Raw genomic sequence first — 144,179 nt, 5'->3', positions numbered from 1 at the left:
GTACATACCCAGTATAGATTCTTTGCTCAAGTACATTTAATTCGAAGAGGAAGTCATAAAAGAGGTGATTAGAAAGGGACAGGAGTTTCCTGGGATGGAGAAAGATGTTGGGCATGTTTATGTCTTGAAGGTAAAGCATTTTAAATCAAAGTGGTTGCATTACTCATATGTGAAGGGGGTGATTCATGTCATAAATGTGACACAAAGTGACAGAGGAGTGGATTAGAGTCCATTCAAAAGTAACCTCTGACAGGAAATATATTATTTTCCACTGAGATGAATAGCAAGGAATTAAAGATGTAAGTGGAACTGACATATTTAAAATCTACCAGGAAGACTTCAGCAAGCAACTTAATAAATTAATTCAGAAATGTGTTTTATCTCGGGGCACCTGTTAAGTTGTAATGGGGGCGGGGCCTTAGATGTTCACCAGGGCAGGGCAACCCTCCTTGCTGTGCTGCGCTGCTGCTTGTGGGGGAGGGGCCAGAGAAGGAACAATGCAGCTCCCCTGCTTGTCTCTAGCCCACTTTCCAACAAGCATACCAAGGCACATCATCATTAAGTTACCCAAGATTAAAGATAAAGTGAGAATCTTAAAAACAACAAGAAGAAAGGAGACAGTTACCTACAAAGAAGTGCCCATACGGCTATCAGCTGGTTTCTCAAAAGAAACCTTGCAGGCAAGAAGGGGCTGGAAAGAAGTATTCAAAGTCATGAAAGGCAAGGACCTACATCCAAGATTACTCTAGTCAGCAAAGCTATCATTTAAAATGGAAGGGCAGATAAAGTGCTTCCCAGATAAAGTCAAGTTAAGGGAGCATCGTCACCAAGCCCTTATTATATGAAATGTTAAAGGGACTTACCTAAAAAAAGATCAAAAATATGAACACTGAAATGAAAACAAACTCACAACAATCAACAAATGAATCTAAAAAAAAAAGGAAAACAACAAAAACAAAATCTAAGCAAACAACTAGAACAGGAACAGAATCAGAGAAATGGACACCACATGAAGGGTTTTCAGTGGGGAGGAGGAAGGGAGGAGTATGGGGGGGAAGGTACAGGGAAGATGAAGCATAACTGGTAGGCATAAAATAGATGGGGAGTTCAAAAATTGTATAGGAAATAGAGAACGCAAAGAACTTTTACGTGCAACCCATGGACATGAACTCAGGGGGTAATGCTGGAGGGTTGGGGGATGCAGGGCAGAGAGGGGATAAAGGGGGGAAAACTGTAATCAATAAAATATACTTAAAAAAGGAAGATGTTTTACTTAAATGTGTGTTTTCATTTTTTGCTTTATGTAACTATTAATATTTTTATGATTGCCATTTTTGTAAATGTGAAATTATTAATTACTTACACCACTCATTGCATTTGTTATAAAGGTTTGTTTCCATGAAGTCACAATTCTAAATAAATAAATAAAATTTGAAATATTAAAAGACCCCAAACTCATTCATGACAAATGGCTTGTTTATTAACTGTTATACAATTTTCACAAAATTGAAAAGTCTCTGAAGTTTCTAAGTTTTCTGGGATACCATAATATTTTTTGCTGTAATCATATACTGTGTCCTCCTATCATAAAATCATTCACCCCTTTCTGCCATGAAAAAAGGAATTATGAATAACATGAAATAACAACAGACTAAAGGCAGACAGATCTTGAATCGAATATGGGGATCCGAACCTCAGCTTCTCTTTTACACTCTTCTTCTGACGTACTAGAGGGCAGGCTTCTCACACAGGCACGAGGACGGTGTGGTGCAGCTGTCAGTCCCAATGGTGTGTACGTTTACGTACACACACACGCCCTGGGAATCCAGACTTGGGTTTGGTGAACTCCTGAGAAATTTGGAAAATGCAAGTCACTGGCCATACTCGCTGTATTCAAATTAAATAGCATTTTTTAGGAACATACTATGTGTAGTGTATTATACCGGGTGCTGTGGGGGGCTCAAGGCAGTAAAGGCCACAGAACTCATATATGTACAGAAGAGATGAGGTAGGCATGTAGGAATAGACAAGCTTCACAAAGTAAGATAATTATTTATAAGTAGGAAAATATACGCCTGTATAAAGAGGAAGAGAATAGGCTGGCTGGGAAATTATAGCAATAGCAAGAAAGACCATATGACCTGGGTTATGAAATTATGTCCTAGTACAGATTAACGTGATGGAAGCAACTCAACTACACCTGTGCAGCTGCAGTTGAAGAGGGGATATTTTATCAACACATTGCCTTAGATATAAAAGTCAGACAAAATTACTCGTGAAGTTTAGAATTATATATGTATGTGTGTGTATTTATAACACACAGGGGCGCACAAAGTAGGTTTACAACCTTAAGTACATGAAACAGACTTAATAAAGTGATTGTAATAACCTGTTTTCTTCCATACAAACAACTGTAAAACTACTTTTGCTCACCCCTGTACACATATAATAAGGAAAACAGCTTCACTAAACATCAGAAGATAACCTCAGAGAACAAAATTAAAATTAGCAGCTATCAAAATGATCAAAACTTTGAAATACTAATCGTGAATGTCACAGAGTGATGATGAAGGGTGTTAATTTATAATGCGTATTGTCATAGTTGTCTACAATAGTTGTGGGTAGCACCTTAGTAATATATACTTGAAACCATAAAAAGGCCCAAATTCTTTGGCTGAGGAATAACAGTTCTGTACTTCCTCTGAATAAAATATTAAGATGTTCCAAAATTAATATATAATGAGGTTCTTCCCTATATTATATTCATTATCTCAATAGTAGTCAATCAGAGCATCCAATGTTAGAGGTTTACTTATACAAATTATGAAACATATAAGTGACTTTATAATTTTTAAAACTGCTGACAGTATAATATGAAATAATGCAAGCAAGAATAACAAGGTCCAAATCCTGTCCCCAGTCATCACCTGTATTTTCTTCAGTTCTTTAGGTGAAAGGCTTGAACAGGGAATAAGTAATCGAATCACATACTTACAGGTTAAAAGAGGGGGAGGAGCCATCCTCCCACTCCCATCTATGGTCAGTTTTATTATAAGAGAGGCCCAGCCAAGTCCGAGTCACTGAAGGTAACACCATGATATTCTGCGTGGGGCAAAAATACACAAAGGTATTAACAGTAAAAGTGCATTAGAGTTGCAAACAGAAAACTTGTGTCAAGTGGGAAAAAAATAATCATAAAAATAAAAATAATGCAGTATGTATGCCCACTGACAAATGAAACACCAACAAATATTCCAGCTTTGCAGTGTCTGTACATTCTCACACCAGGCATTAAATAAACAGGAGAAACAAAATAACTAATAGAAAAGTTTTATATAAGAGGACTCCAAAAAGTGAATTTTTTAACTCATGTTATTTATTCAACTATGTGCCTGGTCTTTGATCTTGAGATATATCATTGAATAAAAATGAGAAAAATCCCTGCTTCAGGGTGGGGGGTGGGCCAGAGAGGAAAAAAGCAAACATATGAATGGTCTGGCATGTAAAAAGCCTACAACTGCTATAAAAAACATAGAGCAGGATAAGAAGAGCACAGAGAAGGGCGACTGGTTCAGGGGATGGACGTGATACACAGGTTACAATCAAATGGGACTGTTGAGTTGGTTCCGGTTAAGTGACAAGTGAATAAATACGTGAAGGAGGCGAAGTTGGCTGTGCTTATAGCTGAAAGAACAATGCAGGCAGAGGGAACACGAGCGCAAGGTTTCTGCAGGGAGGGCACGTGTGGTGTGATGAAAAAGAAAGGCATGCTGAAATGTAGCACACCAGGAAAGATCCATAGAAAATTAAACAAGAAACTGTCCTTTTCCCTGGTTTTAGGTCTGCAACTGAGCCCTTCCTTTGACTGGTACCTGCTGTTTGTTCCTATTCGGAAATGAAGAAGGCAACACAGTCTCACCATCAATCCATTCCTTTCTGTTGTTAAAAATGTAGCATTCAAAGAGGCACAAACATCACAGCACTTTGACCAAGAGACCATTTCCGTGCTTTGGAAGTAGCAGTAGTCTCCGTATTTCACCCAGTCGTGCAGGGGAGGTCCACACTGGTCTCCTGGGAAAGAGATTATTCATGACTCAGCACCTGCAGACCCTCACGAACAAGGCCTAACAGTTTAGTAGCTTCTCCCTTTTTAAAAAAATTATTTTATTGTCCTTCAGTTACAGTCGTCTGCATTTCCCCCCCACCCCAACCAAACCCACCTCCCTCCCTCCCTTGTTTCCACCCTCCTCTTTGGTTTTGTCCATGTGTCCTTTATAGTAGTTGCTGAAAATCCTTCCCCCATTCTACCCCACTTCCCTTCTGGTTATTGTTAGATTGTTCTTAATTTCAATGTCTCTGGTTACATTTTGTTTGCTTTTCCCTTTTAAAAGAATGAGGCTGTTGATAAGAATTATCTTGAACTCAGAATTATGTCACTTCCAAATTACCTTGTTTTGCATTTAGTTCTTGTAAAACCTTAATGAGATGCTCATTCTGCTTTTGGAGCCGATCTAGGGTTTCTACATGGAACAACAAGACTTAACATTAGATGAGAACATGTATTATATCAGATTTTCTTTTACTATTTCGAGTCATAATAATGATAACGATCCAGGGGAAAATATGCAAATAACTTCAGTCCAGTTCCCTTCTCTACTGAATTAGTTTTATCTCTGACTAACCAGCCTTTTAAAATGCACAATTTGGTGATTGTAAGCAATGATACTGTACTATGAACTTGAAGTTGCTAAGAGACTAGATCTTAATTGTTCTCAACACAACGGAAATGATAATTATGTGACATAATAAAGGTGCTAGCTAACACTTATATATTTATATTTATTTATATGTTTATATATATTGCAATATACAAAAGTATCAAACCAACACATTGTATACCCCTCAAGTTTGCACATTATATGTCAATCTTATCTCAGTTAAAACAAAAAAGAAACCAGTCTTTTAACATAGCCAGTCACTAAAGAACTCTCAAATGGTTGACTTAATTATTCAATATAGGTTTGATATATCACAAGAAAAATAACATTTTAATGCAAGGCCTTTGCAAAATATTTATTTATCATAAATATAGACTATGTTTATATTACCATCTAATGAGCATAAAATATGTTTTCTGATTACTCCAATATTTTAAATTCCTTTCCTCGGGAGGCATTTGGAAAAAACGAACACATGATGAAAACAGGATAGCTTTTCAGATATTTATGTTCTTCCATTTTCACGTCCTCTGAACATCCCGCACCCACCTCAGCCTCCCAAGGGCAGGGTTCATATTATGTTCATTTTTGTTCTCCAGCCTAGTGGCAGACAACTAGTGTGCATTGAATAAATGTGAGAAACAAATGAGTTAATGAGCCACTTAATTAATATAAGAAGCTTTTTTGGTAAAAGTGAGGCTCAGTTTCGGAAGATGGAAAGAAGACTTAAAGAGGCGAGAAGCCATCAAAACGACCACGCTGCCGTATTGCAGAGCTCCCCGTGCACAATGCAACCAACCCTCTTAGGGCTGCAACAAGAAAAAAAAACAGTCGAGCATTCTGTAAAGAGAGTTTGTTGTAGTTGTGACATTACCTTTAATTTCATCAAGATCTTTTTGGACCTGAGGAAGGTTTTCTGCTTTGTTTTGGAAAGACTCGATCCATTGGTTGAAGTTCTTCATCTTGCTCTCTAAGGCCTGAATACTTTCAAAGTCTAAGAATAAGAATCCCAGACATGTGCAACGCACATGCTCAATTAGGAATCAGAGGTGTATTAGATTATGAAGTTAAGTTTTATTATTTTCTTTTTAATGAACTCCCCCATAAATGTTTTCAAAAAGTATAAATATATTTAGGTAAGTGTATTTTAATTTATTCACTATTATTTCTGAAGCATAGTCTAAAACTAAAATATCTTAATTTCTTATGTTTGAATTTCTGTCAATAGACAAATGGTTTAAATCAATTAAAACAGACAAAAACAACTACTACTATCTCAAATCTTTTGGCATCGTGACTGGCTGATTTAGTGCAGAATTTCACTTGCTAAACACAAGTATAGAATTTTGAGTTTCAAAGTAATGTTATCAAAGACAAACTACTCTTTTTAAATAACAGACAGCAATTAATTTTAATAGAAAAATATGGAGGTAAGGGTGGCTAGGGCTGAGGAGAGTAATGGGAGGAAATTGGGACAACTGTAATTGAACATCAATATAAAATAAAATAAAATAAAATAAAATAAAAATAAAATAAAATAAAAAATTTAAAATTTAAAAAACATTTCTAATGAAGGCTGCTGGTGACATGGACAATTTGAACAAAGAATATTTCTATTCTCATAGTGAAGACGATTGCAAATTCATTGAGCTAAATTTCCTAGTAAGTTGTAATTTTCAATATAATAATAATCATCATTAGTATTACTATCTTATGCAGTCTTGTAATAATATATCCTCTCTAGAAAAAAATGCACAGTTGAGAGCCTACAAGATTAAATTCATCCATATAGTAAAAAGTTGGGATAATTTCATGTCATTTTTTTCCCTGTTCTCTGTTCAGCGTGGCAATGATACACTTACCAAAAACTAGTATCTGAAAATGATTTAAAGAAATATGATAATTTGACAAATAGGCTATTATTTCTTTTTCCTCAATTAATTGAACTTACACTGGTAACCAAAGAATCCACATAACACCAAGAGCAGCAGGCTGAAGATTCCCAGGACCACAGGCATTATTCCATACAGAGAAAAGGGACAGGCAGAGGCTGGGAAACACGGTGACAATCAGAGATAATGTCAGCTCCTTTTATTTGAAAGATTAGAGTCATTGTTTTTCACTTATTGTTTTTTAAAAATCCTTATTTTCTGAAGGATAATGCCCAATGCATGAATTACTATGAACGATTAGGCTGAATAAGTTAAAACAAAAACTATTTAAGAGGATATGCAGAAAAGAATTAACATAGAGGACCTGCCTGCTGTCCTACAAGGCCTGTTTACACGATGACCTTGGCTGGTATTTGGAAACTTCGATTTCAGGAGTGTTCTCACCACCATTCATGGGTAAGAGTGGCCTACTGTGGCTAAACAGTTTTCTGCAAACAATATACTTTGTGCCGAACACTTGCTTTTGTTCTGGAATTTGCCACTTTGTTACGTGCCAACCAGAGGTTGTATATGTGATCAGCCCCCAGTCAAGAACCTGGACACTGATTTTCTACTGAGAATTCCTGGTGGGCAACATTTGACATGTGATGTCAAAACTGTTCCTGGGGGAATTCATGAGACCCACATGACTCTACTGGGAGAGGATCCTTGGCAGCTTGAGCCTGGTCTGCCTCACAGTTCACACACCTTTCCTTTTGGCAATTTGGCTTTTGTACTTTCACTGTCCTAAATCTAAGCTGTAAGTACAACTGTACACGGAGTTTTATGAGTTCTTTTAGAGATTCACCAAACCTGGGTGTGATCTTCAGGATTTCCAGCACAGATAGAAAGTTTACATATAGGAATTATTAAACATCCTTGAACACCAAGTATAAAACTTCAGATTACATTAACCCCATTAATATGATCAGATGGGAAAATGCTTAATTCTTTTAAACCTGTTATTATTAAGGGAGAATTCTTGCCCTGGCTGATGTGGCTCAGTGGATTGAACGTCAGACTGTGAACCAGGGGTTGTCAGTTCGATTCCTAGTCAGGGCACATGCCTGGGTTGCAGGCCAGGGCCCAGGTGGGGGTTGCTCAAGAGGCAACCACACATTGCTGTTTCTTTCTCTCTTTTTCCCTCCCTTCCCCTCTCTAAAAATAAATACATACAATCTTTTTAAAAAATAATTTAAAAAAAAGATAATATTCTTCATTAGAAATTGATGACTAGGGCACAAAATGGTAATGGGAAAGATACAATAAAAGAAGAATTTAAAAAATTGATGACTAGTAGTATATTCCCCTCATAAAGAATTACTATAAATCTTAGGTAATGTTTTAACTGAATAATTTGGCTAGGCCTAACAACATCTATACTTTATTCAGTTTCATAAAAAGAATACATTACCCCCACATTTTAGAATCTAAACTTTTAGACATCATTGTCAATAGTCCTTTTTTTGGGTATGTTTATTTCCCTCTAAAATAAATGTATAAGCACTAGTGTGAAAAAAAGTATTTCCTTATATTTCTGAAATGAGGTGAAAAGCTCCCACCAAAAAAAAATGGTTGTATCTATAATTAAAGTCTAGATCATTTGTTAACTTTCTGAGTAACATAACAGCGATTACCAACCAGAGGTAATTTTGTCCCACAGCAGACACTGTAAATGTCTGGAGACATTCTCAGTGCCACAGCTAATGGGTGTGTGCTGTTGGCATCCAGTGGGTCGAAGCCTGAAATGGCACTAAACATCCTTCAATCACGGGACAGTCCCCCACAACGCTGAACTAGCTAGCCCAAAACATCAGGAGTGCTGAACTGAGAAACCTTTCTCTACTAAATGATAGTAAGTTTAGTTATGATCAAAGGGAAACAATCATGTAGTAGAGTTCTACCTATTTTCTGTCTTTTTACCATTTTGTTAAAATTTAAACATTTTTTATTGTCGTGCAATTTCAGTTGTCCTCATTTCCCCCCATTACTCTCCCCCACCCTACCCATCCCCTCCTCCCACCCTCAATCCTACCCCCCATTGGCTTTGTCCATGTGTCCTTTATATGTGTTTCTTGATGACACTTCACCTTCTTTCCCCCATTATCCCTGTCCCCTCTCCCCTCTGGTTACTGTCATTTTGTTCTTTATTTCAATGTTTCTGGTTATATTTTGCTTGCTTTTTTGTTTTGTTGATTAGGTTCTACTTACATGTGAGATCGTATGGCACTTGTCTTTCACTGCCTGGCTTATCTCACTTAGCACAGTGCTCTCCGGTTCCCTTTTGACATGGCAATTCCACTGCCGGGATTACACCCTAAGAATCCTGTTGGAGTTTAAACTTGAATCACATTTAAGTTTCTCAGTTTCATATGAGTAAACAAGTTCAAATTTGGACAAATGGCTTCTTTTATCTTTAAATATGTTTCTTAATATATGAAATTTTCAAACATCTCTGTAAGAAAATATGGTTTTGTTTTACTTCCATATATGTTTTGAAAAATTTTTAATCTCTATATTTTCTGTAAATTTTAAAATACCCAAATAGTAACAACTTAGAGAAAAGTAAAATCAAGGGAAGAGGTAACTGGTACATTTACACGATGGAATACTACGAAGCAGAAAGAAAAAAGGAGCTCCTACCCTTTGCAATAGCATGGATAGAACTGGAGAGAATTATGCCAAGTGAGATAAGCCAGGGGGTGAAAGACAAATACCATATGATCTCACCTGTACGTGGAACCTAATCAACAAAACAAACAAGCAAGCAAATAGAACCAGAGACATTGAAATAAAGAACAAACTTACAGTGACCAGAGGGGATGGGGAAGGAAGTTAATGGGGGAAAGAAGGAGAAGGCACAAGTCAGGGAACATGTATAAAGGACCCATGGGCATGAACAATGGGGTGGGGATGGATGGTGGGAATGGGGACAGGGTGGGGACGGGGCAGAAGAGAGCAAGGGGGAAAAAAGTGGAACAACTGTAATTGAACAATATTAAAAAATGGGGAATGAGGTGGGGGGGATGCAGGAATGGTAACAAGGTAGCTCATGAATTGATAACTGTTGAAGCTGAGTAAGGGCTATGCGGGGGTTCATTATCCTATGCTATCTAATCCCATGTATGTTTGACATGTTCTCTGTAAGAAAACATAAAGTAATTATATACTCTTGAACAAACTTAATTCCCATGTCCTAAAAATAAAGGTGAGTACCTTCCAAAAAACGATAACACAGAAAGAACTTAAGTTAATAAATTCTAATGTATATACTTTACCATTCCTGTTGGTATGCTCAGAAATTGGGCCCAACTCACTCTCTGGAAGAGAAGGAGCGGGAGGAAAAGCAAGAGGAGTTTCCAAGTCCACAATTGGGATTATCTCTGTCTGCTCTGTGATTTCTTTAACACAGAAAACATATAATGAATGTATAACCTTGTCAAGCAAATTAGATTAAAATTTAAATTAAGGGATTGCTACTATTTTGAAAGACTGGTAGAAATCCACATTAGTAGTAGTAAAATGCAAGACACTCAAATCACATTTCCACCCCACAACCCATCCAGCTCTCCTAAAATTACTTAGGTTAATTGATTACACTTTGGATCTAACCGAGAAATACATAATTATTTCTGTTAATTATATGCAAAAGTAATCTTTTAGGTATAGCTGGGAGATACTAAAGAGAATACATGACATTTACGACCCTACTATAATCCTAACCAGTAGCAACTTTTAGTTATTTTTATGCTTTATAAATATTTAGTTAGTAAAATAGCATAGGATATTTGCATTAAAAAAGTACCTGGAGGTTGATGAGAGTCTGAAGAATTTGACATTATGGAGCCTTTGGATGATTTCTTTGTCTGAATGGTGAAGGGGAGCCCAGGGAGGTATTGGGAGGTGAATGAAGGTGAGCCTGCCCCTATCCCCCTAGAGTTGACGAGAAGTTCAGGCCTGACCTAAGGTGGGGTAGCCACGTGGGGTTGTATGATATTACCTTACATTGGTAAAAACCGCAGAGGTCATGTGGATCAATAACTGGATATATATTTCTAGTAGGTTGTAAAAATAAAAATTGTATACAAAAAGCCTTTTAAAAGCATCTGGTATGTACTAGTAATACTTTATCACTCTGGAAACAAATCAGGAACAGCCACAGTATTAAAAAAGTATAAGCAGTCCAGAGAGAAAATTCACATGAGAATTGAGAATGTAGTGAAGAAAGGCATAAAGCATATGGAAACTAAGAGTCCAGATAACCAGGTATATAAGAAAAGAAATAATACTAGAAGGAACTCACACCTGTTAATCAAAGGTAGATGTAAATAAATGGCATTTAAAGATTAAAAACCATTATAAAATTAACATATCCAACTATTAAAAATTTGGCTTAAGTTTGTAGGTAACACCACTAGCCCTCGACTTTTTTTCAAATGAAAACCAGTTCTATTTACAGGAACACGCGTGGGTAGCCACCAACAGTCTACTGATTGCTCTTTATTGGACTCCCATGAAAAATGCTCAGTCTTTGCAGTGGGTAGAAATAGCTATTGCACGTAAACAGAAATAGACATATGCCTTTTCACTGGGGTCATAACCGCACAGAAACTCATATGTATTTAAGCCAGTCTGGTTGAAACCACACAAGATACCACAGATACAGACAGTTGTCATAAGATCTTCATCCATTTATGTCCAGTTCAGATCAAATGGTGTTATAACTAATCATAAAAACATATCACATTTTTTATTTTAACATATGAAATGTTAACCTAATACAAGGTTGGTTGACTTAAAAGAATGATAACATTACTGCTCATTCAAAGATCTCAGTAAAGTCAGGAATAAAGAGAGCCGGGGGTTTTCTGCCTGTATTGTAAATAATTTTTATTTTGTTGAATTTTGATATTTCTGATATTTTAACATCTGATTTCATTGAATTGGGTCAGGATTCAGACAGGAAGGGGAAGTGTTCATCATTAACGTCTGAACATCACTTATAATATGCATATATGGAGAATTGTTATATGGAAGTATACAGTATCCCATTCATGGCTGCATCCTTTCTATAGAATGAGTGAACGTATTGTACTGTGAAGCCTTGCAAATTAGCACCTCTTCACTTGGTTAGTTATGTACCTGTGCATTTCAAAAAGAGGATCCTTTAAAAAATGACGTAAAAGGAAAATTCTGTTATGTTGTTTAAGGAAAAAAACAATTGCAAAGTAGTGGACACTTATAACAGCATGTAAAAAAGGAAAAGAGGAAGGAAAATGAGAAGGAACAAGAGCAAGAGAAAGGGTATGTGAAAAACAACAACAAAAAACAATATATACAAATGTATTTATTTGATTCATATGAGCATAGAATATTTTTTTATGTTGATGATCACAGGCAAGTAGGACTGTATGGGAGAGGAAAAGGTTTTTCGTATTTGATTTATCATTAGAGACATATTATATATAATGTATATATTATATACATTTAGCAATTTTAAAGAAATTCTAATACAGATAGAAAAGTAAAAACAAGGAGAGTTATTCAGCATAAAGAAAAGTTCAAATTGTGGGAAAACTTTATCATAGAGAATGTCATGACAATATTATAACCAAGGACCACATTACTAGAAATGATGTGTGTCTGTAAATGAGGGGTTGGTTAATTCACCATTAATACAATGAAATAGTATACATCCAGTATAATCACTGCGTTGAAATTTACTCTGTGACATAGACATAGTTCATGTAGACAAATTAAATTGAATAAAAAGTCCACAGCCCACTAAAAAGCTGAACAACAAGGAAATCATCAACGCATGAAAATCAACCAATAAAGTAAGAAAAATATTTAAAAACCATATATCTCATAAAGGTTTAATTTTCAAAATATATTTTTAAAAGCTCATACAACTCAATAGCAAAATAAATCTGAATAACACGATGGCAGAGGAACCGAATAGACATTTTGGAAAGAAGATGTACAAGTAAATGTCAGTGGTACATGAAAAGGTGCAAATCAAAACTACAGTGAGGTCTCACCTCACCCCTGTTAGAATGATTATTAACAAGAAGAAAAAAGATAACAAATGTAGGTGAGAGTTTGGAGAAAAAGGAAGTCTTTTACAATTTTTATGGGAAGGTAAATTGGTGCAGCCACTCAGGAGAACAGTATGGATATTCCCCAAAAAATTAAAAATAGTACTACTGTATGATCCAAAAATTCCACTTTTGGGTGTATGTTCAAAGGAAATGTGAGAAAGATCTCCCACAGATATCTGCACTCCCATGTTCACTGGAACATTATTCACGCTAGCCAAGAGGGGAAATAACCTAACTATCTGTCAAGAGATAAAGGAATAAGGAGCGACATTAGTCAGCCATTCGAAAGAAGGAAATCCTGCCATTTGTGACAACGTGGGTGGCTCCTGACGGCCTTAATGCTAAGGGTGAAACAAGCCAGGAGAAGAAAGACAAACACTGCATTGTATTACTTAGGGAAAATCTTTTTTTTTAAGAAGTCAAACTCATAGAAACAGAGAGTAGAAAGTGGTTGCCATGAGTTGGGGGGTGGAAAAAATAGAGAGCGATTGGTAAAAAGATACCAATTTTCAACTACAAGATAGCTGAATAAAGTCTGAGGGTCTATTATGTACTTAACACCCCAAATATAGTTGATAACATTGTGTTGTATAGTTGAAATTTGCTGAGAGTAGAACTTAAATGTTCTCATTCCCCCCTGTGTGTGTGTACACACACACACACACACACACACATATATAGTGATGGAATATGTATATATGTGTATATATATACAGTGATGGAAGTAGTAACAGTAGATGGGAAGTATCCTTTCACAATATCAAATCATCACAATGTATACTTCAAATATCCTACAATTTTATTTGTCAATTATACTTCAGTAAAAAGCTGAACGAATAAAAATGTGTGACGTAAAATCACGAGAGAAAGGAAATGGATGTGTTTACTTTAAAATGTTGCCAGTAGATGCCACTGTGCAGTCTATCATGGCCACTGATGATTTTTCTTCTTTGTATAAGTGTATTTTTAAAAACTGTTCTATAGGGAGTACACTTTATATTTATAAGAATATAAAAACTGATAATGCTTAAAATTATTAAATAAAATAGAAAACTAGCATATCTTCTACATAATCTTTCATTTTCATATCCATACAGACATTATTTTGCAATTTTATTCTGTTAACATATTTCCCCTTTTCATTTCAAAATCATAGCAACATAACAAATGTGTTCTTGCTCCCTACTTACCTTTTTAAATTTAATAATTGCTAAAGAATGTCATTTAAGAATGTCATCTCTATGAATCCATTTGTTGAAATTGTCCCTCACTGCCTGGCTTATTTCACTTAGCATAATGCTCTCCAGTTCCATCCATGCTGTCACAAAGCATAAGAGTTCCTTCTTTCTTTCTGCTGCATAGTATTCCACTGCGTAAGTGTACCAGTTTTTTGATCCACTCAGTTACTGGTGGGCACTTAGGTTGCTTCCAGCACTTGGCTATTGTAAATTGTGCTGCTATGATCATTGGGGTGCATAGGTTCTTTTGGATTGGTGTTTCAAGGTTCTTAGGATATAATCCCAGCAGTGGAATTTCTGGGTCAAAAGGTAGTTCCATTTTTAGTTTTCTGAGGAAATTCCATACTGTTTTCCACAGTAGAGGCACCAGTCAGAATTCCCACCAATAGTGCACTAGGGTTCCCTTTTCTCCACATCCTCTCCAACACTCATTAGTTGATTTGTTCATGATGGCCATTCTCACCTGTGTGAGGTGATATTGTGGTTTTAATTTGCATCTCTCTGATGCCTAGTGATGCTGAGCATCCTTTAATATGTCTCTGGGCCCTCTGTATGTCTTCCTTGGAGAAGTGTCTGTTCAAGTCTTTTGCCCATTTTTAATTGGGTTGCTTGTCTTCCTGGAGTGGAGTCATGTGAGTGCTTTATATATTTTGGAGATCAAACCCTTGTCTGAGGTATCATTGGCAAATATGTTTTCCCATACCGTTGGTTCTCTTTGTATTTCAATGCTGTTTTCTTTAGCCCAGCAGATGCTTTTTTATTTGGTGAGATCCCATTTGTTTATTCTTTCTTTTTTGTCCCTTGCTCTAGGGGACATATCAGTGAAAATACTGTTGTGTGAAATGTCTGAGATTTTCCTGCCAATGTTTCCCTCTAGGACTTTTATAGTGCCATGACTTAAATTTCAGTCTTTTGTCCACCTTGAATTTATTTTTGTGTATGGTATAACTTTGTAGTCGAGTTTCATTTCTTTTGCATGTAGCTTTCCAGATCTCCCAACATCATTTGTTGAAGAGGCTATTTTTACTCTATTTTATGCTTCTGCCTCCTTTGTCAAATATTAATTGACCATAGAGACTTGGGTTTATGTCTGGGCTCTCTATTCTGTCTCATTTGACAAAATAGCAGGATACAAAGTCAATATTCAGAAATCAAAGGCATTTTTGTACACCAACAATGAAATATAAGAAACAGAAATCAGGAAAAAAAAATCCCATTTGGCATAGCAACAAGAAAAACAAAGTACCTAGGAATAAACCTAACCAAGGATGTAAAAGACATGTACTCAGAAAACTACACAACACTGAAGAAAGAAATTAAGGAAGACACAAGCAAATGGAAGCATGTACCATGTTCATGGATTGGAAGAATTTGCATTATCAAAATGTCCATACTACCCAAAGCGATTTAGAGATTCAACACAATACCTATTAAAGTACCAATGGCATATTTCACAGATATAGAACAAACATTTCAATAATTTATATGGAACCATAAGCGACCCCGAATAGCTGCAGCAATTTTAAGAAAGAAGGACAAAGTAGGAAGGATCACAATAACTGATATGAAACTGTATTACAAGGCCACTGTAATCAAAACAGCCTGATACTGGCATAAAAACAAACACATAAAACTTTGTTTTTAAAAAAATTGTCATTTTTTTGTCTTTTAGAATTTATCTAAAAGTTTTTCAGATATGAATAAAGCAAATACAACATACCTAGATTTGAAACATCTTCCTTCCATGAAGCAGATGCAAAGAGAAAGCGAGTATTTTTCTCAATCCTTATTGAAGTGCTATTATTTTCTTTTCCTTGTTAAATAATTTCTCTAAGAATTTTTATTATAATTTAGCACATGACACTTTAGGTCTAACTTATTTTCAGGATTTATCATTTAAAAGTTTTATCTGATGGACTTGACACAATCCTGAAAATAAACTAGACGTAAAGTGTCATGTGCTAAATTATAATGATAATCCTTAGAGAAATTATTTAACAAAGAAAAGGAAATAAACAACAAACTGACAGTGACCAGAGGGGAGAGAGGAAGGGGATATCAGGGGAAAGAAGGGGAAGGGTTGTCAAGGAGCATGTGTAAAGGACCCGTGGACAAAGTCAGTGGAAGGAGAGAATTGAATGTGGGAGGTGGGGTGGGTAGAGCGGAGGAGAGTAATGAAAGGAAAATGGGGACAAGTGTGATTGAACAAGAATAAAAAAAGATGTACCTAATGGACTTTACCTACAGGAAGAAAACAATGACATAGATTTCTTTTTTACTTGGCAAAAATCTTATTCTGGCAACTCCCTTCACACATATTAATAGCTGACAGGTTTTGTAAGAAATAACGTGAATATGAAGTGACCACTTCTCTGTCTTAACCTCCAGAGATAAAAGGGCCACCAATTCACTCAGAAGTGAAAAACACTGCTTCAAACTCCAATCAGACGAAGTTAACAGGAAATAAATCGTCTAAAAGAAACGGCAATGTTTATGAAGAGGACCTAGCTTACGTGTCCTCTAATTGCGTAGCCTATGCATACACAATTCAGGTAAGGTCAGGCAGAGGCCACTGCTCAAAGAACTGTTAGTCTGCCCAGCCCACGCGCTTTTTAAAACTATATTTTGTGTCTATACTCCTTCAGAAAAAGCAGAGTGGAAAATAAAATATCCACCATCTATTTCAGGGAATTAATGCAGTTTAGGTGCTGTATACACATGTGCATAACTGAGCAAATCAGGTATGACAATTATTTCTTTTCAACTTGTTTGGAAACAATTGTGATTTTCCTGATGTCACTATCACGCATTCTACAAAGTAGCAAAGAGCAATAGTTGATGAACATTATTTGCTACGTTTGTGATTATAATTTCTCCTACGCAGTAGCTTTAGTTAATCCTAATGTTGGAGAAGAGTACTAAGGAAGGCTCCAGAGAGAAAACTGTCATATGTATGCAAGCTTATCAAACATCCAAAATAAGAAATATCTTCTGATTGTGGATCAATAGAAGTGACGTGTACAGATAAAATTTGGAAGTATATTTTTAAAACCAAGTCTGTATACCTAATATTTCACTTTGTATTCATAAACCTTTGAGATAATACAAGGGATTATTTTGGCAATGTTAGAATAAGTGACTTCCCGAAAGAAACACAGTAACAAAATAAGGAGAAGAATCCAGGCATCCAATTCTCCATCCATTATTGTTTCTAATTGTTCAGTATCCCTTGCAATTGATAATTTCAAGTTTGAAGACAATCAAGAGTTAGAGTCTTGAATTTCTTGAAAGTGTCCCTCTAAACTCTGTTCTTTCATTCAGTCTTTGCTTTGCTGAGTCAGTCTCTCTTTTTTCTCTCTGGGCAGCATCTTCAGTTCCATTTACCTGTGTCTCACTGTAGTTGTTCTTGGAATCTTCTGTTTCTCTCTCCTTGTAACAACTGGAATTTTGGGACCCGGGGGTAAGTTAAACAAGACCTGTGGGCTGAACCAAATAGCCCACCCTCCATAGGACTTACCTTCTCTACTGGTATTTCCTACCAGTTCCATGGCTATGTTCTCCATTTCTACACAGGAAACCCTTCCAACCTTCAGCCCTAAAGTAATCACTTGGCCATTTCAAAGTTCTTTAAAACATTTCATGTCTCCTTTACTCATAAACACTGGGTCATAGCCAGGATATTGCCAAAAAAGCTACACTGAGGTTCTGTTAATGGCCGAGCATGCTGTGTGTCCATTAATTTTCACTCTCCACTCTGACACCTTCTTTCAGTAAACTGTCAGGTCCTCTTGGTTTTACCTTTGAACCTTCAGTGTGCAGCTCAAACTTCCTTTTTAAAACTTTTTATTCTTTTGAACCCTTAATACAACCCCAAAATATTTTTTCTTTTATTTTTAATACTCTTTTTTTATTATTGTTGAAGCACAGCTGTCTCTACTTTCCCCCAACTCCCTCCCCCACCCCAACCACTCCTACCTGCCACCCTCAATCCTATGCCCCTTTGGCTTTGTTCATGGGTCCCTTATACATGACCCTTGATGACCCTTCCCCTTCTCTCCCCCGTCATCCTCCTTCCCCCTCCCCTCTGGTCACTGCCAGTTTGTTATTTATTTCAGTGTCTCTGGTTAGTTAATTTTTGCTTCAATTGTTTGTACTTTGGCTGTCATATCTCAGAAGCCATTGCCTAATTCAGGATCACAACAATTTACACCTACTTTATCTTCAAAAACTGTTAAAGTTTTAGCTCTTACATTTCTATGTTTGACCCATTTTGAGTTCAATTTTGTAAGTTATGTAGGTCAGTGTGAGGTCAATGTGAGAAATCTCTATTTATTTGGGTCTTTAATTTTTCAGCAACATCATTTAGTTTTTAAAGTGGATATTTTACACTATTTTATTAAATTTATCCCTGAGTATTTTATTCTTTTTGATGCTATTATAAATAAAATTCTTTCTTAATTTGATTTTCCTATTTTTGTTTTTAGTGTAGAGAGAGCCTGGTTAAAGAACAAGTATAAATGACCCATGAACCAGGGGGTAGGTGGTGCAGGGGAGAACAACGGGGAGAAATTGGGACAACTTTAACAGAACAACATCTTTTAAAAAAGAAGAAGAATTCAAAATTCCATATGCGATTCACAGCATGTCTATTAAATATCACTTGTCTAAAAACAAATAAAACATTTACAGTTGATTTTTGTGTTTGGCTCTCATACCATGCCATGCTGAAGTTCATTAGTGTTAAGAGGTTTTCAGTGGATTACTTCATATTTTCCACAGAAAATATGTGGATAGTGTTATGTCATAGTCTGGGTAATTTAACTATCTAACACCTCAAGTAGAGTGTGCAATAGAACTGGTAACAGTGCACATTGTATGGTAATGGAAAAAATACAAGATTAAACTTAAAAAGGGCACATCCTCATCTTGCTCCTGATTTTAGGGGGGGACATTCGGCCTTTCAGCAGAAGACGCAGCCTTGGGCATGTGCACAATCCGCAGACCTGACCACGATTTTAGCAGCGTTTCCGTTTGTTCTCTCCCTGATCAATCTGAAGTGGCTGAGGATACCTGCTTCTGTCGGTACCACACCCATCTGTTACATTCTACTGAATGCTAGCTGATGGCCTCTTCAGTTTTGGACAATGCCCTTGGGAATAAACTTTTCCACAGTCTCATCCAAATTCAATTTGGGCCTTTTTTGCAGGGGTAGTTTCTGAGACCCATCTTTGACATTTGTACTAACCCCATGCAGGCTTTTCTTGGCTATGTCTTTCTTTGGTTCTTTCAGATAAACTGACCCACCTGTGGTTAAAATTACTGCTTTCACGGAGCTACAAATGTCCTTTTAATTGCTTACCAGCCTTTCTCAATCCTTCCAACCCTTCCATGCAACACTCCCATTGTCTTCTTGAGCAACCTTAGGCTTGAATTTCCCTGGTCAAATAAAGATTTGCAACTTTCCGATCTAATGACATTCATTTTCCCTGGACAAAATCTCTTAGACACTTCTCTGGAGCTTGGAACACAGACAGTGGCCCACTTTTCTGAGTAACACCCTTCTTTTATGGGCCTGGTTAGGGAAGGAGGGGCTGGTTCCCTCTGTTTCTCTTTGCCTGCCTCTCCCCTACTGGGAGAAAGCTAGAATATGAGCTTCAGTGAGAGCAATCAGTGCCCCAATATTGTAGGCCTACTTCAACTATGGGCGAGCCTCTACTCTATGAGTATGGGCTGGGCAGAGAAGTACCAACCGCATAACCACAATTGACTAGAATTCAGTTTGTGCGCTATGGATCTAGGAGGGGTAAGAAACGTTGATGACCTCTCCTCCAGGAGGGATAACATCGCCTTAGCCCCGGAGGGATATCTATGTAGAGACACACAGACTGGGACCTGAAGGGAGAGGGAGCTTCCTCGTCCTGCCGACACCCACTTATAATCAATAGTCCACGATGCCGACCTCAGGTGGGGACTGTGAGCAGGTTATGACTCAAGTGTTCAGACTTACTGCTCTTATCAAGAATTAATAGATTTTCTTCATTAAAAATATACACTAAGACAAGTTTCCAGGATTGTAAAAATATTTTATTTTTCATATGGCTGTTTTGCTGAGCTTATCCTGCCACCATTCTGAAAGGGACACTACTATGTACATTTGCAGTATGCTCTTTAGAATTTTAAATCTATTCTATTGATGATGTGATTTTTGTTTCTCTTTCCAATCTTATCTCCCTGAAGTCCCTTATACACAACCTATCTTCTCAGCGTACTGATTCACTTCGGATTACCTTAATAGGCCATGTGTTCTCCGTTTCTTTACTTTGGAAAACTGATTGTAGCAATCTAGCATTGCATTGTTTATCTTTTCCGCGTGCCTACCTCTATTTCATCCACAGACAAAGAACAAATGTAAGATGGACACTAATCTGTGAAGTCTTGCTGACGCATCTCACTATTCCAGATGTTACATTTAGTCATCTGCTGAGTGCTAGCAGCAAAGTGTAATTACTTTTGTGTCACACGTCATATAGTTCTGTACACTCTTACGCAGCGAGTGAGTCCCTCGAGAAGAGAACCTTCATATTTTTCATTGCTGTATCACCGGGTCCGCTGAGACGTGCTGTCATTAATTAATGTATTTTCAACAAATGCGATATGAGTGTATGAATCACATGCAGAGAAGTGCCTAAGTGGACAGATTAAACATGGTCTGTACTTTTGAACTTTAACTGACATACTTACTTTAAAATGGTACTTTTTATAGTCCCATATTATGTTTTCCTTGAGCTAATGATGTTGAGTAAAGTTGTCCAGGGTCATCACAAATGCCAGCCCAGAAACTGCCCTGGCCGACGTAACACGGGAAGACAATTCCACGCTGGAAAACATACCTGTCGTAGAGGAACCACTTAACACAGGTATGCAGATAAATCCATCGAACACTGAGACCAACAGGTGGCTTCTCTGTTTCCTTAGTCACCAGATGTCCTTCTCAAATTTGACTTATTTTTTTTAGATTAAACAAATTTTAGAGACCAACGTTCACTTTTATTTAATTGGACAAGAAAAAAATATTGGCCTTTTCCAGTGGTTAGACTTTTCTGTATGCATGGCATTTTTTACATCCGTTACTAGTTCTCAAAGTAATACATATTCTACAGAAAAACAAATAAGCAAACAAAAAACCTAGGTCTCCTTGTCAGATTTTCTAATCATTATTTTATACCACTGAATATGGGTATATCAGTCAGGTACTATGTCAGAATATCTCTGTAGCTATAGATTTTACTAAGTCTAGAGCTGTGATTTTATCTAATGGCACACATAAGTTAATTATTAAAATTCTGCAGTACACCAAAAAATATATTTTTTGCCAACTAGCCAGACCAAAATAATAGGTGTAATGTTGATTCATTCACACCAGACAGCAATTGTTGTGTGGGCTGTTATTATTTTTTTTTCTTACACAATCTAAGACAAAAAACTATCTGTGCCCCTGACTAAATAATCAGGTGTTGCAATTTTTAAAAAAATTCTTGAGCACACAACTGCGTCAGCACACTGGTTGAAAATCGCTGTTCTAGAGAATTCAGAGAAGCTTCTTCCCATTGTGAAGTCCATTCAGTTTAAGTTGTGAGAAAAAATATTAATTTTCTTAGAAATTTTGCTTAGGAAGTTTTATAATATTATGCATGAACAGAGCCCTCCTCTCAGGCCAGGGCACTTTTTAGAAGGCGGAAATGAAGCCCATCAGTCTCATTAGACAGATGTTTTTGGAGGGACTAGGAAGGATTTCTCAGTATGTGACCTGCAGACATCCCTTTCAGGATGCACACTGAGTGATCTTGGGAATATCTTTTGTTTTCAAGGAAGCAAGAGCACCACGTGTGAGAGGAAATGGTCGTGTTGTGGAGAGAAGTGTTACCATTTTCCACATGAATTGAAGAGCTTGAAGAGAGTAAGAATCCTGTAATGAAATGGACTCTGCACTTCTTAAGATAGACGATGAAAAAGAACTGGTGATGTATATTTTCTGTTTCCCAGCTCACACAGTACGGGGTGGGCAAAAGTAGGCTTACAGCTGTACTACAAATAATAACACAATAAACAGTTTTACGTACTCACAAATCTACATCTCCCTTTACCCGCCACTTTCTTTATCTAATCATGAGCTACTGGTTAAATCTTGATGCTAAACAGTATTTGAGCTTCTCAGCACTGTTCACATCTGCAAAGGGCCTCAGATCCAGACAGTGCTTGTGGGAAAGTCAGAAATGCACGTGGAAGTTAACTTAGAATTTTACCAATTCATCCAAGTCATCCACAGTTAGAATCTCCACGAGAAAGTCACACATGAATCAATTAGAAAAGATTTATCCTTAAAATATATCATTTTATCAGGAGTAATTATATATCTATATTGATAAATTTATAGAAATTTACCTTCTGACTTTCTGGAAAAAATCATTACACCCCTAAGAAAATTAAGAAATACAGCATTACCATTGAATTTGAGGTTAAAAAAAACTTTATATAAATTTAAAGGTCAATTATTTCTAAATCATATTAAAATTTAACTCATACCAGTTTCCAAAGAAAACTGAATTGAATATTTCATGATCTTTATCATTATATTTGCTTTGAATACAAAATTAATTTACCATTATTTCTGCAAAGCATTAATATATCCTAACATTCAAACTTAAGCATAATCTTATAATAATCCCTAAATAATTGATTAAAAAACACTAACAATCAATCGTTTTTTTGTGCTAGGTAAGTTATCCATGTGCTTAGCTTTGAGCTACTCAAAAGTCCCTATTAAAAATAGGAACTTAAAAACCACAAAACAAAGCAAAGTTTGAATCCAGAAAGCAAACATTTGCAAAGTCTGATTTACTTCATTTTTACTCCTAATAGAAAACTGCTTGTATGGTCATGGATGGTAAGTAGACTTAATGTGGTGATCATTTCTCATATACACGGAGAGCAAATTATGATGTTGTACCCGTGAAACTAATATAATCTCATATGTCAATTGCATCTCACCTTTAAAAAAAGAAAATAGCAATTGTTGTTGATAGAATACATTTTTAAAGGCCACTTTGTTTATAGACAAAGTAAAGAGCTTATACGAAAATATAATATGTTTAAAAGTGGCCAGATTTGGGAGAGAATGTGGTATCTTGATGTCTATCTCTGTTTATCATAAACTCGTAATGATGCAATAGTGAAAGGATCTTTTACGCTTTCTTAGATAAGAACTGTAGGATTTAAGTGGATAGTGACCAGATTTTCAGAAATATCTATGTACACTCAGACCACTCTGAATTTTTACAGAAACATTAGCAAAGAAGCGAAAAGTGTTAGCTCATGGAACTTCGGCTTTTCCTATGAAAGTCTGTTTCTTAATTTAGTTTGTTTACCCCTCAGAATTTTCATAGACTTATAGAATTTCAGAATAGCACAATAAATGATGCTATATTCACTAGTCCTCTTATTGAATTATCCACTGTTAATGCATCTTTTGAATTAAGAAATCTCAACTTGGGAGTCCATGGATGTACAGAGGGTCCAAGATAAGTCTCAGAGTCTAGAAGTCCTACTTTTCCTTTAGGCACCTTAGTGAGAAATAAAGACACCTGTGAAAATGCTGAAATTGAAAGGTAAAATTTGTGTCTAGAGACACATATGAATTTTTTTTCTGAGTAGAAGAACCTAAACTAAGAGAGCTTTATTTTTCCCAACTATGCCTCTATACTTAATAAAATACCAAAACTGAGATCACATTACTTTACAGTGTGAATAGAATCAGAATGAAGTTGACCTCTATACACTTTTTATTCACAATAATAAAAATATTAAAATACTTTTACTTCATTGCAGAAACATGAAGAGGTTTTTTAGTCATAGAATAAGTCTTTTTTATGACAGAAGTTCTTTGAAAGCCAACTGTCCTCTGTCCATTGGATTGGATTGTCCCGTAAAGGAGCGAGCAGTTCCTGGATGCGGGAAGGTAACACGCGGCCCTTGTTTAAAATGCAAGCCTCTAGAACAGAAACAAACTAAGAAGTCTTATATTTACAGATGCTGGCTTACATTTGTGAAAGAGTATGTGAAAAATGCGCACGTATAATCTATAAACATATATACAAACGTTTATACCCTTACACGTATATATTCTGCACAACGAAAGGACTTAAGTTCAGTGATGAGCACAGGCAGAGAGGGAGTTTCTCAATGCTATGCCTGTGTTCCTCATAAGGTCCTCTCAGGAAAGCCTAGGGCTCCAAGGGATAGTTTCTGTAAAGTGAGAAAAACCTACCGTCTTAATTTTGGACCAATATCTCTCACTGTGTACGCAACAGTGAATGAATGTTTGACATCATCTATATGCTTCTCCTGTGGAAACTGTGCAAGGATAACAGCAAGGAAGTTGGCTGCTTCTGAGTGTTCCAAACCCTCGTACTATGTCTGCGAGAAGTGAAGTGCTTGTCTTGCTACCAAATAATGAGAACACAAAAACAGCAGAAGACATGTATGATAATTTTCCCTCATAAAAACTCACTCTTGGTAGTTCCGCAGTCTCTGTGTCATTTGAGAGTAGCCTTGTGTTTTTATGGGCGGCACCAATATTGTAACCTCTGCGTGAGGTGAAGCTGGAATATTGGGTACATAACCATGAGATACGTCACACCCTCCACTTCTGCCCCTCACGAGGGTTAATTTCTGGGCTCTACATTCTACTGAATTGGCATACATACCTGTCATTATGCCTGGGGGTCTTGTATATAGACTGGGGGCAGGGGCAGCCCTCGGGAACAGGGAATTTCACAGCCCAATGGAGACCTGTTAACTACAGCCTTTTCTCATTATCTGTATGGAGGAACACCTCTGCTACAGGGGACAAACATGGGCATCTCTGCTGGGTGGCCAGATACCTCTCCAAGCTATCTGCTTGCAACTGGCCCCTACCCACCTGGAGCTCCTTGCTCCAGCTCCAAGCTCAGCTGGTGCTCATCTGGCCTCTGGCCCGAATTTCAGGCATAAACCTGACACAGTGACGTTGTCTGCAAGCCTTCTTGTCTGGGGGCAGGTTTTCTCTTCACTCTCTCTCTCCCTCTCCAGCTGCAAAGCCTCGGAGTAGTTAGAGGAGCAGGGTGCTCAGGCAAAAAGTGGAAGGGAATAACTTTAATTGGAGGGCAAGTCACATTCCTGGGAGTGTACACCTCCTCCAAGGAGGATGGGGCAAGAGCCTGGGGAGGCAGCGGGGGGTCTCAGAAGCCCCAGATACACAGGGCTCTCATCATGCCTACCAGCCTGCAAGGACATTGAACCTCCAGCTACCTGAGACTACATTGGGCTTTTTCTCCCCTGCACATCCAGGGTGGCGGCATGCAGGGATGAAACTGGGGAGAGCTGGGGGAGTGTGAGCCAAAGGTGCTCTCCCTCTCATCCCCAAGCCCAGCAACCAACACAGAAAGGCTGCCCTGGACAATCAGGCAGGCGCTCATTGTCAAGGTAACTGCAACGTCAGGTGCTGTGACTCTGGGACACCCTAGCTGCAAAGTGACCTTTCCAGGGGAGAGCGCCCCCGCAGTGCAAGGGCCTCTTCTTACTAGCCAGTGCTGGAAACCCGGAAATCTGTTGCTGAAATGTACGCCCTGCCACAGAGTCTGCACTGGCAGTCCTTTTTGAGTGGCTTCTCTGCCTTTGACACTGAGAAAGGCAGACGCAGAGTTCAGCGGGATGGCTCCCTGGAGCCAGTCAGACCAATTCGAAGACTGGCTCTGACTCCCAAGATCCAGGAAACCTTGGACAAGGCCGCTTCTTTTCTGGGAGCCTTGATTTATGCCACTGTCAATGGGATAGAACAGCGATGGCACAGGGTTCAGGAGGGCGTACCACACAGTAGCTACACAAAGGCATAAATATTATCTTTTGTGCTGGGCATATCTGGGGCAGGGGGAATTTCTGGTCTAGCCATTGTCTCCATTCATTCATTCTTCCACTCATTCATTCTACAAACACCCCGGAGCACCTTCACGTGCCAGGCACTGATTCTGGATGAGCAACTCAGAGGTGTGTAGGGCTAAGTGTCTGCCCCCATAGCGTTTCACTCTAAGAGACCAACAGGAAATCAGCATGCAGTTAAAGATATAATTCTGCGTGGTAATAAGTCAGGATAAAAATCAAGCATAAAGGGAAGGGAGAAAGAAGAAGACTTGACAGAGGAAAGGCCTCTCTGCTCATCAGGGGAGGGAAGAGCTCTCTAAGAGGGAGCCTGTGGGCTCACACTGAAGGACGGCAGAACTAGGGGAAGAGCGTTGCAGGCAGAGGGCAGAGCCAGTGTCCAGGCCCTGAGGCAGAAACAGGCTTAATGTATGTGAGAGACTTTGAGTAAAGTGAGGAGGCCAGTGCGGCTGGAGTGGGTGAGACACAGGGAGGTGAAGGTGTGAAGGTCACAGCCATCCTCTCCTGTCAGATTCACTTTCCTTTCATACACGGGATTTTCTCTCTCTTCCTACCTGATGCTCAGCTGACCAGGGTCTGTTTCTTCATCTACCAATCAGGAAATCCACACCTATCTCATATACATATGCATGTGTAATTTTACATGCATTATAATCCTAGGACAACCCAGTGAGATGTAAGATTATTGTATTGTTTTACAGAAGGGGAACTAAAACCATCTACATATCCATTCCTTTTTGGTCCTTCCTCCTTACATACGTACAGCTATATTTCTCGTGTGTCACATAGTCATGAAGTGGCCCTGAAGAACGTTGGACAGAAATGGTGGGCATTCCCTACTGTTATCAGATGTGGGAAGGGGTGGCAGCCAGCATTTGGGGCTTGTAGTTCTAGGCTCACCTACCAACTTCTGCAGGTCTGGGACTGGGGACAGGGAAAATCAGTGTTGGAAAAGCCCTTCACCCCAACAATCACTCACTCTCTGAGTCATTCTGGAAATGTCTGTATTCACCCTGCCTCCACCTTGTCACTGTGGACCCCTGGAAGCAACCCAGTCTGGAAGGAGAAAAAGCTGATAAAGGGGCTTGGGTGCGAGTTGGAGAAACATCCAAAATCCAGGACTCCCCCTCCTGCCTGAAACAGGTCAACCTGCAGGCCAACCAGCACATTCACGCAGAGGGCATCTCTCTCCTACAGCCTGAGGCCAACGTGCTCTCACGTGTCCTCAGTGTGAAGGGAGCACAATGGCCTCGGGTACAGGCTCTTCTAACCACAAGTGTGCGTTTGTTTGTGCTCTGGAACCTGGGAGGGGCCTCGCAGGCTTGGGAACTGCCAAGTCCCTGCAGGCGGCTGACGGAGGGTCAGCACCTCCACGCCCTGTAGGAAGTCCTGAGACCCAGAGGGCAGAGCTGAGGCCCGGAGGAAGCCGAGCGCAACTCCTCCTGGTGTCAAGCTGATCTGTGCTGTGCAAGGTCAGTACAGAGTGCATCAAAAGGAAGTGAACTCCCTGACCCTGGGGCTAAGGAAGCAAGGATCTAGCAGGGGTCCTGAGGAGCCTGGATCCCTAAGATGTTCCAAGAAGTTCTCAGGGACGCTTTGGGGTTGGTCCCACCCAATGTCATTGGATGTAATACTCAGGTGTCCCAGCAGAGGGCAGCACTTGGCTGCAGCGAAGTCCTGGAAAGGGTTACCTGAAAAATCCCAGAATTCTGGTTCCCCAAGAGATCAGAGAGGCCTCACATGCCTGGCTCCCTCCCAGACCTGCACGGGAGACTGCCCCCTCCACTCACACACTCGTGCCTTATTTCTTGACTACAATGCTCTCTCCTAGTCTTTGTCTCTGACAGCCTGAATTCCTCCTGATCCTCAGGCTTCTGAAGGGTCGATGGCGCCTAGTCTGCCTGCCCCTAGCAGCCACCCATGCACATAATACGGCCCACCAACACAGCCTTCAGGCCTGCAGACGCTGGCCCTGCCGCCTTAGTCTGGGCTCACCTCCCAACACTCAGCCCCTCTCCCTCTGCTCCAGGAATTCTGCCTTTTCACCCCACAAAACAATGAACTTATTCAAGCCTCAGGGCACTTGCTCCCTCCCCTTGGAACACCTTTCCCATCCCCTTAGTGGGCTCCTTCCACCATCAAGTTTTGGCTCGAATGTCATTGGCTCTGAGACATCCCTGGCCACCCAGGCAGTGTCCTTCCCAGTCCTCGGGGTCTCGTCTCTCTGTGCTTGGACCTTTTGGCAGCATCTCACACCTGGGATTATTTGATCCTGCCCAGGCCCCAAGCCACCTCCCTGTGATCTAGCCTCTATAGATGAAAATAAAAGGGGACAGGAAAAAGTGTGACAAGAACAGATTTGCGTCCCGATGTTCCCTCTTTGGCTTTTACACAAGAGAATACATTCTGTTCACCTGTTGCTGTAGAACACACCCTCCAAAAGCATATTGCCTTACAACAATGAGTAAAAATTATCCCGTTTGGGTTATAAGATTGATGATCGCAGCTTGACGGTTCTCCCTTGAGGTTGCAATCAAGTGAAGGCTGAGACTTGCTTCACCAACCAGTTCGAAGATTGACCTATGACCTAAGCCCGGCAAGTCCATGCCAGGTCTTACAACAGAACTGCGCAAACGAGAAGCTCTTTCCTCTCTGCAGCCTGCCTGGGCCATTGTGTGTAACCACTGCCTTGATGGTAGGGGAATCAAGAGTTGGAATATTTTAATTTAAAGTAAATAGTTATAAGCCTAGTAAGTAATGCATATGTTAAAACTTTTGTTTCAAAAATACCATTTGATCTTACCTTTAAGTGGAGCCTAATCAACAAAACAAACAAGCAAGCAAAATATAACCAAAGACATTGAAATTAAGAACAAACAGTGACCAGAGGGGAGATGGGAGGGGATAAAGGGGGGCAAAAGGGTGAAGGGTTTTCAGGAACAACTATAAAGGACACATGGACAAAAACAAGGTGGGGTGGGATCAGGGGCGGGAGATGGGGATGACTGGGGTGCAGGGGAGATGTTGGGGGGGAAGGCGGACAACTGTACTTGAACAACAATACAATTTAAAAATGGAAAAGAAAAAGACTTCCCTCACTGGGAGCCCCCCAGGCCCTACGTTGTTCACTGAGAGAACAGTCTGTAGTGCCCGGGGATGGCGACGCGGGAACCAGACAAGGGTCTGCAGGCGCTGCGCTGTGTGCGCTGCTCTGGGAGCCTAGCGCGGGGGACCCCCAAACGTCAGGCCCCAGAAAAATGAGAAAGTGTCTTGAAAGACTAATAAACCTGTCAACGGTCACTTAACTAAGAACAAAGTTTTGAAAGCTATAACCGAACGGTTGCAAAATAACGGCATAGTAAACTAAAAACTGGCCCCCGAAAGATGTCCCTACCTAAACCCTGGGACCTGTAAATATCTTATATTACCTGGCAAGGGAAAACTGAGGCTGTGGGCTGAATTTAAGTTGTTAGGCAGATGACCTTAAATTAACGAGATTATCCTGGATTCCCCGGGTTGGCCCAATGTATCCATAATGGTGCTTAAATGAGGCAAACTGAGGCAGAAAAGTCAGAACCAGTGACTTCTGGTTCTATGGATGGAAATTGGCCGTCGACACTTTGCATGTAGCCTCTCAAAGCTGGAGAAGGCGAGAAAATGAGTTCTCTCCCAGAGTCTCCAAAAAGCACACAGCCCTACTGGCACCCTAATTTTAATCCAGTGAGATCCCTGTCGGACTTCCGACATCCAGAACTGTAACATAATAAATTTGTGTTGTTTTAACTACTAAGTTTTTGTTAATTGTTAGAGCAACAATAGAAAACCAAAACACTTGGTGATTCTGTTAATTTATTTTATTCTTTTACTTATGCTTTTTTTTTGATAAATGCAATTCTAACTTAGCTTACAAAGTTATAAGCTTTTACAACATAAAATCAATTCAGCTTTTTAATCTAATATCTTTATCAGTTTTCAAAAATTTTTAAATGCCAATAATCTACTGCACTATCATGATTTCTAAGAAATATATATTTGGTCGTCATCCAAATTTTCTAAGTGTTCAGGGTGATAAATGGGTCTTTTGTTATGTTACCAAAGTCGGCTTTCCACCGAGGGATGCAGGCTGGTTGCCAATGGAACCAACCATGTGATTAGAGGGTTGTAACTTTCAGTCCCAACCCCTGACTTCCAGGGAGAGGAGAGGGGCTAAAGGCTGAATTAATTACCAGTGGCCAAAGATTTAATCAGCCATGTTATTCAATGAGCCTCCAGAAGAACCCAAAAGGACAGGGTTCAGAGAGCCTCCGAGCCCAAGAATGCCTGGAGATGCAAGGAGAGTGGCACTTGGAGAGGGCATGAATGTCCATCCACACCCTTTCCCCACACCTCGCCCTACGACGCATCTCTGCCATCTGGCTGTTCCTGTGTTACATCCCTTCATAAGAAACTGCTGACCCTGTAAAAAAGAAAAAGAAACTACAGATAAGGCCCATCTTGACTTCTGGGAGAAACAGCCAACCTCCTGCAGCACTGCTGAAGATTACCACCTGGGGAGCGAGTGGAGGCATCCAGGACCTTGTGTTCCTCGGCGGGACAGATGACCACCCACCCCTGGGAACAGCCAACTGCCCGGGGTGAGAATACTGCAGCTTTTTAATCTAATTTTCTCTGAATTTCAAAACCCCTGACCGCACCTTGTTTTTTCCCTGTTATAAAAACTTTGGCCCGGAAAAAAAATGAAAGACGGTTTGATTTAGGGTGCAAACCCGCCGTCTTCTCAGATCACCGGCCATCTGAATAAAGCTCCCATAAAGATTCAATCCCTGTCTCTGCTCATTGGGTGTGGTAGTGACGGGCAGCACGAGCTCCGGTGTCTTTTCCGGTTTCACTGAGAGTGAGGCCAACATGGAAAGTAGAGCTAAGCTGAATCCTGCTGATATAGTTTGAGCCCCTGGGTCAAGCCAAACCTGATGCTGAGATAATTTGGATGGAACTGGGACACAGTAGAGCTAGGATCCGAGCTACCAGAATAAAGCACTGGCTTGGGCACTGACGCTTGTGTGCGTCACTGCGTTCAGCACAAACTAAGGAAGGCAGAGGATTCCAGAAAGAGAATCCCTAAACATGTGCATGCACACACACATACATGTGGACACGCAGACCGTTCAGGCCAGGATAGTGCGGGACGAGGGAGGAGGCGGGACAGGGGACATGCAGCCAACAGAGAGGAAGGCTGCTCCACTCGAATAGTAAGTTTTACCACATCATTGGCATTTTTGTATGATATGCAATTAGCTTTGAAACAAGAATAAAAAGAGATGCATTAGGCAGCTGGTAAGTAGCTTAATGTGTATGTGAGTTTAAGCAGCATTCAGTACAGCACAGTGGCCTATGTGAAGCCTTGCAGAAGCTTTGTGCCATTCGTCTCTCCCTTAGGAGGTGCTTCTCCGTGTTGGCGCCGTCCTTTTCTCATGCGTGTACAGGGCCTTCGAATGTGCCATCTCCTAGGATCCATGGAGGGGAAGTGGCCAGGTCAAGGTCACACAGACTGTCAGGGCAGAGAGACAGGAGGACAGATGTTTTCTTGCCAAAACTGTTTGAATCAGCACCAGAGGCAGGTTTCCTGGAAAGCTACAGAAGCTGAAACCACAGGGCCCCTCACTTGCATGGGCCCTTCTTAGATGCCACACATAATTCTTGGTTCTTTTCCTTAAAAAGCACCATTTAGCCCTGGCTAGTGTGGCTCAGTGGATTGAGTGCTGACCTGCAAATCAAAGAGCCACCGGTTTAATTCCCAGTCAGGGCACATGCCTGCGTTGTGGGCCAGGTCCCCAGTATGGGGAGCGTGAGGGGCAGCCACACATTGATGTTCTCTTACTCTTTTTCTCCCTACTTTCCCCTCTCTCTAAAAACAAACAAATAAACTCTTTTTTAAAAAGTGCCATTTAAAACTACATAAGATTTTTGCTTTATGCCCCACAAGGCGTGGCTCAGCCCCAAGCCCACACTGTACCTGAGGCTGTTTCCTACTTTCTTCTTTTTGCCTTTCAAGAGCCCCAAAGCCAAAGCATTATCATCATCAACCTGACATGAGTCCTCAAAGGCCTCTGCTTCCAGAGCATCTCCCCTCCTCCTCATTCGCAGTTTCTTCCCAAATGCCGTCTATAGAGGTCTGTTCTGCAAAATGCTTCCATGCTTCTGTAGGGGTTCCGAATCAAGTCACCCCAAGACGCATCTCTGTGGTATGGGGGTTATTTTGAGCTAAGGGTAACTGAGACCCTGCAGACTCACCAGAAACTTTACCCTCTCCCTTAAAGAATTTAAATCAGGGGCCTGGCCCATAATAAAATTTACCACCAGTGATAACTTTTTATGACCTATTTATAGGGGCAGGGCAAACTTCTAATTACTGAACATCTGCTCCTATTAACTCCTGCGAATGCCCTTTTCTCTGAGATGCAAAGAGCCTTACCTCATCCTTAGCTTAGAATGCCACAGAGACCTCATCTTAACTGTCTCTCTCTGAACATCTCACGTTTGTGGGGTTTTCCCATACATATGTATGTAATTAAATTTGGTTATTTTCTCTTGCTAATCTGTTTCATGTAGACTTATTCAACCAGACAAAAGCGTCTTGAAGGGTTACAGAAAGTTTCTTCCTCCCACACACCTCTTTTAAGGTCTTCTTCATCTCAAAAGTAAAACCACATCTTTCTGCTTCTCCTTGGGCCAGTGCAGACAAATAATGTGAAATAAATACTGAACGCGTTAGTTGAAACAACAATAAAAGAACACTTGTGCCTATTTAAAAATTGATAATGTAATATGAAAATATGGAGAAATGTAAAACCTGTATCTCATGAAAAACTGCAAATTTTAAATAAAAATTTATTATAGCACAGAAAGGGCACTCTGGATACCACTGTAGTATAAAAGGGGCCGAATCCAGGTAAGTAGGTGGCCTCGTACTAAATTTATCTCAGCCATTCATAGTGGTTAGGACTTTCTTAGTTTATTTAACATCTGTAAAAAAATCTATCTGATCTCCAACATTATTTATAATTCTAAACTCTCTGATTCCATGTATCATAAAAAATGTATTATGAAAAAACTGAAAAAAATATTACAATGAGTCCAATCCCACTCATCTTCCAAGTGCTTCCAGGTGGCATATACTCCTTGGTAGTATGGAATGTGCTTTGCTAGATAGTGAAAATAAATACAGCATAATATTGTGTAACTATTTGATTGAGATGATGCAACAAATCCTTGAAACCCAAAATTTTTATCTATATATACTTGCAAACCTGTAAAAATTATTAATATCCATATTGAGAATTTTTAAAATTTTGTTAAGCAGCCATCCGGTATTATGTATTGTGTGCTATGGGTGAACAAACTAAAAATATAATTAAACAACACATAAGTGAGTTTTAGATCACCTGCTATTTTCTATGCTGACTCAACCCTCACCTTGATGAGACTAATTCAAAGCTGATTATTAAAAAAACACAATAAAATACTCTCTGAAAATAAAACATAAAAACAGATCCTGCCTGGGGTTTCTATTTTAAAAATATAGACTTCCTGAGAGGTATCAACCTATCTAGCCCAGCAGCGGAAGAAAAGCAGCTGGAACTACCTCAGGTGTGTGAGCTAAAACCACACAGGAAATCTCAACATCAAGGAACTTTCGGTACACCACAGGCCCGGAGCATCCTCTCTGGCCTCGTTTTCATGCAAGGTCTAGAAACAAGCCCAAAGGTACATTTTTAAAACAACATGAATTCAAGATTTACCTTTAAATCCTAGGCTAACGTTAAATTAGGTCTCTGGGTATGGATTTTTCAAGTAGAGTCACAATAACAGACGTTCACGTGAGAATCAGATACTGTTTTAAAGTGGCGGGTGACTGGAAATGTCATATTTGGGCCCAGCATTTACTTTCACTGTTGCTGCGAAATATTTTTCACTCTCTCAAAGATGAGTGAGTAGGAGCTAGTTCTTTGCACTGTGATTTATATTTCATTGTTTATGAGCTAAAGTAAGCTGACGTTTAAGGGACTCATTTATCAAGCACAGTTTGGGGGGTTTGGGGTTTTTGTTTTTGTTCTTATTATTGCTCTTCCTCATCCATCATGTCATCTAATCCTCAACAAACTGTGTGATAGGCTGTTATCCCCATTTTATAGATGAAGAAACCCAGGTTTTGGTGCATTACATACACACAAAAAGGCACATACAGATGCACATACAGACCTTCACATGAAGTATATTCTAAAACTCATTTATGCTTCTACAGGGAAGAAATAAGAGAGTGAAGGATGTGCCCATTCACATCCCACTTAATAATGATGTGCCCATTAGTAATCCCATCTGTAACTCATAACAGAAAATGTTTCGTCAAATTCTTTAAAACATGGAACTTTCCGCAAAATCACTTTGTTGTTGACCTTCAAAGCATCTTTGCATTCATGCACAAAATGTAATGATGGGAGACAAAACTAGGCAGGCCAGGTTTCTGGCCATCACCCCAATGGCCGGGATGAGCTCACAGTGATACCAGGAAATGAAGGAGCACAAAAGAAGGGGCGAGTTCGCGTCCAGAAGTAGGCACTGGGGGCCTTTTCCGAGGCCTGTGGGGGGGGGCTCAGGAGGGAGCCACCACGCTCGCGCACCAGGTGCAGCCTAAATAGGGAAAGGTGTTCATTCTTACCACCTTATTGAAAGCATTTTCATTCACCTTTCAGCTGCCCAAATGATAGGTCAGTGTCTCTCCCTCCTCACAATTACATCTGAAATGTTTAGAAGGGCCTGGACCAAGACCTTCAACAAGAACCCTTCTGTTACCAGGAGGAAGGATTTCCTAATCTCCCCAACACGCCCTAAGCGCCGCAGAACTCTTCACGTCCGGTGTTTATACATAGTAATTCAATCATCTGCTCCTACAAACAGGAAAAACATCCCAAAAGGTAGCTTTTCGAGGTAACGCCTCTCCAGAAAGAGCTGCCCCCACGTTCTCTTTTCTCATGAGTACTTTCTGTTGTGCTGAAGCACACGGTTCCAGAGAAGAAAAGTCCTGTGGGAACGCATGTCAGTAAAACTCAATTCGGCCTCGCGAGCCAAGAGTCTTTACTAACGGGGTTCTGTACCATAACCTACCTTAATAACAGCATCAATAACCCATTTCTCACCCATAGATAATTCCTTCGCCAATGGAGAAGTACGTGGAACTGCTGGATAAATGATGTGAGTATTATATATTAGTGTATCGTGTTTGCTCTTGGACATCCTTAAACAATGAGGAATATGTAACAAAGTTCAGTACACCACAGTCATAAACCATCAATATTTAACAGTTCAAATTGGGAGAATTGAGATTACTCAGTGGGATAAAAAATATTTTGTTATGCCATTATTAGTCCTTGGATTTGCATCTGTCAACTTACGTTACAAAATATCTGCTTATATATATGTATATACCTCCAAGTTGACTCTACATTTAGTAAAGGCAGAAATTTTGTCTCATTCACTTCTGTATAACCAACACCTAGTGCAATATTTAACATATAAAAACATTAGATATTACTGAATAAATAAATATTTTGTGGTTGAACATAGTAGAAGACAAAGAATTTTAAATTATGGTAATGACAAAATACTTGTATTCCCTTTGCTGTTTTTATACTTGATTTATTCTTATTAATAACATATGAATTTATTTACAGCTACTCAATGCTGAAAATTGAGAAAACATAAAACACCTGAGGGGGGAAAAACCCTTACAATCAATTGCCTTACAAATCATGTCAATGTGTCTCCTTTCCATCAATTCTATGTATATTTTACATAGTAGGAATAACACATTATTTTACAATCCGAATGTTTCAATTAATGTCATGACAATTGAATATGAGAAGCATTTCTCATATTATTGATTACTTTATTAAAATAACTTTAAAGCTTTTATAGTTCTCATTTGTGTGGTTGTATCTGTATTTAATCCTTCCACTATAGTTGGAACCAAGATTTTCTCTGGTATCTGGCAACTCAAATAACGCAAGGTAGAAATCGAAGTGTGTCGCAGTTTGTCCGCATATATGACTTTCTGAAGACAGGTTTCCAGACGGGGGAGGCTTGACCTGTGGTGAACACAGCGCAGTGCCCAGGCGGTGTGCGGTGGAGCTGTGCCCCCGACACCCGTGTAATTTTGTACCCAGCGTCACCCCAATCCGTTCAATAAAAGGGGGGGAAATATTTCCTTCTGGAGACTACAAATATAGTTTGCTAAATTTATTTACAGCAATTGTGTACTGACATTTCTTCATAAAGTAGCAGTTTATGAGAATATGTTTATTACTGTATTCTCTCGCCAACGATTTTTAAATAGGAGCCTTGATTTTAGAGCTTGGTTTGTGTGTTGATGCCATCTGGTGGCCATAATCCAAAATTACAAAATCGGAATTGAAAAAGATCCTGTGGAAACTACTAAGCAAAATCAAATTTGTAAGGTGGAATATCACAGATCTATAAACTTTCAAAAAGCATTCTTGCTTTTTGGATTTCTAAAACTGATCAGTGGCCATGTAAAATACAGCTTACAAACTGTTTTAAATGATATTCGCTCATTCACATGAATTTCTGGGGCACCTCTCACCTGGTGATTATTCCACCAAGGGCTGAAGCCTGAGAGGAGCACAACGCTTGACCTCAGCTTTACAGAAAAGCACGCTGGTCATTGCTAACTTGACCAAAGGCTTTTGTGAATGGAAAATAATATTTACTCATTTTGTAATTTGAATCATCCTTATTTTATTTAGTCAATAAATACTTGTTCATTAATTAAACTGAATTATGTTTCTTAAAATAGTCCTTCTACTATGCCATTGAGTGGAATCCACAAGGATAATTTCCTGGCCAAAACCCAGCTGACACACTGTTGGTACCAAGCTCTCAAACAGATCTCCCATCAAGAAAGTCATACAGTGTGCAATGGCCAGGAACCCGGCCCTGCGAAGGCTGGGCTGCCACCGAGACCACCAAAGAGAGGATCAGGTCATTGTAGATAGAGTTGGTCGCAGTCCTTGATCTTTCTGAAATGCAAAGGATTCACTTGAAAGCGCATATTCTGTCAAAATGGCATCAGGCAAAAAGCTGGGGAAGAAAAGCCCAGAAAATCCTCAGCTCGGTTTTCCGATGCCACACAGGTGCCAAAGATGGCCAAGCTGTTTATGGGAGAGATCCCTCCAGTTCACTACATTATAGTGTTCTGGGGGTTAAAAAACAACAACAAAAACAGAAAAATAGGACTGAGCAGAAACCGGTGGTAGCAGATGTCATACCTGTACCAGCAGGCCCATCACATCTTGAGCATCTGCTAGTGTGCAAAAGCCTATTTAAATGGGGTCACGTTAAAAAAGAAAAATGCTCACAAGCCCATTCCCCCTCATTTTATCAAATGCCCCACTTACATACATTTTAAAGACAAACCATGTGCAAGCCTGCGCAGGTTTGCGTCCTTGGCTCCGTGGGAGGAAACATTGCTGAAAGACTCCGGATGGGCAGAAAAGCGGTGCATCGAAAGTTTACATTTAGCTCCCTACTTAAGGCACTTGGCTAACTCATCATTTTAACACACAAAATTGTACTCTTTCCCCCTTCCCACTTCCTTACTATATATGATCATCCTGCTTCTAGTTCTGCTTTTTCTGGACTATTTGACTTACAGTTCCCAACATTTTCCTCTCTTTACTTATACAGATAAAACAAATACTGTGTTTATAACTTATAAACACATATATATTTAAAAATAAGAAACAAATTTACTTAGCTATATCAACACATGTAATAAAATTATTAGCTTATTATAAAAACATTTAAAAATATAATCTGTTATAGTTTGGCTTTCAGATGACAACTACCTATATCTACAAACTTTTTTAAGTATCATTATAAACACATCAGGTAAAATGTTCATTTATTTTAATTAATTAATTATTGTTATAAATGCTCTGGCTTTGCCCATAGAAGGGCCCTTCAAGCTGACTGCTGTGTACCTTGATTCAATGTTTCCTTATGTGCCGATAACAAGGAGACATTCCTGGTCCAACTTAATGTTTCCCTCTTCAAAGCACGAAATCACCTAATGCCCAAAAGCCTGCCTCTTTCTCTCTTCCATAAAAAGCTTGTAATGACTTCTTTTTGAACTGAAGATGAATATCCAAAATTACCTCATTATCTGGCCTCTGACCACATCTGCATTGTCCTTTTCTGCCACTCGCCCCACTATCGGCAATGGCCTTTCACACTGGTCTCCCTCGAGATCCCAAGTGTGCTAAGATAGGTATTTGATCATAATTTCCATTCTCGAGGATTTTTTTTTTAATTTAGTGGAAGAAAGCACTGCAATAAACCACAACAACCGAAACACAACGCCCTCTAGGTACCACTGGCAGCTGCTAGCATACGTAGCTCACAAAGAAAGGCCAAGCTGCGATAACCAGCTTGTGATTAGGTAAAAGTAAGAGCAGATTGGAATGATGAACCAAATGAAGAAATTCATGTATAATTTAAAATATTAATGCAGCAGTGTTCCAAAACCAACAAATATTGGTTATATGGGTCACAAAACACAGAGGCATACAATTATTGGAGACGAGGCATGATGTGGAACACTGCTCCATAAAGACACTGAAAAAGATGAGTTTAAGAAAATCTTTTCACGAAACCTGCCGTGGATGTGTTGCAGTATCTGCCTCAGGGTTACTTAATGGGTGTTTCTACCCTCAATTTATATGTACATATAAATATCTGTCAACAAATAGTGACTTCCCAAAATATCTAAGAATAAGTGGCTAATGTACAAAATTGTAACATTGAATAAATCCTTAAAGTATTAGAAGGGAATGATTCATGTTGGTTCTAAGTTCCCCTTCCACATGCCACTGGCAACAAATGACGGCATGTGGTTTTATTTTCTTTGATATTATTTTACAACTGCTACATCTACAAGAGCAAAAATAATTACAAATCTGAGCCTCGGAAGCTCTCCAAAACAAAACAGCCAGGTCTTTTCTCTCCGTCCTTCCACTGGGAAGGCCATCTGTAGATGAGGGGAATGAGCCCCCACACAGCACCCACTTGGATCGCTGTGAAGGGCAGTCGGAGGAGAGCCCTTGGAGGGATGGTGACACGGGCCCACACAGCACTGCGTAATGCGTTGGCATTAGTATGAACCTCCCTAAATAACGAAAAGCTTATAAATAGCAGATACACACTAATTCTATGTCAAACAAAACAAGATGATCTGTCCTGTATTTTCTCAAATGTAATTAATCCACAGGCTCAGGAAGAGACGATGACCTGCTTCTCTGAGATGCTGGGCCCAGCCTCCGAAGTCAGAGGCATATCAGAAGAATTACTTCCTTTTCACCAGCTAAAGACGTACAAGCAGTGTTTGTTCACATCAGATGCAGGAAGGAAATCTTGATTCAGAATGAAGAAGCATTCGAGGAGCAGTTGAAGACTGTGATTTAACCTTGGAAAAGAAATGCGTTACATTTTCCTGATGGCGTTAAAACACGGTAGATAACCGCCTGGCAGGGAAGTTATAGAGAGAAATTCATGAATCAGTGTGACTGTTAAACCTGTAAAGGTCCTGTTGAAACCTATGGTTTTAGGATTTTGTGAAAATACATGCTTAACAAACTCATATTTCCTGTCGGAAGTTCTGGACGGCATTTTCTTCCTTCTGTCAAGAGGATATTTACTTCTGTGTAAATATTCCCCTCAGTCATTTCTGGAAAGTAGAGAAATATATTGAGATAAGATACGGGGAAAGGAGAACCTTCTCCATTACGGTTTAAGAAAAAAATCACTACAATTTAAACATCCCATATACATATTACATTTACATATTGTATATGTAAACTTATTTACATGTTATGTATGTAAATAAAATCATATTTGAGCAAATGTTCTTCCTCTTGTATGAGAATTCCTTTGGAAGTCCTTCTTAAGTGAAGTCTGCGTGGGAATTTCTCACCATTTGTTGTAGTCTTGTGTAAGCTTGAGGGATGCTGCTGTGCCGGTGATGGGTGGGGAAATCGTTTAATTTAACACCTTAACGAACCTATAAGGTGTTAACACAAAGATGATCATTTTGAAGAGGCTACCCTCCTACTGTGATTAGAAAAAATTAAAATAATAGGTCAGAATACGTAAAAGCAGAGCTTTAAGCAAAAGGTCAGCTGAGAAGCTGCAGTATGGCTGCCTGAGAGATTTAAAACCGTTTTTTAAAATTTTTTATTTATTGACTTTAAAGAGAGAGGATGGGGGGAGGGAAGAGAGGAGACACACAGAGAGAGAGAGAGGTTGACTTGTTCTTCCACTTATTGATTTATTTGTTGGTTGATTCATGTATGTGCCCTGACTGGGGATAGAACCGGCAACCTTGGTGTATCAGGATGACACTTTAACCACCTGAACGAGGGCAAGACCCCTTTATTTTGAAGCTACAAATCACAAGTGTCTCCTGTTTGTTTTGTCTTGTTTTGGTTTTAATCCTAAACCATCTTATTTCATAGCACAGCATATTCTGTATGCTGTAATGCCGAATGATAAGAACAAATGATTCTGACCTCTCCACCCCGTTTCTCCTAAATCCACTCCCACTTGTCCAACAACCGGCTCGTGTTTTCAATTCAGTGCGAATTCCTCTCCTGTGAAATGAGGAACCCATTGAAATTTGATTTTCTCTTGCATGCAAAGTATAACTCCATAAAGTTGATTCTTTTAAATGGGAAGATCAAGAAAGTCCTCAAAAGCATGAAGAACTGTTCCAGACTACAGGGACTAAGGAGACTTTAGGACTGTGTACACTGCCCCATCCTGAGTATGGAGGAAAATCACCGTAAATAACATCACTGAGACAGCTGACAAAATTTAAATATGGACAGTAAACAAAAGCATGGTACTACATCAGTGCTAAATGTCCTGATTTTGATAATTTTGCTATGGTTATACAAGACTAAGTCCGTGTTCTGGTAGAATATTTAGACAAGGGGACATAATATTCTCAATTAATTATCAAATGAATCAGCAATGGGGGAGAGAGAGATAAAGAGAGAATTCAATAAAGTGCAGATAGTTAAATATAAGCAAATGCTAACTGTGGGCAAAGGTTATATTATATGAGAGTTCCTTAAAGTGTTGTTTGAACTACTCAGCAAGTTTGAAATTACAGCAAAATATATTTTTAAAGATGAGAGGTAAGCAGCTAGATGGGGGAAAATGATATCTATATTTTTAGTTCTTAATTGTGCTCCCTCTCAAAGCTGGAGACTATTGAAATGGTTTATCCTAAAAATAAGGAGAAGACCCAGGTATTTATGAGTTTTCTAGTTGGTTCTGTGGGTAGTGCAGGGAAAGAGAAAGAGAGAATAATTCCACAAGCCCATTAAAGAGAAGGGTAGCTGCTCTCCAAAGGCAAAATCTCCTCTTCCCCAAGAAGACCGAGGATGTCTGATATCTCAAATCATTATCCAGAAGAGGATTTTCTCACCGTCCTGCTCATCTGTGTTTTAATTGGACTGCCCTGCAATCGAGAACATGACTTTGTTAAGTAACCACATATTATTACAGGAAACACACTAAAAATGACAACACTCCACTTTACCTTGTCTTTGTAGTGCGTGAAACGCAGGGAAAACGCTCCACTTACAGATGCAGTTGTAGGTTTTGGAGCACGGCATAGCTGTTATTCTCGTTGAGGTTAAAAATGCACATTGTCCTCTCCCAGGAATCACGCTCATTACGGCAGAATTACTGTAAAACAGAAAACATGCACAGTCCGTTGTTTAATTCTGAAGCTCGCAGTAACATGAATCGTAATTTTTAAGTCAGTTGGCTAAAGTTCAGAAATAGTCAAGTTAATCATGACTTCATCACTAAATGATTGTCTTGGGCTCTTAACATATCAGATAGACTCTCGCATAGCCTCTTAATTACACCCATAATCTCCCATTTTATTCCACACTGGAAATTGTTGGCCAGAAGGCAAAATTACTCGCAGTATTGCTATGGGATTATGACATATCAAACATGTTTTCTTACGTTATTTTTTTCAATACAGGTAAGAGATTAAAAAGACAAGAACTGAATTTCTGTGAAACAGATAACCAGGTGGCATGTGTATACACACTCTATGGAGAAAAAAGTAGAATTGGAATACCGTCAGAAATGAAGCTGTTTACTCAATGGTGTCATTTGTTTTGTTTCTTTTTCATCTCAATCCCATAGCTAACCATTAGCTAAAACGTGGCGATCTATTGAAAAATATCTAAAAGTAGGACTTCTATTTCAGAAAAGTGGTGAATTAGGTGCTAGAAACCTTTCTATTAAAAACAATGAAAAATGTTGAATACAAAAAAATGTAAACCTTCTTGAATAAATTTATGAACTGGCAGGCAACAAGCACATTCACACTCAGTCTGAGGGTGATTGAGCAAAGGTGGGAACCCAGGAGGGTAAGTGAAGGGCTGCAGCCGGTTTTCCCTTAACTGATTGTGGAGGCTCAATAAGGAATTTCACCCACTGCCCTAAATAGGAGAAAAGTGCATAGGGTTGAGGCCAAAGGGATGTATCATCAGTATAAACACCATAGAACTGTTTTGAACCTGAGATTTCAGCAGAAGAGCAAAAGAATAATCCCATGAACGAATCCAAAATCATAAACCATCCCTCATGTAATTTGCATTTGCTGTACTATTTAAGAGTATTCAAATCTGCTACAGGAAAAAAAAAAAAAGGAAACAAACAAGATAAATGAAACTAAACAGCTTGTGAGGCATTGCCGAACACGTAAGATAAGTTAAATATGGATAAGTAACCAGAAGACATGTTAAGGTATAGATACGGTAAGTAGATACACTATGGTCACATGTGCTGAACATAGAAAAGGGAGAATCGAGACTAACGATCATATACAAAATGAACATGAAGCACATAGGTACTCCACATTCATGACGTCTTAAGTTCGTCATCATTGGCGACACTTATGCTCGTCCTCTGCCCAGGAAACACAAATAAAATCCATAGCTGCTCCTTAGGTTAATTGGGAAGCTGCAGCTGTGGTCAGGCTTAACATGCTCCCTCATCTCCCCAATCCAGAAAAGGTGTGTCCAGCCACAAGAACCTTCTCTTCTGCCTGTTACTCAAATGTCAAGTCTGGTTTTAGAAACCACACCATCACCAGATCAGGAAAGTGTTTTGCAGCAAGAAGAGTCAGGCCGTGGGAAGACTGTATAACCCAGGACGCAAGTGATCCTCTCTCGTGCCTGCACCTAGTGTGACAACCTATCCCACACCACCCCACCCAAGTGTGATAAGCTGTCTCATTTCTTTCCCCTGGTGGACTTTGATGTGTTTTAAATTTATTTGATTTACCATAAAATTTGCGCATCTCCTTTTCGTAACTCTCTAATTGGTTAAAAGGCAGACTCTTGAATATGATGTTGAGCAAAACACTTAGTGTCTCACTCTCGGTCTCCTCATCCGTAAATGGGTGTAATAATAGTACCGACATCATCTAGTGTTTGTAAGCATTAAACCAGTTCATGGAAATGCATCAACTGTGCCTGGCATGTAGTGAACACTCAGTAAATATTATAATCATTACCACTTCAAAAAAAATTTGAGCATCTTACAATGACCCATGATGACCTTTCCCCCCTGTGACCTCTGAGACAGTTGCCCTGAGTGCACTCACAGGCTATGAGTGTGCCGAGGTAATTTCCTGCATCACGTCCTGTGTAGGTTCACAGCCTAGAACTGCATGACCCGCAGGGCCCAAATTTAGGATTAAAAGTGGCCCACGTTCATAGCGCCTCGAGGCCTCCAACGGAGGCAAACTCTTTCTGGAGGAAGTTGCCTTCATCTCAGTTCTCAAATAATTTCCACAGCAGCTCAAAAAGGAAACAATATCACTAATCACTAAACGAAGAAAATGGCATTATGAACAAAACCCAGCAGAAACAATAGATTAGACCCACAAAACTTAAACCACTAGAATTATTACATACCAAGTATAAAATAAGTATGTTTACCATTATCAAGGAAATAAAAGACAGCTTGAAAAGAAATGGGTAATTAGCAAGGAGATTTGAAAACGGAATTCCTAAAAGTAAAAATATAATAGTTAAGATTTTTTTTTAAATCATCGAACAGTTTAATAGCAGATTATATCTTCATGTAAACCTAAGAGTTTACAAAATACTATACTTGTAATAGGACTAAAGGTGTGTATGTGTGTATACTCACATATGTTTATAAATAATATATAAACATGTACGTAAACTAATGAAGGAGTTTCAGATGAATTGGGATGCTCAGAATACTCATTTGTGATTATGTGAGGGGCCACTGTGGCTAAATCAGGATGGTCCAATCCCTTCACATCACTTCATGGTTGTGTTTAGTTTTGTGAGCCTAATAACACATATTCTTCCAAGTATGTGTTTAGCATCACAATTTTATTATTAGTAACTCTGTATGACGGTTCTCTTCCTTTTCAACTATATTTCCCCAAACGCTTTCTTAATCATTCTACTTATTCTTAACAATCACCTCTACTTGAAAATGAGTTAAGTTGTGTGAAATGAGAGAAGATACTTTTTAGCTATAATACTTCAGCCCCAACCCCAATGTTAGAGATTAAACGCATTCCAGAGACTTACATGCCAGGTGTTCCTTTGCCAATCCATTCCCATTTACTTTTCCTTTCATTATATGATAATCCAATCCAGTAGTTATTTTTATAGGTCTGCTGTTGAATGAAGGCCTATCAAAAATCAAAACATATCATGTGACTAAAAAGTTCCCTCTGTCAGGCGAATGGAGAGGATAGGAAAAGTGGCCAGCTGTCTCAGTGGCTAGTGCTTCGCTGCTCTCCACATCAGCTGCACACCCCCTTCCTAGAAAGCCCTCTCGACCCTTAACCCCTGTGTATTCATTTCCCAACATAATTTTCTCCTAGTAGATTATTTATGTCAGAAACAGCTGCCAGTGTCATAGATTATTTAAAATGTGGGAAAAAATCAAAATATCAAACAATAGGAATTTGTTAAGTAATTTGTGATACTTCATGAGCCAATTCAAAATCATGCCCCAGAAAAGTATTTAAGGATATAAAAAGATAATTATTAAATATTAAGGGAAAGAGGGAATCTTCAAAACAAATATATTAAAATAACAAGCGCAGGTGGCAGGTGTACATTAACACCTTCACCCTCATAAGAGAAAGCTCTGCTGTTGGTTCAGTAGTTGGAAGGGGTAAAGAAAAAAGGGGCTGAATTGAGAAATGTTTACTAGTCCAAAAATGTAATTTCTCAAAGTGACATATTACACATTGTCTGATTCAATGAATGTGTTTTAAAATGTAGGTTTAAAATTAACTGTGTTTTTAATATTTTATGACAACATAAATTCTTCTGTATTATTAAAATATCTATTAGATCTGTGTATAAATTTTGTGTTGTTTTCCTAAATAAGAAATACATATTTCAAGGCTGATCTTTGCAAACATTTCTCTGTAAAAATACATTGTGTGCATGTGGATAGTTTTTATTAGTAATAAATTGAATAGATAATTTTGATATTGTGTCACTATTTTACCCTTTTACAATTCTTTTTGAAAGATATACATCTTGACATAATATATAGGAATACTGATCAAGTAAATGTTGCTTGCAGATGCAGTGAAGGTCATCAAGAGGCTAAATTGTAAAACTGTTGCCAGTTTCATGTTTCTCATCATCTCCGTTTTGCAGGTGGGGAAACTGAAGCTGGGAGAGGTTAAGTAATTTACCAAAGGTTGCTCAACTAGTAAGTGCCAGAGCTGGGCTTGACTGCAGGCAGCCTGGCTCCTGGATTCCTTCCAGTCACTCTTGACCACGTTACTCCAAGATTTTAGTTGCCACCTTATTGGGAGAAATAACTACTAGCTCCAGCCTGTGTTTACCAAACAACTAAGTACTTCCTCGAAAAAGGCATCTTTCTCTGTGAGTGGTTTCCTTGCAGATTCCTTAGAAGGAATGATTGCAAAGACCCCAACTGCATCCCCAAAGGGGGTTCCATTTTGGAAATGATAATGGTCATGATAGGTAATATGTATTGAATGCTTAGTAAATACAAGAAAATGTTCCTGTTAGTGGGCAGTCTCCTGGGAGACTGTTTACTATATAATTTTTGCCCACTCAACAGACATAACACAAAGAATAGCTGAAGGTTCCTTTTTCTGGGCCCCTCCCCCAGTGCTCAGTATCTTGGGTCTGAGGGTGTGAGACAGAGTCCAGAAGAATAAAAGTGAATATAATCATCCACGATACCAGTTCATCTTCATCATCTATCTTCAAAAGAGATGATCCGTAACTTCGGCAAGCCTGTTCACATCCATTCCAGTTTTTATCTTCATCGGTAAACAAGTAACAGTTTTCTCCACAACAGGACAAGTGTTCTGCATCAATTTTGCCTACAACATATCATGTAAAACATTAAATGTTGTTATCTGGCATTCTGTTACACAGAGCAATATATATATATATGTATATGTATGTATAGGTATAGTATATATACATTTATATTTATATTTATTTACATAATAATTATATTATAATATAAGCTATCCATATTATATTATTTATATTCTGTATCATTTATATATTTGTATTATATATTATTTATATAATATTCATATACTAATTTATATAATATATAAAATATCGTTATGTGTTATACAATAATTTACATGTAAATTATTATATGTGAATATATGAATTATTTATATAACTATACACAAACAATATATAATATTTATATCATTATATAATATAATTATTATATTATTTGTGAATAATAATCTATACATGTTATTTATATTATTTTAAACCATTGTACTGAATATATAACTTACATAAATTATTATATTGGATACATAATTTATATAAACTATTATATTGAATATAATAATTTATATTGTTATGAATTATTATATTTATATGCATTTTGGTTTGTATTATTGTATTTACATATTATATAGTTGTATATAAATATACATTATATGTATATTTATTTATATATGTGTATTTACCAGCCTTCCATAACTAAATGAAATCTCAGTGGCTATCGATAATGATAACATGTGGTTCACCAAGGTCCTGGAAGGGCAAGAGACAGCTGCAGTCCCGTGTCCAACACAGCATTATTCACAGTAGCCAAGACACGGAAACAGCCCAACTGTCCATCAACAGATGAACAGATAAAAAGAAGTGTGTTCCATACACACTTGCAGAATGACTCAGCCTTAAAAATAAGGCTATATTTTTATAGCATTCATGTTTAATGTCAGCGACAAAGTAAAGTGACTAATGGGCCCACAAGTGCAAAATGATCTGAGTTTTAAGGGGAGCTAGCATACTGTCCTGCCTTCTGGGGGCGGTAGGAATGTGAGAATTGCCAGCGAATTTTGGGAAACACAGGGTCTACTAGTGCAAACACGGGTCCTGGGATCTCAACCCCATATTTGAAATGAGCAATCCCAAATACTCATATTATTTCTAAGAAGCATACATTAAAAATTTCCAGTAGACCTAGACAACTAGCAGATATCACAAGCCTGTTATTAACTTTGAAGCTTTTGCAGAAGAAGAAATAATGAAAAATCATGCAATTTCTCATTAAGATTTCCTTCATACCTGTACTTTGCGTAGATTTTGAACATATATTTTTTCTATGACAGCTGTTCTTTTCCAATAAGGGTGAGACTGGTTCCTTTGTCTGCTGAAGCATTTTATTTTTGGTAATGTCAGATGCTAAAGTCTTATTTGTCAAAAGTTGCTTCGTAAAGTTGTTACTTTGCATAATGTGGTACTTTAGCCTGAGGTTTTGCAGAATTTCATCCTGTTGATGTTTTTCTTGAATACACTGAAAAACTAAAATTAACAGAATAGATATTATACAGAACTATACTCATAATGCTTAAGTGTTGAAATTAAAGAGAAAAATATCCCTTTCACAATCAACTCATTTCATTACTTTAATTAGCAATTTGACATTTAGAAAGTAACACCTCAGTATATTGACCATAGAAATGGAAACATCAAACTTCTCACTATCAGCCACTTAAGTGAAGAATAAATAACATAAGAGATCTGAATAAAATTGTGATGGCAACACCTTACCATTCAGTTTAAACTCATTTTAATAGCACATTATTTAAAAATAGGTAAAAATCAGTCAGTTAACATTTAGCAACACATCTTCTGAGTATGAAAATCTGCAGTAAGAAACATGAAGAAATAGTACCATCATTATTAGAGGAGAAAGGAGGATGATGCAACTATGTCATTTTATCGGAGTGTGATATATTAGTGATTTTCTCCAAAGATACCAAGGAATTCAAATAAAAGATAAAAGTTGATGAATTCATGATTCTAACATTGTTGTACAGAATCACTCTTTTTACTAAATCATTTCTTCACTGTATTCTTAGAAAAATAAGAGAGAATAATCTCTTTTGAACAGTTGTTTCTCAAAGAATGTTTATCTAAGATTCACAATGGTCTAAAATAAACCCAGAATGCAGAGTACTCTAAGTCCTGCACCAGATGAAATATCCCCGTGTTTATAAAGAATGAGGCAGCTCATTACAGCTGCAGAGTCATTGAAACAGGTGAGTGATGTGAAAATAACACCCTGACATGATGGGAAAAGTCACCAGAAAAAGCCACTTGGAACATTCCCTTATTACAGCCAGGGGAAAATTGATGGAGTATTCTTAGTACCTGCAATATTGGTGATTAGTGCTATTACTCGGGCTTAAAGGATATATTCCAATTACTCACTCATTGTTCTCAACACTATGACCATAATCCATAGGAGTAAACAAAGGATCCCAAGAGTCACTGCAATGAGACACCAGGGTACTGTAAACTCTAAAGAAAGAAAAAAATAATAACCATCAGGGACAGAGCTTAGCCCACTACTAACCTTCCCTAGGACACCATTGAAACAAAGCAAGAAATGTTCTCTAAAAATCTTACAAAATTTTATTGTACAAAATTGACCTAAATTTGTAATCTAGTAGTTACTGTTTTAAAGTTTCCGATTTTTGACTGATACACACTCATTGGAGAAATCTACACACAAGAGCAATTCTATAGGATTTCAAGCATACATCCCCTTAGAAAGGCACAGGTGGCAAAAGGCATAGCACACATTTATCAGCATCCGCACTAGCGTGTGTACTCCTTCCTTGCTGTGATCACAACTAATCGTGAAGAGGAAAGAAAAAGCAGCCCAAAATCTTGAGACAATGGTGTCCAACCATGGATACTCTGGTGCAGCAAATGGGATTGGGGGCCATCCTTAAAGGCATCTCTAGAGATCTACTTTCCCTTCTCACCAATTCTATTTTTCACTAGGCAATGCTATCTTTATCTTCCTCTGTTTGTGTTCTCAGCATCTGAAAGCTCTGTGTCTTATCATCACTGTATTAAAATAGTAAAAATTACTCTCAATTTAGAATTTGTGACAATATTTGAAGGTAGAGAGAGAGAACGGAAAACTTAGAATGCCTCTTCGCTTTGAACACTTTTTTTTGCAGCTTCATTGCCATCAAGGTCCAGTAAACATAAGACATCTAAAATACCTTTTGTCTGAATAAAATCGTAGTTTTCATCTCTTAAACATTCTCTTAGACTTTTATTTCTCTACAAAATGCAATGTTTTCTTGAGATTCTAGTCTATTCTTTACTTTTGAAGGCCTCAAAAATTCCTCTGACCAAATTTGAATGAAAACATTCATTAGCTTCTCAAATTTAAAGAATTTATTAATTTTTCCATTCTCACAAACCTAAAAAAAAATAGTTCTACTACTACCCTCCTTATGGTTGGGTATTACCATCAGAGAACCTGCAGTACAGATAAAAACTTTTTTTTTAACTTTGAGAGTTTGACAATTCATAAGAACCCAATGAATCCAGATACTTAAACGTATACCTCTGCCCTCACTTTTCCCAGGCCGTTGGGTACCCCCAGGCCTTATTCTCTCTGGTGACGCCGAAGTAAACTGAAGATCTGTCGGGGTTAAATAAATTGCTTCCTCGTTGCTCATCTCTGGAGTGTGGAGAAAAAGTCTTTTGCATTAAAACCTTGCAGCAGGACGATTTCTGTCTAAAGAAAATTTAAAACTTTAGTCTATAGAAACACATCAGAAACGAGAGATGTGTGTGTGTCTGCCTGTGGTGTGAATGTGTGTTCGTTCACTACTTTGAATGCCTAGAGCACTTGCACTGAGACTGATTTATATAAAAACTTATATTACATTATGCCCGTAATTATTAGAAAATACAAAAAGATTTTTTTAATATCTACCAACAGATTGAGTCGGCTGGGTCCTATTCACTTAGCCAATCTAGCTCAAAATGCCCAATATATACAAACAAAAGTTAGGCAAAATTGGTACCATTCTAAATGACTACAACACTTTTAAAATTATCAATTAAAAAATATACTCTACATTTTTGAAATTCAGAAAAAAAATAAATATCTTAACTTAAAAAATGTGTGTTCAACTCTACATATCTTAAAGAGTTCATGAATTCTTTTCAACTATAAAATGACTCAACCAGAGTGTTTCCCAAAATGTACCCCATACACCATCTGCAGAAGAATTATTTGAGAGTTGACATTGCCGATTGGTTAACATTCCAGATTCCAGTGCCCCATGTAAGATGTTGCTGAATAAAAATCTCAGGTTGGAGCCAAACACCTGCATTTTTAATCCCAAAAATGTACCTTAAAATTTTAGAAATAATCTTTCTGCGTATGATGTTGCCAGAGATATCATGTTAAAATAAAAATTTTTAAAGCAGTCGTTAGGTAATATCCATAAAATTGCAATTTATATCAACATAAAAATAAATTATTAAATAATAAATATTTGGAATGTACCTTGTTCCTTACATTAATCAATGTAATACGACACACAAGAAACAGAAAATATGGAAAACACATTGTACACATAACTATATTCTTTTAAAATTTTATTTTAATTTACTAAATTTTCTAAGCTTTACTATTCACATTTTCTCCAATTTCCTAAATAAAAGGAGTCTTTTCTGGTACAAAATCTTTCAAGATCAATAACATGGAAATCATTAAGTCCAAATTAAAAGTGACTAACCCCCCAAATCCCTCTTCTTTATTTTGATAACATCAAGCACAAATCATAGCACATTATAAGAGAAAATAAATTCCCATGCACGCTGAACTAGAGTTTCACATTCCCTTCAGAGTTAATGGGGTTCTGATGCAATCAATTGAGAATGCTTTCCTATCCATCACATACTCATGCCTAGTCATTTGTAATTAATAAAATACCATATTCCTAAAATATTTTTCCTAGAATCTTTTCTTTGTACTCAGGTACAAAGATATGAGTGAATAATAGCAACTGATACCTGTTTTCTGTACCATGCAGTGATGCAGGTAGAGAAAGCTGATCCGAAAATGAGGTGGGAGAACTTCGCCTTTCTGATCCTGGATCCCTTGGGTGTGTGAAGACAGAAGGCAGAAATGAATTGTCTCTGAATAGTACTCCAACTCAAAATGTTCTGCCCCTCCTCTTGACCAAAGCGATGAAAGGAAATTGAATGATGAAAGCTGGTGTTGACGGGGATGGAAAGATGGTCATGAGCTGCGTGTTCCTTCACCTCCACGAATGAACTCCTTGGTACCCTGCAGAACTGCCTTTGAAATCAACATTTGAGGACCAAAAAGATGAAGGAACACAGCTTTCAAGAAACCAAGAACTAATATCTTTAAAGAAAAAAAAAAACTAGAATACCTAAAAGATACTAGTAGTAAAAACAAATGATTAAAATGTGAATGTATAAATATGTATATAGAGATATACATAAAAAATATCATGACTAAGCTCTTTAACTCTTAAATAGCCTGTCAGAAACTTTCCCTTGTATATTACTATTTGGAAAATAAAAGACTATTTCTCTTTTCCATTATGTTTATAGCAGACAAATGCATTTAGAAATTATCTTAAAACATCTGTAATTCCACTATAAAAAATGTTGGTGTATTTCTTCTAGTTTTTCATCCATACATCATCAAAATGTACGTTATGCCCATTCACTATCAGTGTTGGTGTCACTTCACACGCGTTTTTCATCTACTTTTTCTAGTAAAGGTTTCATTTTTAAAATATGCCTAAAATGTGATTTTAAAACCATATAATTGTTACCCACATGGGCTCTATCCTAATTTATCTTAGCAATCCCCTACTGTGGGACACTTAGGTTGTTTCCAATCTTTTGCTAGTATAAAAAATACTTAGCCTGTACTTTTGAACAGCTAATCAGGAAAAATTTTAAACATGAAATTGTGGGGGAGGGGGCAAAGAGTATATAAAATAAGAACATTGATACATTCTGCCAAATTCTCTCCAAAAAAAGTTGTTCCATTTATACACCACTTCGGTGTGAAAATGTTCACATTTGATTATTTGAGAAGAGTTACTAGTGAATTATCCCTATACTTGAGTTTTGTCCACAAATCTTACTTCATCAATATCTATCTACAGCCTCCCACGTAAAATACGCGTCTACAACTGTTTCTACGAGCCAGATAGTCGCTTTCATTTCATACGGGCCTCGTCAACCTTCTGACGTACAGTTCCGTGAAACCAGTTCAAGTTGCTTTTCAACTCATGTTGTAGTGGTTAATATGGAGTGTCGGGGCAGAGGAGTGAGGTGGGGAACTGAAAGGGATGGCTTCACGCAGAAACAAAGCCACCCCTATTTCAACAGGCCCTGACACCATTGTTTGCTTGTTCTTTTCTTCCCTTACCAACCTCTAGCCACCACCACACATCATGCTTGAGGCAGCCCCCCCACTGCTCAGCTTGCTCATGCTCTCACCCTCCTCCAAACTGCAGATGCCGTCTACTGAATATACTGGCCCCTAGGACCCCGTTTAGACTCTGCTGCCTGTGGTATGGCTCTCGGAGGGCCTGCTCCTGTCCTCTGGCGCAGTCCTTAATCTCTGAGTCACTGCTGCAGCCTTCCACGCGTCATCACGTTCAGCAGGCGGCTGCAATACCTCCCAGGGGCTAGTTATACTCAGTAATGGAAGCAAAGCTTTCTGGGTAGAGCCTGGGCACTTCAGGAATACTCGCTGTTGGGCATTTTCTTCTCTTTAGCCCTGGGTTGGCTTCATCAATCTCAAGAGAGAGAAAGTAGATCCACAGCCTTCTTTTGCAATAGATGATAGGTGATAAATAGATAGATGATAGATAGATAGATAGATAGATAGATAGATAGATAGATAGATGATAGATAGATAAGATGGATAGATAGACAAATAAATACATAGTTCTGCTGAGGGGAGACAGGGAGTTAAGGAGGGAGCAGCACTAATGATTGTGGAAAGGTGGCAGAGACAGACACTCTTTTGTTGGAGGACCTACTGTGTGTATAAGCATACTGAAACCTCCCAAAGCTGACCCACAGCTTCTTCTTATTGCACCCATTTTACAAATGAAGAAACCAATCATGAGAGGTTACTGACTCGCCAGAGGACATGTTATTGCACAGGCGGCAGACACAAGGCCCGCAGGCCAAACCCAGCCCTCCACCTTGTTTTATCTGGCCCAGCACCTTGTTTCTACCCAGCGGCAGTGCCGAGCTCTGGCTTAACTGTTAAGGAGTAGTTACGTGTATACAGTCCTAAAATTACATTCAGTCCTTTGAAGGCAACCGCAAGGCTGATGTGGCCCCCAGTGAAAATGAGTTTGACACCCAAGCGTTATTGCTAGTTCTTGAACACTGTTTAACATCAAGCCTGATTGACTGCATAGAGCACAGAATATGAATTTAGAAGGGCCTGGATTTTCAATAAACCTTTTGCCACAAAGCATGAATTCTGGAACCAGAAACTTCTAGCTTGAAGTGCCAGCCCTGGTTTCCAACTTGAGGAAAGTCACTCACTTCTCTACACCCTCCGAGTCACCACAGTAAAGTATTTGCCTCCCGCGGGTGCTGTGGGAATTAACTGGGATGGACGACATAAAGAGCTTAAGAAGACCCAGTGAATACACAGTGGGCTCTCATTAAGTGTGAAATGTGATTATTGGGAGTCCAAGATTCAAATCCTGCCTAGCCACAAAAATTTCAACAAGTCACCCCAAATCTCCAAGCCTCAGTTTTCTCATGTGTTCAACTAAGAGTAGTACTCCACAGACTTGGGAAGAATTTAATGAGATTAGCATTTCAGATAGGATTTCTCAGACCCCAAAATAAGCAAATAATCTTTTTTTCTTTCTCTCTCAAGGCAGGACTACAATCCAGAAATCCTGACACTGAGCTAGGTTCTCTATCCTGTCAGGTTTGGAGGGCAGGCACTTGAAAGTGTTTGGGGGAGTTGAGGATGGGGCATGGGCACATTAATACAATTTAGGAGCTGGGAAACATACAGCAGCCCACTGCTTACCGCTCAGAAAAACCACACTGTGACCTGACATCTGGTCATTTACATCTTACTGCCCTTGAACATACTGGTGATATTGAGCCTTTCTTCTCTTTTAATTTATATCCTTAAAGCTGAAGAGAAGGTGGGTAGGTCTCATGATGGAGGCCACATAGGTGTGGAACACTTTTTACAGGTGACAGTTGTCTGTCTCCTCTGTATGAACTCCTCAGGGTGAGCACCACGTCACCTCGTTCATTGCTGTCGGTGCCGCCCGTGGAGGAGATATGATGCCTACACTTGCACTTGACAAACAAGGCGGTTCAGTGAAGAGGAACTGATCACAGAATCTAGATACTTCATAGTTTTAGAGTGAGGTAGGATGAGATTAATGACTAAAAAGCCAAATTGTGTAACTGTTCCCTATAAGCTCTAGTCAATTTTTGGTTTGTTTGTTTTCCTAAGCTGTGATTTCTAGAAAAAGTAGATTTCTTCCTATATGAGAAGACAACCAGCATCAGAGCAGTAGTAACTTCATACAGTATTTGTCTTCCACCGCCTGGCTTATTTCACTTAGCATAATGCTCTCCAGCCCCATCCATGCTGTTACAAAGGGTATAAGCTCCTTCTTTCTCTCTGCTGCGTAGTATTCCATCGTGTAAATGTACCACAGCTTTTTATGCATTCATTTACTGATGGGCACTTAGGTTGCTTCCAGCACTTGGCTATTGTAAATTGTGCTGCTATGGACATTAGGGTGCGTAGGTTCTTTTGTATTGGTGTTTCAGGGCTCTTAGGGTATAATCTCAGCAGTAGAATTGCCAGGTCAAAAGACAGTTCCATTTTTAGTTTTCTGAGGAAATTCCACATTGTTTTCGACAGTGGCTGCACCATCTGCATTCCCACCAACAGTGCATACCACACAATCTCACCTTTAAGTAGAATCTAATCAACAAAATAAACAAGCAAGCAAAATATAACCAGAGACATTGACAGTAAGAACAAACTGACAGTTACCAGAGGGGAGGTGGGAGGAGATAATACGGGGAAAAGGGTGAAGGGTTTTCAGGAGCAACTATAAAGGACACATGGACAAAACCAAGGGCAGGTGGAATCAGGGGAGGGAGGTGGGGATGGCTGGGGTGAGGGTAGAGATCGGGGGGAAAGGCAGACAACTGTACTTGAACAATAAAAAATTTTAAAAAAGAAAGAACAGTAGTAATTTCAGATGAGACTGAAACTTCTAGCATGGCCTTTGATTAAATGCACAATATTGGAAGTACCAAACTTCATCACAACCACTGTTAATAAAACAGAAACATGATAAATTTAAAGAATATTTTAAATGTTCTCATACTTTGTCTTCCAAATCCACTTTTGTGCAAAACACACTTATACAAACATAATATAAATACAGAAAGCATTCACTTATTTACTTAATGGCTGCTGCGCTGCAAAGCTCTTTTTCGTTTGGGAAACCACACATTGTACACATCCTTTCCTGACAACATTAACTTTGTCAGCTAGAAGCGTGGCCCAGAGCTTACAGTCACACCTTCACATCTTCTGCCCACAGCTTCAAACCTCAGTTGTTTATCATTTCACAGCAGTGTGCTGTTCTTCCTGTCCTACACTGAAGTAAAGGATGCCACCAGCATCCACCAGCTCCCCACAGAAGATGGTCTGCATCTTTCTCAATTTCGTAAGTTGTGGTAAATCTCTCAGCTTTGCTGTGAACCCGAAGCTGCTCTAAAAGTCTTTAAAAAAATTCACATGGATCAGGAGTTGAACTTACAGCACAGCTCCTGTTTTCAGGTAGATAGATCAAGGGTGGTGTTCTACTCAGACTATACTTGAGCAATCAGGACCACTGCTGGGCCAGGTTCAAGACACAGCCGTAGCCAATGTGTGCGAATATATAACTTACAGTATGAGTATGCATGTATACAAAATTCATGGTACTTGAAAGGTGTCCATAGCAACAGAAATGAGTCTCTTCCATCTCAGACTAAGTTACGAAGACAAATAATCCGAAGGCAGTAACTACAAGACAAGCAGTTGAATAAACTTTTACAAAGAAACTATGGTATGGAAAAGACTGTGCTAGTGCTGGGTAGTGACATGCTATCCCATGAAGGGGCACAAGGGATGGGGTCCTGAACCAACATTGGGAATAGATGTTTGTTTATTGCAAGTGGTCTCTTTATTACGGGACATGGGAGTGGGGACATGTATCCACTGACCTGAGTGCTATAAAATTCAATTCTCATGGCCCTGGCTGGTGTGGCTGAGTGGATTAAGCACCAGCCTGTGAACCAAAGGGTCACTGGTTCAATTGTCAGTCAGGGCACATGTCTGGATTGTGGGCCAGGTCTCCAGTAGGGGGCACACGAGAGGCAACCACACATTGATGTTTTTCTCCCCCTCTTTCTCCCTCCCATCTCCTCTGTCTAGAAATAAAAATCTTTTAAAAAATCGTCTCATAAAATTAATGCAGAAAATTTGATTTTTAATGATCATTGTCTACCAGCAGCTTACAATCAAGAGCAGCTCGAGCAAGGTGTAAGAAATCAGAAGCAATATAAAACACTTATCCTAATAACTCATCTTGTTTGAATATAAGAATTTAGTAAGCACTGGGGATGGAGCATAAGTAAATCAGCACCACAGGGAGGTTACAAATGGGGACAGAGTTAGTATCTTAAAGATTTTTTTATATCTGAGAATTATTTCTCCCCAACCATGTTCAGTCTTGAGTGAATTGTGTTATTCAGCAGGAGTTATGGACTAAAGGTTGTTTTGAGGAACCAAAAATTGTGGGCCCACAGAAAGTTCAAAGGGTGGTTGTTTCTCCCTTTTTCCTGATATCTAAGTGCAAGAAAATTATAACATGATTTTATACTGCACATCCTCCAAGGTCTGCAACTTGAACAGAAATGTTTGGTTTCTATAAGGGACCTGAAGTTGGTAACAGTGTAGTCTTGCACAGTGGAGACCAGGTGACTTTCCATTGTTGGGAACGGCCCTGCATGGTTTCAGAAGCTATAACCCCTGGTGGCTAATGCTGAGTAAAAAGACCTTGGGACCATAAGCCATTAAGGAGACAAAGCTTATCTTCCTTGTAGGGGCGCCGCCTCTGCCCCTTTTTACTTCACCCTGCTTGGCCCCGGGCGCATTACTGGTTAGCCCATGATGGGTAAGATTCTTCAAGGGAGGGATGACCTAAGACAGGCATGGTTGTGAAGGGGCCTTCAGGGAAGGACTTGGGGAGCTTTAGAAAATGGGGGTGATGGACCCTCACCCCTCAGCTTTGACATAGCCTGAGTCCTCATTCTGTCTCCTAATCTCTTGGCTGCCTTACTTCCCCTACCCAACTTAAGCCTGAAATAATGCTGGAGGTGGGTGTGGCCCTGTGCCGGAAGGGGCACATTCCCCAGGGCAATCAGGCCTAAGAAAGAATGCATAAAATCCTGTGAAACCTGCTTTTGCTAATACCCTCGATTTAAATGATAAGGGTCCAAGCATGAAATGAGTTTGTTTCCCCAAAGGGTAGCCACAAGCCACAAGACTATCTAAATTTAATCAAAATTAAATATCACTAAAAAAAAGTGGGCTATTGGCACCAATTATACTAGTTATTCTACCCTTAAGTGAAAAATCAACAGGATATAATTTAAGACTTAATACAGTAAAAAAAAAAAGTCAATTATAGAATCTAGATTGGCATATGGATGTTCATTTTACAATTGTTTGAAATGTTTCACAATACGATGTTGGAGAAAATGTTTTCTAACTACTCAGTAGCCACATGTAGTAGCTGGGGGGCTACCCTTTTGGACTGCAGAGACACAACATTCTCTAATCTCAAAGTCTCCTGGTCAGAGTTGCTCTAGCCTTGCTGCTCGGACTCAAGACTGCAGACTAATTCTTTCACCCTAAAGTCACACCTGACTGGCCCCTGGCGCAAGTGGGTTACACTACCAGGACTGCACATGTTTAAAGAGTGGGGGTTCGGGTTGAAGAGTAACAGGAGAAATAATGAAAGGTCAAGTCTACCAGGGGTTGAAGGGAACTGAGAAATATGAGTGGGACCTGTGTTCATTAGGGGTTAACATATAAACATATAGATACACACACACTTAACTATAAATTTTAAGTAACTTTCAAGCTGAGAGCTCACTTAGTTCCAAAAGATACACAAAATATGTATTTGTGAAATAAGGAATAAGGGCACAAAAAGTGTGCCTAACTTGGGGGACTGATTTCACTTGTCATCCTTCAGGAAATCACTGCTTATACCCAAAACACTTCAAGGTAAATAATCCCTAAGGAATTTGTGATCAAATGTAAAAAATCCAGAACCTCTGTAATTACCAAACACTTAAATCCCATCAGGTATGAAAGAAATAACTGCCTTTATTCTAACTACATATTTCCACCTGAAAGAATTTCTGCCATAGCAGGTACCTCCTACAACAATTTTTATTATCTTTAAAGTGATGAGAGACATAGCCTCCTGAAAGAAAGCACTCTCCACCCAGGCTCTGGTAAGTTTTATTGGAGCAAAATTTCAACAAAAGGTGTCTTTTATGTACAGAGTTTAATGTGTGTGGGCGCTGTCCGACCCCCTTGGACAAAAGTGAAGATAACCATTAAGCCTGTTTATGTATTTTCTTATTTTCAATGTGCATACAAAAAATGAGTTTGCTTCACATACATAAAGATCCCAATATTATAAATGACAAATAACCCCCCTTTACCAATCCCTTAATTAAATATAAAAACAGCTTCAAAAAACATACAATTTAGATTGGTTTAATCTTGAAATGTAACCCAATAAGACTGAAAACTAAACATTTCAGGTCCTGTACCAAATAGTAAAATACTCGAAGGCCTTCGGGATCCCTGAAATTTAAAAAAATAAAAGTTACTTTTTTGCAATAACATAATTCTATAAATTAATTCCTAAAACAAAACAAAAATCTAAAACAATTAAGTTAAAGGAGTCCATGAAACAAAACAAAAATCTAAAACAATTAAGTTAAAGGAGTCCATGATTACCATCTCTATCTTCTCTGTAAAAAACAATTTATAAATTTTCTTCACCAGTATTCATCTCATATTTAAAGTGTTTATTATAAGTAGCTATGCATCAAAAAAATGTATGAAGCAGATGAAATTATAAAGATAGAAAAAATTATATTCATAATACTATATAATGTCACTTCTCACAGAATAAGTATAAACATTTTGGTGTTTCTCTATTTTTTTTTAAAGAATTAAAATTATTCCCCGGGCCCTTTATAACATTAGTTTTTCTATTATATTAAAAAAAATCCACAAGTAATTCTTAATTTAATAATTCTCTCTTTAAGACATTTGGATATTTTTCCAATTATAAGTAAGATTTCAATGACCATCTTTTTAAATAATAAAGCTTTTTCATTATTTGAGACTATTTCCACAGATAGACACCCAGATAAAAATTACCAGGGTGAAAATATTAATGAAATATTAATAGCTTTTGAGGCAAATTATCAAATTGTTTTCTAAAACACATTGTACCTGGCCCTCACTGGTGAGCTCAGTGGATTGAGCGCCAGCCAGCAAACCAAAGCTGGTTCAATTCCAAGTCAGGGCACATGCCGGGGTTGTGGGCCAGGTCCCCAGTATGGGACTCACTAGAGGCAACCACACATTGATGTTTCTTTCCCTCTCTTTCTCCTTTTCCTTCCCCTTTCTCTAAAAATAAATAAATAAAATCTTTTAAAAAATAAGAAAAAAAAATATTGAACCAATTTATAATCCCAGTAGGACATGAATGCCACATCCTCGCCAACTGTGGGAAAATAAATTTGATAGTTTAAAAGTATCTGATCTGTCTTTATGAACATAGCCTTTATATGCAATAGTTATTAGGCATTCATTCCTCTCTCCTTTCCTCTAATAACTATTCAAAAAGCATCTGCTATGTGCCAGGCACACTGCTAATTTTGGAAATACACACAGTTCTCATGGAGCTTATATTCAAACCAGTAAAGTAAACGAGTTATAAAACTTAGTGACAGAAAAAGAACACCATGAGGACAATTTAAAGGGAAAGAGTGGAAAGAAGTAACTGGAGGCGGAGAGGTTTTGCAGAAAAGACAAGGCCTGTGCCCCGGGGACACAGAACCTGAGAGGACACGGCCAGCTGAAGCTCTGCTGGACTTTTCCCTTCACTGAAGAGAAGCCCTAGAAGGAGAACGTGTGGTGCTGCAGGGCTAACGAGGCTGGCATCCAGCACGGGTTTCTTTTAAATTTTGTGACAGTGCCCAGATTTTTATAAAAAGGAGCTAATAAAACTTGAGCGTTATTATTCACAGTTGTCAGGTTTTTTTCTTTGGGGAATCAGTACATACACTGCTACCGTCTTTGGCGGCAGGTCTTTAATGACATAAAAATCAGAATTACATCTGCGTAATAAACTTGACAGGGTGCCAATGAAATGAGCTTAGCAAACTGTCCAGAGCTCTAAAATGAACCTCTCTAATAAATTTGATCGATGTAATAAAAATGCTTTAACATACTCACTTCGACTGATTTACATCAATAAGAGAACCTATTTTTGATGTAGTAAAAGAAATGTGTTCATCTCCAATTACAATTTCAAGCTCCTAAAGAAAATAAAATGGAGAAATGTAATTACTATAAAAATCCCCCCCAGAGATATAGCTATCCTTGCTACCACGTGGTCCCAATTTTAGCTGCATGCTTTCCAATAGTGATAGAGGCGGCAGGGCAAAAACACCTTAATCTATTAGACATACACTGTGTCTATAAAATAAAAAAAATAAAAACGTCATCGTGTGCGCAGGAGTCCCCAGTATTAAGGCGAACCAAAATTACTCTCCAGAGATCTCACAGACACTATAAAATGAATGACATACTCAAGAGTGACACATAAATGTTTCTTATAGGATCAGTAAAAACCAAAGGCATCACTCTGAGGCACAATGTTGTAAAAATAATGTGGGTATAAGCCACTTTTAATAAAATAAAACACACTATCCTTTTTACCAGGCTCCAAAAATAAAATGCGTAACATTAATAATAGTGCCACTTTAGCACCTACTATGTGTCAAGCCCTGTTAGGGAATTTACAAATATTATCTGTAATCCCCTAAAATATGCTTGTCAAATAGACTTTGCTAGCCTACTTGTCCAACTGTGAAACCCAAGGCTCAGAAAGCATAGGACGAAACTTGTTTATATTTACATCCACCAGTAAGTGATGGTGCTGATATCTGAATCCTGGACTGTAAGACTGGAAGAGTGATACACTTTTGACTTCGTAAAACATTCCAATTAAGAACTATTAAAATAAACATAACATAATGTAGATGTTCCCAGTGTGCCATACTTATTGTATAATTTTTCTCTATATTTACCTGCAAATCTAAAAACAATTAAGAGGCTATATCTGCAGTAATTTTTCAGGTTAAATAACAGATGCCATTCAAGATAGTCTTGTATACACAACGAATCAGAAGACCTAATTATGCAGTTTATTGCACACACAAAATTCATGTAATAAATGCAACTAAAGTTCTCAAACAATCATAAAATTTTTGACTTAAAGACCAATAAACAATTTCTGGAGCATGCCTAACCCTCCCTAATCAGCAGAACACATGACTACATCATCAAGTGGGTAGATGCAAATACTGGATCCTCCCTGAGTTTTTTCAGTGCGTATGTACGTGTACGTAAAACAAACAGATCTAAACTTACTTTTAAAAGCATTTGCAAGGCCTAAGTAATGTTACCTATTACCTTTGACTTCATAAATAATGTTTCTTTAAACAGAAGAGTTAAACTACTGCTACAGAAGGCCAACATCTGTTTTCTCCCTATTTTCTTCTAGTCAAAGAAGGCGTTACAAAGTATAATCCTCGGGGCAAACAAAAGTGAAATTAAATGTTGTTTTCTCCAAGGGTCATATCACTTTTCTCCCAGAGTTCAAAAGGCCCAATTCAGAAATCAAACTGTCTTTCTATTCAGGGAAATCAGCCTTCAGAGCTCTCAGAAGCCCTCTAAGACATTATCAATTACTCTGAGGGGAATATGAGAGGCAAAGACAGTGGTCAGTTTGAACAAAGAAACCAATCAAATCCCTCTCTGGGGCAAGAGATGCAAATAAGAGTTTTCAAAGTTGTAAATTTGAAGAGAGTAAATTGTACATAGTCAATGAGAATCTTAAGTCTCGAATTTAACAGCCATCTATACTTGTTCCTAATAAAATTACTTAACATATAATAGAAACTACGGCAGTGTGACAAAGTCCTAACCTTGGCTGGGAGGCTGCAACAGACTGTTCGGAAAGATAGCTAAATTGAGAGCTATGCATCGACTCCTTTACTACTAGGAGGTAGCATAAGGCTAAGAAAAAAAAAGTACCAGATACCTGGTAATGGAAAACTAAGGAATCAATGCATATATACTATAAATAAATAAGGAAAAACAACAATGACATTAACAATTTTAATATTTATGCATTTAGGGAATCACTAATTCCAAACCTGCCGGCCAACCCTGTCAGGGGGGGGCCACAAAGCATCATCTTCTTTTGTAATCTCGCTGTCATCAATAATCCTCTTCAGTTCTTCCATCACACTCTTGTGCACGTACGCCTGAAAGTGTCGTAATAAAAATTTCAAATGCCTCTCGATTCCTTCTCAATCAGAGTTACAAACTCCAAATATTCAAAGAGAGTATCACAGAAAAATTTAATTCTGATTCCATCCATAAGATGGATAAGAATCACTCATCCATGTTATGATTTTTCTTCACTCTCTTGCCCTTTCCTTTAACATGTATTTCTCCCTCTTCACATCACTGAGCCCCCTTTGAAGCCCTGTATTCTGCCTTGGTAACATGGGGCTCAAATTCCTCTGAGTGGTTAAGAGTGGCAACCAAAAAATCTATGAGGCGAGCAGAGACAATCTAAGTATACATCATAGTGATCTGAACTTTTGCTTATTCCTAACTTTTAAACCTTTGATTTAAAATTCATACTATTCTTAAATCATGATTAATGTTTTAAGTCGTGAATAAAAAGACAAATTAATTATAAAATGAATTAAATGATATGTTCAAATGTGGGACTACAACTTATATTCAGATTGCTTCTTCTGTTGTTATTAATGCTACAATTATATCTAATTTAAGTAGAATCCCTTTTCAATCCATAAATTGGCTTCTTCTTTACAATACAGTCTTATGTGTACTTTTGTAAATTCAACACAGACGTGAGAAAAAAGGAGAACTGTAAAAAATCAGACATTCCAAAAGGACTTACCTCTTTTCTGATCATGACATCGTTTTTATAGTTGCTGTTGTTGGCATATCTAAGCTTTCCTGTGGGGAGTGGAAAAAAATTCAGTCTATAACAGCAAAAACTGCTAAAAAAATAAAGAAAGAAAGAAATGACATCGTAAGCAATTTTGAAGATAAAGTCCACTTCATACTACTACTTTTATTAACATTTCTTCCCTTTTGGCATAGAACCAATTCTAGAATATAAACACTCAAAAATTTGCTGGCGAGTCAGCTGCAGTTGAAGTTAGGCAATTTTTAAAAATATTCCATGCCTTTGATAATAATTTTTAAATATTCAATATAGTTTTTAAATATTCCATGCCTTCAATATAATGGGAAGGTCATTTTTAAGGCTCATTTTCTTAAGCTATGTCCTGAACTACACAGGGGATCTGAAAAAGGAACAAACATTTCTTTTAAACTTTGTTTTATGTCTGCATTGGTGCTGATTAGCCCAGAGCATTGAATCTAATCAGTTACACGACCTTAAAACGGGGGGTTTACTCTCCCACTTACTCAAAGATGAGAAAACAGAGTTAAGCAACTTGCCTAGGGTCACACAAGATTCAGATCTGGATCTACCTTCTTTCAATACTCGTGCTGTCCCCGTTACTCCAAAATGTGCTCTTGTAATTATTTTTCTTCAAATTAATGTATGTATAATACTACGGCAATGCTAATACTTTAGAACTGTGATTAGGAAGCATACAAACTCTGTGCTGCTCCTGGATAAAAGTCGGCCAGTTTGTTTATATTTAACTTTAATCCATCATGACTTTGTGCTCCCTGATGGATGCTTCTCCTCAAGGCTAGTCAGTCAGCCAGGAGCACAGGTAACCTGGTCCTGGTACTCTAAAATGACAGGTAAACCTAATGAGGTGAGCCCCTGAGGAATCACTGCCTTGTGACTCACTGTTATTGATGGAAGTGTGTGGATGGGGCAGATCAACAGATGAGAACCACTGTTCTGGCATGAAAGTTCCCCGAGAATATTAGACTACTTAATTTATGTTACTGGCTAAACGCTGAAAACTATTCATAGGCAAAAGCACTGAAAACAATATCACATTAAAAAAGAACAGATGGATTCATATAGATTGGTTCCTTAACTAATTTAGACGAAACACAGGGAGAACAAAGGAGAATAAGGCGATTACAGTTTCTAAATAATTGCACGGCTTTCCTTACCTTGAGTTCTGCCTGAAATGTCTGATACTCTTCCCCTTTCCTAATATGTGATCCTCCCCTAATTTTTCCTTCATGCTCTCATGGAACTTGGTCCAAAACATGGACATAACACTTAATAGGTAATATCCATACTGATTTACGGTTAGTTTCATGTCTGTGTGACCCACCAAAACATAATTCATTGTGGGAAATTAAAGAGTGTCATTCATTACTGTACCCTCGGTTTTTGTATTCACATGTTGCACAACACATAATATGCATTCAAAGAAGAAACGTCTGCTCCCTAGCTAAGAAAATGACAGTCATTTCAACTGTCACCTTCTCTAGGAAGCTTTCCCCACTCCTTCAGGCAGAACTAACTACACGCCTTTTGTGTATTCTTAATGCATGCTAGGGAGAACAACTGTATTTCAGCATCCAAAACGGATTATTACACTCATTTTTCTACATATTGGGCTCCCCCCTTCAGGGCGGGTCTTACTCGTTTATGCTGCCTTACGTACAACGCCTGCATGAATAAGGGATGAATGGGTAGTGCGAAGGTTGCTGGCCACCGGAATATTTTTCTGCATCCACTGGACCACCACATGTTGGGGATATTCTTCAAAATATCCTAGTATTAGGTCGATAAACTAATCCTTTAAGGGTCTCCCAGTGAGCTCTGGGATGCTAATTGCTGTGGATTCACCTTTACTATCTGCCAGAATTAGCTTTTCTGAATTAATTTCCACCGATTAATTCCCTTTCATTCACTAAACCAATCCGTGCCCCCTGTATTCTCAAGCCCCTATTTATGCGGCCAGAAGCAGTGGCCTCAGCGCCCCCGGAACACTCGCACGCCCTCGGGTGTCGGTCGCGCCACCCCGCCTCCTCCGCTCACCGTCCGGCCGGAACTCAAACTCCAGAAACTCGTGTCCAAACTTGCCCTTGTGCCCCACATAGTAGCGCAAATAGAAATCGCTGGCCAAAGCCATTTTTCTCTGCAGAAAGGCCGCGGAAGGCTCGGCCAACGTGCCGGCGGGCGCCTGGCAGTGACGTCAGTGGCCCGGGATGAGGCGTCACTGCGGGCGCGCCTCGCCTCCTCCCTGGCCCGGGTGGAAGCGGGGAGGGAGGCTGGCTGTTTCAGTACCGAAGGCGCAGGAGGTGGGGGCGGCAGTGACTTCAACGTCGCGTTGCCGGGGATAGAAGCGTGTTATTTTCAAAATTAAGTAAGTCATATTACATTAGCAAAGCTCGGAAGCATGAGAGTAGGATAGCGTTTTTTATAGGGTGGGAACTAGGGTTTGCGAGTCATTTGCTTTTGCTTTTGCTTAAGACTTTTGCTTTTCGGGTGTCATTCTCGCGGCGTTTTGAGAGTTGGGTGCCGCATTACTCCCCTTTAACTGGCGGGATGAGTAAAGCTAAAGCCCGGAATGGGAATGTTAGACCTGAATACAGCTCTTCCTCCTGCTAGATTCCTAACACAGGGCTTTCCCCCTCGGGCCACCCTAGTTAATTGGCAACTTGAAACTTGTAAATAACAGAGACAAAGTAGAAAGAATCCATCAAACAAGAGGGCAGAAATTTTGAACACATTGAAAATGAAAATCCCGACAGTCATGGTATATAAAGAGGTTTTCGTTTTTGTTTTTTAATAGTAAAACTTATTTCATTCACTAAGAGTTAAGCTTTAGTGCCCTGTGGAGTTGTGGCAGTAACAAGATCAAATGGTTCCAGTGTCATATGTGACAGAATTAGAACAAATATTTCAAAAGTTTATGTGGAACCAGAAAAGGCCCCATATACCAGTAGTGATCCTGAGGAAGAAAAACAAAATTGGAGGAATCATGCTGCCTAATAGTAAACTATGCAATAAGGCCATAGTAATCAAAATAGCATGTACTGGCATAGAAAGACATGCAGATCAATGGAACAGATTAGAGAACCCAGAAATAAACCCTCACCTTAATGGCCAACATTTGACAGGAAGCAAGACATACAATGGGCTAGAGAAAGTTTATGCAATAAGTGGTGTTGGGAAAATTGGAGAGATACATGCAGAAAATTGAAACTATATTGCCCTCTTACACCACACACAAGAATAAATTCAAAATGGGTTAAAGACTTAAATATTAGACCCAAAAGCATAAAATTCCTAGAAGAGTATATAGGCAGTAAAATCTCAGACATTGCTCATAACAATATTTTATCCATATGTCTCCCCAGACAAGGGAAATAAAGGAAAAATAAATAAATGGGACTACATTAAACTAAAAAGTTTTGGACAGCAAAGGAAAACATCAACAAAATAAAAAGACAACCCAGGAATGGGAGGACAAATTCACCAATACATCTGATAAGGGATTAATATCCCAAATTTATAAAGAACTTACAAAACTCAACACCCTCCCCCCCACAAAAAAGTAATAAATCCAATTTAAAAATGGTCAAAAGACCTTGAATAGACACTTCTCCAAAGAGGTTATACGTATGGCCAATAGACATATGAAAAGTTGCTCAATGTCACTAATCGTCAAAGAGATGCAAATTAAAACCACAATGAGATACCACCTCACACTTGCCAGAATGGCTATCATCAATAAATCAACAAACAACAAATGCTGGAAAGGATGTGGAGAAAGGGGAACCCTTTTGCGCTATTGGTGGGAATGCAGACTGGTGCAATCATTTTGGAAAGCAATATGGAAATACCTCAAAAAATGAAAAATGGATCTGCCTTTTGACCCAGTTATCCTGCTTCTGGGAATATATCCAAAGAAACCCAAAACACTAATTCAAAAGAACATGAGCACCCGTATGTTCACTGCAGTGTTATTTACAATCACCAAGATATGGAAGCAGCCCAAGTGTCCATTAGTAAGATGAGTGGATAAAACAACTATGGGACACTTACACAATGGAATACTACTTGGCAGTAAAAAAGAAAATTTTACCCTTGCAACAACATGAATGGACCTGGAGAACATTATGCTAAATGAAATAAGCCAGTTAGAGAAAGACAAATACTATATGATTTCACTCTTATGTGGAATCTAATGAGCAAACTCAACTAACAAGCAAAATAGAGACAGACTCATAGATAGAGAGTGGGATGACCACTGCGGGGGGGAAGGTTAGGAAGTGGAGGGACTGAGCAAAAAGGAAAAAGGACTCACGGACATGGACGACAGTGTGGTGATGCAGTGGGAAGGTGGGGTATAAGGGGGCTAAATGGTAATGGAAAAAATACTATAAAATTTTAAACAAATACAAATTTTGATATTTTGAATATCAAAAAAAAATCAAATGGTTTAGCTCACGTTTCTTACCAGACAGAATTAAATTGGGGAAGTAAGCAATGCTCCTGCATGGGATGGGTTTTGAAGGACGGAGAATAAGGTGAGCTTTTACAGAAAGTCTATGTTTCATCTGCTATTGATCACCTTCTTTTACCAACATACAGAGCAAACCTGTGTGTTGATGCCTTTAGCCCTCAGCGGGATTCAGTACAAAGAGCGGCAGTCTGAAGACCTGGGATTCATTCCCAACACTTACCTCTACCTGGCCTCTGTTAAGTCACTGTCTCTAAGCCTATTTGTTCACCAACCACATGAATATATTACAATCAACTTTGCCAAGCTCAGAGAATTGTTGAGAGCATAAAATAACATAGTGCATGTAGAGTGATTTAAAATTCATAAAGCATTATATAATGAGTTTTAGAACAGGTCTTCCTAGGTGCCAGAACTGGTTAGACCCTTAATAAAAAATCCCGGAAATACCTGGTATAGCTGACAAATCAAACATGCCAGACATATAATATCCCTTTTGGAGAAAGCCTGGCCAAGTGAGGAAAAGACCTAATTTCTTTTTTGTTGTAAGCGCGTGTGTGTGTGTACATTTTATTATTTTTTACGCCATCACAGTTGTCCCAATTTTCCCCCTCCACCCTCCTCCACCCAGCCTGCCCCTCACTTCCACAGTCAATCCCCACATCATTGTCCATGTCCAAGACCCAGTTTTCTGAGAATAATTAGTGTATCCAGTGTTCCAGACCTGAATCCAGGCAAACAAAATTATGGGTAAAAATTTAATATAGCAATTATCTGCTTCTTTCCCTCTTCCAAAAACGAATATTAACATATGGTGTGAAAGAACGAATTCATTATGTCCCAATTTTCTCTTACCTCACTATGCTCCCATCCCACTTGCTTCTTTTCAGTTCTAGTTTCTTGCCTCAGAATTTTCACACATGTAGTCCTGGAAGTCTCTCCTCAGTCTCTCGGGCTTCCTCACCCGTCCCTACGGTCTCAGTTTAAATGCCATCTCTTCGGGCAGCTCCTCTATTTTATAGTCCCTTCTACTATCCTACACTTTTCTTCATAGCACTTAACTACAATGTGTAATTTACAAATATTCACACAAGTATGTATATAATGTCTTACTTTGTACGCTGTGATCGAAAGCTATTTCTTCTATTCAACACCTAGTACAATATCTGGCAGTGTTGTCCTTAACACTCAGTTTAAAAAAATACATTTGAATAAACAAACACTGTGTAAATTTGACTCAAATGAACAGCCTAGAAGCAATGAGATTCCATGAGGCTTTATCATTTTGTGCCAAGCCACTCAACGTCCCTTCGCTCCACTGCCTCTCACCACCCATTCAAATTCTGACGAGTCATCGTGGTGTTCCCGCAGGCGTAGGGATCATTATGTAGTAGGCTGACTCATCATGACTCCATCAGGAGCTTAACTTCTACAAAATAATTCAGCTGCCTGTCATCTTTCCTGCAGCAGCCTTAGATGTCCTTCCTAGAGTGCCCCGAGTGAGTAGTCTTTAAAATCACGGATCGCGTGTTCAACTGAATGGCCATCAGCATAGTTTCAGTATTTTGCAATAGTAGGAGACTACTATCATCGTCCAGCAGCTCACACAAAAATGATGACTTCAACATGTCAGTCATGTGGCACTTGAACTATATACCATTGCCTTTAGGCATGTGTGACTGATGACCAAGGTTAGATTTTAAATGAAAAAGACAAAAGATTCTAGGGCAGGAAGGAGGAAAGAAAAGAAATTAACATTTATTGAGCACATATGATGTGCCAGATACTGTACAAATACTCTCATTCAGTCCTCACAACAACCCTGTGAGGTAAGTATTATACCCATTTTATCCTTTTTCTGGCAATGTAGATTATCTCCTGAATTTTTCTGTTGACATTAACTTCCCTTTATTTATTTTTATCCTCCCTCCTGTAGAGATTTTAGCAGCTGTATACCTGAAAACCCACTTTCACTCAGTAGATATTTATTTAACAAAATCAGTTTCACAGTACATCAACGGACGATTGAAAATAGGAAGCTACCACCCTTCTTTCTAAGATATCCTTTGCTAGGCCTTGTTAAAGACCTTCTGGCCTACTAAGCATTCTTGCTTGGTTTCCGCCTTTCCTATTTATTAAACACACACCGTATGTTAATCATCAGCCTCATTGGACTCAGCCAGGAAGCTGGCCTGATAAAAAAAAATACATGTTGAAATGTTCTTAATCATACAATGACCTCTCTAGCTTCTGGTTAAAAATAGTATCAACAGGGTTCACCTGCCTCAGCATTAGGTAATAGGGGACCATCTTTCTCTTACCTATGCCCAGGGGAGACTCAGAAATTTTCCCTCATGGTTCCCCTCCCGCCCTGCACGAAGGGACCATTACATGGAACTTCACATCGTTCCTCCAACTTCTCTTTGAAGGATAACCTTGGTCCACATCCATATCCCCGAGCAAATAGAACCTTTAATTTTCTTTCTCCTCAACTCCTTTTTTGGCTTTCTATTTCCTCATTTGATTCTAATTTCCCTGGACCTTATAATGGCCTAGAAAAAAACATACTTCAAGAGGAAACTAGCCTGTGGTGGGCGGGACCAGCTAATTTGTGCCATGCCCCTCCAACATGGCAGGTTTCTAAAACCTCCTTTGTAGCGACACTGTGTGCCACTTCTACCCTGAGTCTTTAGGACTGGGACGGCATAAAGGAAACTGTATTGCTCAGCCTTAAGGGTACGAGGTGTGTAGCATTTCACCCAGCATCATTTCACATATCTAGGGACATGTATAGGAGGAGATCCAGGCTCCATGTGACACTTCTCCCTTTAGGTCCCACTAGAAAGTCCATCCTCTGTTCTCAGAGGAATTGGTTCCTAGAGTATAGGATCACGCATGAATGTTCTTGCCCCGGGATCTTCAAAGGACGCTAGAGCTGCGGGAGAGGCTCTCCACGCCGATGCCTGCCACAGCTGCGTACAGTTCAGGAACCACCCGCTCTGGCACTTGCAGCACCACTTGGTCATCTGCAGTTCGAGCGGCAGTGTTTAGGCGTGAGCAGAGCTCTCTAAGTGAGGGGCGTCTGTCCTCTCTCCAGCGCCAGCAGGACTTCATAAGACTGTACCTGAAAGGGAAACAGAAAAACTGACTCGCTGGGCAAGGCAAACATACAAGGAACACGTCCCCTCGCCTAACAAACCTTAACAAAACACCTGCAGTGTTTTAATCTACTCATTGTCCTGACTTCTATATTCTTCCCAGAGACTGATGTTCATCGCGTCCCCTTAATACTAAGTCTCTTAATGTCATCGTCTCAACAGAGCCCTTTTGATCACAGGAATGACTGAAGATTTTTCAGGCTATCCATTAATCCAGGTCATTTCCCCCCTTTGTAACTGACCTTCTTCCAGAAATTGCTTTAATCTAAATAAAGGCATTTACCACCTTTAATCTAGCTTTTCTTCAGTGCAGTTTAGAGCATGTGTAATGCCGTTTCCACTTTCATCACACCCCATCCCTGCTGAAGCCCCACAGAGGTTTCCCACTACCTACCATATGAAGTCCACAGCCTACCCCCTAGCTCCTCTACCACACAGGCCTTGCCTAAGAGAAGCCTTCTCTTGGCTGAACGCCAAGTCAGAGCTTGCCATGCGCTAGATGTGGTTGTTGACACCCAATCTGTCTTTGCTCGTGCTGTGCCCAATTCCTTGAATGTCCTCTCTGTCCTACAGGATGGTTTTAAATCTCAATTCCTCTGTGAAACTTCCCTTGTAAAGCTCAGCCCCTCACCGTGTGCGATGAGACTTTGTAAAAGATGCTGTTCGAACGGTACTGCTAACGTTTAAACCTACTTATTGTGTAAGGCATGGAAGTGGAACTTAACACGCATTACTTCATTTTAGCTTCACAATAACTCTGAGGTGGGGTTATCATTATACTATTTTAAAATAAGAAAACAATATATAGTAAAGTAGCAGGACTAGAACTGAACAAATGACTTTTCAACTCTGAGATGAATCTGAGCTTTTAACCATTCTATTTACTGCCTGACATTTTATGATTATTTTCATGTTGCTTCAGATATCTCCTCATCTAATGTTAAGTTTTTCGAGATTAGCTACTTTATCAGTTAAGTGTCTCCCCCAGTATCAAGGACAGAATTTTATACATAGGACGCTTGCAAGAAATACTTGTCAGCAGTTTTATTCTAGAACACCTAGCCATATCACAACGCGAGTTGTATTTATAGTTAAAAGTTAACATTTATAGTCTGGTTGATATAGTAAGTGTTTATTGTATGGAAACCCACCGTGAAATTTACCTTTTCAATGCTAAAAGATTCACAAAATAGCAACAATTTCAATGGAAATATATAATAATATATTATAGTCTTTACTGCTTTCTCATAAACAACTTCATAGTTTCTTATGTTCTGTAACCATCTCTTCCGTACTTCTTCTGTCCTTACAATTTCTTCCTACCTCCTTCTTCCAGTTCTCTTCTAAAGTGCTCAGGGCTGAAAAATCAGATAGGCAATAATTTCTGAAAGTTAAATACTAAATAAGAGCCAATGAATAACTCTAATGCAATGGATCTTATGACAGCTGTATTAGAGCTGAGGCTGGCAGTCTCTGACAGAGACGGACATTTAGACAAATAAAAGACTACTGTACATGCACTGCATTTGGTCTGCTTCTTACCTATTTTAGAAGCTTCTAGAAGAACTGAACTTTATCAAATTTAGATTCCTAACATAGTTCTTGGTGGTTGCATGTTGTATGTGAGTATATACATGCACATACACATTATACATATGTATATATGGTATATGACATATGAGCAGATGTGTTTTACTGCACAAGTTTGGTGTAGGGATGTACATTAAGCACAGAAAAGACAGCTAGAGATGATACCTGAAAACAGCATGACTGACAGGGAGCAAAAGAGATTTGGTATGAGCAGAGTAGGCCCTAAAAGCCACTTACATGGTGTGTGTGCAACTACTGGGTCTCTTCATGACTTTCCCTCTTTGGAGATGCTGTAGGATGCTGATAGGAGGGACTTCAGGATATGGTGGTGCCCCTGTTGGTATGGAAACAATCAGAGTAGCAAGAGAACTTTAGGTCCCCTAGAGTATGCACTATAACTAACACTACTCTCCATCCACCTGGGCCAATTGCCTGCAAACGGTAGGTAAATATAAACCATAAGAAAAATACTAGATGTAATATAGTTGCTCCATAGTGATCAAGTATAGAGATAGCTTAGAGAAATTTGGTGGGGGGAAGGTGTATGAAGGAAAAACTGATAATTCAGGAGAATGTTGAGTCTTTAGGAAAGTTAACAAGATAAAGCAAAGTAAAGAATAACACCTGCCATCCACTCCCCAAATGAGGGAAGGTACTGCAGTTTCTCAATCAAATGGGTTAATAAATCTGAAGGCAACATTTTTATGCTATTGAAGATCATTCTTGGAATTACCTTTTGTAGTTTAGAACATCCTTGGAATTGGTAAAGTGTTGAGGGAAGAACAAGAAAAAGCAAACAAAAGAAAGTTAAAAGGAGAAGGATTTTTGTCAGCCCAGTTCAAACCTCAGCGATTGTACTGAAACCCCTTCCAAGTAAACATGCCATTTATCACTCAAATAAACATATTGCATACAGGTACATACCTAGAGTCACCATTTCATAAAGCAGGATCCCAAAGGACCATCTGTAAAAGAAACAAAGTCATGTACTTTATTTCTATCTCTGCGTTTCCTCAGCAGAGCCCACTGAGAAATATCGGAGGCCTTCAGGAAGAGTGCTAAGAAGAAGGAGATGAGAGGGCACACAGGGTGTCTGAAAAACACCCCAAACAACAGTGCCATTAGAAAGCACCTCTGTCCCGTCCCCTTGGAGTTCAGTCTCTTCGGGGACAAGATTTATGTGTCCTTGTTTCGATATTTCATAGTAATAGGTGTTTACTATTATTGACTAAATCGTGGGTGTGTGTTTATGCAAACACGCAAACACATTCACCCAGACGTAAATTCCCCTCTGCACAGCTTTCACCCTTTCCATTCCTTCCTGCTGAAATTCTAGGCTTCATTCTCAGCAAAAGGCCAAGTGAGACTTATAATGTATCTACTATTCCCTCAGGAGATCTAATAGCCCAAACCTAGAATCAATATTAACAGAACAAGCTTTACACGTACTTGGAAAACATATTTCCCTACGCAATATAATTTGAGAGATGTATATTTCACTACTCTATGACATCATCATTAAATGAATGCAATTGGTATGAATACCAGTTAAGCTTATTACTCCCAGATTTCTACTGAAGAGCAGGCATGAGGGAGGTAGCAACGGAAGTCTCTTAACCACAATAACTGACATTCTAAATTTTCTCTGCCACTCATGACACTGACAGCTAGTCAAACAGTCTATGTTACACCTATGCATTCTCCAAGCACCTGAGTTACATGGTTACCAAAAGTTAATTGTGATTCTTTACAGTCCTGTTTATGCCAATCATATGGGGAATTATGTAATCAATTAAATGTTTATTATGCACGCTAATTCAATATAAATTCAAAAATGTATTAGCTCCCTGAAAAGTAAGTTAAATACTTTGAAAATATTCTATAAAAATCAGCTGCTAAAAAGAAAGTGGTATCACATTGTGTGGGTGACACAATTGTAAAAAATTAGAAAAATAACAATAAATGTCTGTGGACAAATTGCTTCACATCTGTTTCCAAGTTTCTCACTCAGAATCATCCCAATCTGAAATACAAAAATAATTCACTATGGATACTATTCATTCAAGAAACAACATATAATACAGGTCCATCCTCATAAAAAAAAGCTTTGGCCCTTCTCCAAAAGATCAATAAAAAAATATTCATCTATATGTTTTTAAGTTAAATTATTTGACATATGTATATTTCTTTTTATTTTAATAATTCCTGGTTTAACTAGACTTTTGATTAATTGGACTCGGATCCTTCAAATAAAAAGGACTTTACTAGATATCATTGTGAATAATCTTTTCATTTTTCTTTTCGCTTTCTTAATTAAGGCTGCTAATCTAATGCAGAAGGAATATTTCAAAGGCACTAAAAATGGTTGCAGCCAGATGCCAAATGTGAGCTCTGTCCCATAACACACATTTCTGCTTGAGAGGCCGTCTATTTTCTAAGTAGAGATTTCATTTGTAGACATAATGGACAACAGATGCTGCCATGGGCAGGAACTAGAGGGCACGCAGGTCAAGAAGGGAAGAAATCCAAAGGGCAGGAATGAGCCGTACATGTCTCCTCGAATACCAGCCGGTCTCAGCAGAAGCCGCTCTGGGGCGAGCCACTTGAGAGGTATGGTGTGAGTAGAGGAGATGGCCCCTTGGGTGTGGATTTCATAAGCCAGGCCCAGTCCACAGAGCTTAGCGGTGAGGCCACACTGGATCAGAATATTTCGGGCTGCCACATCCCCATGGAACAGACGTTTATCCTGAAGAAATTCCTGTCAATGTAAGATCAAAGACAGACCAGCTGTCTGAGCTCATGGCTTGGATCACACACAAGGAGAAGCAGTGCTAAGAATCATCAAAAAGACAAGAACACTCGCTACTCCAAACAAGTCTCGTTAATATTGACATATATATACATATGCATATAACGTCCAAGTCATAATAGTAAACCAAACATTTTGCAATTCTCCAGCCAAACATGTTCTGAACCAGAATTTCTTGTGTGTGTGTGGGGGGGGGGGGGGTTAGTTATAAAATTGTTTAGGATTACCAAACTGAGCAAATAATCCAAGTAGCATTAATGCTGGGCTTGGAATGTCTAGTCACCCACTGTGTGTCCAGCCCTAGCCCCTGCCTGATTTCATCTCTCTCTCAGGGAGGATCCAGCTAGCGACTGGCAAAGGGAGTGGGTGTCAGGCTTCCAGCAGCAGTCCCCCAAACGCGGTAATGTGTACATACAGAAACTGAGTGGCATAATAACACATCACATGAAGTTTTACCTCACTTCATTTTGTTCCTAAAATAACGAGGTGAGATGAGCTAAGGAAGTATCTTTCAGATAAATCTACATGATTACACAAGGCCACAGGCCATACAGTTTCAGCCAGGCTGAAAATCAGAACTGCCTGAGAGCTTTCAAAAATATAAGATGTTTACTCCACATTTACTTATATGAAATCTAGGCAAAGGGGCCTGGTATCTATATTTTTAATAAATACTTAAGTGATACTAAGCACAGTCAACAAGGCATTTGAGAACCTTTGCACTTGGATGACCCTGGGTTGCTGGAATCATTTGCCCCACCATCAAGCCATTCAAGGCATTTGCAGAAACTGGAAAGCTATGCATGACCAAAGAGCTGGAGATTAAGGTCTATGATTACCAGGCAACATGATATGAAAAAACAAAAGATTAAGATGGGAATTTCCAATCATCGATGATGAAGGAAACAGTGACTAGCAATTCTCTCTCTGGTACAGTTTTAGAACAAAGAAATTATACTATAAAGAGAAGAATTAAATAATGTAGGAACTTTGGGACTGTGAAAAGTAAGAAAAAAATAACATGATAGTGTCTTATGACTGGTACATCCCCAGTGAAAATGGGCCCCAGGGCCCCAATGAAAGCATCCATGGAAAGAACGCATCTCAACAGGGCACCTCTGCATTTATGGTTCAGAATACAAGGAATGTGGTACGCCGACACCCTAACTTTATCAAGGGATATACCAGCTGGGTCCTCCAAACCCCAGAGACAATACTCAGTAATGTGATGTGCTCTCTCCCCTGCCCTGCGGGAACTTCAGCTGTAACTACTGCTCTTTTCTCATCTCACTGCTGCTTTTTTCTAAGTTTCCCCTTATTCCTTTTAGATCCCTGGTACATTTCATACCTCCAGATGGCAAAATACTTAAAGTAGAAGCTTCACAGAGCCCTGATTTTCTATAACAAATGCTGTTTTAAAGACAATTCTCTAAATATTTTTATAGACATAATCATCTAAATTTCCTCAGGGTTTTTTCTCTTAAACCCTGAGTTCTTCTTTCTCTTACCTCTTTATTTAAGTTGGTTTAAAAAAAAAGGAATGATCTCACTATTACCCCTTCTTATTCCTCCTCTTCCATTTGTTCCTTCTTTTTAAAATATAGGTACCCCTGTCACATTCAGTACCAAAGCAGGTCTCCAACCGAACATGTTCAGAACTAGTATTTCTTGTTTTTCAGGTCTAAAATGGTATACTTCCTTCTGCTTCTGTAGCCTTTTGCCCATTTAGTTTATCTTCTCATCTCTTCTCCCAATCTGTTTCCCTATTTGCCTTTTTTACATCTATTAATATTAATATGTATGGGGAAGTACAGGTATGAAGCTCTGGGCCCTGGTTTTCAAACTTTAAGACTGAGAAACCTTCTAAAACCCTTCCTGTTCCTTCTAAAAACCCTAGGTTGACTACCTTCCACCCAGAATTACCAATCCTGTAGTATATTATCTAAACCATTTCATAAAGAAAGAACTGAAAATAATTTTTTCAGTGTTTGAGCTTCTGCTTTCTAACTTCCATTTGATTTTCCTTATAATATATGCTCCATTTAGGAATATAAGTATGAAAAATATGACATCAAATGCCAGGCTAACAAGAAAAATCCCTACGGTCTGTTGTCATTTGGCCCATCTTACCAAAGCCGAGAGGACCTGCTTCCCAATGTGATACACTTGTTTTTCTGTGAGGTCATGGAGAAGGCCATCCATGGTCATTACATCCTAAAGAGACAGAGAAAGGCATTATATCAAAATGACATGAAGAGATTTGAAAAATAAATATGGGCAGAGATATTCTTAAATGTAGATATAAAGACTAAGAAAAAGATACTAAAAAAGAACTGTAAGATTCAAGGACAGACTGATACTAGAGAGTCTCAGCTATGTAGAGAAATACAGTGACTTATTGGACAAGAGAATAATAATAAAGAATGTAGGTGAATAACAGAATGAGGGAAGAATTTCTTACAGAATAGCAGGTAAGAAAGCACCAGATAAAACATCAATTTTCCTGAAGGGGTGTGTGTGTGTGTGTGTGTGTGTGTGTGTGTGTGTGTGTGTTTAATTAAGAGCAGTAACTCAACACATTTTTATTGAATGCCTACTATATGCCAGATTCCATCTTAGGAACACAACATAAGAGTAAGCAAAATAAATATATCTGTTGGCTCCTGGAGTTTATAGTATGGCAAACACATATGAATCAAAATCAAATAATCATATGTAAATGTACAATTACATATCTATAAGCACCGTGAAGGGAATGTGAAAGACGGCAGATGATGGGAGGGGAAGGAGAACCTATTCAGTTGGTGAACAAGGAAAGCCTTTGATGAGGTCCGAAGGCTGAGTGAGCACTGACTGCACAAAGAAGAGAGGGGAGACGTTTGGTGTCGTGAGAAAAAGCCCGCAAAGAGAATCTGAAACAGAGAAGCATAGTGACACTGAAAACCAGGAAAAAAGCTAGTGAGGCCAGAGCGCAGAACAAGTGACAGATGGGTAAGCTCTTTAAAAGGATTGAAGCACCTAGAGCTGGCACGTGGTCCCATGTGTGTCACTGGGTGGAAGACGTCAACCAGGTCCCTTTCTGTGCACATGTAGTAGTAAAAGAGTCAGCACACTGAGGAGGCCTGGCTAGTATCAGACTTTCTCACCATCAAGTAAAGAACTAAGTAAGGAAACACATAGTGCTTCAGAAAGAGGGATATATAGAAAAGCAGGAAAACTGGAAGGAAAAAGATTTGCACTTTCAGTGGAAATTAATGTTTTAATGTATGAGTTTGAGGTACAAAAGCTTAAAAGATGAATTCCTCCTCAACTCAGCCCTGGCACACTAGGGTGATGTTATGGAATGGAAAATACACTTAAGAATAACAACAATCAGTAATGAATAGTTATGGTGTTATGTAATTGTCATTATAACAGCTATCATTTTGAGTATTTGCTATTATCAATGACTGCTATGTTTTTACATATGTGATTTCTTTTCATGTTAATAATAATTTATTACTACTCCCATTTTACAGACCCAGAAAACTCAGGCTCAGAGAGCTGACCTGCCCAAACTCACGTAGCTAGGAGGAGACGGAGCCCGAAGGCTGTACTCTAGACCTGCACTGCCCAGTATGGTAGCAGCCATCCGACACCTGGGGCTCTTTAAATGTGAATTGCTTAAATGGAATGAAACTAAAACTTCAGTCGCATCAGCCCCATTCGTGACATTGAAATGGGACACTGAAGCCACATTTCAAGTGTTCTATAGCCACATGGGATTAGTGGCTACCATAGTGGACAGCACAGACATAAAACACTGCTATTATCATAAGAAGTTCTATTGGATGGTGATACTCAATTACTCTGTATGCTACTCTATTATCTTTCTACTTTGTCACTTGTCAGGCTAATTGACATGTGAACAGCTAATCAGCCAGGTAAAGCCTTTCCTTTCTAACACCTCCACCCCACTGCTCACCCGGCGACAGGTCCAGAGAAAGCTGAGCAGGTCCCCCTGGGCCACATCCTCCAGCACCATATAAAGCGGCTCCCGTTCTGTGCAGCAGCCATCCAGCTGTACCAGGTTCGGATGCTTCCCCAGGTACTGATGGAACTGGATTCGCCCTAAGAAATCCTGTACCTCGTGGAGCCCAGCGGGTTCTGTGGAGAACAGAAGAGCCGTGGGCAGTGAACGGTCAGAACATGTTGGATAAAATGGGAAATTTGAGGTAGGAGGCAACCTCAGATGATAATTCTCAAAGCCCTGAAAGGGAGTCAATACTGACAAAAGGTAAACAGGAAGGGAACAAATTAGAAGATGATCCTCACTGGTCTTTTGTCAAAGGTAACATGGAATCATAACTCTTACAACTAGGTAGGTCTTCATCTGCCTGAAGAGGCAAGTGTTCTCTTCATATTAAAATGTTATCATGAACTAGGCCTTTTAATTAACATTCTTGCTTATCCTATGTTTGTTCTATGCATCAGTCATTACTGACCCATATTATGAATATCAGCAAAAGAAATACATATATATAAGGAAAAGATATCAAATAATGAAGAAAAATAAAGAATCAAGCTCAACATCCTCATCCAAGTAATAGCCGATGTTAAAATCAGTTTGAACAGCCTCGATAGCATCAAGGTTGAGCTAAGGAAATACATTTCTTTTTCTTTTTTCTTTATAAACAGTTTCTCCAGGACCAAGGAATAGGTAGCACTTCAGGCGCGCCTCAGAGATAGGACCTGAGAATTTTTTTTATTATTGATTTTTTTGACAGAGAAATATTGATTTGCTGTTCCACTTATTTATGCATTCATTGGTTGATTACTCTATGTAATCAGCCCTTACGTGACCAACCTTGGAGTATCAGGACAACACTCTACCCAGCTGAGCTACCTGGCCAAAGCCTAAGAAGAACATTTCTGTCTTGAGTTTTCACTTGCTAATCCCTTCTTATTCTGCACACAATTGTGATCACACCTAACTATTGATTAACATCTTAATGTCTGCAGAGCTTGTTAGCATTTACTGTTAAGGGAGGGGGGTTCACAGTGGAAAAGTAAAAAGGGAAAAGGAAGTCTAACACTTCTCCATTTACCTTTTAAAGCCTTGAGGACAATCGTCTTGGACTTAGCAGGGTCCCCAGTGTGTATCTTGGTTCGATAGATGGCCCCACAACTACCATTGTAGATCTGCTCCAGAACTTCCGAGAGCTGCTCCCGGGGCACCTGCAGCTCAGCCAGGGCCTGCGTGGAAGTTTTCAGAAGGCTTTCCACCGATGTCTCCTTAAGCGGCACAAGCACACTTTCTCCCTGTGCTCCTACCTGCCCATTTAGGCTCCTAGAGGGCATAGGGGCCATGCCTAGAACAAAGAGATGATACCAAACAGCTTTTTCCTGCCCTCGACTCCAGAAAAGCAGAACTTGGGAGAAACTGGCAAGAAAGTTCCTTTAACAATTTTCTTCTCCAGCCACTGTGGGGATATCTTCTGATGCTTCTCTGTGAACCAGCATCAACACCAACCGTCTAGAACTTGTATAATAATCCCCCTACTTCTAAGACAACTTAAGATGACCTCTGAAAAGTGGCAATGGCACTTCCTTTGTGTGTTCTCAGGATCACAGTTCAGTATGAATATAGTGTGGAGACAGCTGAGGAAGTTTCTGAATAAGTATTCAGACCACAGATGCCTAAAGGTGGTGGTAAGTGCCAGGAGAGACTGTCATTTAAGTCAGTCAGATGGCTCCCAAATGTAGTGGGGAGGTATGGGTAACTACTCAGCTCTACGCTACGGTTATCCAACTCCTTCAAATTGTCCCCATGGTCAAAACACTCCATATTTCTTAGAGTTTCATTCAAAAAGTCTTTTGGTACTTTCTCCCATCCTGAGCCAACTTTTCTCCATTGGAATAGAGATACTCTTTCTTCATATTAAATCTCTATTCATTCAATAATTTTATTGATTTATTCAACAAATATCACCTTCTACATGCCAAACACTACTCTAGGTGTTGGGAATGGGCAAAGTGCAGATTCTTATGAAAATTACTTTCTAGTGGTAGGAGAGAGGAAACATAATAATATGCCAGGCAATGAGTGTTTTGGAGGAAAACGGGGGAATAAGAAGCATCAATGATACTATTTCATGTTTGAAGGTCAGGAAAGGCTTTCGTGATGACATTTGAGAAATGCCTGGAAGCAATTAGAGAGTAAACTGTGTGGTATCAGGAAGCGTATGGCAGACAAAGGAAACCAGAAGAACAAAGGTATTGAATAAGGAGCATACTTGGCATATTTGAGGAAGAGTCCTGAAGTCAGTACAGCTGGAATCAAGTGCAATAACTGGAAAATTATAGGAGAGGAGCCCGGGCAGGGCCCAGATCATGTTACAACATTGAAAGAATTTTGTTTCTTTTCATTCTAAGATGGGAAGCTACTGGGGAGTATCAGGCAGAGAATTGACAGGATTGGCTTACACTTTAAAAGAATCTTTCTGCTACTCCGAGGAGCAGATACCATAAAGGGATAGAGGCAGATGCAAGAAAACCAGCTGCAGGTGTCTTACAATGATCTATGAGGTGAGGGTGGTATGAGTTAACTTTGAAGATGGAGTTAACAAGATTTGCTCGTGAATCGGATATGAAGTGTGAGAGACAGAGGACCCGCGGACAGCCTTACTATTTCAGAATGAACACACAGACAGTCGGGTTTGCCCTTTACTAAGACTGAGAAAACTGTTGGCAGAGGGTATTTGTGAGGGAATCTCGGTGCCTTTGCTTTGGGCATATTACATACGAGAAGTGTATTAAATCCCAACTGCAAAGATGGTGGTTTACTAGAAGAATCGGGAGTTCAAGAGGGGATTATAATTAGACTAGAGAAAGCATTTGAATCTATAGGCTTAAAATGAGATAATTTAGAAAGAGACTGGAGACTTAAAGAAAAAAAGTGTTTCAAGAAGAAAAATACAAAACCGTTTCAAATGCTTTTGACAGGTCAAATAAGATGAGAACTCAGCATAGCTGTCATGGGTGATCTTGGAAAGAGTAGTTTTGGTGGACTGGTGGGGTTAAAACCTTTTTTTAGTATGTTGAAAAGAAAATGTGACAAGTAGTAGTGAAAGTAAGTTTAAACAACTTCTTTGAGAAGTTTCTTTTACAAGAGTGAATTATAAGAGAATTGGAATAAAATTTAGAGAGGGATTAAGGATCAGCCACTGTAAAGTTTCATATTACTGTCAGATTTTTTCCCTTCTTTTTACTCTTAGTTTCATGTACTTGCTGGCTGTCTTTCATTACAAGCACAGCGATACTCCAGAACAGCATGTTATCACCTCCTACCTAACACTTCAAAAGTGATTATGAAAACTACCCCTTTTCATCATATATTCCAGGGGCATGAGTAGGGCTGGAATGCATTACAGAGTAAGATGTCATCCTTCAAAGCTGGTAACAAAGCCTTGGGCCTTCCCTACTAGGCCGTCCTCCTGGATCCTTAGACATTCATAGACCCAAATGTTCGGTAGTACAATAAGACCAAGAGGACAGAAACAGGTCACACGAGGCCTCTCTGGCCTGTTCTGGTGTCAGCTACCAACCATATATGGGATTTCTACTCATGAGTTCTCTACTACCTAGAGAAGAGCTCACCCCTCTCTCAAATCCAAAGGAGGAGACCCATGCCTCGGCCTCCATTGCAGGGTCCTAGACCTCTATAGTGGGACCCACTGAGACCTGGGTTTTATTTCTCTGCAATCTCCATCTACCCTGAGCCTCTGTCCAGCCCCAGTTTGAGCTTTACCTTGGAGTCCAGGAGACTGTCGTTGAGCTCTTTTTCCTCTGATAAAAAGCCACAGAATGACCCCAAGAATGATGAGGAAGATGCCAACCAGAAGGGCTGGGATGATGATGATTTCATACTGGTGCTGCCAGACAACTGGGTAGGGAATTAAACAGGAAGATGAGAGATTAAAGAAGAAGCCTAACCTGATGTCCACACAAGTTCCCTTACCCACCCGTCCTCAGCTCATCATACTGAAATAAATGGTCATCTCTTCTTTTTCCCTCTCCCATTCAATGGACACCCCATTGGGAGCAACTCTCTAATTGGAAACGTCAATGTCCCTCTTTCTTAACCCAAAAGTGTGCTCTGTGGCTCTTCTCTTATTTTTCCTACCGAGATGAAGGCAGCAATATCTGGATCTCTAACTGGCACTTGCCACTTTGCAAAAACAACGGCCTCTAGTGCCCGTTTCTGTACCAGTACTGTCTTACATCTACTACAAATCAAATTATCCTCCTCCTAGAATTTCTCCAGACTTGGTCTTCCTTATCCTAAGGTCAGAGCACAGGCATCTGTACTTACTGCACAACTTGTCACTGAGACTGCATTCCAGGAGCATTCGTGTCATGCCCTTCTCGTCTCCCATTGCCACACAGCTGTCCACTGCTATGCTTGATCCACGGAGACAGCACAGAGCCCGGCTGAGAATTCCCAAGGACCGAGTCGTTCTGAAGAAAACAAAACGGAGCACACAGAGACTCATGTACTCTGAAACACATCTACAGACCACTGGACACGAAATACATAGCTACCTGAAATTCTGACTCATACGTTAATCTCTGTCCATCTACCCGATGTACAGGCCGGAAGAGCTTTATTCTTTTCCTGGCATTTTTCTCTTTTATATATAGCAAGTACAACTCTGATTTGGTCTTATCTTTTCATGCCATTGTTTCTCAAAGTATTTTTTTCCATTTTCTTTTTTTATTAAATCAAAGTATTTTTAAAGGCTCCTTTCCTACCCAAGAGCCCTGCTCCAGTGCTCAAGTACATTTTCATAGTGTCTGTCTGAGCAATGGGGGCCCATGGGTTATGTGGGAAAGATTTACCCATTTCCCTTATGCAGGTTTAATTTTATTTTGTTGTGTATCACTTGTTTTGACAACAAAATACAGGATGGGGAAAAAGTGTGATTATAGTTGTCCATATGGAAAATAATACAATAATTAATAAGTAATAATATAAGAATAAACTCTGTGTTTCATGTACCCCCAACCTCCTTTTGCCCCACCCTGTACTTCATTTTCATTTTCATATAAAGCTATGGAGATGATGAATAAATAGTTGGCAGATTTCAAGAGAGATGAGTTATACACTTGCTTTATTTCTCAGAAACATCCTCCCACCGCAGCTTCACAATCAATAAACAGACAGCACTTAGCAATAAAAGCTATTTGACTCTGCAGCTCTCAGAGTCCCAAGGAGCTTCCCCTGCCCATCATGTATAGACTAAAGGGAGTATCGGTATCAAGCCATCTTCTCTTTCTCTCTTTTAAACAAAAAGGAAATATATTCATATAGTTCAAAAGTAAAAATGTAAGATGATATACCATGAAAAATATTTCTTTCAACCCATCCTTCTCCATTTGTCCAGCTCCCAGTTTTCCTTCAAGGAGATCACAGTTACTATAGATTTTCTTTATGTGAATCACTTAATTCTCTATAATAAGTATATGTTTGAAACGACATGTCCAAAATCCTGGATTGATCTTTCTGAAGCACACTGGCGGTTACCACCCTTCCATACATCTGCAAGCTTTACTTTTGTTAACGAGAGTCTCCCCTGGCCCTATGTCAGCAGAGCCTACTGAATTAATTCTGAATGATCTGATTCAGAATTAAAATCACAAAGTCTCGTGATTTTCCACTGTCTAGGTAATCCTAAATATGTTATCTACTTTTGTAGTCATTTGATAGCAAGGTATAATTTTAAAAATTAGAATTGTAGGTTATGTGATATACTATACTATATATGTTACATTAGCCATATTACATCACATGTTGTGTTTTATTATTGATATAACCACGGTGCTATCTATTGAGGCAGAGAATTCTTTAGTGCCTGAAAAACACATGTAAGAAGTTTCTTGACCTGGCCCAGGCTGTTGAGTTGATCAAAGCATTATCTCTATATGCCAAGGTTTCAGGTTCAATGCCCAGCCAGGGCACATACGAGAATCAATCAATGAATGCATAAATAAGTGCAACAACAGATTGATATTTCTCTTTATCGCTCTCTAAAAAAAATAAAAATTTTCCCAGCTCCAGCCAAGCCCCAGTTTTATTATTCCTGGAGCTGCATGAGCTTGGGGAGACGAGAGTTAAATGATTTCCTTACAGTTTAGAAGACAGACAAGTGTGTGTTTGGTTGATGGAAGCCCACATACACAGAGGAGTAGCCCGAAGGAGGAAAATTACAGAGAGTAAAAGTAAATTCTTATCCGTGGGTGTGTGCATCGCAAGGGATCTGTGAAGTCAATGAATAATAAGACAGCAAAGCCCATTTCATTTAGTTTGTAAGCCAAAAAGGTAAGGTAAAATGTAGTTGAGAAAGTTTCCACCATTTCATAAGACCACATGGGAGGAAAAGTACTAATAATAGGGCAAAAAACAGAGAGCCTTGAGAGAGCGAAATGATGGAGAAGGTCTTACAAATAAACATGCGTGCAGCCAGGAGAATTCAAAAGCTATTTGAAAATTTCTCACTGCCATTTGCATTCTTTTTTTCCTTTCTTCTTACTTCCTTTTCGGTGCTGTATCAAATGTAATTATTTTCATTCAGGGAGCAGCCCGTTGATGAGTTCATCTCTCTGAGGAACAGGTTCTGTGTGCATAAGGTCTTACCGTAGCACGAGTGGAAGAAAGGTCAGTCAGCAGCCTGCTCAAACTCGTGAGCTCTGCCCAGAAACCAAACCGCCCACCGACTAACACGCACTGAGGAAAGTCATTTGAAGCCCAGTGTACACATGTGTCCCCCCACAGAGCTGCTCATGACGGGCCACTCTCAACTATAAGCACGTGGCCAAACAGACCTACGCCCAATGTCTCATATCCATGTTTATACTCCTGCACCTGGATCGCACTTTTACTACAGGTACCCACCTTTGCACACGATATGATCTTTTATTGCATTTCCTGAAAACGTTCTCAACATCAGCCTTATTTGTGCATAGACAGTTTACAGAGTTAGTCTTTAAAACACCTAGCCGCCCAACAAAACTGCATACTGGAGCAAGGAAATAAATATATAGGGTGGTGGAGTCCAGCCAATAAATAGCTTTTCCAACTCTGTCCAATGACTACAGTTTGTCTAGAGGCAAATGGAATACACCAAATAAATCTAGAAATTTTAATACGTACACACCAAGCGTATCCACATATCCAGGAAAGTCCACACAAGAAACCAACTTACCTCACAGAGCCCACCAGAGCACTCTATCAAAAGATGCGCATGTTCGCTTGTAACAATATTCCTCTCTACGTCGTTGTTCTCCCTGCAGTTAACAGACTGCCGCATGACTCTGCCTGAGAAGGCATGCTTTGATGCTGAAACCTTCTAAGATGAGTCTCCCAACGGGTTAGATTCTAGCCCATCTGACTATTAGAATGTTGCTGACCAACATTTCTCTACAATATGACCAATGCTCTGGGCCCAATTACATCCAGCGAGTCCCTCGCTGTGTTAAAAAAAAAAAAAACAACAAACTACATTGGCCACTGCTTCTTCTCTTAACTGGACTGTTAAACCCTTAAACATATTAAACATGATCCCACATGCCTCTTCCTTTCTTGCCATTGTTTCTGGAGGTATTATTGAAGGCTCTCCCCTACCCGAGACTCCTGCTCTCGTGCTCAAGTATGTGGTCCAGCACCTGTCAGGCAGCTGTGTTCCATGGATTATGAGAGAAAGATCTACTTCACCAATAGTCCTTTTACAGGCTACTTTTCTTTTGCTGTGTATCACTTAATTTTTAAACAAAATTATTTCATTTCATTTTTTACAATGTTAATGAAGACAGTGAATAAAAAGTTGGCAGATTTTAAGTTCTCACTTTAGTGTCATATATTATGAAATTCTGGATGTTGAAATTAAGAATAGAGTGAAGCTATAAAATTGTTTGTTCTGGTAACTGTATTTGACAGTTGGAAAATACGTACGTAGCTTGCCTGCAGTTTACACAAACTACGTTGCCAAACCTCTTCAGGCCGGGCTGTAACGAAAACAATCCTATTGCCTCACTTATGACTGTTATTTCTTATTTTCACTCAGTTGCTTCTGACTTTCTGCTAGCACATGTACAAGGTTAGCTCCCCTCCAGGGGAGAATACAGTGGGGAATAGACAAGGAAGAAGGAACTTCACACAGGAAGAGAATGAGAGTGAAGTGGGGAAACCAAGTCTTAGCAGAGGTATAGTCTGGAGACCACGGAAGTTAATAATTACAACTAGAATTGAACTAAATATTAATGTTAACGCTCCAAACTCTACAAATCCTCACAAGGCAAGCACAGTGCCACCCTGCGTCCCTACATCGTCTTACACACAGACACTGTCTGCAACAATGACATAACTCTCTCTAGTGACATCTCTGTTCAGGTAGCACGTTATAGTCTAACATAATCAGCAGTAATTTACCCACCAGTGTTTAAAAGAAACTCCTCTTACTAAAATATACCTACAAAGAAACTTAAAAAATTAGATCCATTCTCCCACATACTGTCTGCATATGTGTTGCGAGAAATCCCTTGACTGACCTCTGTAGAACATGTGGTACCATTCCCATAACATGGGATTAAATCTGCTCTGCTAACCTCACCTTCAACCTTACTACCTGCATGTCAACACAAGTGGATCTGCCAGCCGCATTCTTTTTCTATAGAAAAGTGACCAGCCTTCCTAGATGGATGCCACACTGGGTTAAAGTAGTTATTAAGATCTATGAACTGTAGGGCAGAGGATGCAAAGACGTAAAGTGAAAGGGATAAAATATATGGAGAGAGCAGCCCCCAAACTGAGAGTCTGCCTTCTAGCTCAGTCACTCAGCCTTCCCTTCTCTTCCCCCTTTCATCCTTACCTATGAGCTATCTAGCAAAAGAAATAAAGACAAACAAACAAAAACCTCTAATGGAATAAACATGTTAAGTTGGAAGCAAGATAGAGAAATGCTCAGATTAGAGGTTCTAGAATTACGACATTCTGAAAACAAGCTGTTCTTGTTTTCAGATCCAATAAACATACACTGAACAACTACAATATGCCAGATAGTTTGCCAGGTGGACACTGAGATTCAGAGGCAGTAAGGTCTGAAATAGCCAGGGTTAAAAAAAAAAAATCTTTTTTTAAAGCATGTAAATATCAGAGTAAGTTTCCACACACCGGTATTTTACTTTTTTAAGATTTTATTTATTTATTTTTAGAGGGAGGGGGAAAGAGGGAGAGAAACAGGGATGTGTGAGAGATACATCTATCAGTTGCCCTCAACTGGGGACCTGGCCCAAAACCCAGGCATGTTCTCTGACTGGGAATCGAACTGGCAACCTTTTGGTTCTCAGGTTGGCACTCAATCCACTGAACCAGCCAGGGCCATACCCCAGTCTTTTAATTACAAACCCAATGTTCCTTAAACTACCTTACTACACATACGTACTTGTCACTCAAATGAACACGATCAATAGTGGTGAGAAGGATTCCTGTCAGAATCCAAAAGAACCATGGAAACCATAATGCTGACCAGAGTACCATCAACTGGAAAGAACGGATGAGTAGAATCTGCCTGTAAGTGTGTTCTCCAAGGTCTTATATAGGAGGAGAGATGATGCCTGCATGTCTGTCTTCAAAATGTACTCTGAAGATAAGAGTAGAATCAAAAAAAAGAAAAGAAATAAAAGTAAAGAAAATGAACAAAAAGAAAATAGAATCAGAATTGTTTTTCCAGTACTCACCAGATTATAGAATCTTGGGTCATTTTCTTTGTTTGCTCACTTTCCTGGCTCTGATCCCAGTCCTATTTTCTATCTTCTACTTTTTGAAGGAAAGGGCCTAGTTTCCAGGACTAGCAATCTTCCACTGTGAGTCTGAGGGTTAGGAAGGGGCCAGCAGTCCCAGAGGATGGGAGCACTGACCTAGGAATCAGGGCCACCATGCAGTGGCCCAGGCTCCACCTTTCTACTAAAGCAAACTCGTGAGAGACCAGAATGAATGGAAGGACAGGCTGAAGAGGTGACCTTCAAATCCAGAGAATCAGACATGTGTGGATAACTGCTTTCTGCCTAGTGTTATCCCCTAATGTTCAGGAGGCAAAGAGGGAGGAGATGATCCAGAGGGATTGTGACTGTTCTGCCCTCCCCCCTCCCCTACCTTCCCAGAGACCCAAGCCCTGAATGCACGTTGAAAGGGTTGGAAAACAAGCTCTGCCTTGGTGGCTGGAGCCCCGACACTGTTCAAAGGAGACCTTTTGACAATAAGACTGAACATTATCAGCTTTTCCTGCTTCTTATTTTCACCTGTCTGCAGGAAACACAAGTGATATACAGCAGAGATGAGGAAGGCCAATTTGTATCTTGGACCCTCCTGAGAAGTTTGCTCTGTAAAGGAGCAAAGAGATTGCGAGACAGGCCCCCTAACACGCAGATAAGAAGCGCAGCGCTCCCTCACATCACAAGCAGCATCGGGTTTTAGGTATGACCACATACATGAACACAGTTCTTTCTTTTGAGGTGTCATACAAACTCAAGACATTTAATTTTTATTATAATGATCATTCTATTTATTGTGTTCCTGATTCTGTAATTCTGTGTCTACTACGCTGAAACCTCAAAAACTCCAAAATAATATATGCTTATTTAGTTAATTTTATTTGTTGGTTTATTTTTGTCATCAAAATAGCATTTACTGAAACATTAACCTTCAGCCCATATGTACATTTTTATACACATTTTCACGTTTCTTTTTTTTTTCCTCATCACTTCCTTCTTTGCTTTCTCTTTTTACTTTATCTACAGGGGGGGGCAAAAGTAGGTTTACAGTTGTTCATATGGAAAAAGACAACTTATGACTAATTTACATAAGTTTTTTTATTTTATTGTTGCTCTAGCACAGTTGTCTGTATCACCCCCACCCCATGGTTCCAAAGCATGTGTTCTTTAGCTTTCAGGAGGTTCTCAAATGGGTTGTAATTCCCCCACGTTGTCAAGAAATGGTTTCCTTTTTGTGGGGGGGTGAAGGGTAGGGGAGGCTCAGTTTTTCTGAATTTAAAAAATATTTTAATCACAGCTGACATACATTATGACGTTAGTTTAAGGTGTACAACTTAGTGATTAGACATTCATATAACTTGTGAAGTGATCACCCCAGTTAAGTCTATTCCCCTTCTGACGCTGTATAGTTATTACAATACTACTGACTACATTCCCTGTGCTGTACTTTACATCTCCATGACCATTTCTGTAACTGGTAATCTGTAAGTCTCAACTCCTTCCCCTTTTTCAACCACCCCCCCAAACTCCCTCAACAGATAATAATCAAAATGTTCTCTGTATCGATGAGTTTGCTTCTGTTTTGTTTGTTCATTTATTTTGTTATTTAAGATTCTGCATATAAGGAAATCATATGGGATTTGTCTTTCTCTGTCTGACTCAGAAATAATATATCGTAAATTAGATATTCTCCCTCTGATTATTTTCTCTTCCTGGGATTACAAATCAACAGCAATTACCCCAGCCGAGGATAAGGGCTATGAAGAAGAGGGGAAAGTCAAGGACACACAAAAGGCATCCCCCTATAAACACAGATTTGCTTCTGGTCCATCTGTAGCTCCTTCCTCCTACCTGATTCATACTCCAGAAGACGCCTGCACATGCTGCTCCCAGGCTTCTTTCAAGCACCTTGTTCCTACTGTTGTCAGTCACATCGTCTTTTCAAAAATCACTCTGCCTCTTGCAACTCACTCTGCTCGGCTTTTTCTTCTATAGGGGGCACTTCTGGCACATTAAAGATCTTTTGGTGTTTCCCCCCATAAGTAAGGAGATCGGTTTTGTATTCTGGCCTCTCCCACCACCTATTCTAGCACACACTGCCCTCTGCAGAGAAGAGCCCAGCTGAGCAGGATAGAAGTCTGTCTGCAAAGGATTTCAGGAACACACACATTCATACACACAGGCACTCGTCCCAGAGCACATGCATGCAGTTTCTCCTTCCCTGATAAATGAGGGCCAGACCCAGGCTGGCTGGGAGACAAATGGCCTGGAGATTTCACAATCAGGAAATCCACTCAGCTGCTGTTTAACTCAGTGCTTTGTCAAATAGGGTGTGTCACGGTAACTATTCCAAACATGAACTGTAATCCCAGGTAAACAAAAACAAATCCCTGGTGAGTTCTTAAAAAAGACACTTCTGGGACACTTAACCACCTCATTCTGCACAGCCAAGAGCAAACAGCAGGTGCCCCCCTAGGAGTGGGTGAGCTGCTTCCAAGAGTCGGAGCTGGGTGCCCTGCAGAGTTGGAGGAATGGAATCAGCACTGAGCTGGTGCTGCGACAACCGAGTCAGAGGTTTGAAATCCGAGTTCTGGTTTGGTAAGTAACTCATCAACTATCTGGAGGCATACCACCTGACCTTGCCATCCCTTCCCTTCCTAGTTTAAGGACGGGGACATTCTCTTGAGTGAAGAACTACAGAGAGCAGCAGGAAGTGAATCACAGGCAAAGTGGTCTGGTCAACCCACAGGTCCCCTCAACTCCACCTCTCTCAAATTCTGAAGGCTCCCTTGGACCTTCACCTTCCTACCCACATCATGGCAGCACCAGAATCTCACAAGTTTTCAGTCCTATTCCTACCCTGCCTGTAATTTCCTAAGGGGGAATGGTAAAAGAAGGAGCTTTGGAGTTGGGCTTCTATGTGAATCTCAGTTCTACCACTCCACATGTGTAAGGTACTCTACATTCCGGAGCCTCTGTTTTTCTATCTGTAAAGTAGAGACAATAATGCCTACCATCCAAGACTGTTGAAACAGCTGATGTGAAAAAACATCCATGCCTGTAGAGAATTGTTGTAAGAGTTTACATGAGCCAAACTGGTAACATATGTAAAATGTTCCAGAGAATAACAGTTTCGCAGCTGCCTTTATGCATTAGGAATTAAGGTGGTGGGGGAAAGCGAGGCAGGGATCGGGTCACAGGACAGGTAATGAGATTATGTGCTCTCTTGAGGGTGGTTATTTTAAAGGTATGTTAACCTAGATGTACATAAACAATGGAAAGGGCTTGATTAAGGCAAAGACAAGCCTGTTACTAAAAAGTTTTATACCTGGGGCAGGACTACTCATCAGGACCTGCCCAATTAGAAATTTGTGATCAAATCACCCTGTGAGGCTACTTTCCATAGAATCCAGAATCCTTTTTTTTTTTTGTCCAAAAAAGTTTATGGAATAATTCGTGTAAAATACCTAACACTGTGCCAGGCCCATTACGGACAATCAATACACATCATTCTCTTCCTTCTTCCTCCCCTTCTTCCCCTGTCTTCCAGATTGGGAGGCAGTCACATAGCTGTATCAGTCAGCTGTGGTTGATTTAAGCCTTAATTATTTTATAATAAGGAAATGGAACAGAAGGCTAGAAGTCAGAACAATCTGAAAGCAGAGACATCAAAAAAAGAAATCAGCTGAAAGTGACAGATAATACAGAAGGGGAAAAAATTCATCCCAAAGACCAAGTGATCAGAATTAAAGATGAGGGAGAACCACTAAATCAAAATGTATGGCTTCAGTGAAGGCTCTCTGGGCCTAAAGTCAAGGGAAGACCTGGAATTTAAGTTCTTCCTGTCGCTTGATAAAGGCATTATCCTTCCTACCTGGGACAGAGCCAAGGTGGAACTGTGGGGAACAAAGGTAGGTACCATCTCCATCAAACTGGCGCAGTGAAAAGAACACAGGGACCGGAGTCCGGGAAGCAGGACGGATTCACCTTACCCTTGTAAAGCCTCGGTTTCCTAACTTACACAACTAAGGTCATCACGCCCGCTTACCTCAAAGGGTTCTAGTGAGAATGAGAATGTAACATGTTCTTCAGTGGTAATAGTTACACGTTCCTCTTCTAGCAACAATTCACTTGTGCGCCAGAATTACAGTTCAGCCCAGTATCCAACTCAGTGTTTCTAAATATTACGTTGTACTTGAGGCTCTCTAACTTTGACCGTGACTGTCCCCTCCACGATGGTCATAAGAGAATGTGCCTCTCCTTTAGCATTGGCATAAGTGTGGGTAAAATCGCTTTCCTTCTAACATAGAGGAGGTGTTATGGGGGTGGATGTGTGTGTGTGAGGTACACGGGCAAGTATTTTCTTAAACAGAAGTTTGTGATTCTACTGAAGCTGGCTTCTTATCTTTTTCCATTTTAATTTTTTATTTTTAATAATTTTTCACCTATAATCTATGGCTCATTACACAAACCCATGGGTACAGACTGTGGTGATTCCCCTTCTTTTTTTAAAACATATTTTATTGATCATGCTATTATAGTTGTCCCAATTTTTCCCCTTTGCTTCCTCCACCCAGTACCCCCCATTCCCTCCAGCAATACCCACCCCTTAGTTCATGTCCATGGGACATGCACATAAGTTCTTTGGCTACTCCATTTCTTATACTGCTCTTAACATCCCCGTTTATTTTGTACCTACCAATTTGTGCTTCATAACCCCTGTACCTTTTCTCTCATTTTCCCCCTTCCCCTTCCCCACTGATAACCCTTCAAATGATCTCCATATCTATGATTCTGTTCCTGTTCTGCTTGTTTGCTTAGTTTATTTGGATTCAATTATTGCTAGTTGTAAACTTATTGCCATTTTAATGTTCATAGTTTTGGTCTTCTTTTTCTTATATAAGTCCCTTTAGCATTTCATATAATAATGGCTTGGTGATGATGAACTCCTTTAGGTTACCTTGTCTGGGAAGAACTTTATCTGCCCTTTGATTCTAAATAATAGCTTTGCAGGATAGAGTAATCTAGGTTATAGGTCCTTGCTTTTCTTCACTTTGAATACTTCTTGCCAATCCCTTCTAGTCTGCAAATCTTATTTTGAGAAATCAGCTAATAGTCGTATGGGAACTCCTTTGTAGGTAACTCTTTGCTTTTCTCTTGCTGCTTTTATGATTCACTCTTTACCTTTAACCTTTGCTATTTTAATCATGATGTGTCTTGGTGTGGTACTCTTTGTGTTCATTTTGGGACTCTCTGTGCTTCCTGGACTTGTATGTCTGTTTCCTTCACCAAATTAGGGAAGTTTTCTTTCATTATTTTTTCAAATAAGTTTTCGATTTCTTGCTCTCCTATTCTCCTTCTGGAACCCCTATGATTTGGATATCGGTATACTTAAAGATGTCCCAGGTGTTCCTAAGCCTATCCTAATTTTTCTAAATTCTTTTTCCTTCCTGCTGTTCTGACTGAATGCTTTCACCTTCCTTGTGTTCCAAAGCATTGATTTGATTCTTGGCTTCATCCTCTCCACTGTTGGTTCCCTGTAGATTTTTCTTTATTTCACTTAATGCAACCTTCATTTTCACCTGGGTCTTTTTTCTGGCATTGAGATACCCAATGAATTCCTGGAGCAACCTGGTAACCAGTGTTTTTGTACGGTGCATCTGATAGGTTGCTTATCTCCATTTCATTTAGTTCTTTTTCTGGAGTTTTGTTCTTTTCTCTCATTTGGGCCATATTTCTTTGTCTCCTCATTTTGGCAGCCTCCCTGCATTTGTTTCTGTGTATTAGGTAGAGCTGCTTTGATTCCCTGTCTTAGCACACGTGTTAAGTTGTATGGGATGGAGCCTTAGGTAATCACGAGGGCAGGCTAGCTCATGCCACCACTCTGTTGTTCCATCTGAGGAGGGTTCACAGAAGGGAGAGTGCCACTGCCTGGCCTCTGGAGTTTGCCCTTGAGGAAGCTGTCTCTCCACTCGCACTTCACTTTCTCCCTACATGCCACTGGTGCCCTTCCAGCTATTGCCCTGGTGCTGAATCCCAGAGGTGGTGGGTCTGCATGAGTCCTAAGTCCATTGCGAGCCCTTTAAGAGGATGTGGTTTCTTCCACTGCCCCAACCCCCACTGGTTTTTACAGCCGGAAGTTATGGGAACTTATCTTCCTGGTGCTGGGACCCAGGGCTGGGATCCCTCACTCCTGAGGTATTCTTCTCATTTTTTATCTACCACACATGGATGTGGGACCATCCGTTCCTGTCTCCATGCCTCTCTGTATCTCTGTCCCTCCTACTTGTCTGGATGAATGTGGCTTCTTTAAATTCTTGGTTGTTGGACTTCTACACAGGTTGATTTTCTGACAGTTCTGGGTGGTATTTGTTTTGTAGTCCAGTTGTAATTTTTGCTGTAGTTGTGCAAGGAGGTGAGGTGTGTTTATCTACACCTCCGCCTTGACTGGAAGTCGGTTTCTTATCTTAATATGATCACACTGCTGCCCAACAGCTGGCCCAGCCTCAGCCACCTGCCTTTATTCTTTACTTTTCTTCTCTGAATTTATATGAATGAGCAAGATGCTGTTTCGGACGCTCCTTTCCTTAGGGTATTTTATATCTTCCACAGTGAAAGCCAAAAACACATATTCCTAGAATTTAGCTCACTTTCTATTTTTATTACAGGTTTCAGAAGCATAGCCCAGCCCATTTCTGAAGTCCAATATTCCCACCTCTAATGCTAATTAGCTGTGTACTCTTGAGCAAATTAACCCCTCCTAAACCTCAGTTTTCTCATCTGTTAAATTGTGTTTACAATATTATCTTATGAAATGTCACTGTAAAAAGCAAACGGTTCCTAGAGCAATTCCTAGCACATAGTAAACAGTAACTGTGGCTCATTTATTTCTATAATAATTATAGGAATAAAAATATTCCTGTAACAATTACTATGACTAATATCACTTACTATTACAATGGTAATAGTAATTACCATCACTATTATCACTTTTCTAACTATGACATCTTCAAATGACCTCATTTTTTGGATAAGAACCTTATCCTATGCAGCATCAACATCATGATATAATACTGTAATATGTCCATACATCACACAGGGAAAAAAGAATTATTTCCTGAGACCTAAGTTTAATGTATCCTTACAGTAAATCTTACCTAGGCTTCTACTATAATTTTCTCACCTTTCTGTGCAAAGTATGTGCTTCTTTTAAATTTTAAACATTCAACTCTCCTGTTCTTTTTATAAATTATTCTGGAGCTTTTAAATTTAAAAGATCACATAATTACAATAAAAGTGGACACAGCAGATTTTGGACTTCTTTTCCTAGACTCGGACTCCCCAAACTTAAACCAGTATGGTGCTCCTTGAGGAGCCTTTTCAAAGTCTCAATGCCCAGGACACATCAATTAAGTCAGAAAGACTCTCTGGGAATTGGAATCCGGTACTGGGGTTTGTTGAAAGCTCACTCTCATCAAGGTTACTTCAACATCAGCATGCAGCCAAGTTTGGGAACTTTGCCGTAGACCCTCATTACCTTGCTTACTTAATTAATACAGAGGAAATTCACCAGGCTCCAATAAGATTCTAAATTGGCCGCCACATTCTCTTTCTCTCTCTGTTTTTATGTCATTTGGGGCAAGTTTTATCATAATATATAATGCATCATCACAATCCTTGCGCTACCTAACGAGACACATTCTGACAAGACAAATGAGATAAAACATATAAGAGGATATTAATGTTTTAGAATGAAAGTATTTCAGAGCCAAAATAGAATTATCATGTCCTGCCCCCACCCCGTCTACCCACCCATGCCTACTGCCATCTCTTCTGAAGTATCCTTGCTTTCCATCATTAAAGCTTTTCTACAACAAATGATATGGGATCTGTTAAGCGGTGGTTAAGTGTATGGTATTTCAGAGTATTTCAAACCAGCTCTACTCATTGTTCTATCACTTGTTGATCACACTTTTTCTCCTCTCATATATCACAACTAATAACTTTTAGGGAGACAAAGATTAATGCATATAAAGAGAGATGATATTAGATGCACTTTGAAGAAAACTCTGAGATCAAATAAACTTTAAATAATGTTATTTCTGTACCAGCATCAATGTAATGAGGTCCTGGCAATAATCTTCACTTTGGTTTTAGCTGCCTCCTGCCCTGGAATTTGCCTTACTTTCCTCACTTAGATTATTTCTCAATAGAAAGTGCTAGGAGAGGAATGAGCCTTCCTAGCTCTGTGAGACCACTCTATCCAACCAGACAATTGGTCATCGATGTGTCCTTCAGATTGATTTATGACCAAAGAGGGGAACTGAATGAAAAAAAGGGTTGGGGGGGATTCTATGGAAGGTAACCTCACACGGTTATTTGACCACAGATTCCTCACTGGGGAGGTCGTGGTGCAGAGTCATGCCGCAGGCATATAGAACTTCTTTAATAAAAAGTTTATCTGTGCCTTGAGGAAGCCCTATCTATTGTTTCTATGCACCGAGGCTAACACATCTTTGAAATAACCACAACCGAGAGAAAATACAATCTCTTTATTATCCTGTAATCCAATCCCAGTTTTGCTTTTCCCCCACCTTCATGTAAAATTCCTTAGTTCCCTCCTTAATTTCAAATATATGAAAGAAACTGTTCAGATCCCACTCCGAATACCAAAAACAAACCAACAAACCAAAAAGAAGAAACTTCATTTTATATCTTGTTCCCTGTCATATGCCATCAGTTTGCCTCAAATAAAATCATCAAAATTCAAGAAAAGAAAAAAGAAGGTTCTAGAAGAAGTGTAAAGTGAAAAGGAATACTTCTGTCCCCCCAAAATGCAAGGAGTCATGAAATCTCAGTTATGGTCCTGGGTCAGCAACTTCCTGTGTGTGACCTTAAACAAGCCAATTAACATCTTTTTGTTAGAATGTTGTATAAAAAAGACTGTGAAATATATAAAGAATAAGAATACAAGACATTTATTGATATCCCATGGAGAATATCTGAGAAAGCACAACTATGATGAAACCAAGAACATACAAAATGTATTTACATACGAGAGAATTCAGAAGTGTAAAACCAGAGGCAATGTGGACAACACTCTTTCTCTATCTTTTTAAATAAGGAATCCAATACCTTACAGCCGTCCCTCAAAATGGGTATGTAATCCAGTCCTTCTGGTAGAATCTATTTGCTGTCTGTCAACAGAAAGAGCACGATCTACCAAAAAAAAATCAAGAATTGTAGATGTACCCCTGCAAAGATTCAGAAAGCAGCCTAAAGCAAAGGGATATGACTTTGAGGCCGGGGGTGGTGGGCAGAAAAAGAGAAGCCGCCACCCTCCTGGGTTCTTGATTTGTCTTGAGAATAAAAACGTGACAGTGACATGACTTTAAAGATTTGTTTGATCTTACTTTTTGAAATGAAGAGGCAACAAAGATCCTAATAAAGACAGGACAGAGCAAGGACCGTAAGTTTAGTGTCTAAATTCCACAGGAAACCCCTCAAAAGTTTTTGCCTACTATTTACTTAAATTGGACTAAAATCACTGTTCACCATCCCTTGCTCTGGTTTCCTCCTCTCTCTGTCTCCTAACATATTTTTGGACTCTTATCTAAGACCTTGGGAAGAAGGTATTGTATCCTCAATCTGTATTATTTCCCCTCCTTTTCCACAAATCCCATCTCTTTCCATGAGCCAGATGGAGCAGAGTTCAGACAATAAACCAAAGGAAGCAATCTGCTTTAAACTCCACCTTGTTCTGCTCCTCCTTCATTCACATTTACGCTCTCAGCACAGCTTCCTTGACTCTGGTTTTTGCTTTCCGCTAAGGCCTAGTACATCTTATGGAATACAGTTAAAGTGACAAACATTTTTATATCACTTGACATGTGTTAGGCACTGTTCTAAGCACTTTACATATAGAGAAAGAAACTGGGTCACAGAGAAGTTAACTTACTTGCTCCAGATCACAGAGCTAGTAAGCGGGGATTTGGAGATTCAACCCAGTTCCTGTGGCTTTAGAATCTGTGTTCTTACATTATATTTAGATTGCTTCCCAGGAAGATTCTCGTAAACTTTTTTTTTTTAACTAGAATTATCTTTAATATTGCTTTTGGTTTTTTGAGATATAATTCACACACCATAAAATGAACCCTTTTAAAATATACAATTTGGTGGGTTTTAGTATATTCACAAAGTTGTGCAACCATCACTGCTAATTTGAAAATATTTCATCACCCCCCAAAAGAAGCCGGTACCAACAATAATCATTCCCCAGTGCCCACCCCACCCCCCACCCCTGGCAATCACCTACCGGTTTTCTGTCTTTATGGATTTGTTTATTTTTGACATTTCATATAAATTGAATCATACAATTTATGGCCTTTTGTATCTGGCTAATTTCACCTTCACATGTTTTAAGATTCATCCACTATATTAGCACTTTTTAGAAAACAGAACCAATAGGATATGTAAATATGTATAATGAGATTTATTATAGGAATTGTCCCATGAGGTTCTGAAGGCCAGGATGTCCCATACCTGCCATCTGCCATCTGGAGAACCAAGAAAACAGGTGGTATAATTCAGTGTGAGGTTGAAAGCCTAAGAACCAGGGCCACTGTTTAAGTCCTACAGTCCAAAGGCCTGAGAACCAGGAGCTCCTGTGTTAGAAGGCAGGAAAAGATGGATTTCACAGGTCACGTTTTTGTTCTATTTAGGGCTTCAATAGATTGGATGATCCCTACTCACACTGGTGAAGGCAGAACTTCTTTACTCAGTCTACTGCTTCAAATGCTAATCTTTTTCAGAAACATCCTCACAGACACACCCAGAAATAATGTTTTAGCAGTTAACAGAGCCCAGCCAATTTGACGCACAAAACTAACCATCACATCCATGTTGTAACAAAAATTAGTACTTCATTCCTTTTTGTGGCTGAATGGCATTCCATTGCATGGATATGCCACTTTTTACCTTTTCATTTATCAGTTAGTGCACATTGAAACAGCTGCCACTTTTTCACTATCATGAATAACGCGTGTAGGAACATTTACATAGAATTTTTTGGTGGACTTTTTTTTTTCTTTTTGTGGGTCATGTGGAAACTCTGTTTAAATTTTGAGGAACTGCCAACTATCTCCCAAAGTGACTGCAAAATTTTACTTTCTCAACAGCAACTTATAAGGGTCCAATTTCACCACATCTGCTACTGATTTGTGCTAACACTTTTTTTTATAATAGCTTCCTTAACTGATGTGAAATAGGTATCTCATTGTGGTTTTGATTTGCATTTCCCTGATGATTAATAATATTGAGCATCTTTCCATGTGCTCACTGGCCATTTATATACCTTCTTTGGAGAACTGTATATTCAAATTCTTTACCCATTTTTTAATCAGAATTATTTGTCTATCATTGTTGAATTAAAAGTGTCCTTTATATACTCTGAATACAAAACCATTATCCAATGGTTTTAATTACCATATATTGGTTTCATTAACCAATATATGATTTCCAATATTTCTCCCATTTTATCTGTTATTTTTTCCACTTTTGATAGTGTCATTTGAAACACAATAATTTCTAATTTTGATGAAGTCCAACTTATCTATTTTTTTTGGTCGCTTGTGCTTTTGGTGTCCTAGCTATGTAGCCTGTTTAACCCAAATAATAAAGAATTACACCTGTTTTTAAGAATTTTATAATTTTAGTTCTTATATTTAGGTCTTTGATCCATTTTGAGTTAATTTCTGCATATGGTGTGAGGTAGGCATTCACTATCACTGTTTTGCATGTGGACATTCAATTGTTCCAGCATCATTTGTTAAAAAGACTCTTCTTCCCCAATGAGTTATTTTGGAACCTTGTCAAAAATCAGCCAGCCACACGCATGTGCGTTTATTTCAGGACTCTTGATTCTATTCCATTGTTGTGTATGTGTGTCCTTATGCCAACAGCCCGGTCTTAATTACTATATGGCTTTGTAGTCAGTTTTACAATTGTTCAGTATGAGCCTTCCAAGTGTGGCCTCCTTTGGAAGACTGTTTTAGATATTCTCAGTCCGTTGTGTTCCTATATGAATTTTAGAATCAGCTTGATGATTTCTGGGAGCGGGGGGGAAGTCATCTGATATTTTGGTAGAGATTATATAGAGAGATCAGTTTGGGGAGTGCTGCCATCTTAAGAATATTGTTTTCCTACATAAGAACACAGGATGTCTTTCCATTTCTTTACCATATTCACCATGCATAATGTGCACTTCTTGCCCACATTTTTGAGGGGAAAATAAGCATGAGCAATATACATGGGCAGTACCTGAAATACCTTGTAAATGTTCTTGTGTTTTGTAATTATTTGTTACAAAAAATCTCTTGTACCATACTATGTTCAAAAATAAATGCTAAAATTCCTTTCTAATACAAAAAGAAAACAAGTAATCTAAATATGAATAAATAAATAATGGAATTAAAAACAAACGATTTTTTCCCTGAAAGTTTGGGCCAAAAATGTGAGTGCGCATTATACACAGCAAATTACGGTAGATTTTCTTTAAATTTCTTTCAATGAGAATCTGTAGTTTTTAGTGTACCAGTTTCATTTGTTTTTGATGACAATATTTACAATTCCATGGCCTCTAAAAGTTGAACAAAAATTTGTATATGATTTGGTGCTATCGCAGCCTGTTCTGTCTCTAAGAAAATCAGTTCTGCATCTAGTGCCGTGACATAACACAAGTTCACACTGACCCTTCTCACATCTGGCTAAGTACCCAAAGCACCACATGCTGCAGCTCCGAGCATCAGAACCGAGTTTACTTTCCTTGATGGTCCTGAACTGGTCTGAATTTCTCAGGTTGCCAGGAATCGGCGGAACTAGAAAGACTATCTAAAGCCTCACATCTCAAAATTGTTATCGACATAAATTCTTCTACATACCTAAACTACATACCTTCAGAGACCACTGCTCCCTGGGCATCCAAAATATGTGTGATTTAGGTGTAAATAAAAGCCATAAAGGTCCAGCCCCCAGTATCAGTTTTGAACCCCATAACTCAGCTATGAAGATGTGGAGATTTCCTTCAGCACAGAGGGGTCTATTCAGAGTTCACTGGACTTCTTTTTCCTGAGTGATTTATCTCACACACGTTCTGAATATCTAAAAACTCACAACCTGTGGCCTTGCTGATACTATCAAGTCTTCACGGCTGATCAGCTTGCAGATAACCTAAGCTCACACTTTTATTTTAAAGTCAGCTTGCCTCTGTTTCTCAATGTTAACTCAGTGAATGAAAAATAACTCATTTTAATATCAGTCCAAGAAGAATAGACTTAGAAAGGTAAATGTGGTGGTGAAGGGAAGATGATTTATAGACAGTTATAAAATCACATTTGGTTTATCTATATTTATTTTCCAATCTTGCAGCATTGAATTCTTCTTCAGTTATCTTAAATTTTATAATAGAAAGCCACGTGAGAATAATCCACAGCTGTTTTAACAACCTCATATTACATATGGAAACTAAGATCTAAGTGAAAAGGTCACTTGCCCAAGGTCAGCAAATACATCAGAGATCTAAGCAGCTGTGGGACCTCCTGGTCAGGAATCCATTATTAGACCATCCTAAGAGTGGGACATGGGTGAGGACAAGAAAGACAGGGAGTGAAATCAAGGTCACTGGGTGTTATGAAAGCTGCTCGGGCTTCAAGAAGGGATGCAAAGAAAGCAAGTTCTAGTCTCGGCATCAGAAAGACATTCTCTTCCTGCACTGCAAATGAAGTAGCTGCACCTTCTGTGCCACTGCAGCCAAACCTCCCCGCTAAAGAAGCAATAACAGCAGCAACCCCGGCTTCCGCTCGTCGTTCTGCCTGACAAGGACACTATGAAATGCAATGCATGCTCTACAAACACCGTGGGATTCTGTGAACAGACAGAGAACCCTTTGAAAGCAACCAAACAAATCTAACCCGCGTGACTTACTGAGGAGGAAACTGAGTCACGGAATTGAGGTGTCTTCCAGGAGCTAATCAGTACTCAAACTGAGACGAGTATTGTGTGTCTTGAATATCCATCTGGTGCTCTTTCACTACCCTTTTCCTTCAATCAGGAGACAGACTGGGTATTTGATCTCTTTTTATTCAGCTAAGTTTTGTAGGGATGAGGATAAGGCGAAAGACAATAGTCCTTGAAATTCTAATGCGCATATACTTTTATAGTTTATTCCACCTGCCAGGCCTTTGGGCTGAAATTGTGTCTGGACGAGCCTCTGGAAATCTACCCTATATATGACCAAGGTTGAAGACCAGATATATATATATATATATACATTTCAGTTGTATTTTCACTGCTGGCATTGCCGGCACTAAGAATATTCTAGTGCCTACTCTGCTTCTTTCTTTTTCCTCCATCAGAACTCATTTTGATTCATACTAAGACCTCAGCCCCAGAGGACGCTAAAGGGGTCAGGCAGTAAGACCTGCTGGAAAGACCACAGACACAGGAAGCAGGGCAGGTTCAGACCAGACTAACTAGTTTTGTGGCATCTGCTTACACACCTGATGCAAAACAAGGCAGTCAAGTAGATTTTCAGCATTCCCTTAGTCCCCCTCCTCCTTCCTTGAGCAAACCAAGCCTGTCACTTCTACTAGGCAGACAAGCAAGTCCTCCCCTCTAAGTGGCCACGGGAGCACTGCATTCGGGACAGGGCTGAAGGGCCCAGGCTGAAGGACGTCACTGAGCCCTGAGACAAGGATCAGCAGGGCCTGTCCCCATCTGGGCACAGCCAGTCCCATCTGATTTTGAAGGTACTTTGGGAAAGTTAATGCTAATGAAACAAACTAGGCATGTATCCAACAAACAATTGATCCTGATGGCTGATTATTATTATTAGAAAAAAAAGGCTTAGAATCAACTTCTCTAAACTCCAAATTATCATCTTGGGCAAATATTTTTCATCATTCAGTTGATAGCAAAGACTAAATATAACACGGTACCTCCATGTTATGGTACCTCCTAGAGTTGTATGACATAACACTCTGCATTTACCCAACAATATAATGCATCTGGTTAAATCATTCAACAACTCATCACAAGAAAAAACCTAAGAATTTTGAAACTTTCAAAAGCAACCTGGCTTAAAATATGAGCATTACGTGTGCATTATTGAGATTTTCCTATGGCCACAATGTACCTTTCGAAACACATTTTTTTTTTCTTAACCTTTTGTGTTTGCTACAATAATATATATATAGGTACATATATAGTCATTTTAATTTAGATCGATGTTCTAGAAATAGCACCATACGTCTATGTATTTTGTTACCTGACAACTTTAAGAGCCGCTGTTAGATGCACAAAACTGGGTCAGTTTACTATGGCCGAGTCTATCAGAGGTTCACTTCTGAAGAAGGAAACATTAAAATGGGTTTTCTTTTCACTTACAATTCTTGCCAGTAATTTAGTCCATAGAAGTACAGTAGTGCAGCCTGTTTCCTAAAGACGGCCTTGCGAAGTGGTATTCACAGCATGATAAGGCTGGACTCTGCACTGCCCGATTCAGCTGGAGTTGTAGGGAGGGGAAAGTGGAGGAGAAGGCCATGTGAGCTGAGGGGAAGAGTAAATTCACAAAAAGAAGTTCAAGTCTAGGGATGGATAAGAACTACCTCACTCCATCCCCACTTTCCTTTCCATTTCCAGAGGTGACTAAACTCTAACCTACCTCCTCATTACTCTTCTAGTTAGGAAACTCAGAGATATTATGAGAAGTTGAAAACTAAAACACTCATTTTCTCTTAAGCCTGGAAGAATCCCAAGACTTCACTATCAAACTGAAAAGAGGGCCCATCTGCCCTCTGACACAAAAGGCATACTCAAGAGGCAGAGGCTGATGAGAATTGAAAGACATTTTTATCAGATTCTGAATGATCTGGGAGAATGAGGGATGCGCTGTCTCAAAGCTCACCTGCCCTGCAAAGCCCAGCAAAACCCAGCCATTCTCAAATAGACCAAAACACAATGCAGGGCCCAGAGTCCCTGCTCCATTTTAAAGCGCCATCCTTTGGAAATAGCAGGCGGCTGCTAAGCAGTCATTCAATAGCTTAGCTTGTTCTCAACTGCTGTCCAGCTTCAGGCTCCCTCCTGGAGGCTGTGTGTGGGGCCCAAGCAGCCATGGCCATGCAGCTGCCAGGGCCACAAGATCACACACTCCCGGAGGGAAAAGCGTGTGATCCCATGGGTAAATGTTCCACTGGGTCTGCAAGTGAGAGAAAGAGAGATTCCCTCCTGGAGGTCAGGTGACTGCTAAGGTCATGTGACCCACGGAGAGGACAGGCCAGTGCAGGTCCTGAATAGCCAAGAGACAAGCAAGGGAGCATTTCATTGTTCCCCTGGAACTATATTTGTTTGGGGCGTGGGATGGGCCAGGTCTTTCTCAGAATGAACTTCCCAAATTGTTGCGCACTTCAGGTGGGCCCACCTCCCAACCAATCCCTCTTTCCCCAGGCTACACCGACAGGCCTCTTTGCTCCAGCACCTCCCCTGCCCCCGTTCTGACTTCTATGGCACATGTGCCTGCTTCCCCTGGTCTCACCCCCATGTAGTACCAGAAAGGGGGAGAGGGGCTTTCTCTTCCATCTAATTATCTCACTAGGCTTGCACATGTTCATTGTAAGAACTTTCCAGTGCTGCCACCTTGGCCGGGAGACTCCCCTGGCACTCCATCGACTCTGGGCCCTGCCTCACTCTAGTCCCTGCACTCAGTGAGTTGCCAACAGTCAGGGATCACAGAGAGTGACCAAACCAAAGCCTAAGTAAAGGGACCCTGGAAACCCTGCACAGCCTCTCAAGCTGAGGGTGGCTTTAGAAGGAGGGGTGGGCATCGGCAGCCAGGAGTAGGACCTCTGCACGGGAGACAGAGTGCCCACAAGGCATGTGCTGAGCCACCTGGGCAATGCAGCCTCACAGACCCACAGAAGCACAACCTGGCTCAGCTGCACACCACGCCCTCAGTAATCAAACCTCCACCCTCTGTCGCTGAGGGGTGTGACTCAGTGCACAAGTGGCTCCCAGGTGCCATCCCCATGGCGTAGCTCTCCCTCCCGGCAGCCCCTCCTGTTCCCTGCCCTCGGCCTGCTCCCCACAGCACAGACAGGCTGTCTATCATGACCAATTTCCCAGTCTATCTCCACACTTCATTTTCTAATAGGAAAATACGTAAAATAACTAAGGACACTGAGGTGTGCCTGTTCTTTGCTCACAAAGAGTGCCAGAGCTTTAAACAGACTGCAGGTCCCGGACTCAGGACGGGACTCTTTCTACTCTACACCAGTGTCTGCTGTGCAATTAGCTGCTTTTACTTTCCATTTCCCCAGTCAGAAACTGTGTCCAAGAAATGATATGCTAGCAGAGAGCATTGACTACCCAACCTATGTACTCAGTACTTAACTAGCTTGCCTATTATTATCTGTTTCTTCCCAACCAGAGAATCATTTCCTTAAGAGCACAGCTTTTTGAGGTCCTTTATGAGCAGAGCCAAGAAGGGGGCACACAGCAATAGCCACATCTGAAGTCAGATGGCACGTTGGGGAGCGGAGACCACTCAGCCTCGGTTGGTGGGGAGAGCACAGATGAAGTGACTGAGTTAGAAGAAAGAGCCTGACACCCTCATGAGAACCACAAGTTAGGGACTTAGGCTATTTTCTCCATCACTCTATGCTTTCTTCGTTGTCGTACCCTTAGCACCTAGGGGGACTAGCATCTGGCCCACATCAAGATTCGTGTGCTTGTTCAATAAATAAATAGCTAAATTCATCCCTAAAAAACAGCATTGGACCTGAAATACATTTTTATAGAGAGAGAACATAAAAATCAATTAGGTATGAAGGATTAAACTGTAACGCTAAATTTACAATGAGAATGGGGAGTAATTTTTAAGTGTTATCTGGGAAGTAGCAGGTACCAGTTTTCTGCTCTGTGGGGAAACATTTTTAGTTCTATCATTAGGCAGGATGCTGTTTTTCTCTACAAAAGAAATGTAACAGGGTGCAGCCAAGAGGGGGGCCCCAAATAGGGATTTGTAATGGGGTCCAGAACTCAAAGTGTCCAGGAAATATTAGAAAAATATATATAGGATGTCCTCAGCCCCACAAGCCTGAGCTGGGGGAAGGGACACATGGAGCAGGGACATTCAGAGCTGATTTGTACAGCAACAGCTGTGCAGCTAACCTCTGGTGTGGTCATTTAACATATCTATAACCTTTAACTGGTTTCATATGTATGTTAAATAGCTGTGGCTATGCTTTGAGCCAGGGAGATGGGAATAACTTCCACCCAAGATGTAACTGGGAAGCAGCTCCCCCTGGTTACAGCACCTGCGTGAGAGCTTGGAGATGATTGGCTCCACACCACAGGGCCACACCCACCCAGACTTACTGTGGCAGCCCAGTAAAGCTGGAAGAATACGGGGATGCTGGCAGGTATAACTGATTGTAGGAGGAGTCAGAAATGGGGCTGCAGAGGAAGACTGGCGCTGGGATTTAAGCCCAGGCGTGGCAGCCACTCCGAAGGGAGGACCACACGGCTTTGGCAGAGAAGAGGGAGAAGAGAACCACATGGCTTTGGCGGAGTGGGGACCCCGTGGAGTAGGGGGAGAGAACCACACGTCTTTGACAGAGTGGGGACCCCGTGGAGTAGGGGGAGAGAACCACACGGCTTTGGCAGAGTGGGGACCCCGTGGCGGCGACACAGCTGATGGTGCCCGGAGCCTGAATCACGGACTTCTACTTCTTTTCCTGAGATAGGGTACCCCAGACTGGGCAGAGGGAGAAGGAAGGACTGTGTGGGTATTCTAAAGAATTTAGTATTTTAATGAAGACATTAAGTCATTACTCTAAGTCTGTATAACTTTTAAATAAGTAATTCCTTTCCTTTTCACCAATCTCTGGCATTGAGAGACATCTTTCCTCTGGCAGCAGGCAAGGCGAACCTTGTAGGTGGGGGGGACCCCCACGGAGAAAGGGGGCTCCTTTCAGAAATAGTATATTGTTCACACCCCCCCCCGGGTCTGTTCTGTAACAGAAATATAAAGGTTTTACTACACATAGCAAGCAAAACATTGGTCCCACAGAGTGAAAACAGAGCAATAAACCCATTAAAGAAAATCCAGGCATTGAAAGCTCAGTGTGGCAGGCAGATAATGCACCCCCCCCCGCCCTAAAGATGTCTATGTTCAAAATCTCCAGAACTATGAATATGTTAGATTTTCGTAATGTTAAACTAGCACCAGGGAATTACGATTGCAGACAGATTAATGAACTGACCTCAAAATAGGGAGGTTATCCGGGATTATTTATTGAGTCCAACATCACCACAAGGAGCCTGAAATGTGGAAGGCAGAAGTGCGGGTGTCAGCATGAGGGAGGGGAGAAAGACTTGAAGTGGCTTGACGATGGAGGGACAGCGTCAAGAACTGGGAATGCAAGCGCTCTCTGGAAGCTGGAAGAGGCAAAACAAATTCTCCCGTACAGCCTCCAGAAGGAACACAGACCTGCCTACCCATTCCTGACTTCTGACCTGCAGAACTGTAAGATAAAAATCTGTGTTGTCTGAAGCCACTAAGTTTGAAGTAATTTGTTAACGCAGCAATAGGAAAATAACATACGTGGGTTAAAACAAGAGAGCTGCAGAATCATGTAACTCCCTGAGGAAGTTTGGAGCACATGCTTATAGGAGCTGCTTGGGAGTGGTTGGTAGAGGTGGGAAAACCCAGTGTCTGCAGAAGAAAACTGAAGTAAATGTGGTGTTCAACTAACTTTGTGCTTGTCCATAACTAGAGAGCTAGTCATTGTTATGGGTTGAAGTGTGCTGCCCCCAAATTCGTGAGGTGAAAGTCCTAGCTTCCAGTACTAGAGAATGAGAATTTACTTGGGAATTGCAAGATTACAGAGGTAATGGAAGTAACTAGGTCCTGAGGGCAGGCCTTAATCCGATATGATTGGTGTCCTTACAAAGTGGGGAAGTTGGAAGACAGACACTTACCATTTGAATACAAAGAGAGCCATCTACAAACCAAATAAAGAGGCCTGGGGCAGACCTTTCCCTCACAACCCTGCCAAAACCTTGACTTGGGGCTTCTGGCTTCCAGAACAGGGAGATAATAAATTGCTGTTGTCTAAGACACTTAGCTTGTGGTACTTTGTACGGCAGCCCTAGCACATCAGTGCAGGGGTGAAGGCACTGAACAGAGCATATGGTTCTCAGTGAAGCAAGACTTTGTCAGGTCGCACTAAAAGACCTGGATGGCCCCTCGCTGGCCATGAGTGCAGAGTCTGGGGTACTAAGGAGGGGAAACAAGCCTGAAGGCACAACGTCCTGTTTCCAGTTGCAGTTCAGGCTGGGTGTGCTACCATTACATCAGCCTCTGTTTCTACAACAACCGATGGCTCTCCCCGAGCAGTGGGAAGAAAGCTTGGCCTGAAGTGTAGGAGACACCATGATGGGGAAGGATTCGTAACAGAAGGCAACCACTATCACAGAAATGAAAGGGAAAGAAAGTGACAAATGGGACTGAGGGTGAGGGACTGATCATGAGAGAAGGAGAGAGAGAAAAGACAGATTAAGAGAAAACAGAAATTCAGTCAACACGGGAGAGCATATCACACTGTACAGTTTTTAAGCATCTCACTTAAATGTCACAACTACAGATGAGAAGCTGAAGCTGAGAGCAGTGAGCCCAAGGCCCCACATCTGAAAGACTCTACAGTCCTATGATAAGTAATTCCTGCACACTGCTGGTTTCTGCCATCCTTCGCCCCATTGCTCCTTCTCCAGGAATACAGAGTCCCCACCTCACTGGGCTTTCCTGTTGCTGCTGCTCTTTGCCAAAATCACTGAGGCAAGTTTAGTCTCTTCTTATAAAAACATGGAAGGCAAAACCCACAAGATGCTTGTTACAAAGAAATACAGACTCCTTCACCTGGGGATTATTGGTTGTTCCCATGAAACACAAACAGCAGCTCACAACCATCCCACTCTCCGCCTCCTCCCTCTTTTGCTTCCCTAAGGCCAAAGTCCACCCCTAGGTGCATCGCCCCTTCCCCGCTCACCCAACTTTGTACCCCCAAACCTCCATTCGCTACCGTGTCCCTCCTGCAGTCACTCTGGTTTCAGATGGAACTGGCCCAGCTAGAAAGAAAGAAAAAAAAAAATGACTGTTTTGGGTAGGGCAAGGTGTGCCAGCCTCAAGGAAATGCTTTTCAGTCCTTCCTGTGGGGCGTGGCTGCCAGCAAAGGATGGAGTTTGGGCGGGCTTCCCCACAAGAGAAGTCTGTGGGCACTGAGGTTTCCGGGGCTCACCGCACACTAGCCAGCCGGAAACCTCAGCTGCAACTGTGAAAGCTGGACTTGTTGCTCCTCTACTTACTCATTCCCTTCCCCGGGGATTGATTGGTAGATGATCTGGTATAAAGGAAACGTCAGTCCCCGTGAAAAATGGAGTCAGTCCTGATAAAGTGCAACAGCGCCACCTCAAGTCCGACCCCATCACAGCAGCCTTCATTGGTGCTGAAAATGGTCAGGCTTTGACACTGAGCTTGGTTAGTCCCACCCAGGGACAATCATAACACCGGGTTTTTGCTGGGCATACCAGATAGTTTGACCACGGCTATGACATAAGGAAATTGATAAGGAATAAGTGGAAATAAAAATCCCAGATCTAGGGCCCTGCCCAGCGTGGCTCAGCTGGTTACATGTTATCCCGCAAAACTATAGGTGACCTATTCAAATCCCGGTCAGGGCACATGCCTGGGTTGTAGGCCAGGTCCCTGGTTGGAGTGCATGCAAGAGGCAACTGATGGGCGTTTCTCTCCCTCCCTTCCCCTTTCTAAAAATAAATAAATAAGTAACATCTTTTTTAAAACCCCAGAACTAGGTAACCAGTCATTAGCATATGCCTTTTTCTTTTTTAAGATTTTTATTTATTTATTTTTAGAGAGAGGGGAAGGGAGGGAGAAAGAGAGGATGAGAAATATCAGTGTGTGGTTGCCTCTCACATTCCTCCTACTGGGGACCTGGCCTGGAACCCAGACATGTGCCCTGACTGGGAATCGAACCACCAACCCTTTGGTTTGCAGGCCAGTGTTCAATCCATTGAGCCACAACAGCCAGGGAAGCATATGCTTTTTAAATACATACTGGGCTCTCCTCTAGGAATACAGACATGAACAAGGGAGTTATCTTACCTACCCACATGGAATTTACAATCATAGGAAATACTAAAGAAAAAAAATGAAGGAATTCCAAATGAGATATTAACACCTAAAACAAGTTCAATTAAAGAAATATATAGGTCATCAATAACTTGAATAGGTGACCAGTTCGTTGAGCATTGATAGCATGCCAAGTCGGAGGAGGCACCCGTTAGAGCAGAAGGGGTTAGCGGGCACTGCAGTGTGGAGTATTTAGTAGAGACTCGAGTGCTACAGTTCTCCAGTCTTCTCTATTAAAATTTTTATTTCCTTTAGTACTATTTTTAAATTGAATAAAATGTACTAAATGTTGCTTAACTGTACATTTTAAAAGGGTTAATGGTTAACTTTCTCTTATATAAATTTTACATTATTTTTATGGGTTTTTTTAAGATTTTATTTTTATTTTTTTTACTTTTAGAGAGAGGGGATGAGAGGGAGAAAGACAAGGAGAGAAACACCCACATGAAAGAGAAACATTGGTCAGTTGCCTCTCATATGAACCCCAACTGGGAATCAAACCACTGACCATGTGCTTTGTGGGACAATGTCTGACCAGTGGAGCCACATTGGTCAGGGCTTCCCTCAATTTTTTAAAATGACGACATCTCATCAGTCAATTGCTCTTCCCATCCTTTAGGTCAGAGTTGATTAACAAAAGCCAAATGAACAGATTGAAACTGTTCTATGTAATCTCCCACTCTACTCCAAGCACCCTAACCTTGAGGGCAGAGATTGTGGCTTACTTATTTTTGTATCCTGCAATACCCTAGCTTATTGCTAGATACCCATTCTGATACATGGAATTCTGCTCAAAAATCTTGTTATTGTTAAGGAGTCATTATAAGCTATAACCTCTGGGACCTAAGGTCTTTATAATTTCTGATAGAGAAAACCCTGGAAACGGCAAGATACAGAAACAGCTAAGTACATGCTAAATAGAGTGCTAGTTGAACAGAAGATGTAAACAGGAGGACCTACTCATTACACTCACAAATAAGGTGATTAGAAATCTGATATTTTTCTTTTCTCCCCAAGTGTTCATTCCCTTATAATTTCAACTATTACCTCTGCCCGTATTTCTGGCCCTCTGACTAATTTTCAGCCATGTCTCAGTCCCACCATCCCTGCCAGATGGTTATTTCTGCTTTAGTACTAATTCAGTAAGCATTTAAGAGTGCTCATTCTCTGCTCTGCCCATGTTAAGTACTGAACAGCAGGAAGTCATGCTGAAATATACACTGGGGATCCCTTCATTCTACAGTTTCCTCCACGTGAACATTTACTAGATCCTGCTTTCCTCCAAAATCCTGTAAGAGCCATCCACTCGCGTGTTATTTAATTTCTCTTATACAATTCTGCATTTATAAGGGATCCCAGCTTGAAGTCTGGTGGAGTGAATAGTCTTGAGATCTATTCATATGAGGCATAGAGAAATCCCTTGGAAATCATTCATTATAAAGCAAAAAAAAAAAAAAAGAGTCAGAGGTTGGAGGCTTTGCCCAATAACAAGGTTAGGTCTGTGTTCAGCATTATGTCTGCCTCTTAAAGTCCTTTGGCCTTGACCTCGTGATCTATAACTGAGTCCTAAGGAAAAGAGATTACAAATACAAGTGGTAAATTTATTTTACACACAAAGACCCAATAAGCCAAAAACAAAGAAACAAAAAATACCCTACATTAAATCTTGGGTAGCATTGCTTTGGAACTATTCCAAAGGAATTTACCACAATTAGGAGGCAAAGGATTCTTCCAACTTTATCTGAAAACACAGCTCAGCTTCACCACAGGTGGGCAGCAGGGGCTCCACAGGATGCTGGGCCTACCTGCAAGGCTTCATTTCACCTGGAAACAGAGCAACCTTGATGGGAGCTGTAAGTAGAGTCAGCGGCAATGCCCGGCGCCTAAACAGGACTTCCAAGGCACTGAGAGAACAGGAGACAGCAGCAGAGCGGGAATGCTGAACTCTATGCGACAGCTGGGATTTGGGTGGGTGAAAATCTATGAGGTATTCTACAGCCTTGAGGACCCCCGGGGACAGTTGAGGAAAGGTTTTTTCAAAGAAACCAGAAGTTCTGCAGCCACTAAAGGCAGAGGCAAGAGAACACGCACTACCCCTCTCGGTACGCCCTCACGTTTACTCCAGCTTGAAGGATTGCGGATTGTGGGTATGTAACTTTCCACATATATGTTGTTTATTTTTACACTGTGTAATGGTTTTCTGTTTTAAAACATACAATATTATCAAAAATGTCATGTTTTGGGACATTATGCCAACCATACGCTCCACTAATTTCTTTCTTTCCCTTTTCCTCCCTTCCCCAAGATTTTCAGAACCATTCACTGTAATTTAGAAACTACTGACCTACATTTAGTTTCCACAGCTTACATCCACATGGACATGTTGACCTTGCTGGGCCTCAGGTTCTCACTCATAAAATAAAGAGGGTGGAATAAATTAGCCCCAGACCCTTGTCAAGTTTCACATCCCCTGATTCTCTAATCCTTGAACACAAAAAACTCATCTGGCCCAAAGTCTTGCCTCCTGGGGCCGCTCACAACAGCAGGTAGACATTAGCTCTGTCTCAACTTTACTGGTGCCGAGGACCTGCCACCGGGAAGTCATTCCATTCAAACAGCTGAATGTCAGAAACTTTTGCTCATACTAAGTAAAAAGTGTGACTTAACAACTCTAACTCAAACTTATTCATTTATAAAATGGAGATGAAAAATATCTACCTCAGAAAAGTGAGGAGTTCAAATAATATACTTGAAGTACTTCTCAAAAAGCAAAAGCATTACAGAAATAATTGCCATATTATTATAATGATATTGTTAATAATAATAATAATCTTATTTGTATATACTTGCACAATGTATGGTAGGTTATAAATTTATCTTTTAATAATTTTCATATTCCAGTCTACTTAGGGCATAACATTAAAAATAATCCTGAATCAAACCTCTGACATATACATTTTTGGCAGAATTATTGAGATAAGTTCAACTACAAGTTAATTTTTAAAAATTCTACCTACCTCATTGATAATAATAAAAAGAAGAGGGTTTTACTAAATGCCATTAAGTAATTCTGTAAAGATTGATACTAATTAATTCATAGACACTCTCTGAATATGATTTTCCAACAAGTTACTTATCTCCCTAAGGGGCTATAAGCTTCAAGTTGAGTACCACAGCTTGGGTAACTACAGATTAGAAAGCTTTGAAATGCTGCATCCATACTTACTTTTTCCAGCCCATTCCACCCCATCAATGGCATCAGCTATAGTCCTTTTTACCTTTTTTAAAAAATTGTTGTTCAGTTACAGTTGTCCCACTTTTTCCCCATTTCTCACCCCAACCCCGTCCCCCACTCTCCCACAGTCACTCCTCCCCCATTGTCCGTGCCCTGGAGTCCTCTATTCCTGTTCCTTTGCTTGCCCCTCCCTCCACCCCTCTGGTCACTGACAGTTTGTTCTTTATCTCCAAGTCTCTGGTTTTATTTTGTTCATTTGTATGTTTTGTTGATTAGGTTCCACTTCCAGGTAAGATCATATGGTACTTGTCTTTCACCACCTGACTTACTTCATAATGCTCTCCAGTTCCATCCATGCTGTTGCGAAGGGTAGTACCTCCTTCTTTCTTTCTGCTGTGTAATTTTCCATTGTGTAAATGTACCAGTTCTTTGATCCACTCATGTAGTGATGGACACTTAGGTTGCTTCCAGCACTTCACTATTGTAAATTGTGCTGCTACGAACATTGGGGTGCATAGGTTTTTTGAATTGGTGATTTGGGGCTCTTGGGGTATAATCCCAGCAGTGGTATTGCTGGATTGAAAGTCCATACCATCTTTAGTGTTTTTAGGAAATCCTTTTACTTTTAAATCTCTATTATCCCTCTTTCCTCTTTTCCATTGTCGAGTTCACTCCCTCTTTTCTCGCCTGAACTTTAGTAATAGGCTTCTAACTGGCCTCCATTCTTCAGTCTCACTGTCCCACTAATCTTTCACATTGCCGCCAGAAAATCTCCCAAAGCAAGTCCTACCATGTAAAGATTTTTTAATCTATAAATTATTGCAGAATGAAATCTCTTAATGACTGCACATTTCCATAAACACCTTATTTCTATGTCTCATTATCTTCATACTATTCACAATCCCTACCACAGTAACAACAAAAAATAAACATGAAATAATAAGTAGGCCCTCACCTCCCATAAGCATTTGCATCCTCTGTTCCCCATGCCTGTGATCCTTCCCCTCTTAATTTACCCAATTCCTCCTGATTCTTTAGAATTCACCTCCAAGTGTTCCCTGATCTTCACTTCCAGACATCTCCTACACAGACTGCCTTGTTTTCTGAGCAGCTAGAGTGTTTCTCATTTGTGGAAGTTTGTCTGTTTCTTCTTTTAGGCTATATTGTCCCTTAGGGAGACTACCATTTATCACTACATCTAGACCCTAGCAAAGTGCCTGGCATGTGCTTGTCAAATATGGAAAGCAGATCAGAAAAAAAGTGATCGTCTTAAACTATAGTCTCAACGTACTTTCAGATTCATCATCTTGTTTGATCCCTGTAAGAGGCTTATGAGGCACACAGGATATTGTGAAGAGCATATATGTTTTATTGTATCATATAGCTTCCCATCCCTACTGTGAAAATCTGGGTGATTCTGGTTTACTAGATGAAACCCTGGGAAAAGACAAAGCTGATGAAGTCTTATCCTTGCCACTGACAAGATCATCTTATGATGAGTGATAAAACAACTATAGGACATTTACACAGTGGAATACTACTCTGCCATAAAAAAGAAAAGGTTCACCCTCTGAGACAGTATGGATGAACCTGGAGAAAAGTATACTAGGTGAAATAAGCCAGAGAAAGACAAATACCATGATTTCACTTATATGTGGAATCTAGTGAACAAACGGAATAAGGAATTGGGGACAGACTAATAGAGGAAGAGCAGGATGACAGCGTGGGGTGGGGCAGAGGTTAAGGGGTGGAGGTTAAGGAGTGAAGGGATTGAGCAAAGAGGAAAAAGGACTGATGGACACAGTGTGGTGATTGTTGGGGGGAGGAGAGTAAAAGGGTCTAAATGGTAATGAAAAAAAAACAAAGATTAAATTTAAAAAGATCACCTTATTTTCAGAGATTTATTATCAGCACCTATTTCATTTCTAGATTTTTCCTATTAAACAAGACACTTACATCATCATGTACAAAAATCACTTTTATGTAATCGAGGTGTTTCCCCCACCCCCCTCTTTTCATCTGAAACCAAGGACTTGCTCCCAGAAGCTTTAATCTGTGTCAGCTCTGAGACTTAAAAGAACTTCATCACTTCAAATCTCAAAATATTAGCCCTTGTGAGTACATTTTTCCACTTCACTAGGAGTTAAAGCACTTTCAAACACTGCCTCTTTTCCACAAACACAGGAGCCCTATGACACTGTTGTGGTTGGGGCATCTGTGACATGAACACTCCCAGATCACTCTTGGCAAACAGCAGGCGCTCTGGTGTACGGCTACTTTCTGAGTAGGTGTGGCTCCATCTGTCCCATCAAATATGCAAAACTCACAGCTTCAAATACCACTCCCAGCTCCTGTGCGGGCACACTTTGCCAGCCTTCTGGCCCGCCCCGGCTATGTTCTCACCCGAGTAGCCTGTCTCTCTTGGTAAAAACAGTCCAAGTCCCTGACCACCTGCTGCGAAAGAACTTATTTCAGCCCCATCCTCAAATCACAGCTCATTTGTCTTCTTTCTTCTGTGCTTTCCACCAGTGTGTTTTCAGTTGTATGGATGTCCACTACCAAAGCTGAGATCGCTGCTCCCGACTCCACACTGTTAATTTCTTTTTCTGAGAAAACAGCTGTAACCCTGAAACAGGTGGCATTTAGAAGCCAGGGCGTTGGAATGAAGTGTTTATAATTGCAATTTTAAAAACCCTCAATATCCAATAATAGAGGACAAAAGTATGGAAAGCTATAATTAAATGTTATACGACCAGTACAAATGATGAGCACACTCCACACAGATAATAGAAAAACAGTAAAACTAAAAATACTAGGTGAAAAAATACCCCACTGCCAAAAAGTATATGGTACATTGTTAAGCCATTGAAGCAAGGACCAGTTGGACAGTGAAATTACCCACAGAATTCTAAAATGTTATTTCTAATGTTTGTTAAATTGTTAGGGTAACTGCAGTTAAAATCCCTTCCCTCTCCCTGAATTTGGATCCGTTTTTGGATTAGTTTACCAGTCTCTCTTTCACACACACACAAACATAATATCTGATATAGATATATTTTAAAAAAAAGAAATACATGCTAATTGGTCGCCGTGAGGGCATCAGGCCTGAAATTGGACACTTTTTTTAGTAAAATACTTCATGTCTTTCAGTATTTTTGCCTGGGGCGTATTACCAATTTTGATTTCTTTTTAAACGTGCAAGGCAACACAAGGTTCTCGAACAATCCATCCAGTTTCTCCTGCTTGCCACTTCTTGAACAGGCCAAGTACGGTCCTTCCTTACGGTCTTTGCCTTGTCCACTCCCCGTGCCAGGAATGCTCAAGATGTGCGAGTGCTTAACGACCGGCCACGCCAGGGCTCTGTGTACGTACTCTTTAACCATTTGGAAAGAGACGCCCCTCCCCTAGTTAAAATAAACACACCACCCCAAATTATGCCCATTTCTACCCCTTTACCATGTTTTATTTTCCCTTATAACGGGTACTGCCATCTGAAATTAAATTTCACGCTTGTGTACATACTTGTTTGTTCTCTACATTCACTTACTAAAATAAGCAGCTCACTGGGACTAGCGTCTCTCGTTCATTTGTCCCTCCTGGCCACTAGCAGGGTGCCTGGCACAGACCTAGGCTCACCATGTACTTGAGTCAAGTATAAATACTTTGAAAGGTGTGGTGGGTCTGAGAAGTTATTTACACAGCAGTGATGTACGCCATGGTTTCTCAGCTTGGGGGCACCATCTACTTCCTGGGAGGAAGAAGTCTGTAATGTGGTTGCAAAGAGCCTCCCTTCCTCTCTCTGAAAGATACATATATAAACATACAAAATGACCTCGGGCTGGAAGTTCAAGGAAGTTAGAACTATGAACTCTTTCATCACTCTAGAGGAAGCCGTTTGGCGTAAATGCCATCCAGTCAGCTCAGTGAAGATTACTCAAGACACAGAGGACCAAACGAAAACAAAGCGGGCCCACTGCTGAACTCAGACACAAACTGGTTCATCCCGAGCTGCTCCTCCCAAAAGCAGTCCCGTCCTCTACCATCTCAGACTCATACGCCTACATTTATCAAATAGCACTAATTTGGCTTTCAGTTTACTATTAAGTCAAGTGAATAAAGTGGGGAAAAAGACAAAACATGTGCTCACACAGGAAAACACACTCCAGTTATATACTTTTTCCTTTCAAGGGTAAAAATTTTATTTTCGATGAACTTCATGCTGCACATTTTCAAAGAGAGTCACATCAGAAAGCAAAAATGTTATCCTCCCCTCATCCTAGAAATAAATAAGCAGGGCATAAAATTCCTTTTTCAATCACGATACTTGAAAGTTTAGCACCAGCATCCAAAATGAACAGAAAAGGGAAAAAAAAAAAAGCATTTACTATATATATTTCAGATTTCTCTGGGGTTTTCCCCATGTGATATTAATATTTCTTCTTTCAATTCATATCACCAAAACAGTAAAACCAGGAAAAAAATATAAACCTAGTGGGTGCTGAAACTGGGGAGGTGCTCTCTCGTCTTCCGTGCAGGCATTCCCGGAAAAACTGCTGGAAACATTTGCCGACATTCTGCTTTTGTGCTTGTTTGTTTTCAAAAGAATAATTGTAAACATTCCAATGTCCACATTTGCTTATTCATCTTCCACTTTATTGCTTGGATGTTTCTTTGGTGTTGGTAAGGCCGTGGGCTGTTATTTTTTGTGTTATTTTTTGAATGGTCATTAATTCTTTAGGTCACCTGGAAAAAATTAAAGTCAAACTTATAAAGAGCGACAGAAATAACCAGGAGTTAAAGAATACAAAGGCAAAAAAATACTATTCTTCATGTATTTCAAAACACACTATTTTAAGAGCTCTGAACAAAATCTACACGTGTATCTTTCCCAACACTTGTGCATCATTCTCATTATGCGCTGATTTAAAGGAAGCTGTTTTGCATGAACTATTTTTATAAACCAGAACAGTCAGTACATAAAAGTGAAACCACAATGAAGGTAACAAGCTAACCTGTATAAAGAGGTTATTCTTTACCGCTCCCTGTTTAACGATTTCATAGGTGTTATCTCACTGAACATTTGCGGAGACGGCAGTGGCTAAGGCGAGTGAGGGTCTGCACTCTACCAGCAGCGGCCATCAGTGAGGCAGAGAGTAAATAAATGAACTGCTCAAGGTCACCTGGCAAACGAGCAGCAGACCCTGCCCTGGGGACACAGCCTCCTGGCCGGGGCACACTGTACCTCGCTGCCTCCCAATCTGTGTTCCTCATCAAAGGGAAAAGGGAACGAAGAAACCACTCCAGTTTTTTCTACTAATCAGTCTCCAGGTATTAAAATGAGGCCTGGTCAGGCACTTTAAAATGATCAAATTGGCCACTAGGTGTCAAAAAAGTAAAACTTTGAAGTGTTCTTACCTGGTATTACCATGTTAATACTATAATAATTAAAAACTGTCTGTCTAGAAAAAAGAATTGGACTCTCACTAATTGTCTGAATGTTTATGTACCCAAAGCCTAGCAAAAAAAAAAAAAAAAAAAAAAAAAAAAAGGTCAATCTCAGAGATATTTAACTTTAACCACCAAAACCATTCTTTCTTCAAAATCCCAGTGGAGATGAGGGATGGTCCAGGTGAACCACAGAGCCCCTTTAGACTGGTCTGCGCTACTGTTGCAAAATCACTGACATTGAAAAGAAAACATCAGTTGAAGCCTGGGCTGCCCACACTCTTACCTGCCGATGGTGAAGGTGCCTGGGGAGGGAGCCTGGTGTTACTCAGCACTGCTCTGCTCGGGGGCTGGAGCGGGGTTCTCAGATGCCACTTCACCTGCCTTGGTCTACAACACAAAACAGAACCACAAACCAGAGATGAATCAACGCAGGTGACACTGGAAAGTTCAAGACTAAAAGGCCTCAAAAGGTGGAATCTTCACGCCTATGAAGCTGTGCAAAACTTTATCAATTCTCAAATAAAAGTCAAAAATTAGTACCACAGAAGAATGGCTTCCAAATAGCAACTAAATACCTGCACGCTCCGTAACAAAAAGCCTGCGACACGTGCTGACTTTCTGCAGACTTAGAAGCAGGTTCTCTCTGTAAAAGCTGGCCTTCGTTTGGACAGCCCTAAATACATTAGCTCCGAATCCCCACAGTATGGATAATTCTTTCGGAGAATTTGATTTAGTTAAATTCAAATATTTGGTTTGTATTCAGTGCAGGACATAAGGACATACTCTCTCTATATACATACAGACCTTAAGTGTAATGTTAATATACATGTAAATGTATATTAAAATATGTGAATATGCCCTATATTTCTTCTAATTATATATGGTATTTATAAATAACATTTTCCATAAGCGTTATACGTAAATATGTATAGATGTGTCAGTTATTAGACTACAAGCCACTCTTAGAACAGAACACCAACGTTTGACATGATTAAGGCCAATCCGGCGTCACCCCCGCTGGCTGACTGGATTTACCTCTTTGCCATCCTGTGAAGGAGTGTTGGGAGGACGGGGGCGACGCCGATAGTTGTACGGGCGCCGGTACCCACGGCGAGCAGATGGCTGGTTTGGACCAGCGGCCGCCTGTTGATTTTCTTTATCTTCAGCCTCTCCCACAGCCGGGGCAGGTCGCGGGCGAGGGGGCCCCCTAGACCAGAGAGCACAAATCAAAAAGAGAAGAATGCAGTGCGGCAGGGGTCCTCAAAAACATGGGCTTCAGTCATTTCTTCAAGATTAAAAAGTCAAGTGATCGGGTGCTTATTGCTAGAATTATGCACAAGCTAATGCAGCAAATGGAACACAGTTTTGGTGAAAAAAAAAACAAAAACAAAAAAACAATTTCCCCATCAGTTTCTCCCTTCGTCTGAACACCTATTTCGTGAATAAACATGTAGTGAGCACATACTATGTTCCTGCCAGTCACCCCGATGGGCACCGAGGACAGGAAAGTAAAGAAGAGCGGTCTGGCCTCTGCCCTCCATGAACAGAGTTTAGAGGAGACTAAGATTAGACATATGTGATGGGGACCTTTCGTGTTAAATCATTTAATTTCAATACCAACTCAGGGAGTTATATTTATGGGGAGAAATCCAAGCGGTTCAGGGAGAGTAAGTACTGTTTGAGGAACACAGGACTGCTGGTTTTATAAAACGGTCGAAAAGTTGCCCTACACCTGCGTCAGGGTGACACAGCTAGGAATCAGCAGCGTCGGGGCCCACGAGTTGTCCTGTGTCCTCGACTTTTATCAAGACACCTCTGTGAAGCCACTTTTACTTGAAAGTCCTTAGTAATTAATCATTAGAGTGATTACGTGTAAACCTGGAGGGAATCTTGGGTGGAAAAAGGATACAACGGGGTACCAATCCTTGCCCTAAATAATACACTTACACCCCCTTCGATGAACTCACGTCGCCAAACTTCAAGGTGGTATACACGGCATTCAGGAATGAAGTTCCTTGTTTTGGTTATTTTTCATTTTTTCTTTTACTTACCCTCAAGGACAGAGTAAATAAATAGTAAGACTTATAATATAAAAAGCTGAAAAAGGATCTTAGGGTGTCGAGCTCAATTTGTAGTCTTCACAGGGATAAAGAACAAATAAAATAACCCGCTCCACTAACATCAACCTCATGGGTAGTACTAATATTTAATATTTACTCACTCAGGAAGCATTTAATATTTATTGAGTGACTACTATACCAGGCACGTTACCAATTATCTTAGATGCATTGTACAGTTCAGCCTCCTGACAACTGTAGAACATTCCTAATGTCCATTTTACAGACCTGGGGACTGGCTGCAAGAATTCACAAACCTGCCAAAGGAGTGACAGCAACTAGTTTCAGGGCAGGAATTTAAACAGGCAACTTGATCTATATCCTGATTTAACCTTTACACTAGACGGGCTCACTTAACAGACTATTCCGAATCCCAAAGATCTCTGGCCCTCATTCTTCCCCTATTTGTAGCTCTACCATTGAATTACCCATCAATTAATTTCTGCTTATTTCATTAAAAATAAAAAAGTAATAGTTTATATCATGAGAAAGTTATCAAATACAAATAATGTGGCGGTACAAAAAACCCCTAAAACTTCTAATTGTCTAAGTAGGGGGAAAATGTCACAGGCCGTCTGAAAACACACACGGCACAGTCCTACCCAGACTGGGACATACAGTCAAAGCAGCCACATCTGCCACTTCACAATAAACCCACAAAACAAGACCCACAATATCCCCATCCATTCTGCCATCACTCACAAGGCCTTCGGCTGGTCACGAGTGGGAGGCAAACGCTACGTACCTACGGTACCTGGGACGGTAAGTTGGATTTCGGTGAACCGGTCCCTGAAGCTGCGCTCCCTCTGGGAGGCCATCCTTCATCTCTCCAATCTCGCCGGCCTGGAAGAAGGGAACAGGGCTGGAAATGAGTGTCATGCTACCAGATGCAGGAGACACAGCTGCATTCGGGATTCTACTGAGAAGTAAAAGATGAAATGCTTCCTTAGAAAGCTGGGAACCCTTAACAAACAGCAAACTATTTACTGACTGGATTTTTGTGAATGATACAAAAGAAAGAAAAACTCGCTCCCACTAGAAGAGTGTTTTGCCTTTTTCCAGAATAACTAATTTTATTTCGCAATGTTAATTTAACATTTTGAAGTGTTCCATGTATCTTTGAAAGAAAACCTATCGTATGAAAGGAAATGCAGTTATACTACATTTGAGCACTGAAGCTCTTTTCAATATTTTCGAACTCAGACCCACTAACTCTACAAACTGGGTGTCCCTTCAGTCTACATTCAAGGCATCTCCCACACCTCTTAACCATGCCTTCACCCCCAATTTCTTCCTTTCTCAATTTCCTCCTTGTATCTGTTTGCACTACTTATTTAAGTATAACGTTTTTAAACATAAAATACACTTTCTTGATGATAAATTTATTTTAAGCTGTGGGAATAAGATAATTTCATTGTAGAACTTCCAGGGGAAGAAAGAATAACTAAAGACAAAACCAAAACCACTAAGCCCACCAACGACCTCTCAAAATCATTACATTAGTGCCACAATCTCAACCTTCTCCCCGCCCCCAAAACTAACATCCCTTCCTTCTCCATATTTCACTACGAAAAGAGCAATCAGGAAATATTTTCTACAGGTTACCGAGCCATCTACATTTGTATTAATTTTACGCTCTCTCATCACACTGGATAAGTGGTCAAAGCTCATACCCAAAGCCAACCCGTCTCTCTCGCCTACCAGAAGAGCTTACTCTTCATCCGCCCTTCACTGTGCATTCCCTCCCTTTTCTACTCCGTCACTTCCATCCAGACACAGAAACATGCTGAAATAACAGCCACCGTTTCCAATGATTTCATTTTGAAATAATCACACACAGAAAAGCTGGGTGTATAGAATCTAATCCTCAGACCCCATTCAAGTCTCACCAATAATGCCCTTCACAGCAAAAACAAACAAAAACCGCTTAGAACCGCGCACTGAATTCAGCTGACTCTCTTTCTGACACAGTCCTTCAATCTCTACTCGGTGTCCATGACCATGACACTTAAAGATTGCAGGCTGGGGGGTAGAGGGGCGGGCTGGGGAGGGGAGATATCACAGGCCAGATATTTTAAAATGCCCCTCGGTGCGGCTGCTCGGTGTTTCCCATGCTTTAGTTTACGTGTGGATGGCAGGGAGGCCACAGGGGTGGCACTGCGTTCTCCTCACTGCATCCCGTCGTCAGGTGGGGTGCGGCTTCGATTCCTACCCTGACCGACAGCAGCGCTCGCGTGGGGCAGGAGTTAAGGTGGTTTACTCTTCTCCCCTTTGCAATTCAGGAGGATTTTGAAGACGTACTTTCAAAGTCTGTAAATATTTGATTTCTCATCAAATTCTCAATACATTCATTCATTCACTTGTATCTGTACAAACTCATGGTTTTCTATTTTATTCAATGACTTACAATCTGCTACTGTCATTACTGGCCAATGGGAACCCATTGAAGTGGGCTCATGTCCTTTTGACACGTCTCCAACATTCTTTGCGTACTTCCTTGCTTTCTGGCACAGCACGATGTTCCAAGTTCATACTGTACTTTCTCTGGTCCAGATCTGAAGTCAGCCATTTCTCCAAAGAAGCTTCCTTTTAATGGAGAATGGTATTCAGAAAGCCCAGTGTAACAAGGTGTCACTGATTTCAGGCCGATTCAGTGGACAGAAATAAGGAACACACACCCAGTGTATATGCACACGCACACACTATAAACCACACACATATAAATGAGTATATGTTGGGGGGGGCAGGCATTATCCACCCATCTAATGACATAACGAGCAAGTTGTTGGCTTGGGCAGGGGTAAGGGGAACCGGCACAGAACGCACTCAATGTAAAAACAAAATCCAATCAAACCAAAACCTTGCCCTAACCTCATTCTCCTCCAGACACTGCTCCATGTCTTTGGGCTCCTTTACAGACACATTCACTGAAGGAAACCCGTCAGCATTACCACAGAAACCTCCTCGAAGGGGAAGGAAATACTCTTCTTCCTCCTCTGCCTTGGCGCTCTCTTGAATTCATCCTGATCCTGTTTTTGTCCTCACCCTATCACTAACCTCCAAGTGACCAAACCCGGTAATCAATTCTCAACCTGACGCCCTCTCCTTTTCATTTAACACGGCATTTCCTTCTCAAAACGCATTTTTGTCTACCTGTCCCCTCTCATTGCCATTTGCTAGGCTCCTCGTCTTCCTAATCTTTAGTACCTGGCGTGCCCCAGAACTCAGTCCCAGGGGCAAATCTCCACCTCCCGCATTTTACAGTTAGTCTCACCCTACACTGTGCCTTTCACCATGTTTCCACGTCTCTGAGGTTCTATCTGCAACCTCATTTGCCCCTTCAGGCTCCCTTCGGCCTCTGTACTTGCCAATCCCTCTGCCATGCATGCCATTCCCAGTACCCGAATAACTCACTCCCTTGCTTCCTTTGGGCTCTTCGCAAACATAGCACCAAAGACTTTGCCAGCCACCTTACCTAAAATGACACCTTCTTAACTCACGCCACTTTCTACCTCTCAACTCTGCTTTGTTTTATTAATTAATTAATTTATTTATTTTGCCTACCTGGCATCTCCACTTGGATGCAAAATGTAATAGGGAGAAAAGACCTCCAAATAATTTCCACCTCCCCCCTAAACCTAACCTTTCTTCAGTCTTCCTATGTTTGTTTAAATTAAAACAAAACAAAACAAAGAAAGAGGAACCCTTTACTCCTCACATCACACGTTCGCTGCATACCAAACGCTGTCACGCTGATGCTGAGAACACTTCCTGGATCTGCCCACTTATCACACCTCCAGGCAGCACTGTAATCCAGGCCAGGGTCACGATCGCCTCTCCACAGGGAGACGGTAGTCCACTGTCTCCCTACTCGCTGCCTCCCGTGGTCCAGCCTCTAGAAACAGCCCGATGATCTCTTAAATGTTTCTTCCCTGTACAGATTCCTTTACTCCTTTTTATCACATTCAGAGTGTGGCAACAGTCCCTATCACGGTCTGCCAGGCATGTCTGGTCTGCTCTAAAATGTCACCCTAATCCCACCTTCCAGCCCTCTGCTCCTCACTCACACCGTCCCAACCACACTGGCCTCCCTGCACTTGTCGGAACAAGCAAAGCTGCTTCTTTCTCAGGAACTTTAATTAGGGGGAAGAAAAGGACAGATAGAAAGAACAAGGAACTTGACTAGCGGATGAGAATGTACTAGAATGACAGAATGGGGAAAGAAGACTGAAGCTCTAGCACTTCTTGCCCATGTGACCTCAGGGAAAAGTTGTTAACTTCTCAAAATACCCAAATCTCTTCACTTGTAACAACAACAGTACGGAACCCCGTCACCTTCGTAGAGCTGCAGGGAAGCTGAAGGAGAACTGACTTCAAATGCCGATCACTTGGCAGATGCCAAACAACATTGCTACCTTTCCTCTATCACAGATTTCTTTTCTCAAAGACTCCAAATAGTTGACATTAGCCCAGTAACCAACTCTACTTAATGTCAAACACAGAGAATTATTTTCTTTTTAACAATGGAAGGCGTTTGGTCACTGGCCATGCTACACTGTGTCCTGCATATTACTTTTTTCCCCCTGTTGTGTCCAATGAATGTCACAGTTTTGAAGACAGTAGAATACGTTGGAAAGACTTTTCTAGTTGACCTCAACAATTTTTACAATCTAGAAATCTCTCTCGATAATTTTAAGCCATTACACTGACACCCTTGAAGTTACATGGCGGTTTCAGGAACCTCCACCAGATGGTACTGGTTAGCTTGGGCCGACCCCTGACTCCATGAGCACGCAGACGTGACGTGCATTGGAAAGAGTCTGAGAAAAATGACTGAAGGGTCTGAGCCAGCTTTTACTTCGGAAATGGAATGGGTCAGAAATCCAGCCCAAGTGAAACAACTACTTGCAGTTACCAGAATAAGCACGTATTTTCACAATTAGTTTTCAACCAGCTCCTGCAAAGGATGTTCTACAATAATCAGGGGTGTCCAAGCTGCGGCCCATGGGCTGCAGGCGACTCAGAAGGGCTACGAATGCAGCCCAATACGAAATCATAAATTTATGTAAAACATTATGAGACTTTTTTTGTGATTACATGTCACAGTGTATTTAATGTGTGGCCCAAGACAATTCTTCTTCCAGCGTGGCCTAGAAATGGCAAAAAGTTGGACACCCGTGTTACATGATACTAAAGAATCACTTTGCTCTCAACTTCAAGTCCTAAGGTGAAATATATTTTATTTCAAACAATATGAAAAAGAATCATCATGTCCTCAAAAAATGACACATGTGTGTGTGCTAAATACCACAAATGATTATTTCAGGAAGGTACTCCTAACACTCTAAAAATAACCGTGTGTTACAATCTCACTGCCTCTTCCTGTCCTCATTTCCTAGAAGCCCGTCAAGTGCTGCCCTGAAGAAACCTACTATGCCCCATGTACCCAGTCTCTCCAAGTGCGTGAGTCTACTTGTTATTTTTAGCACGTTGGTCAGGGACAGCTGTTAAAGAGTGGAAGGATAAAAACAAGAAACAGTGTAGAAAGAACACCGTCATGCATGATGGGATAGGAGAAGGTAGCAAAGAACAGGCTGAACATAATGTTCAGTCAAAACACTTAGTGGCAAAACAACCCAAGGACACTGAGAGGAAAAAATTTGTAGCTAGTGATAATAACAGTGATGTCCCATCCTAAGTTTTCCAAGTTTCTGGAGAATGAAAAGTTGGTATAAGGCTTATTAATTACAGGCCAAGTTCACAATAGCTGTATCAATACTTTGTAGTAAAAAAGGAGAATCAACCAACAATCAACAATCTCCACTCCCTGGGAGGGTTTCTTAACATCAACACCACCCCATCTAAATTAAGGACTTTAGAGATGCTAGCTATCCTGAGGCGCTGTGCTCAAGTCTTTACCTATGATTTAATCATCGTAAACCCCAGAGTAGAGGTATGTTATTAAAGCCATTTAATGGATGAACAAGTTAATCTCTTTAAAGCTTGGTTTCTCAAAAGCTCACAGATAATAAGTAGCAGAGACAAGATTCAAATCCAGGCCTGTCTAGACTGACTTCAGAGTTTATGCTCTTAAGCGTATTGTGTCTCCACTTTTATTCCTCCATAAACTACAGACGGCACCCTCGCCATCAGGGTCCTCAATTACAGGCAGGGCTCATGCGGCTGTGCTCTTAGAAATGTTACTGCAATGAAAGACTGGAGGCCTTGCCTCAGCTTTTGTAGCACAAAGAAGCCACAAGCAAGGATTTGTTTCCGGCAGCTGGTGTTGGAGGAGGAGGAGGAAGAGGAGGCAGAGGAAGGACGGAGGGGTGAGGGCTGCTGAAGAGAAGTCCCAGGTGCAATTTTACCTGCATTCTGTTGGGATGGGGAAAGACCCGTGAGCGGCGGTCAAAGGTCTGTCCCACGTGGTAAGTCGGGAACCGCCGCAGGTACTGAGGGCGGTACTGAGGGCGATATTGGGGGCGGCGCAGCCGACTCCGGGCCCCAGAGAACTGCCCGTCAGTGGCAGGGGGGTCAAATCCTTCACTGCTGCCGCTCCCTTCCTCCTCCTCCTCCCCAGCGTACTAGCGAAGCAAAGAAACAGAGGTTCAGAAGAAGTTTCAGCAAGGAAAGAACCAAAGAATACCATTTAGGATGAATATCACCAAAAGAAACAATATCTCCTCCTCAAAAGGAATAATGATCCTTTTTTACACAGACAAAATGCATTTAACCCAGATCATCGTGGGATCACCTGGGATAAACTACATTAAGATTAAAGGAGATCTGTGCAGATAAAATACCAAGAAGCAGAAAAGCAAAAGCAACCAATCTACTTAAGTTTAACAGTCATGTAACCAACCACCCAAACAGCATTTACAATGTTTATACATTTACAATGTTTATAATATTTAGCCCAGGCAAAGGTGTGTCTCCCAACATCTGCCACCCACTGGGACAAAGTCAGGGCAGTCAAGACAAAATATATTTCACGGTGTTATCGACAGTCCCACAGTCTGCTCCCTTCAGCTGTCCCCAAAGTGGGGACAGGGTCTCCGAACCCTTCGGGGAGGGCGGTTACCCTTGTGGAACTACTCTCATAGCTCCACGAAGATGCTATTTGCCCACTCCCATCTCATCTCATGGGAGTGTGGTGGGGTCTCACTGGGCTACAGGGACATGTGGCCTCTCTGCAGACTGAATGCAGGAGATGGGAGGATCCAGCTGTCTTCTATTAAACCAAACGTAAGAGATTTGCAGATATATCAAGCAATGCCACTCTTCTCAATCAATTGAAAAATACATAGTGTTCATAAAAATGTTATTTATATTTACATGTAATGAGTTTGTTTTACATCAACTGAATATTTTTTAAACTTCTACTTTAATTTCCAATATAATAAGTTTTAATAAATAAAGACTCTGGGAACCTCAATAATATTTAAGCATACAAATGGGTCCAAAAACCAAAAAGTTCAAGAACCACTAACTTATGGCATGATTTTCTTTATTTGCTTAGTAATACAGTTTTGATTGCATTTTATCAGATGGTAGTAAGTAAAATATACAGGTAGTTTCTAAATATAGGCCTTATTAACAAAAGGAATTACTGACTCATTTTATGCTTTTTCCTGTATTTAAATTACCATATCATACAGTAGTACTTCATACTTAAAAATAAAAACAAACAGCCAAACATCCCTCAAAGAATTTACTTCAAATCTTACTTTAAAAGGGGATGTGCAAATGCCGAAGGTAGTCTTAAGGTAAGTGAGTACAGTTAATAAAAATAAATGAATTAGCCCTGGCCAGGCGGCTCAGTCCGTTAGAGCATCACCCAGGTACACCAGGGTTGAGGGTCTGATCCCCGGCCAGGGCACACAGAAGAATCTGTGCATAAGTAAATGGAGCAAAAGATCGATGTTTCTCTCCCCCTCTCTCCAATTAAAAACGAACAGGATCGTGGCCCATTCCTTTGGAGGGTGAGGATATTTAAGATTCAGAACCCTCCAGATCAAGCCCACATGGGCAACCGCATTCCCCAACAGGAAGAGCTTCGACAAAAGTCTGAGCTAGTCAAATTTCAGTCCAGTCAGGCCATTCTGCTCTTCGTAAACCCTGTTTCAGATGTGATCCCCGACTGCACAAAGACATAGTAGCATAGAAAACGTTCACCAAAATGTTAAGTGTGCGACTTCATAAACTGTTTTTCTTTTTAGGCTTTTCTGTATCTTTTTGAGTTGTAGACAACCAAATCTTTCATTTTTACAAAATAAAAATAACTGCAGCACCACTGGCAAACATACCTTTGAGCTTTGAGGCCTTAAAAACATTACAACAGGAAACCTTTATATACACTTCCAGAACTGAAATTTCTAAATACCTTTTACACGCATGACTTCACAATTTCCAGCTGAGGTGACAAGTCTTTTAAAGGGAAATTTTTCACTAAAGGTTTTCTATCACTTTTACTTCTGAATTAACCTAGGAATCAACATAATTGCAACCGGAGCTCCATGAATCCAATGGACTTGAGTTAATCACACAGTGCTATAGTAGCTCATTCCCACCTCCATCCCCTGCACAGCTTCTTATTAAAAATCAAACAGAGTAAGTAAAACATGGATAAGAAAAATACAGGAACAGAAAACAAGATGTCACGAACAACATGATAAAAATCAATCTGGGCAGGGCATGAAGATGAGAGAACGAAGAGGGAAAGCCTTCTGCTAAGCACAAAGACGTAAATCTATCAAAAGTGTGGAGACAAATCACTCTCAATCTGCAGGTATTGAATTCTGGTGAGATTTTTCAAGTTTTCCTTGGAAGACTGACATAGCCACAATCCTGGGCTTACAGAGCATCTTGAGTTTATTCTGTGGTGCCAATCCCAGGCACCAATTCTAGAAACATCAAAAACTGACTCTAATCTATAGAATCCTCATGACCACAAATGAATGGGATTCTATTTGGGTGCTTTGATAGTATTTACATTGAACCTCCTAAGAGAGCTCTAGCCAGACTTGGTTGTAAGGCCTTTCACCTGGATTGGTAGAAATCTAAAGAACTAAAAACCCAGCACTGACTGGTGTGGCTCAGTTGGTTGGGCATCAGTCTGCAAAATGTAAGGTTGCTGGTTCGATTCCTGGTCAGGGCACAGGGCACATTACCAGCCCGGTCCCCAGTCAAGGTGCATGTGAGAGGCAACTGATCAGTGTCTCTCTCCCCCGCCTCTCCCTTCCTTCCCCTCTCTCTAAAATAAATAAATGAATATATACATACATACCGAAATATTTTTTAAAAACTAAAAATCCAGAGAATTACTTACTACTCTACTTTAAAATAACATAAATGTTATGCTAAATAAAACTGCCACTTTGCTGTTGGACCTGTAATATTTCTGTGGCTAGCACTGTTTATTGCCTACTCCCAAGCTATTCCCCATTCTTCCTGGCCAACCCAATGCTGATTTTCTTAGAGGTCAACAATGCCAGTGCCAGGGATGAACAACAGGTTTGAGCCAGTTGCAGAGATCCCATTCCCCTTTACTCGTGAATGCCCTAAGACTACGTTCTGGCCCAAGGAAGAGACTGCCTTTTTTACTACCTTGGCACAGCCTACCTTAATTAAGCTTTCTTGTTACAAGATAACAAAATGTCTGTTACTTGCAGGCAAGTACCTATATAAACTGACACAATGTCTCAATTGCAAGTTTCTAGTGAGACTAGTGGCTATGGATAAATTCTAAGCACTACAAGTCTCCCATCAAAAAAAAGAAACCATTTTGTATCTCCAGGAGAAGATACAGTATTTATCAGCTCTAAGCACGGACACTTAATTTTAGGTGTGAACATTTTTTCCATCACTGATTCGGAAGAGAGAGCAACATACATTACGGGGAGGTCCACGGCGTCTGCCATAGTAGCCGCGTCTGTAACGGCGCCGATCCGCAGCATAGCGACTCCCTTCTACCGGAACTCCATCTGGGCCAGTCACGTTGGCTGCTTCTGCACCCTGACACCGAAGAGAACAGCAGCCTCAAAATTTAAAAGACACTAACCCCCCCCAAAACAGCCATAGGCAGCCAGAGTGTTAAAGACTGGCAATTCCCATGGTTAGACCTCAAAAATGCACCCACGTTTTAGTAAGGTGAGCAAGGTATTTGATGTCCTGATTGAAATATGCTCAGCTTGTTTGTTCATGCAGCCTAAGCTCTGCCTCCTTGTTTGGTCTTCCCAAGTCCAAAAACAATATATACCTCTATCAAGCACATAAACTGGTACATACAACACAACTGAAAAAGAAGTAACGGAAGACCAAGAAGGATATGCCTCAGTGGAAAGTAACTGAGATAACGGTATCTTCCCAGAAAATGTTGACATTATTCTCACAGGCACCAAGGGAATCCCTATTCACGGGCTCACGGGGCTCTGTCCAGTGATGACTGAGAGTGAAACCTGGCAGCGACAGGAGTGAAGGACCCTGGATTTAGTAACACAGAGCTTCCACACACGCCACCCCTCTTTAGTCCTCCCTCTGATCCTTGAAACAGACCTGGCATTCTTATTCTCTTATGAGCAAATGAATAAAATGCTTCAAACATACAAAAAAAATTCAAAAAACACTCGAAAGAGTGTATTTCACAACCCGTATCAATTTGTAAAACCCCAAGTTCTGAAAACATGGAGGTGAAATACATGGCCAAACCTACAGCGGCCAAATTAACCTGACGAAACAAGACCCTAGAGACCACTGCAGGCCAGCATTTGTTGGTGGGGGATCTGAATCGCCAGGAGGTTTGCAAGATACCCTGGGGATCACATGGGTACAGACATCATTTAAATTACTATATTAAATGAAATAAAGCACTTTTCTTTTAAAACAGAACAGTTTGGGAGCCACTCAGGATACGGGCTATAGAATGATGGGGGGGTGTGTGTCACACACATGCATGGGAGCTAATCAGTCATTTGCTTAGTTTATAATTCAGTGGCACAGCCACGATGAACAGCCACGGTGGCCACACCATGTATAGTTTTGAAATGTGTGCTTACTGCTCTGTTGCTTTACTGTCACCTGTAGTCCACTGTCGACTAGAAACAAAACATTAGGGACATTGCTACTATTGGGATTAAATATATAACAGCCTTAAAAACAATCCGGAGACAGGTTCTAGATGATCGATTGGCATCATCTAAACAAAGCTGTCACACAGTCTTAAGAAGCCTACGAAGCCTTTGGCTTTCCAAAATCCAAGCCAAAAACACAATGATTATATTCTATTGGAATCTTCTTTTATTGAGATCAAAACATTCTTCAGTGTGTATTACTGATATTATTAAAAATCACAGCTTGAAAGTTTTATTTGCACACAATAAGTTAAAGTTTGATCTACTTAAAATAGAATGTCATTTTAAATCTTGAAAAATTAGCTCTTCCTTCCATAATTAAATAGGGCTTATCATTTATTAAATGAGGCATTAAACTGTCTTTTGTAATATATTCCAAAAAATATTTATGACATCCAATATCAAAAATATTTCTACTTAGAAGTCACTTCCTCCTGTCATACAAAAACAAAGTAACATGAATTCGTAAGGGGCTGACAGACCACCCCCTTTCTTGACTCGGCAAGGGAACTCTGACACCCCGTCACAACCTGCTCTCACCTTCTCCCCTTCAACCACATCGAACTCTACGGTCTCTCCGTCTCCTACACTGCGCAGGTATTTCCGTGGGTTATTCTTCTTGATGGCAGTCTGTGAAGAGAAGAGCAAACACGGGCTGAAGTTTATGTCAGTACTGGTCACCTCACACTGCTTACTCCTGGACATTCATCCGGGCAGGTGGATTAAACAGAAGGTGCAGTCACCCTTCGGTTCACAGCCTGGGCACCTGGGCCTGATCCGGTTTATCAGTGCCCTGGAACTGGCCCTCATCTGAGATGCAGACTGCAGCTGCATCAGCGGGGGTCGGGGATGCCTGTGTGACATCTTCCACACACATGGGCACATGTGTTAGGTGTAACGGTTTCTGCAGACGAGAGGAAGTGTTTACTTCGAACGGTATTAAACAGTGTGTGAAGGGGAGGAGGGATGACGAATAAGGAAAAGGAATTAGACAATGCCAAGGGGTAAGTATTTCTGAGAGAATATACAAAACTAGCTCAGGAATCAGAACATTACTGATAATCTAATCTGGCTTATCTCCCACCCCCACCACCCATTATATGGATGAGGAAACCCGAGGCTAGCAAGTGATGTGTACCTGAGGCCATATTAAAGATGTTGGCGGGGGGCAGGTGGGGGAATTCATATTATCCCTGTAGTGAGTCTACATATTTTCTCAATATTTTCCCCATCACGCCATGCTTTGTCCCTGACAATACATTAAAAGGTTAACGAAGATGTTCCCCTGCATTAAACATCTGCATCTAAATATCTGCCTACAATTAGACCTATCTCCTTCAACCCATAGAAGGAAGTGGGATCATTTCTGCAGTGAATTTCCACTTCTTTAGCTGGGATCTCTAAATGGTTAAAGGGGCTCTGAGTTTCCATGGAATTAGGTCGACCTCGTTTTATAAAGCGATTAGGCGTGTGTAATCTAGCCCTTCCCTTACTCTGAGTAGGAGGAAGGAAAAAAAAACAAAAGAATGAGCCAACGCAGCCGAGACTTCACCCGCAGAGGGAAAAGGCAGTTCAGGACAGGATATGTGCGCACACAGCTTGAGCATCCAGCCGTTCCAAAGCCAGCCCCTCCCTGCCGGCTCCTTGGCTTTTTCCTGTTAAACTGGGCAGGCCTCAACACAGTGAGGTGACTCACTCCGCAGCCGCAGCCGCGAGGGGACTGGAATCAGGTCACACACTCACTCGCAGGCTAAGAAAGCCGGCCACCAGAGCAGACACTGGTGAGGCCCTTTTACTCTTGCCGTCGCAAAACATGGAGTTCTTACCCCAAACTGCCTGCCAACCCCTCGGTATTTATTATAAGCAATACTTCCTGTCAGTCTGTTATGACTTTAAAAGTTAACCTAGGCAAATTATCTAGATACAACTGAAATATATTCCGTCAAGCAGAAATATAAACAATAGGAACCACAAATAGAGAGTTTATTCTTAGCTACCACCATTGCCAGTCACCCTACCCCACCCCAACACACACACACACACACACACACACACACACACACACACACACACACACACACACACACACACACACACCCCTCCACAGAAGGAAGCAAAACCACTGAAAACCAAGTGCTTGACAGAGCCCCACAGGTAAATGCGCTGGTCACAGTCCCTGCCCCTGTGCCTCCCTGTTGTTAGACACTCAGAAGTACACACACATTCGAGACAATTCATTGAAAACAATACACAAAAAAGCAACAGTAACGATAGGTGTCTTTTCTTTTAACCTACTTTGTAAAGTAGGTCCAGGATACATGGTAATAGAATAAATAACATCCTAGGCTAGTAATGTAAAGAAAGACTGAGATCCTGTAGCAGAGAAGCCCCCATTTTCCATATTTTACCCATTCTCTACTTTTGCTTTAAATCAAAGGGAAGTGTGAGCCGTTTGACCTGGCCATGTGCTCACCGCGCCCGCCTTTACCAGGAGTGAGGACTGTCCTGGGAACGGGGAAGTTTCTCTCCTCTGACAGACACACACCCCAACCATTCGCTTCTTTGTGCCCCTGACTTCAGATTAGAGGAGCTCTAACCAGTCCCCACCCAGGCCAAAAGCCAGGTGCGTCCCGCCACACTCTGAGGGGAACTTCGCTGTCAGGGGAGCAGGGCAACAGGAAACAGGTTTTTTGCTAAGGACTCAAAGGCTTTAAAAATTTAAAAAGTGGTCACACTGCACATTATTACTTCCTGCCACTCAAAAATAAAAGCCATTTGAAAACAGTGGCTGTGATGGGACAGAGTGCTCATCTGCCCATCTTAAAAATGTGGAATTGAGCTCCCTTGCCAAAATAAAGTCACGGGGAGAGTTTGGGGTGGAACAACGATGTACAGGACCACATTCGGGAACGGGACAATTGCACGTTCCCGACACCTCTCTCTGCACGTATAAGATGCACCATTTATCGCCCTTCTTACCTGATGCACAAATACATCTTCTTTGGTGTCATTTCTGTTGGAAGACAAAAATGAAACAACTCAAGTTTAGATCCCAGGGCTTTAAAACACACCAAAAATTTTTGTTTATCCTCTAAACTCAATTCAGAGGCCTGGACGCCATCCTCACTGAAAACCTCTAAGCCCCGAGACACCCACCTTGCTCCTCCACATCACCACAGTGCTTAGATCCCAGTGTGGACTCAACACAGAAACACCCCTCCCCACTCACCCCTCTCTAAGTCACATGCTGTGTAATCAGAGCCCCAGACTGCCCTCCCAGCGAAAGCAAAGCAAGCCGGTTAAAAGGACAGGGCACAGCTGCGAACTAGGCTCTCCTTACACTGAAACCAAAAACAGTCCCTACCACCACCCCCCCACCCTAACTCACCCCCCGACCCCACCACCAAAACAGACAAGGAGGAAACTGGAGGAATTTTTTAAGAATGGGGGGAGGGCCGGGGAGCAAAGAAAATTATAATATCATATAAATACATAATACTCCTAATAGCTGGCACTTACATGCTCACTCCTATATGGTTAGAAGTCACCATGGTTTAAAGAAAACACTAGTTTCTACACGGGACTTGGACCAGACCTGGCTGATGGTTCCCGTGCAATTTCGCACTAGTCGAAGTGACCTTAGGAGAGCTGCTTAACCAGTCCAAGGCTCCCACTTCTCCATCTCTGAAATTATGGGCATGGGCTCCGTTATCTCAGGGCCTTCCCACTTCTGATTTAGCCACCCCTTTTTCTCCTGCAATGACTAGATTTTACAAAACAAGTTACTTATTCATGTTCTGGAAATGTATTGTAATGAATATTTAATGGCAAGTAGCTGAGAAATGAGAGCATTTACAGTGCTTACAACCCTTAAAACTTACACAAGTCGGTAATAATAAAGTATGGTAAAGAATTTCTAATTACTACTGGCACCATGACAGAAGGAAGTATTTAAGACATGTAGAGACACACACACACACACTTACCGATTAATAAATCCATACCCATTCCTGACGTTGAACCATTTGACAGTGCCAAGGACTTTGGTGGCTAAAATGGGATTAAGCAGATAAATTAGTTGCTGAGGTACAAAGAGATAAAACTCATATCACTTAAGGTCTGGAGAGCATTATGGAAGCCTAAACATACCTGAAGAAACCATTAAAAGCTTAATTCCAAAACATATTAAGAAAAGAAAATGGAACAAGTGAAGGCATTATAGGGAAATATTTTTCAGAAGACTAAACCTTTCTTCCCTGGTAAACTTTCTGGTAAAGTCCTCACATAAGGAGTGGCCATAAGTCTATTCAATTCTGCAATAATTAAAATTGAGAAACAGTATTTAAGGAAAAACAAAAAAAAAAAGTTCTTTAAAGTTTTAACACCAAAAAATGTTATCAGTGCGAAAAGAAGGGCCACAATGAAAGAGAACACAGACAGGGGAACAAGGCAAATACAAATGACCTTAACCCATCACTTTCCCACTTTGGAATATTGGCAAACTTCATTAAGTGAAATAGTAGCTCCTTGTTGATAGTTAATGTACAAAGATATAACATAAAGTAACTTGTCTCGCTGCCACATGGTGGCCTATCAGAGGAGTCAAGAGTAATAATAGAACTGATGCTGCCTCAGCCCAGCTCTGTCCTCACCACCCTGAGACACGATGTAACAGGACTTTTCAAACCACAGTGATGCGCTTGGGCTTCTGTGTCACTGTTCACACTATTCTCTGCAGTTGGCAGGAATCCAACTGAGCATTTTCTGTAAAATCCTGCTCTTCAACCTGATCATGGTCTCTACTCTCCACCATGAGTAGGACCATTTCTGTACAGCAGATTTTAACAGAATTTAAGATAAAACAAAGAGTACGGTTATATAACTTGTACTTCGTAGACTCATAATTATTTCATCCATCAAGTAAGATCTGAGGTGACTCCTCTAAACCAATTGTGAATGCCAAACTCAGCCCCTCTAAGAAACGCCTACGTCTAAGTTCAGGACGTGCATAAAGCAATTATGAAGACTCAATGAAACAGGAAATCGGACAATAGAGGACCTTAAAAAGAAAAAAAACACTTAGCAGAGAGTTAAAGTAACAATTAACATTAATCCATGCTGCCTCTCTGAGATACAAAATTTATCATTTCCAAGGATAAACAGTAAGGATTCAGTTTTTAAACTCAAGACTAAAATAGTAATTAGAACTTGCTTTGTTGTGAGCAGGGTTAATTCTGAGTGTTGCTAGACTAACATGCTTGAGGAAATACTTTAGCTCTCTTAGTAAAAAGAAAAAACCACAGCAATTCTTTATGCTCTCAAGTCATTTAGCCTACTGTTGCCTGAGCAATCCCCAACTCTTTGACACCAAGGAAGGAGGACCTCTCCAATGAAGAGGTTGAACCATTGGCATCTTCAGTTTTAGGCCTTTCTAATTACAGCATTCGGGTAAAGAAGAAAAACATTGTGTTTTACACCCAAATGTACACAAAAGTGGCCTGTTTTTGATAAACCATATGCTTTTAAGTCATACATTATTTCATACGATTTTGCCACTTGTGACTCCTGTCATCTGCAATTAATGTCCTGGGAAAATATAAAGGAACTGTTTTTGACTCATTTTCACACAAGTTAATGTCTACCACAGTCAAAGGAATAACCTTGATTAGAAAGGCAACGAGATAATAGGGGGAAAAGATAAAGAATGATTTTCAAGTCTAACTTCAACCAAGGCTGAAGTTTATTTTTACTCCCCCAATGTAATTAAAAAATTTGTCCTATTCCCACTCATATTTCCAGTCACTTCATGTGGCCAAACACATTTACCCACACTTTTTGCTTTAAATCCATAAACCCACTTCACACATACAAAGGGAGAAGGGGAGGCAGAAGACCACGTGGTTTCCGTCACGTTCATCAGAAGTGTTGCTTCACTCAGGCAGACTGCTTCTCCTGGCCTATGGCTGTATCCACACTGAAGGTAAAAGACGGTTTGTAAAAACTGGAATGGGAGAATCCAAAACCTGAATTCCATTTCAGTCAGCACTGTGCCTGGCACAGTCTAGGCGCCCATGTGTTTGCCTGGCAAAGGAAGGCAGATGGCAGAACAGCGCGGACAGAGGCAGCCGGTGCTGGAATGTCGTGCAGCAGGCTGTCCTTCATTCTGGGAGCTGCAGTTGCAAAGATAAAAGACTTCCAGGCTCATCACCAGGATGTGGTAGAGGCTTAAGAGCAATTGGTGATTGCCAAAAACTAACTTTATGTTCCCTTCATCTTTACCAATTCCTGCTTTAAAATCCAGAAGCTACTTTAGATCCAAAAGGATAGAAGGGTTAAGTGAAACACTGCAAAGTTCCCTTTACACAAAAGAATTTTCAAAAAGGATAACCCAAAGTTGTCTCTCTCAGACATTCTGCATGAAGCGTTCCAAGAAACACTTGCTGGAGATATCACAGTTCAATATGGACTAGACTTAAGCAACTTCTAGTCCAGCAAAATGCCGGCTATTTTATTTCTTAACCTACACAGGCTACATTTAGCAAGTTGTTGGCATTAACTGAATAAAATCCCTGGGGTGGAAGGGGGCTGGGGAGGCGGGAGGCAGGCCTCTCAAGGTAGGGAACATGGAATCATATTACTTTCTTCACATTAATCCCTTAATTTTCTTCCTAGAAAATTGGGAAGTCTCTGAGAGATCAAACACACCCTACCCAAAATCCTGAAAATGCCTTTGACGCATCCTACATCATCTCTTAACTGTTTAAACATCATCCTGTTTAAAAGACAGTGAATGATACGGGCACACACCCATGAGAAAGCTTATTCACCACCCACGTGCTTTGCAAGCCTGTTTAAGGTCTCACACGGGGACACAGGGCGTTACTTGAGAGAAGGCTGCAGTACGTGACAAAACCAGCCACGACCAAAGAAACCCTTTCTGATGCTCTGCCCCCCCCCCAAACCCGAACGTCTTATCTGCCTATTTCCTAAGTTACAACTCGCTAAGATAACGATGTATCGAACAAACTTCATTCCCACACTTCCTACTAAGTTTTTCCAGCTGCTGCACCAAGTGCGTTCCCACAGCCCAGGAAGAAGAAAACGTGTAGCGATTGGTAAACAGTGAAACAGGTTCTGCGCAGCAGTGGGCACAGGGAGGGAGGAGGACGTGGGACCAAGACCCAAGGGGATTGCAACATCCCTTTCCTAGCATGTGGCCGACAGAAGCGTGGGGCCTTTCCCGTGCCAATGTGGGAAGGGCGTCAGGGACAGACACCTGAGCCTCCCCCGCAAGAAGCCTTTCCACCTTTCCTTTCCCGTCTGCTACCAGCGCCTCATTCTTCCCCAAAGGAAATCCTGTCGCCACCCAGATCCTAAGCAGTGACTCCAAAGTCGCCATCCCACGTGTCTGTTCCTCCCCTACATCCACCTTCATCCCACCCTGGGTCCTTTCTCGGACTGCCGCTCCTTTTCTCTTTGGACCAAATCAAGGGGAATGTGCGACTGTGACCAAAGTTAAGACCCAACTTGCTGGCCCAGAACCAAGAGAAATGCGCACCAGACGGCGAGGAGCGCAGGGCGCCACGCGCTCACCTGGGTGCGCCTGCAGGATCACCAGGCTGCAGCCCCCGGTGCTGGGCACCGACGCCCTTGGGGACCCCAAAAGGTGCTCCCCACGCCAGGGGGGAAATGCAACGGGCGATGCCCACACGTGCTCGGCTTCTGGCTGCTGCCCGCCCCGCCCGGGGCAGCCCCTAAACTCCCGGGACTGACTCACCGAGAACTTTTTTCTCCGCGTCTTCACTGCTGGCGGGGGCTGAAGAGGCCGGGGCTGCGGGGCCCGCGGGGCTCGCGTCCCCACCCGGGTTTCCTGCGACGAGGGCAGCGGGCGCCGTGGCAGCGGCCTGGGGCGCGCCGCCGCCCGCCGGGCTCTTGGGCGCGGAGTCCTGGGGCACCGCGGCGGCCGCCTCCGCGGGAGCCTGCGGGAGGGCGGCGGCGGCGGTGGTGGTGGTGGTGGCCTCGCTCATGCCGCCTCCTCTGCTCTCACTCGGGCACCTCGGTGGCGGTTGGTCGTCGGTTAGCTCGGCTGGTGGTCGCGGCGGCCGGGCTCGCTCTCGGGGAGGCCGGTGCGGATCTCGCGGCGCAGGAGGCGGCCGGGGTGGGGTCTCGCGGCGGAGGCGGCTCGAGCTCTCGGGCTGCGCGCTGGCTCTTGGGCTCCTCGCTGGATCTTACTGCCCCAAAAATGGCCCCGCACAAGTTTTTCTAGGCGGCGCACGGGCCGGGGAGGGAAGGGCGGGCGAGGGAAGAGGGTGGGGAAAGTTGGCTACGGAGTTGGGCATCGACTCTATTAGCATTTAAAGGAGCCTGGTGCCCTTTCTAACCCACGCATCGCCCGATACTGGGGCGCAGGGGCCGAGGTGGGGATTAGAGAAAGCTATGGTAGGTCTGTAGTTTGCACCGCACCCTGGAGTGTTCTGAGGAGGGTAGTGTACTGTCTCTTTGTTGGAGAGGAACAGAGGGATCTCGTCCCTCACAATCTCGAGGGCACCTGAAACTGACCTTTAGCGGAGGAAAATAGGGCATCCAAATTACGCTGCGCTCCTCTCCCCCAAACACTTGTTTTTATGCAACATTTATAAAGCAGAAGAAACCATTTAATACAGCAGTTAAGAATTGAAGTGATAAAATCATAAGACCATCTGGCAACTTACTCTTGCAAGATAATTTGTGGGTAATTTCATCTATAACCCACAGGTGAGGAAATTGAAGTCCAAGCCTCAGAGAATTATTGTAAGTATCAGAGTTTACACCCATTTAACAGAACAAATAATGGGCTGTTAATGTGTTTTTAATACTTTAGTTGAAATAAATCCACCTCCTACCTTTTGCTCCAATTGCCTAGACCATCAGGTGAAAACTTAAGCAACTGAGCCCTCTTAGCCTCCGGGATGACACATACAGAGAAACATGCCCATTAAACGTTATTCCCAGTTGAAGGTGCCCACATGGCCTTTGGAGAAGGAACTGGGTTATGTTAAACACGTGCCAGGGGGAGTGTGACTTGTACCCAAGGAACTATCTGGAATACAGAACTATTTGGTCTCCTTTGCCTCTAGGGTCCAGGCAAACGTAGGTACAAATTTCTAGTGCGGCTGTTTGTTAACCGAGTTAACAGGGGCTAAGGTACTCAGTGCCGCAGGGTCAGCTTCCTCCGTGAGAGTTTCATAAAGGTGCCATGGAAAGTGGATGATATTATCATATGTAACTCCAGTGTCAGGTCTCACAAAAGCTCCTTTTTTTCATTCCCTATTTCCCCAAACCATTTGTCCTGGAGGTATGTTATGGGGCTGTGTGCTCCACATCGGGAGGGTAACTACCAAGTGTAACTCACTGTATTTCCACTGGTTAGCCCAGCACCTAGTATAGAGTTGGTACACCGTAAATGTTTACTAAATGAAAACAAAGAGACCAAAATTTTCCAATCTTAATTGCTCACCAATACCTTCATTATCAGTAATTATGAAACCATCTGCATTATTACTTTCTCACTCCAGTCATGAAAACTACTAATTGAAGAAAATTAATTAGGTCCTAGAAAAAAAATAATAAAATTATGGGATTTTTTACTTTTCCATGTAATTCATAAATATTTTTAAAATTACATACTTTTAAATGTTAGAGTCATATTTTAGTTTGACTGCTATATAGAGCATACGGTAATGTTGTATATAAGGTCTGTCCAGAAGGTATCCAGCCATGTTGTATGAAAAGTGGAGACATTTACTGAAGAACATACAAGAAACGTACATAGGACAATGATGCCTCAATCCCCTTCAAAGAAAGCACCTTGGGACCTCACAGAGTTCTCCCAAACACCATCAGCTGCCCTGTAGTATTTTCCTGAATCTCATCAATAGTCTGAAATCTCTTCCCTTTCAAAGGTGATTTTAGTTTGGGGAAAGCCAGAAGTCACAGGGCACCAAATCTGTGCTGTCGGGGGCTGAATCACCTGGTGATTTGATGTTTTGCCAAAAAACTCTGCACAAAACATGATGCGTGAGCAGGCGCATTGTTACAATGAAGCTGCCAATCACCAGTTGCCCATAGCTGAGGGCTTCTGAATTATCCGAATAAGTTTCCACAGAGGAATGTTCAAGCTTAATGCAACATTGGATGCAGATGCATTGCTCTACTCGCTCAGTCATTTTGAATGCAATGGCCACACGGTATGCACGCCACTCACTCAGTGGTGTCTACTACCCCCACTGAC

The 144,179-nt window shown here is 40.5% G+C and overlaps 5 protein-coding genes and 1 long non-coding RNA gene across 16 annotated transcripts in view; all 6 read right to left on the bottom strand.

The window, feature by feature from the left end:
• LOC123478202 (oxidized low-density lipoprotein receptor 1-like) overlaps positions 1–10,599 on the bottom strand; it is a 13,458-nt gene extending 2,859 nt beyond the window's left edge. The window contains exons 1-8 of one of the 2 annotated variants that reach the window (XM_045184321.2): positions 10,455–10,599; positions 9,928–10,050; positions 6,670–6,768; positions 5,593–5,712; positions 4,449–4,520; positions 3,920–4,071; positions 2,996–3,102; positions 1,694–1,848 (exon numbers count right to left, since the gene is read on the bottom strand). In XM_045184321.2, coding sequence (XP_045040256.2) covers positions 1,728–1,848; positions 2,996–3,102; positions 3,920–4,071; positions 4,449–4,520; positions 5,593–5,712; positions 6,670–6,768; positions 9,928–10,050; positions 10,455–10,488 — 828 coding nt within the window. In that variant the 5' untranslated portion in view covers positions 10,489–10,599 and the 3' untranslated portion in view covers positions 1,694–1,727. Of the gene's footprint in view, positions 1–1,424; positions 1,849–2,995; positions 3,103–3,919; positions 4,072–4,448; positions 4,521–5,592; positions 5,713–6,669; positions 6,769–9,927; positions 10,051–10,454 lie in introns of those variants that run through there. The other variant, XM_045184320.2, reaches the window with a different exon arrangement.
• A 25,141-nt stretch (positions 10,600–35,740) lies between these two features.
• On the bottom strand, positions 35,741–47,941 carry LOC112318527 (killer cell lectin-like receptor 2). The gene is made up of 5 exons (XM_053919781.2): positions 47,711–47,941; positions 46,346–46,488; positions 44,696–44,799; positions 41,638–41,786; positions 35,741–41,556 (listed from the first exon to the last, which is right to left on the bottom strand). The coding sequence occupies exons 1-5, from the start codon at positions 47,874–47,876 to the stop codon at positions 41,543–41,545; spliced, it is 576 nt and encodes a 191-aa protein (XP_053775756.2). The 5' UTR covers positions 47,877–47,941; the 3' UTR covers positions 35,741–41,542.
• An 839-nt stretch (positions 47,942–48,780) lies between these two features.
• On the bottom strand, positions 48,781–51,861 carry LOC128780604 (uncharacterized). The gene is made up of 3 exons (XR_008426532.2): positions 51,479–51,861; positions 50,016–50,189; positions 48,781–48,949 (listed from the first exon to the last, which is right to left on the bottom strand). It is a non-coding gene; the product is annotated as an uncharacterized lncRNA (long non-coding RNA).
• Positions 51,862–59,035: 7,174 nt separating this feature from the next.
• Positions 59,036–66,081, bottom strand: MAGOHB (mago homolog B, exon junction complex subunit). Of its 2 annotated transcripts, none has more exons than XM_024575600.3 (5): positions 65,926–66,081; positions 63,838–63,896; positions 63,059–63,169; positions 61,071–61,153; positions 59,036–59,402 (listed from the first exon to the last, which is right to left on the bottom strand). In XM_024575600.3, exons 1-5 carry the CDS (start codon positions 66,017–66,019, stop codon positions 59,303–59,305), a joined length of 447 nt encoding a protein of 148 aa, XP_024431368.2. In that variant the 5' UTR covers positions 66,020–66,081; the 3' UTR covers positions 59,036–59,302. The 2 variants fall into 2 exon arrangements, with proteins under 2 accessions (XP_024431368.2, XP_045040323.1); XM_045184388.2 differs by having other exon boundaries at positions 63,838–63,940; positions 65,926–66,064.
• A 4,008-nt stretch (positions 66,082–70,089) lies between these two features.
• On the bottom strand, positions 70,090–110,985 carry STYK1 (serine/threonine/tyrosine kinase 1). Of its 8 annotated transcripts, none has more exons than XM_053921810.2 (11): positions 110,841–110,930; positions 109,036–109,093; positions 84,267–84,412; positions 83,703–83,837; positions 81,001–81,264; positions 79,878–80,059; positions 78,044–78,127; positions 75,654–75,862; positions 74,029–74,069; positions 73,342–73,438; positions 70,090–71,480 (listed from the first exon to the last, which is right to left on the bottom strand). In XM_053921810.2, exons 3-11 carry the CDS (start codon positions 84,328–84,330, stop codon positions 71,276–71,278), a joined length of 1,281 nt encoding a protein of 426 aa, XP_053777785.1. In that variant the 5' UTR covers positions 84,331–84,412; positions 109,036–109,093; positions 110,841–110,930; the 3' UTR covers positions 70,090–71,275. The 8 variants fall into 8 exon arrangements, with proteins under 8 accessions (XP_053777785.1, XP_053777789.1, XP_053777786.1 ...); XM_053921814.2 differs by having other exon boundaries at positions 81,001–81,148; positions 110,841–110,929; XM_053921811.2 differs by having other exon boundaries at positions 110,854–110,887.
• An 8,396-nt stretch (positions 110,986–119,381) lies between these two features.
• Positions 119,382–142,198, bottom strand: YBX3 (Y-box binding protein 3). 2 transcript variants are annotated; one of them, XM_024575782.4, is made up of 10 exons: positions 141,687–142,198; positions 137,896–137,959; positions 136,889–136,922; positions 134,450–134,539; positions 132,672–132,794; positions 129,149–129,364; positions 123,526–123,623; positions 121,699–121,870; positions 120,947–121,050; positions 119,382–119,958 (listed from the first exon to the last, which is right to left on the bottom strand). In XM_024575782.4, exons 1-9 carry the CDS (start codon positions 141,934–141,936, stop codon positions 120,985–120,987), a joined length of 1,113 nt encoding a protein of 370 aa, XP_024431550.3. In that variant the 5' UTR covers positions 141,937–142,198; the 3' UTR covers positions 119,382–119,958; positions 120,947–120,984. The 2 variants fall into 2 exon arrangements, with proteins under 2 accessions (XP_024431550.3, XP_045040124.2); XM_045184189.3 differs by lacking the exon at positions 129,149–129,364 and having other exon boundaries at positions 141,687–142,193.
• Positions 142,199–144,179: the final 1,981 nt, after the last annotated feature.

Source organism: Desmodus rotundus, chromosome 3 (assembly GCF_022682495.2).
Source record: "Desmodus rotundus isolate HL8 chromosome 3, HLdesRot8A.1, whole genome shotgun sequence".
Lineage (NCBI taxonomy): Eukaryota > Metazoa > Chordata > Mammalia > Chiroptera > Phyllostomidae > Desmodus > Desmodus rotundus.
Note: the sequence above shows the minus strand (reverse complement) of the source record. Positions and strands in the feature narration are given on the sequence as shown.

Coding starts and splice junctions, on each gene's coding strand:
- STYK1 (XM_053921815.2), bottom strand. CDS start 84,330: ATGGGAGACGAGAAGGGCATGACACGAATGCTCCTGGAATGCAGTCTC. Junction 83,838..84,266: donor TCTCAGTGACAAGTTGTGCA/GTAAGTACAGAT, acceptor TTCCCTACCCAG/TTGTCTGGCAGCACCAGTAT. Junction 78,128..79,877: donor TTCTCTGGACCTGTCGCCGG/GTGAGCAGTGGG, acceptor CTGTCTCTTTAG/GATGTAATGACCATGGATGG.
- YBX3 (XM_024575782.4), bottom strand. CDS start 141,936: ATGAGCGAGGCCACCACCACCACCACCGCCGCCGCCGCCCTCCCGCAG. Junction 137,960..141,686: donor CGCGGAGAAAAAAGTTCTCG/GTGAGTCAGTCC, acceptor ATCCCATTTTAG/CCACCAAAGTCCTTGGCACT. Junction 134,540..136,888: donor AAGATGTATTTGTGCATCAG/GTAAGAAGGGCG, acceptor TTCTCTTCACAG/ACTGCCATCAAGAAGAATAA.
- LOC112318527 (XM_053919781.2), bottom strand. CDS start 47,876: ATGCAAAGTAACAACTTTACGAAGCAACTTTTGACAAATAAGACTTTA. Junction 44,800..46,345: donor TAGATGATGAAGATGAACTG/GTATCGTGGATG, acceptor GATTTTTGATAG/GCCTTCATTCAACAGCAGAC. Junction 41,787..44,695: donor GGCAAAGGAACACCTGGCAT/GTAAGTCTCTGG, acceptor TCTGTTTTACAG/TAATTCTGCCGTAATGAGCG.
- MAGOHB (XM_024575600.3), bottom strand. CDS start 66,019: ATGGCTTTGGCCAGCGATTTCTATTTGCGCTACTATGTGGGGCACAAG. Junction 63,897..65,925: donor GTTTGAGTTCCGGCCGGACG/GTGAGCGGAGGA, acceptor CACTCCCCACAG/GAAAGCTTAGATATGCCAAC. Junction 63,170..63,837: donor ATGTCATGATCAGAAAAGAG/GTAAGTCCTTTT, acceptor CGACACTTTCAG/GCGTACGTGCACAAGAGTGT.